This window comes from Eulemur rufifrons, chromosome 6 (genome assembly GCF_041146395.1).
Source record: "Eulemur rufifrons isolate Redbay chromosome 6, OSU_ERuf_1, whole genome shotgun sequence".
Taxonomy (NCBI): domain Eukaryota; kingdom Metazoa; phylum Chordata; class Mammalia; order Primates; family Lemuridae; genus Eulemur; species Eulemur rufifrons.
The window spans coordinates 36,754,973-36,899,151 of record NC_090988.1 but is presented as its reverse complement, the minus strand read 5'-3'; the positions used below and the strand labels follow the sequence as shown (position 1 = coordinate 36,899,151).

General features: G+C 38.7%; 3 protein-coding genes, 2 non-coding genes and 1 pseudogene across 6 annotated transcripts; 2 read left to right on the top strand and 4 right to left on the bottom strand.

Moving 5' to 3' along the window:
• Positions 1-10,164: 10,164 nt before the first annotated feature.
• Positions 10,165-19,915, bottom strand: GPR83 (G protein-coupled receptor 83). Of its 2 annotated transcripts, XM_069469057.1 has the most exons (4): positions 19,529-19,915; positions 15,180-15,305; positions 12,686-12,819; positions 10,165-10,792 (listed from the first exon to the last, which is right to left on the bottom strand). In XM_069469057.1, exons 1-4 carry the CDS (start codon positions 19,913-19,915, stop codon positions 10,165-10,167), a joined length of 1,275 nt encoding a protein of 424 aa, XP_069325158.1. The 2 variants fall into 2 exon arrangements, with proteins under 2 accessions (XP_069325158.1, XP_069325159.1); XM_069469058.1 differs by lacking the exon at positions 15,180-15,305.
• Positions 19,916-35,405: 15,490 nt separating this feature from the next.
• On the bottom strand, positions 35,406-97,625 carry MRE11 (MRE11 homolog, double strand break repair nuclease). Its single transcript, XM_069469055.1, has 20 exons — positions 97,599-97,625; positions 96,678-96,795; positions 94,966-95,098; positions 90,822-90,982; positions 90,153-90,240; positions 89,211-89,352; positions 87,145-87,259; positions 82,107-82,292; positions 81,004-81,175; positions 78,281-78,361; positions 73,984-74,110; positions 71,356-71,456; positions 69,997-70,170; positions 66,135-66,197; positions 58,564-58,783; positions 57,196-57,276; positions 49,916-49,974; positions 44,209-44,279; positions 38,067-38,142; positions 35,406-35,644 (listed from the first exon to the last, which is right to left on the bottom strand). Exons 2-20 carry the CDS (start codon positions 96,695-96,697, stop codon positions 35,588-35,590), a joined length of 2,127 nt encoding a protein of 708 aa, XP_069325156.1. The 5' UTR covers positions 96,698-96,795; positions 97,599-97,625; the 3' UTR covers positions 35,406-35,587.
• Positions 45,153-48,773, bottom strand: LOC138383608 (U2 small nuclear ribonucleoprotein auxiliary factor 35 kDa subunit-related protein 2 pseudogene; annotated as a pseudogene).
• Positions 54,400-54,525, bottom strand: LOC138385616 (small nucleolar RNA SNORA51). The gene has a single exon (XR_011233836.1). It is a non-coding gene; the product is annotated as a small nucleolar RNA SNORA51 (small nucleolar RNA).
• Positions 75,946-76,083, top strand: LOC138385621 (small nucleolar RNA SNORA48). Its single transcript, XR_011233841.1, has one exon. It is a non-coding gene; the product is annotated as a small nucleolar RNA SNORA48 (small nucleolar RNA).
• Positions 97,626-97,889: 264 nt separating the features above from the next.
• On the top strand, positions 97,890-104,286 carry ANKRD49 (ankyrin repeat domain 49). Its single transcript, XM_069469054.1, has 3 exons — positions 97,890-97,937; positions 101,215-101,569; positions 102,779-104,286. The coding sequence occupies exons 2-3, from the start codon at positions 101,312-101,314 to the stop codon at positions 103,238-103,240; spliced, it is 720 nt and encodes a 239-aa protein (XP_069325155.1). The 5' UTR covers positions 97,890-97,937; positions 101,215-101,311; the 3' UTR covers positions 103,241-104,286.
• Positions 104,287-144,179: the final 39,893 nt, after the last annotated feature.

Genomic DNA, 144,179 nt, shown 5'->3' with positions numbered 1-144,179 from the left:
GTTCTGTTCCATTGATCTATGTCTCTGTCCCCTTGTGCCAGTACCATGCTGTTTTAGTTACTATAGCCCTGTAGTATAGCTTGAAATCTGGTAAATTGATGCTTCCCAGTTTGTTCCTTTTGCTTAAGATTGCTTTTGCTATACAGGGTCTTCTTTGGTTCCATACAAAGCATAGAATTATTTTTTCTAGACCTACAAAAAATGATGTTGGTCTTTTCATAGACTTAAACCTAAGGCATGAAACTATAAGAATTCTAGAAGAAAATGTTGGAAAAACTCTTATAGACATTGGCCTAGGCAAAGAATTTATGAAGAAGACACCAAAGGCAATCACAGCAACAACAAAAATAAATAAATGGGACCTGAACAAATTAAAAAGCTTCTGTACAGCCAAAGAAACCATCACAAGAGCAAACAGACAACCTACAGAATGGGAGAAAATATTAGCATGCTACACATCCGATAAAGGTCTGACAACTAGAATCTATATGGAACTCAGGAAAATCAACAAGAAAAAATCAAACAACCCTATCAAAAAGTGGGCAAAGAACATGAACAGAAACTTTTCAAAAGAAGACAGACTAATGGCCAAGAAACATATAAAAAATGCTCAATATCTCTAATCATCAGGGAAATACAAATCAAAACCACAATGATATATCACTTATCTCCAGTGAGAATGTCCTTTATCAAAAAGGCCCAACACAATAAATGTTGGCGGGGATGCAGAGAGATAGGAACACTCATACACTGCTGGTGGGACTGCAAACTAGTACAACCTCTGTGGAAAGTAATATGGAGATACCTCAAAGAGCTACAAGTAGAACTACCATCTGATCCAGCAATCCCATTACTGGGCATCTACCCAAAGGAACAAAAGACATTCCATAAAAAAGACATCTGCACTAGAATGTTTATAGCAGCACAATTCACAATTGCAAAGATGTAGAAACAACCCAAGTGCCCATCAAAACATGAGTGGATTAATAAAATGTGGTATAGGTATTCCATGGAGTTCTACTCAGCCATAAAAAACAATGGTGATCTAGCACCTCTTGTATTATCCTGGATAGAGCTGGAGCCCATTTTACTAAGTGAAGTATCCCAAGAATGGAAAAACAAGCACTATATGTACTCACCATCTAATTGGTATTAACTGACTTAACTGACCAACAGTTAAGTGCACATACAGTAGTAACATTCATCCGGTGTCAGGCAGGTGGGAGGGGGGAGGAGGAGATGGGTATGTTCACAACTAATGGATGCAGTGTGCACCATCTGGGGGATGGACACTGCTTGAAACTCTGACTTGGGTGGGGCAAAGACAATATAGGTAATCTAAACATTTGCACCCCTGTAATATGCTGAAATAAAAAATTTAAGGCCGGGCGCGGTGGCTCACGCCTGTAATCCTAGCACTCTGGGAGGCCGAGGTGGGCGGATCGTTTGAGCTCAGGAGTTCGAGACCAGCCTGAGCAAGAGTGAGACCCCATCTCTACTAAAAATAGAAAGAAATGATATGGACAGCTAAAAATATAGAAAAAATTAGCCGGGCATGGTGGCACGTGCCTGTAGTCCCAGCTACTCAGGAGGCTGAGACAGGAGGATCGCTTGAGCTCAGGAGTTTGAGGTTGCTGTGAGCTAGGCTGACGCCACGGCACTCATTCTAGCCTGGGCAACAGAGTGAGACTCTGTCTCAAAAAAAAAAAAAAAATTTAAAAAAAAGAAGTAAAACCAAGGCCAGACCCTGGGGGCTCACGCCTTTAATCCTAGCACTTTGGGAGGCTGAGGTGGGAGGACTGCCTGAGGCCAGAAGTTTGAGACCAGCCTGAGCAAGAGTGAGACCCTATCTCTACAAAAAATAGGTAAAAAAATAGTGAAACCATCTGTATTTGCAGGTAACATGATATACATAGAAAATCCTAAGGAATCTACAAAAAAAGAAAAATCTTCTAAAATAAACTACTGAATTTATATGGTTGCAGAATAAGAGTTCAATATTTTTTTTTTTTTTAAATGTTTTTTGTATCTTGGAGCTACGAGAAGAAATGAGAAGTGCCAGAAGTGAGACCTAACAAATGCCTTTAGGGGCTGACAGAGGGAAGGAAATTTAATCACATAGAAATTGAAGTGAGAAAAAGTGATTCAGCAAAACTTTATATAATAAAGGAGGAAAGAGATTCCAGCTTCCCCCAGAAAGAAAATCATCTCTGGCTAATAAAATTGATTTGCATGTATAAGATCTAAACCAGCATTTCTGAGGGGTGGAGTTACATAGCTCTTCTTCCTTTGAAGTAACTAGTCTGGGTTAACTCCCTGCACTCTGCCAAGGATAGAAGCTTCTGATCCCTGGGATCTGAAAATGTTACAGACTTAAAAGAGGAAATGAAAGTCAGACTCTTCTGGTTTTATTTTCACTGAGGGTCCAATTCTTTGGCTATCAGATTGACATCAAAGTGAGTGTTAGATAGACCTCAAACTCTATCTTCTTTTCTTGAATTCCTCAGCCAAATGAAGGTATAAAAACAACTCAGGGTCTGGCACGGTGGCTCATGCCTGTAATCCTAGCACTCTGGGAGGCCGAGGCGACAGTATCGCTCGACCTCAGGAGTTCAAGACCAGCCTGAGCAAGAGCAAGACCCCATCTCTACTAAAAATAGAAAGAAATTATCTGGACAACTAAGAATATATAGAGAAAAAATTAGCCGGGCATGGTGGCACATGCTTGTAGTCCCAGGTACTTGGGAGGCTGAGGCAGTAGGATTGCTTGAGCCCAGGAGTTTGAGGTTGCTGTGAGCTTGGATGATGCCATGGCACTCTAGCCCGGGCAGCAGAGTGAGACTCTGTCTCAAAAAAAAAAAAAAAACACGACTCAAATTTGGAGAAGGAGAGAAATTTATTGGAAAAATTTTTTGTGGAGAGCTATTGCCTATTTATACCCTGGCCCCAACCTTCAGATGAGAAGTGTGAGTTTCAATCTTCTTCATCTCAAGCTTAATAATGGAACTCCCTTGAGGGTCTGATATGTGTCCCCTTGAGTCTAGGGACACTGTGGACAGGTGTCTGATTCTGGTCCAGGGGATCACAGAAGGCAGAATAAGGACTGACTCATTGGTTTGGTGTTAGCAAAGAGAAGGCTGCCAGGCCAGAATAGCCTGCATTGCTTTAGTGTGTCTAGGGAAAGAATGCCTGAGTGTTCTCTGTGGACAAGATATCAATCACATGAAGAGAGAGAGAGAGAGGAGCTGGAGCTACTAGGGGAGGAAATGGACTCTGGCATATGAAGCACAGTGGAATGGACCAGTAGTAAACCAGAGGCTGAGGGCAGAGTGTTCCAGGGAAGCAAATGCATCCCCCTTTGTTTTGAGGATTGGTTAAAGAGGTCCAGAGGGAGCCTCTGCAGAGCCATTGAAAGCACCCACAAAACAGAGTTGGCTTAACTATCTGCCCCGACCAGAGAGGATGAAGTCACTCCACCCAGTCAGAACTCTTATCTCTCCTCCCTCTCTTTGACTTATCCCTAATCAGGGATTCCAACAGGAGCTAAAGAGTGAGGGTTGTGATGAAGTATGTCAGAGCAGAAGCAGATCATACCCCTGATTGCCAGAGTAGGAAACTGCCACTACAAGTGTTAGTTGGCAGGGGCAGGGGGTGGGGAAACAGGGGAGATTTGGCTTTGGATGAAGATTAAAGTACTGATTCTTGTACCTGACATTTTAATTAATTTTTTTTTTTTTTTTTTGAGACAGAGTCTCGCTTTGTTGCCTGGGCTAGAGTGAGTGCCATGGCATCAGCCTAGCTCACAGCAACCTCAAACTCCTGAGCTTAAACGATCCTACTGCCTCAGCCTCCTGAGTAGCTGGGACTACAGGCATGCACCACCATGCCCGGCTAATTTTTTCTATATATATATATTTTAGTTGGCCCATTTTAATTAATTTCTGAAATTAAAATTTGAAATTGAATTTTTGATTTAAAAGTCTATTTATTTAAAAGTAAGCAAAAAAAATGGTCATAGAGCTTATAACAAAAATATTCAAACAGCAGACTCCTTATCACTAACAACAGATGTCAGAAACAATAGAATAATATCCTTAAAGTGTTAAGGGAAAATAATAGTTGGTCTGCTAGTCTCTGCACAGCTAAACTATTATTCCAGAGTGAGGAAATAAGTAATTTTTAGACTTTCAAAGACTGAGAGCTATTACTTCCTGTGAATCTCTGCTATAACAGATCAGACTTGTTCCTTTGATATTGATTCCAACTGTTTTTTTACACTACAGAGTAATGTAATGTAGCCAACTCAAAAAAAAAAAGAAGAAGAAGAAGAAGAACAAAGCTGGGCACTGTGGCTCACGCCTGTAATCCTAGCACTCTGGGAGGCCGAGGCAGGAGGATCGCTCAAGGTCAGGAGTTCGAGACCAGCCTAAGCAAGAGGGAGACCCCGTCTCTACGAAAAATAGACAGAAATGATCTGGACAGCTAAAAAAAAAAAAATATATATATATATATATATATATATAAAAATAAATTAGCCGGGCACGGTGGCGCATGCCTGTAGTCCCAGCTACTCGGGAGGCTGAGGCAGAAGGATTGCTTAAGCCCAGGAGTTTGAGGTTGCTATGAGCTTGATGCCACAGCACTTTAGCCCGGGCAACAGAGCGAGACTCTGTCTCAAAAAAAAAAAAAAGAAGAAGAAGAAGACAACATATTCCAGGCCCTTTTTCAGTTAGTGATCTGCCTGGGACCCAGGTTCTGGCCAGGGACACACTCACAGGGACTTGGAAGAGAGTCAGCTATGTGAAGTAGAGGCTGTGTGAAGGTCAGTGCACTCTTCTAGTGAGCACTGAGTCGGAGGCATTTGATGCATCTGTGGCTGCTGTAGCAGAGATTCTCCTATCGTAAGTGTTGATTGATGGCCAGTTGCGGCAATGGGTTTTCTTCTAGCATAGTCCCATAGGATAACTGGGTATTTCTTTTGGATTCTGTTCATAAAACATCCACACCTCGTTCCCTAGCATTCCTGAAAATCTTGCAATCTCTCCGATGCCCTGTAATAAAGTGCCTTTAGACATAAACTAGCTAGAATGACTTCTGTTTTCTACAACAAAAAACATTGATTAATAAAGAATTTGTTCCAGAAATGGTGGTAGGCTACAGATTTTCAAGGATCTGGGAATCTGGATTTAGCTGTCTTATTTCACTGGGTTTGAAGGCAGTGAGCATCGGCTTAGCAGTATGGCAGGAGGCACAGGTGTTCCAGGCCATGCAGTGGCCAAGCAGTCGCCATTTTAAGTTCCTGTCAGCCGTGTGGATTTGAGCAGGCCAAGTGATAAAGGGGTTGGCCTGTATCCTACTCATGGGGTGGGAGGTGCGTGGGGACCACAAATCTATTCTGTGGTTAGTTCCTGAGTTTCTAAGTGTAGCGTGGGAATAGTTGACAACTGGCAGGAGCTACACATGAGAACAGTTACAGTAGTGTCAAGTGGAAGCCCCTGAAGCTTCTCCTCCTAGTGAAAGCAGTAAACCCAAAGCAGTATCAATCACATCCTTGGAGGAATCACAGAGGCTGGTGCCAACATTAAATATTTGGAAGATGTAGAGTTGGTGATTTAATAAGCCCATTCCTCTCACCTGCTTGGCCTCTACCTACGACACCTGGGTCTCAGGCCGCATACATAGGACTGGGAATCAGAGAAGCATTCAGTTTCTCAACAGAAGTGCTGGAAAGTAGAAGACAAAGGAGCAATGTTGGTAGGCAGCATAGTGACCCCCTGGAGATGTTCCCATCGCAATCCCCACCTGTGAATATGTTCAGGCGAAGGAGAATTACTAACAGTTTGCAGAAGGATTTAAGGTTACTAATCAGTGACTTTTAGAGTAGCTTGGATTACCCAGGTGGGGCCAATATAATCACAAAGCTCCTGAAAAGTGGAGGGGGAGGAACGGAAGAGGAGAGTCAGAGGGAGACAGGAGTGTGCAAGAAGCCTGGAAGGATGCAGTGTGGCCGGCCTTGAGGCCGGAGAAAGGGGCCAAGGGCCATGGAATATGCGTGGCCTCTAGAAGCTGAAAAAGGAAAGGATGTGGATCCTACCCAGAGCTAACAAGGGAATGCAGCCCTGCTGAGCCCTAATTTTAGCTCCCAGACACCTGTGTCAGACTTCCGATCTACCTACAGAACTGTTAAGATAATAAATGTGTGTTGATTATGTCACTACGACTGTGGTGATTCATTATGGCAGCAATAGAAAACTAATACCAATGCCTTCAAAATTCTATGAAAAAGTGCTTTTCAACCTATTATTCTAAGTATTGCTAATTAAGTATGAGTTTAATTTAAGGACATATTCAGACATACCAGATCTCAAAAGAAGTGAGTTCCTATGAACCTCGTCTTGGGAAACTGCTAGAAGATGTGGTCTTCCAAAATAAGGGAGTAGACAAAGAGGAAGGCAGGAATCTAGGAAACTGGACTAGATCTAACACAGGTGAGAGTAGAGGAAAAGAGGAACTCTCGCCCAGAGCAGTTCAGACAGCTCAGGAGGTCTGTGGGGGTGGGGGGAGGCTTGGGGGGCCTGCCAGGATACCTCATTTGTGTGACCATGTCACAAAGCGGTCTTAACTATTTTTAAAAGTTGGGGAACAATCAGTGACATAGAAAACTAAGCAAAGAAATAAAGAGATACGTTTTAATTCCAGAAAAACAAGACTGTTTTGTAAAGGAAATGTAATTGTCATATCCTGATTGTCTTGGCAGTAGACTTTATTTGCATACTTTAATACAGGTATAGATGTAACTTGATTGGAAGGATGCAGGGAGGAAAAGTGAAGGCCTGGACCCTGGGGCCTCCATTTCCATTGTTTTACTGTTAGTTAGTTTGTTGATAGACCACAGGGGCACAGAATTGGATTAATCATAATCCTTGGTTTAACTCTTAATTTTAAAAAATTAAGATTCTGTTATACACCTCAGAACCTAATCCCAAGAGGATAGCATTTTCCCAATTTAGCTGCATGGTCTTCAGCATGTTACTTACATTGGCTGAGCCTCAGTTGCCTCATCTGCAATATGGAAATAATAACCACCACCTTGGAGGACGCTGTGATGTGAATGAGATAATGAGCTCAGAACATTCAGCCCAGTACCACACACAGACAGTGGCAGCAAATCTCAGTACGCCCCACCTCCCGTGCCTTTCATTTTACTTTCAAATTTTCCTTCAGGAAAATTGCCCCCATTTACAACCTTCCATGAAATTGCTTTAAAACTGATTTTCTGGGCTCTGGATGGCACCAGGGTACTTATATATGCAATGAAGGCTCCCACCCAGCTGTCCTGGTAGCAGAGTGGGACCCCAGGCCCAGTGGGGGCAGAAATCACGGACCACCCAGGGAATGTGGAGCCCATCACACGCTGCCAAGTGGGAGAATTGCTCTCGAGGCCCAAGTGGTAGCTCTGCCTCCTCCTGAATCGCCGAGGAACAGATGGAGTCGCGGGTTAAGACACGAAGCACAGATTCATGACCACAAAGAGGGAACTTGTCGGCAGACTCAGTGGAAGAAACATTAGATGAAGAGGCAGAGGGTCCTCACTGGCTACTTACCGTCAGTGCCTGGGCTTCCTCATCCCTAGGGCGTGCGGGTTGGCGGATGACCTTCATGCTCCCTTTGTGTAATCTGTGTCGGTCCCCATTTTAAAGGTTACCAGATTACCAGCTGCGACACAGTTACAAGTCCAAGAGGCACAATCCACACACTCAAAATAAATTTTATTGAGACTGGAGCAACTCACGATAAAGAGCTCTTTACGGCACATTGGGACAACTCAAGTTTCATAAATTTCACATTCACAAATACAAGTCACTTTTTACTCTGGGCATACAGGGAACGGGAAGGGAACAGACCTAATGGGCCATCGGTGGGTGCCCCCCAGAGAGGGTTTCTCTGGGACTTGACAGTACATATGGTCACCAACGAACGGTGGTTTCACTTAATGATTTTTTGACGTTACGATGGTGTGAAAGTGATAGGCATTTGGTAAAAACTGTACTTCCAGAACCCACACAACCATTCAGTTTTTCACTTTCAGTACAGTATTCAATAAATTACATGAGACAGTCAACACTTTGTTATAAAATAGGATTGTGGCAGAGGACTTTTGCCCCACTGTAGGCTAATGTTAAGTGTTCTAAGCACATCTAAGTAGGTTAGGCTAAGCTACAGTGTTTGGTAGGTTAGATGTATTAAATGCATTTCGACTTGACAATATTTTCAACTTGGAGAGGTTTACCAAGATGTAAGTCAAGGAGCATCTGTACTTCTAGACATCCTCAGAGAGGAGTGAAGCTTTCCCGTGAGTCCCAGAGCAGGGCAGGCTTCTGTATCCCTGCTGTCTGTTCTCACGCTGGTTCATAGAATTTCTTTGGCAGCATTAGCTACTTCTTGACATCACAGAGACAATAAATACAGGCACACAAGCCGTTTGGCCTGAAAAACCCACTTAGGAGTCTCCATGGGCTTAGAAGACTCTCTCAGTCCAATGAAAGTCACTTTTTTTTGCCCACTATTTAGTAGGTACATTTTTAAAATTTTGTATCTTGAAAAATTTCAAACATCTTCCTAAATGAACCTCCCTGGTTCATTATAGGGAAGCGGATGATGGAACCAAGTTCAGTTTCAATTACCAACCAAAAGATCTTAAGTGAATCTAGGACTCCTTCTCCCCCAAATCTCAGTTTCCTACTCAGCTGCACAGCCATGATTTGCAGGATCTATCTGGGGCTAGAAGGAAACCTAAGCCAGTGTGATACTAGCAATTATCTGGGTGACATAGTGAGTCACACAGGACCAGATGGAGGGTGATGAAAATAATCTGTCTCTGGAATGAGATTTCTCTACCAGCTGGGCCCCAAAGGAGCAAGATTCCTTAAGGATTCCATACGCAACACCTGAACCACTAGGATGATATTGGCAGTGAGTCTTCTTTCAAAAACTGGTGTGAAAGAAAACTCATTCAGACAACACAGAGAAATGGCCTGTCTAGACAGCTTGGGAGCATGAGGCGTCTAAGCACAATTATTTCCAGCACGGTGGAAAGCCTGCTCCCTCATCTTCTGTGAAAACAGAACAATGTTTCACCACCCCTTGTGTCTGTGTGATTGCAAGAGAGAAGGAACCATGCCTCCCGCCTGAGTTTGTTCCTCGGCAAATCACGGTGGCTGCCGTTTAAGGAGAAGGCACTTCCGCCAGGCCCTTCCCACCACTGGCTATGAGACAGGGCCAGTTCTCTCAGTGTGGCCACAGTTTTCACTTTGGTGACAGTCTCTCACCTCTTCTCCAACTCTGCTGGTGGACACTATTCCTGGGAGAAGGTCTCAGAAATACTCTACTGTGCCCCTGTTTCTGGTTGATCGTTACAATTCCAATGGAAAATGAAGACCAGAATGAAAAAAAGCTGTGCAGACACACAAAGGAAAACGTTGCAAATAAATCCACAGCATGTTAACAGACATTATCACAAATTGATGGGATAAGGGAGTCATTTTTAAATTTTTTTCTTTGTGCTTTTCTGAATTTTTCAAAGTGGCAAGAATAATTTCTCTTTGCTTTAAGGAATCCACATTTGTCCTTTCTTGCCTGGATAGGACCAGGCCACCGAAGACCTGTTATTCATCATGGTCCAATGACTTTAGAAAGCGAGGCATGAAACCTCCATGCCGGCTCTGGCTTGCTAATGTTTCACTGGCCAATGAACCTGCTTGGAGCAGAGCTCTGTGCACCTGGGTCAGCCGCACCCACAGTGTGACTCAGGCTTCCTTTAGGGACATCCAACAGCAGGAAGGGCTGTAAGGCAGCAGCTGCCTGACAGATGGAAGCAGTTGACTGGCTCCGTGTCCATCTGGGCCAAAGTTGTCCTTGGTTCTTTTGCTGGGGGATCCAGGGTGCCGTGCCTCACAGAACTTCTTAGATGGGAATTTATAAACGCATGTCTAGTTGGTAGTTGCCTTTTAGTTTTCACATGCATGGGGCTAGGAGGCTGGGCAGGGTTTCCTAGGAGCTAGAGTCCTACGACTTCCAGCGCTTTGAAGATCTGTGTGAGAGGACAGGCTCTTTCTCAGGCTCAGCTGGAGACAGACTCTTCCCGCTGCCTCTTCCCAGTCTCCTCTAACTCATTGCCACAATGGGTTCCACAGACGACAGGTCTGTCTTTCCAGCCTGGAGTTGGGAGGAGGTCAAGAGGTTATTGGCTAGTGGAGGAGCCCTCTGGCCATTGCTCTTCTCTGTCCAAGCCATCCTGAAGGAAGGGACTGGGGAGGGTGGCCTATCCTCCTGAGGCTTGGGTGGCCTTTGGCACATGCTCAGTAATGACTTCAGCTCGACCCTGAAGTTCTCGTTCAGCCAGCAGTAGATGAAGGGGTTGTAGCAGGTGCTGCTCATGGCAAACCAGTGGAAGGCGAAGTAGAGGGCATTGTTGGTGTGGATGACCTTGCTGGACAGGAGGAGGACGTAGCAGTTGAGGGGGAACCAGCAGAGGGCGAAGAGGACTACCACCAGCATCAGCATCTTGATGGTCTTCTTCTTTTTACGCCGCAGGGCAAGGTACTGCTCCGTGGTCACATCGCCGATGGTGTTGCACAGCCACAGCTTCTTGGCCACCCGGGCGTAGGCCACAGAAATGATGAGCAGCGGCAGGATGTAAAGCAGGATGAAGGTGGCCAAGTCCAAGTACTTCCAGAAGAGGTCAGCTGGCTCGGGGAAGTCGGGCAGGCAGAGCGAGCGCACTGTGTCCTCACTGGGGCAGGAGGAAGGGGGGGAGAGAGAAGAGAAGGTGACAGGGGATATTGGTGCACAAAGGCTTCATCCCCGGGAGCACTGGCCTCCCCCTCCTCTCGGCTCCTGGTACATCTGTCTAATGCAGCACTTTTGACGCTGTAGCCTCATTATCTGACTACATTTCTATTTCCCTCACTAGACTGGGAATTCTATAAAGGTAAGAAATGCACCTGAATCTCTCTTAATCTTGTATTAGTCCTAGCCCATAGTAGATACCCAATAAATATGTGTTGAATAAATGAATGAATCCTGGTACCCTAGTCCGAAACTGACTCATCTTTGAGGAAATCTTAGAATTCTCCATTGTACTACCTTACGTATTCCAAAGGGAGCTAAGGAATAAAGAAAAGAAATGATGGGTCTTGAGAATATGAGGGTAAAGGCTGAACTAATGCACCTTTGATCACTCATACAACACGTATTTATTTCACATGGAATTACCCTGGTCCTTTTCACCTTTCTTAGGGATATCCATGTGGCTTGTTGCTCCTGTTATATGTGCTGGTGGCCATCACAAATGGAAAACTGCCTTTGCTTTTGTTAGTCAATAAAAAGTCCTCCATGTGTAAAGGCAGATGAGGAGTCTGAATGTTGAAGGGTCTGGGTGTGTGATTCATTCCAACACCCTACCACTCGTGGAGGCAGCCTTCATGAATTAGTTGATATGGACCCCAGGGCTTGTATGTCTTGACCCTGCCTTTGTCACACGAGTGTGTGTGGAAGTGGTGTTTGGGGGGCTGGGGGGCTACTGTAACAGATGCAGGGCATGCACCACCTGGGTCCTCTCAGATCCCTTTTACCAGTCTAGAGCACCAGCCCACAGCTCCTGCCCACTCGGCAAGAAACGGTTGGCATCTGTGACCTTCTAGGTGCCTAGGACTACTCTAGGGCCACGGAAGACCTTCCCGCAGATTCCCCAATAACCATAAGTGGCCAGGAGTTTCTGGTCTTTCTGGGAAGGCCTGGAACCAATGACTGGAAGATGGAGGAATACAAAAGCCCAGCTCCCCTGCCTCCCTTCCTTGGTCTCCCCCACTTCCCTGTCCTGTATCCCCACTCCCTTACCCATCACTCCTGGGAGCACTGCCTTAATAGGCCCCTTGCGCTTGTACCTGCCTTTATCTCAGACCCTGCTTCTAAGGAATCTCGTCTAAACAACTATAAAATGACAAAAATCACTCTAAGATCATTCATTCATTCAGTAAATGTGTGCTGAGGGCTTGTCATGTGAAGACAGTAAGCGAAGTGCTGAGATCACCGAGGTAGCAAAATCAGACACAGGGTCAGCTCTTCCCAAACTAGTGGGAGATCACCTTTAATGCACTAGTTTTCAGTTGCTAAAAACGGAGTGTTTGAAAGAAAGACATTCTCGTTTGGTGAGAGCATATGACAAAGAAACCTCAGGGGAGGAGGGGGGGGGTAGGGAAGCCTGCCTCAGACGCAGGCATGCATACGCATCTTGTTTGTAGCTTATGTGAGAGAATTTAAACTCCTGTTCAGGCCTTGGCGAGTCCCATCTCGGGCTGTGGGAGCGCACGCCCCCTGGTGACAGGAGATGATAACTGCCGCCTAGTCCTGCAGACCAACTGGAAAGAATAAAGAGGACTCGAAAGTGGTGGAGAAGAGAAAAGCAGGGAAAGTGCAGAGCACACGCACGCACCGGGAGGCAACAGGGTGGGAGCGAGGCAAAAAGAACAGCTCAGGGAGGCAGGTGCTAGTTGCCCTGAGCGCCGTGAATTCGCTAGGGGCTCAGATTTCCCTCTGCTGAGCTCCGGGTCTCTGCCTGGCTTGGGAGAAGGCGCAGCGCACGTTCCTCTGGGTCTCCAGGCTGCTCTCTGCGAATTCATCTTACCTGTACTTGAAGGTGAATAACTTCTGGCAGATAGCATGTGGGAGTGAAAAGAACGTGGCCATGGTCCAGATGACAGCGATGTAGATGACACCCTTTGTGATCGAGATCCGGGGTTTTAACGGATGCATAATAACCTGGAAGACAGGCAAGGTGTTTCACTAGCTGGAGAAGGTTAGAGGCAAATGAGAAATCTGGACGATGCAGCTCACATGTCACATAAGGCAGGTCCCTTTTATAAAACCAAGCTCCCCTCACATTCACTACTGAGGTCCTGAGCTGCTCTGGGCCAGGATCCAGCCATGCCCCACCCTTGCAGCCCACCTCCAGGGGTGGAGAGAGGGGGTCATCAGGGCTCTCAGACTCCTGGCAGTTCGAATGTCTCCTGCTGGTCATACCCAGGCAGAACCAGGGTCCAGGGAGGGAACCAGGGAGGGGTCCAGGAGGTCTGCTCGCACGGAACCACAGCAAAGCCGGCACAGGAACAAGCCCATGGTCAGTTTCCACCTCCTCAGGATCTGAGCTCGTCCTCCCATGATTCTAGACCCCTGAGGTTATGAAGAGCTCCAAGAGGGCCCGAGCTGACAGACACGGAGAGGAAACTCTCATCACTAATCAGGAGAAGCTGCATAGACGCTTATTTGTTTGCCCCCAGCACTGTTTGTAAAAGCCGCTGCTAAAACCTCAGTGAGGCCCAGCTTTCACGGCCTGTAATAAAGCCATGTTATGGGCTTCGGGCTGAAACACTTCTTGAAATTGCTACTGTATGTCAATCAATTCTCCTAAAATATTTAAATAAAGATTTGGTTGTTTAAAACCATCCTCCTTTTAAGATGAGAAACATTATTTTTTTAAAAAGACATTTTGGGGTAGGTGAGTCCAGGGTCAGGGGGAGAGGGCAGAAAGCTGCCACTGCCTCAGGGTGCCACCCCGGGACATTCTGCCTGTGTCCTGAGGATTTTGTTTTCTCCCAGTGTTTTCAAGGTTCTATGGGAAGAAGTGACAAGGCCTCAGGAGCTGACCTGCACATCTCCATTCTGAACTTGGCCATGTCTGCCCCTCACACTCCTGTGTTCAGAGTGCTGAAGGGAGTGGCAGCCTGGGGCAGAGGCCCTAAACACCACTCACGGACTCTGTGGGCTTCGGGAGAGGACCCCATGTTTGAGTACATGTCACAGCAATGTGGCCAGCAAGACTTACGCCCCATCCCTTACACCCACCCTCAGCCCACGGGTCAACTCTCAGTTAGCTATGTCACCTCTCAGTTAGCTGTGTCACCCGGGGTAAGCAGAGGCCAGGTAAAGGTGATCCAAAGCCCCTCTCATTGAATTAGGGGAGAAGATTAAGAAAAGACAGGATATATTTGTATGCAAACTTTTCACACTTTGTACTAAGGCATCTGCAATACAAATAAAGAGTTGGTTCTTACAAAATTATGGCATTTCAGCAATAAAGAGATCTCAAAGTTTGGCTAGTCTAATCCCTCATCAGATGCATGAATCTCTTGTAAAACATCGCTATCAAGTTGTCTTCCAGACTTTGCTTACATACGGCTGAGGGCACGAAACTCATTACCTCCAGACAGGTTTGTCCGCATTGGACACCTCTATGAGAAAATTCTCCCTCATACTGAACTGTATCTTTGAATCTGCATGTTTGAAGCCTCCTATCCCTTGGTCCTTGTTGCCTCTCTTGGTGCTACTCTGTTACATCTTATTTCTCCTTGTCCTGGTGGCTCTTACAATACTGGCCTTATAGGTTCCTTTGAGTTTTCTCAGAGCAGGATGGTCTAGTGATCAGAGCTTGGGTTTGGAGCCAGACAGATCTCAGTCCTAATCCTAGCTTCATTCACAGGCACGTGATCTTGGGAAAGCCATGCCATGTATACACTTTTCTAAGCCCCCATCCCTTGATTCAGCAGAGGTCTAAGCACACGACACGGGTTCATTGAGTTAGCAGGTGCGAGGTGCCTGGCATAGAGCTGTCCTTTTCTATGTCCTGTTCAGTTCCCTTCACCATAACTGCCCAGGTGCTTCCGGTGCGGCCAGGGCAGCAAGCAGGGCCTTCCTGATCCGGGACCATGCCCTACCCCAATGCCTGGTCCTGCCACCTAGACATCCTAGCTTGTTTTCCTCCTCACCAGCCGGGGCCAGTGAACATCTATCTGCCACTCAGAAGCTTTGTCTCTGATCTGCAATTATTTGCCACTCTCTTTTCAGCTGTAATTTTCCAGGTTTATTTTTCTACCCCCACAAGCAAGCTTATTAATTTCTGAGACAGAAAATGAGTCTTCATTGCAACAACGAACTGGGAATAACTTTCTGTAACAATTGAGACAAATGGTTTAAATCCCTAAGCTATGTGCTCATATTCATCAATAAGAAGACAAACACACTTATTGAAAACTGGGCTAAAACACTGTCTGGAGAGCCCCTACAATGCCCTGGAAAGCAAAGCAGAGAGGGGAGGACAGAGCGTTGGGGGCAGATGTGCTCACCTGGTGGCGGTCCACCGCAATGGCCGTCAGCGTCAGTGCTGAGACGTGCAGGGAGCAGTACTGGGCAAAGCGGCTGACGTGGCACATGCCCTTCCCAAACACCCACGTGCTGTTCACAAAGCGGACCTGGAGAGGAGCCCACAGAGGTCAGGAGACAGGGCTTGACTGTGACACTCACCGACCAGAGGTCTCTGAGGAGCACACCCTTTGGGAGGCCTCTCCCAGCGCCTTCCTTCTTTCCATCTACAATGCTGAATTGTGGGGCAAACATGATTTTCTCCAGCAAAATTCATCCTCATTCATTCAATTCAAACAAACCTTGATCATGCTTCTGGGCCAGGCCCCGTTAGGTACCAGGAAAGCTTGGGAAGGATGTGTGCTGTGGGGCTGGACTTCCCACCTCTAATAGTTTCTTACTGTGCAGCCTTGGGCAAGATATGTGACCTCTCTGAATCTGTTTTCTCATTTACATAAAAAGGGGGGGGTGCTTCAAAATCTCTACCTTATAGACTTAGTTTAAGGATAAAATTTGTTTTAAGTGTATAAAGGGTGGAACACAGTGTCTGGAAGATTGTTAGAAAGCTATTATTAGAAAGAAATAATACCTATTTTTACATGTAATAATAAAATTCATTCTTGGCCGATACAAGTTCAGTCTAGTGGAGGAGACACATCTGAAAAGCGTGTGGGCTGTGCTAGCACATCTGAGCTAAACTGGCCTTGCAACTCATCATCTGGGAAGGAGAGCCAGGGGCCTGGAGAGGTGTGGCAGGGAGAGATGACAAGCTCCCAGAACAGCGCAGGGCCCTGGGAGCAGGTGTAGACCTCATCCCACTTCATCCAGGGCTATTTGCTTGTTCAATTAGTACTTGAGCAGCTCCTCTGAGCAATGTCCCATGACCGAGAGAGACTGAGCACCCATTCTGATTAAGGAGCATTCAGTCTGGGCAGAAGAGGACTCAGATAACTTGAATGCAAGACAGAAAGTGCCAGACGAAGGGTGAAGGGGCGACCAGGTAGGGATGGGAGTGGGCAGAGGCAGAGGGATGATTGAGATAGAAATAGGGCAAGTCAGCCCAATGGAAAGAGTATAGTGTAGTGATTGACAGCACAGTTGTTGCCACTGATAGCTGTCACCTTGGACAGCTCTGAGCCTCACTTTCCTCATCTGTAAAATGGGACTAACCTTTTCACATGTTTGTTATGAAAACCAAATAAGATAGACAACACATGTAAAGTAGGTACAACAGTGCCTAGTACATGGCAAGTACTTAACACTGTAAACTGCCATTATCACAACATATGGGACGTTGGAAGTGAGGAAGGATGTGCACGTGTGGAGATGAGAAAAAGATATGGACACTGGATCAGAAATCCCAGGACCTGGTTGGGGACTAAGGAGTGGATTGATTTGGCTCCAGTGTGTGGACGAGAGTCACGACGAGTCTAGCCAGGTCTTCAAACTGAGACAGCAGACCCCAGGGACTTTACTCTCTTTTGGCTAGGCAGGGAGACTTTTGAGTAGTCCTGTAACATTAAAGAGCTAGAAATCTTCAGCTACTCCTACTTCTCACCCCCCACCATTCAGTGAATTACCAAGTCTAACCAGTTCTGCCTCTGGATGGTTTTCAAATTCATTTCCTCTTCTTCAGTCCCTAAGACCACAGCCCTTGTGGGGTCCCCATCATCTCTCACCTGGGCTGTTACAGCCTCCTAACAGCCTTCCTTGCTCTCTGGGTTTGTTCCCTTGTAATTCAGCCTTCACACCGCTGACAGCATTTTTCTTAACCCAAATCAGATTATCACCCTCCTGCTTAGAAACATCACGGCTCACAGGACAGAGCCACATGCACTAAGAGTGTCCAGGGCCTCCTCAACCTGGCCCAGCATCCTTTCTGGCCCACTCCCCTTTTCTCTCCCCTGCCTGCTCCTCCACTGGGCATCTCATCCCTGCTGTGTTGCCCCAGCTACACTGAGCTACTCAAAGTTCCCTCAACACACCATGAACTTTGATGCCCCTTGCCTTTGTTCTCCCTGGTCCCTCTGTCTGCACTAACCATTCATCTCAACCTGGGAAATTCCTACTCAACCAGGTCCCATTGGAATGTCATATTCTTTGTACAGTCTCCTTTGACCCTCTCATGGGACTCTGGAGGTCAGAGTGAAAGGCTTCCTCTTCCAGGCTCCACCACATTGTGGGTATGTTTTTGTCATAGGAATTATAGGCAATTGCGTACTTTTCTCTCGATGATTAAAGCTGGGCTTCATGCTAACTGTAGTGTGTGAAGTGGATTGGAAGGGAAACAGGGAGGAAGGGAGTCTGTCACCAACCAGCCGAATGTAGAATACCTTGCCCAGTTGGGAGACACTCCCCCATCTTTTTCCCTCCCCCTACTTGACAACACCTTGTAAGCTCTAATAGGAGTTTGGATTGGGGCAATTCCATGGGTCAGGTTCAAGACCAAGTTGCTTTGCCTCATCCCGAAGGGGATGAAGGGGAGCTGGGTTCTCAGGACCTTGATATCCTCTCTCTCACAGAAGATCCTTTGGCTCCTAGCTGGCCTGAGGTCTGGGGCCTCCCCACCTCTTCCCGTGTCGGCTGCACATCCAGCCTTGCATCCTGGCTCTGGGAAGCAGCACTAAGACCATGCTCTGTGGCCTTCCGGTACCCAACTGGGTGGCCCAGCTCAACCCACCATTGCAGGTTCTCGGGTCAGAAACCAAGGGAGGAGCCAAGGGGAGCCAGAGAGGCTTCTGCCTGGTGCTTCAAGACAGCCAGGGAGGAGGGGGAATATGTGAAAGCCCCCTGGTTTTGGCTAGGGCCGAGGGGACCCTGAGTGACCATCAATAGGTTAGACAGAGGCTGGAAGGAGAGAAGGAAAAGTCCATGATTTGGAGCAGTAGGAGTTAAACATGCTGCAAGAGTCCCCTCCACTCCCAGTGGAAAGACCTCTGGGTTGGAGTTAGGGGATGTAATTCTCATCCTGGCTCTGCCAATTACTAGCCAGGTGGCCTTGGACGAGGGATCGAACCTCTCTGTGCCTTAGTTTCCTCATCTGCAAAATGTGAGTAGAGCTCTCATAAGCGTGGACAAGAGAGAGAAGGTGAGAATACTTTTTAAATGTAAGGCTTGGAAGGATGTTCACACCAGTTGTTGGACTTATGAGGGTTCATCCTCTTGTTTTTGCTTGTGCATTATTTCTGGTTTTGTGTGTATGTATGTGTGTGTGTGTGAGAGAGAGAGAGATACAGAGACGGAGAGAGAGAAACAGAAACTGCTTTGGTAATAACTCAAAAAATAGTAGTTATTCCATAAATTGAAAAATATAACACCCTACAGAAACATGCAGTATAACTGCCATTACGATTGCTCAGTCATCACCCTCACTTCCAAATCATGCATGAGAGCCACACTCTCGGGTCCCAGATGGAGAGAAATGACCATGAATGCCTAGTGGCCAGAGCTTGAGAAGGAAACCAGTTAACCACGCATTTGCAAATGCCCCCCGGCCTGCCCCGGATCTGGGGGCCAAGTCCACCTCATCCTCATTCATTCCCCAACACAGACCTCACCCACAGCCTCACTGTCAAACCACAGAAGGGAAATGCACTTTAAATAAGCCGTCAGGGAAATGCACTTAAGCTTCCATTAACAGCGATTGTTTGGTATTTCAGTTGTAGCACAAAGCAGCATCCGGTGGTTAGGAGGTGGGCATTTAATAGGTTGCACTTCAGAGGGTGGGGAGGTGACCTAATAATCTGTGCTGACATTTCAGGGACTTCGATTTACTGCTCAATTATCAAGCAAACCCATGCCTGCTGAAATTAAACAGGAAATGGGCATTTATTTACAGCCGGCTGCAGACTCTCAAATCATTGACCCAATGCCATCGGCTGCAGAAGCTCTGGCTTACAGGTGAGGAGAGAGAAAGCAGGGAGGGCGGATGACAGAAAAACAAAACCACAGAGGCACTGACAAGAAGAAAAAGAGATGAGAGGTGAGGAGATAGAGGCAGACAAATAGAGAAACACAAGGACAGAAAAAGAAATAGAGACAAAGAAGAAAGATAGAAAGACTTCAGAGAGAGACCGGAGACTGACAGAAAGATTAAGAAAAACAGGAGAGAGTTGGGAGATGAGAAACTGGAGATGAGAAAGCAAGAGAAAAAAGAGACAAAGGCGGGAGGAAGACAGAGGCAGAGGAGACAGAGAATGAGGAGGAGGAAGAGAAGTGCGGAGAGAGGAGAGAGAAGGGGGGACTCAGGGAGAGAGACGGAGAGTGACAGAGGGGATTGAGCGATGAGAGGGAGACTGAGGCAGGAGGGGCGGGGGGAGGCTGCCAACCTTACCAGGGTGAAGGGAGTGTTGAGCAGTGTGATCATTATGTCGGCGACCGCCAGGTTGACGATGAAGAGGCTGGTGGCCGAGTGCATTCGCTGGTTCTTGAAGATGACATGACAGACCAGGACGTTGCCGAAGAGCGAGAAGATGATGATGAAGGAGTAAGCCACGATGAGCAGGGCTTTCACCGTGGGGTTCTGGGACTCGGCCCCGTAGCGCCTCCTGCCCACAAAGTTCTGCCAGTCGGAGAAGCTGTAGTTGTTCCAGGAGAAGAAGTGCGAGGCGTTGGGCACGGCCAGGGCCGCCTCCAGCCTCTGCTCGTCCGCCCGGCCCTCGGGGCGCTCGGTGGCTCGGGCCAAGTGCAGGAGGCAGAGCAGCAAGAAGTGAGGGACCATTTTGCAGGAGCCGCCGCTCCGCCGGGAGCGCGCGGTGCGGACGTCCCCACCGCCGGCTGGTGCGGGCGGGCGGGCGCAGGGAGCGGAGCGCGCCCCGGCCGTCCCGGGTGGCACGGAGCCCCAGACCCGCCGAGCGCGGCGCGCAGCCACCAGCCCTCGATCGGCGCACTCGCTCCGCGTTTGTTTGAGCACTTTTATATCTCTGCTCCCACCAGGCTGCTAGCGAGCGCCTCTGCCCATTGGACAGCGCGGCGACGGTGACGCGCTCCAGCTCCCCCTGCAGTGCCTGGCGGCGCGGCTGCTGCCCCCACGCCCAGCCGGCTCCCGCTCCAGCCTGAACTCCTCCGGCGGGGCTTCCAGGGCTCCTCCAACGCGCGAACACGTTCGCTTTCTCTGCTTAGGCTCTTGTGAAGGAAGCAGGCAGGCAGGTGGAAGATGCCCACGGGGGCGAGTTGGGACTATGTGGGGTCATACTGCCAAGACTGGGTCTGCCTGGGTCTCCTTGTTCAGTGACACGGATAAATTCCATTTGTTTCCATCTGAGCTCTAGCCTTGGCACAGTTTCAATATCGAGGTGGATCACTGAGTCCCGGCTGTTCCGGGAACAAGGCAAACAGTGAAATAGAGACGTTAGGGGTTCACCAAGCCCCCGGGGTACCCAGATTTCCGACGTGCTGGCGGGCTTATTAAAGGCTTACTATTTCTTTAACAGCATTCAGGAACGCAATGTGGGGAGCTTTCTCTTCCAACGAAATTCTTCAGAGCAGTTCTGACAGGATCAAAAAACAAAGGAAATAGGAGCTTAGCTATATGGCCAAGGAAGTTTGTGAAGCTGTATCTTTAAGGGATATTATGACCCACGCTGTTTTTCCTTCCCCAACTACTTGCCCAGGAAACTTTGGTCGCCTGTTTTCACCCACACTGTGAAAACTCCCCCAGCCACCCCTCCTCTGCCACTCATCTGCCTGATCCTGCAGTTAGACCATGGGCCCTGGAATCAGGGTCTAATTCCAGCATTGTCACTTCCTAGCTGTGAAATCTTGGGAAAGCTATTTAACTTCTTTGGCCTTGGTTAAAAGCTTTTCTTTTCCTAAATATGGGGTTTTCAGAGACCCCTGTACAAATCTCCCACTGCATTGCTCTCTGGTGCAAGAGATGCAATAATTGGTTGACTACTTGCAAGCACCCCCTCACTCCCATTCTAATGGTAAACCCCATGTAGACTCTATCGCGTCATCCCGTAGGGCAAAGTAGTGTCCCTTGTGTTGGCACCCAAACCATGACTGAAGCCCAGGTATCTTCTGACACTTGGCCCAGGGCAGAGCCTGCACCTTTGTCTCACCCAAACCCTGGAGGCCACACCCCGCCTACCAAAGTCCTCTTTTTTACTGGGGCGTGAGGGGAAGCTCCTGTCACCTCCCAGTTGAAAACTTTTCCAGGAACGTTAGGCATCAGCTTCTGTGCCCTCTTGAACTCCAGGGACACAGGTCAAGCTCGCCTATTGATAAACAATTAGAAAGTGGTTTTATAAGTGTCACCATAGTAAAATACGAGGTGCACTTATCCAGATTGGAAAGACTCAGAAAAGTCTTCTTGACTAGGTGACATTTCAACTCAGTCCTAAAGGACCAGCAGGGACAGGTCATGGAGGAGGCGGCGGAGGGAAGAAGAGGGAGTACTCCGTAAGGATGGAGTCCTAGTACATTCACAGATATGGAGGTGAGTATGGCACCTTCAACAACTGCAGGAGTGTGGAGCAGCTTGGGTGTGTTACTCAAGGAGAGAAGTGGAGGGAGAGGCCAGAGAGGCAGGCAGGGCCCTGAACAACAGGGCCTCATAGGTCACGCCAAGGATTTGAATGATTTCCTGAGGGAAATGGGAATTCATGGAAGGGCTTTGGGTAGAGACTGACATGATCAGGTTTGCATTTTAGAAAGAACATGCTAGCATCTGAGTGGAGAACACAGGGCCTGTAGCTTGAGGCAGGAGGTTTGAAGGCTGCTCAAGTGACCCAGGAGTGGAGGTGAGACCTGAGTCAAGGTGCTGGCAGGAGGAGGAACAAGGTTGATGAAGACTGGAAGAAGGAATCAAGGATGATTGCTAAGTTTTCAGCTGCATTGAAATCAAACAAAAAGCACAAAATTCTCTGTTGACCTCAACCCCTCCAAGAGCTTTTTGCCTTCTTTCTCCATTATTTTATCAGCAAGTTCTCTTGTCTCCAGTTTTTCACTCCACATTCACTCTTCAAGCAACCATATCTGGGGAAAGGATGGCAAGATGTCCCTCAGTTCTGCTGATTGACTTGGCAGTGCCCACAGGATTAAGTGGCTGAAATGGGGGATTATGTAACTGATACCAGGAGAAGGGACAGGGTGCCAGGCAGATGAAATAATAGATATTTAGCTACAGGATATAAACGAAGAGCCTGCCTGTAAACTAACTCAGGAGCTTGGGCCGACTTGATTTGCCATCAAGACAGCTTGGCATCATCTCAGGGAGGCAAGGCTGGATATGATGGTACTTTAGAAAACAGAATCCCAGTCAATCAAATTGTTTCCAGTGTTGAGAAAGAGTGTATGGGCAGAAGGGGACTTGTGAGTTTCAGGCACAGAGAAATAAGCCATAGCTAGGCAGTATCCTTCCAAGCACTGTCTTCTTAGGCCATCTAACTAATGCCTTTGCTTTGGTCCTTGCTCATCATGCCCACTTTGTAGGTGTCAGGGCATCCATGCCAGGTGGCTGAAACCTTCTCTCTGAAACAGGAGGGGAGGTGTTTTAGTTTTTAGCTTTCCCCAGAAGCATATCCTGAGACAGAGATTCCAGTGCAAGGGTTTATTTGGGAAATGAAGGCAAACTCTGATAGGGAAAGTGGAGAAGTGAGACGAGAAAGGGAAGGCAGCCACTGAAGAGTGCTGTCAAGCCCCCCTACCACTGTGGCTACTGGGACTTCATGCTGCTGGAAAGACCATTGTGAAGCATACACATGAGCCAGCCAAACCAGTGGACGACGGAGCTGGGGTATCTATACACCGACTCCTGCCAATCATTGGTTGAAGGCTTCTTCTCAGGGCGTGTTAATTCTCCTGAGCTTCAGGCCTGCCAAGTAGGCAGCCAAACGGGGCTCCAGAGGCAAAAGAAGGCCCCGCTCAGGCAAATAAATGCCGGTGCCGGCAGTTGGGAGTTGAACTGCTGTGGTCTGAAGGAGTAGGGGTCCTGACAAAATCCAAGGCGAGGTATTAAGTCTAGAGTCACTTCCTCGTCCTCGTTCCCAGGCATTTGGCTCTCTACTTGGCCAGGCCTGGGCCTCCCGAGCCCACTGAGCCAACCGAGCACCACTGCCCAACTTACCTGGAACTTCTGGAACAACCCAGTCTTTAATGACTTGTTAGAACATCCCCTCACCTTACCCCACACTCAGGCTAAGTTATTAAAAGAAGTTCTTTCCTCTGAAGCTTCATTGGTCTTGTAAATTACCATTGCTCTTGCTAAGGAGTTATGGGAAGACACAAGTAGCTCTTACAGCATGAACCAGCTCTTTCTTTTGTACATTCTGAATAGAACCAAGGACACTGTGTGTAGTCAATATGTGCCAAATAGTAATTATATTTCGACATCTCTAATGATAGTCAAATGTATGAAACATACCAAAGAGCAAAGAGTTCAGTGTTTAACTCTCTCAAATGGACTTGAAACAAACAAAAAAACAATAGTAAACCATTTCAAAAGTACTTTAATAACAACAAGACAAAGAATTATAGAAAACAGTAGTCCCTCCTTATCCACAGGGGATACATTCCAAGGACCACCCCCCCCCCCCCCATGAATGCTTGAAATTGCGCATAGTACCAAACCCTATGTATGCTACGGGTGAATTTCTTTTCCCTTCTTTACGATTTCACAGATAGAAAATTCATTCTTACCTCAGATCTTAGCAACCTCAGCATATTTTTTTTTTTGCTTTCCATATTAAGTAGAGAACTTTCACATTTTCATTTAAAGGAAGCACTTTACGGCTTCTCATTGGCTCATCTGAATAGCCACCATCACCACTTTGAGCCCATTATTAAGTACAGTAAAGGTAGGTGACTTGAACAAAAGCACTGCAATACTGCGACAGTCGATCTGCTACTGAGTGACTAATGGGCGCTTAGTGTCTACAGCATGGATATGCTGGACAAAATGATGATTCGCATGCCAGGCCGGTGGAACAGGCTGGCGTGAGATTTCACGATGCTATTCGGTGCACACTTTAAAACTTATGAATTGTTTATTTCTGGAATTTTCCATTTACTATTTTTGAATTGCGGTTGACCGCAGATAAGAGAAACTGTGGGAAGGGAAACCACAGATAAGGGGAGACTACTGCAATAATATCACACAGAGGACTTGGAAAGAGGATGTGAGAACCCCACCACATCAATATTCCTGACACCGCAAACGATGCTCCTTTAACATCAATCTTGTTTCCGACAAAGGCCCTACTGAGTTAAACACTCACCACACTCACAAGTCCCTTCTGGTACTAATCACGGGGGCAGAAGGGAAGAAAGAATAATTGGCACAGTGTCAGGCACACGATAGTCGCTCAAAGTTTGTTTTAATTGCACGAGTTGGATGTTATCAAACTTGAATTACAAACGAACCAAGTAGGCCTGAAGTATCAAGTACGGCTGAAGATATGTTCAAATACAATAAAAACACAAAGTGTGTGAGCAGGCTAAGCTAGGAACTGCTCTCCAAGTTCCGGTACACTGGAGTCATAGAATAAAAAGGTATATTTAGGATAAGTAAAAAGAAGTATAACCAAACTCCAACTTACAGTTTGTGGCCCCAAATTAAATTGCTTGAATTTATTCTGCACTTTGACCTAGAAAGTTTTACGATGGTGGCTAGGGGCTTGAGCCAACTCATAACAACCCATTTAACCCATAATATGAATGGTAGCATTAGTTGTGCCATACGATTGCTAGGTAAAGTGCGAGGCTCCAGGGTACTGGCTCCATTATCTGCTCCTCTTGACTTAAATGTCCCTCTGGGTGATCTTAGCCACCTCCAGTAGTTTAACCAGCCATGGCTCACCAATGACTCCAAGATCTGTATCTCTACTTACTATCTCTGTTGAAAGCTCCAGACCTATATTATATATTCACTGTTGAACGAGTATTTTCATCTGGAATATCCCCACACACTTAAAATTCAACCAGCTCCAAATCAACTCATCATATCCCGCTCTTCCCTTTCTTAGACTTGCTCTTGTTCCTGTTAACTTGTCTACCACAGTTAGAATCTTGGGACCATCTCTCAGCTCACCAATTTCATGACACCAAGTATTTGAAGATACTGTTTCTCTGCCTAGAATCATCTCTGCCACCCTAGGGCCAGAAAAACGCCTAACAATTCTTCAAGATCCAGCTCAAATGTCCCCTCTCTGGAGACTTTGACCCCCTTCCCCTGACTGCCACAACTCCAGAACAAGTAGAGTCGGTGTCTCCAAGTCTACTCTTTCAAAAGTGCCCCTATGATATGTGGTTCATTCTTGGATGCTGTATCTCCCTTGTTGTAGTCTATTTGCTGCACGTCTTTCCCATGAAACTGTCAGCTCTTCCAGGCCAGAAATCACCTAATTCCTAAGGTGATCACCGACAGCCTAGAATAGTACCCAGCCAGGGAAAATGGGCAGTATTGTGGTAGACATGCCGACTTTGGAATCACACAACTTGGGGTGCAAATCTTCATTTCATTGAATAGCCCTTTATCTGTCTAGTAAGTTCCTGAGACATATCATTTAAAATTGCATAAACATCCATCTTCTAGACACAATGTAAAACCTACATTCTGTGAAAATAACCATTTTCTGGTTCTGTTGCTGGTTAACCACTTAAAACGAGAATTTCTTCATTAGATCTAGGAGGGGGCAAAAGGAAGAAGATTACAGTTCCTCTAATAGGTACAGCCATGAAATTGTTTCAAGGAGATCTTCTGTAATTCTATAGGTTGAGTCACAATTCTTAGTAACAGTTCTAATTCTATGCTCTTAATTGCTATTGGGCTTCCCCCCCCTACTTTTTTTATTTCTGCTGTGTGCTTTGTTTCAAACCAGATTCTCAAAATGTAAAAAAGGATAACTAATCCCGATATTTAAGCCATTTAATTAATACTGTATTTTATTTTATTTTTTTATTTATTTATTTTTTTTTGAGACAGAGTCTCACTCTGTTGCCCAGGCTAGAGTGAGTGCCGTGGCGTTAGCCTGGCTCACAGCAACCTCAAACTCCTGAGCTCAAGCAATCCTCCTGTCTCAGCCTCCCGAATAGCTGGGACTACAGGCATGCACCACCATGCCCGGCTAATTTTTTCTATATATATTTTTAGCTGTCCATATAATTTCTTTCTATTTTTAGTAGAGATGGGGTCTCGCTCTTGCTCAGGCTGGTCTCGAACTCCTGAGCTCAAACGATCCGCCCACCTCGGCCTCCCAGAGTGCTAGGATTACAGGCGTGAGCCACCACGCCCGGCCAATACTGTATTTTATAGAGGGAAAGTGATGATGAAAGTGGGGTTTTTTAAATAGCAACAATACCAAGTAAAAATTTTATCAACACTATTTCTAGAAAACATCACCACATCTGCAACTAATTTTTAAAGTATATAAGCAATAGCTATCATTGACCTTACACTCTTTGGAAAATGCTTTAGTAAGATTTTTTTTTAATTATCAATTTGAGGCTATTAATTTTGAGCGCCAGAAAATGTTGTCTTTTTTCATATTAATTTTACACTGACTTCTATTTCAAAGTTCATGCTATGATAAAGACAAATTCTAGCAATTACAGTTGCAATTTTAGCTTGCTGGCAATGGAACCAAGGGAGGTTTTATGTGCCAGGACTATGCTAATCACTTTATAAACATCATTGCATCTAATCACCACAAAACTCTATAAGGTACATATTTTTATCCACTGAATGAGGAAGCAGATATTCAGAAACTGATTTGCATAAATCACACAGCAATAAGGATTGAAGCCCAAGTCTGACTGACCAACAATCTTATCATTACTTCTGGATGAAGAAGATTGTTAAAACCAAGAATCAATGGAAGAAACCTTTTACAATGCATTTCACAAAATCAAATAAAATGACTAGGTGTTGGTTAGGGTGCATTGAAAGAGGTGCTATCATGTTGCTGGTGGGAGTATAAACGGATATATCCTTTCTGCAAAGAAATCTGGCAAAATTGTCATATTCTCAAAACATTTTTGTCTCCTTATCTGAAATCTCCCATTCTTTGGACTGTATCCTAGCCTAAGGAGGTAGTCAGAAATGTGGACAAAGATTAATGTATGTATAACTGACAGGATATTTGATTTTTAAAAAGTCCTTGCTGTATATAATACATACATAAAAATTAAATGATACAATGTCTGGCCTTTGCTTCAAAATAATCTGGACCAGGTTATTTTAAATAGATTGAAGCTGGGTGATGGATACATGTATCTTTATTATACCATATCTCCATATAAAAAGTCTAAAAATACTTACATAAAAAAGATTTCGCCATGTATTACTTTAGTGAAAAACATACTATGGTATTCCAAGAGGACAAAATATTATGAAGCCATTAAAATGGATATTTTTGAGAAAAATTTAGTAACATAGGAAATGCTCTCAGAATAATACAAGCAGGACATGAAATGGATAACAGTTCATTTTAACTATATAAAAAGAATTAAAAGAAGCAAACTAAAATGTTAATAAGATTGTGACTTTTTTCATGTTCTTTTATATTTTCAATTTTTTCACAAATACCATTTATACTCAGAAAAAAAAAAAAAAAGCCAGTAGTTGACAGAGGAGAACAGTCAATCTTTACCTATAACAGGTTCCTTATTATTGTCACTGTAAGAGATGGGCCACTGATCTGACCAGCCAACTGAGCCAATCTGACCCAGGTGGCAATTTTGGTTACATGTAAGGTCTCTGGCAGAGGAAATCGGACTGTTGGCTCTGCAATTTAGACTCTATAACTCTACTGCAGAACACAGCCATTTGTGTTTATGAGAGGTATTTCCATTGTTAAGGAGTGATGGTGAAATTAATAACTCTGCTCTATTTCTGTGAGCGCTCTGGAATTTTTTTAATGAAATCTATTCATGTCTTCTCATATTCGTGCATTAAGTATTTAGTAAGAGCCTACTCTTGTGTCAGGTATCATGCTAGGCTTGGTTTAAAAAAGGAAAAGATTAAAAGCAACTGGAGTTGTTGGAAAAGAAAAAAAGTGTGTGTGGTGGGGGGGGAGGAGTTGCTCTTGCCCTTAAGGAAACAGTCTAATGGGAAAGGCAATGTCAAGAGTTATGGCATCGTGTAATAAAAGGCTGTGTGTGGTAGAGGTGAGCCCAGGATGAACCCAGGCTGGGAGTCCACGGGCTTGCCAGAAGGCACTTGCTGTTAAGAATTTTTATTTAGCAATTAAACTTCTAGGTATAGTATATATGGTATGGTCCATTTTCCTCACACAATTTTAATTTTAATACTCTGCTCTTAATTTTATAATATCCTTATGTGATTTTGGGGAATAGTGTTATTAACTGGTGGGTCAAGATCTGACTCTTACTTTCAGATCCTACATGTTTACTTTATTGTGTACAGATTTTTCCTCTGAAAGGTACGATCACTAAATTTCAAACATCACAACCTTCCATGGTTCCACTGCCAGCAAGCTAAAATTTCAACTGTAATTGCTGGAATTTGTCTTTATCATAGCATGTGCATTTCATAGCACCTTATGAAATAGAAGTCAATGTAAAATTAATATGAAAAAAGATAACTTTTCTTTTCCTGGTGCTCAAAATTAATGGACTCAAACGGCAATTAAAAAAAATCTTATTAAAAGCATTTTTCAAGAGTGTAAGATCAATGATAGCTATTGCTTACATCCTGTGAAAATGAGTTGCAGATCCAGTGATGTTTTCTAGAAATATCCTTAACAAAATTTTTACTTGGTATTGTTAAAAAAAAAAAAAATAACACTTTAATCATCATTCCCCCTCTGAAAGATGCAATATTAATCAAATGGCTTAAATATCATAGTTAATTATCCTTTCATGGTCTGAGGATCTGATTTGAAACAAAGCACACAGCAAAAACAAAAGAAAAGTAGAAAAAAAATAGCCCAGTAGCAATTAGGAGCATAGAAATCAATTTCCAGCTGGACTGTAGAGTTAGATGGTGAAAGGCAAAACATGCAGCTCTGAAAGATAATAGGAAGAATCTTCACGGCCTTAGGGTTAGGGAATAGTTTTCTCATACAGGACACAAAACCATTAAACCTTAATCACTGATAAATTGGACTTCATCAAGTCCAATTATGAAATCATAAAAATCAGAAAAGTTCACCAACAGAACTTCTGTTCAATAGGGCACCATTTACATAACAAAAACTGTTAAGTCCAGATTTAAAAAAAAGATAAATTTTACTACATTAAAAACAAACTTGCATTGCAAAAAACACTTTAAGAAAGAAACAAACCAAATTGGAAAAAAATTGTAATATATTGTAGACAAAGGGCTAATATCCATATTAAAAAATTGTTTTTTATATGGAGAGGAGAAAAAAGGGACCAAACATCCTAGAAAAATAAAATACACGAATAAGCAATTAACCAAAAATGGATGTAAAAATGGCCCTTCAACATCTTACAAGTTCAACTTCATTCATAATAAAACTACACTGAGATACCATTTCTTATCCATCAGTTCAGCAAAGAATCAAAAGTTTGATTCTGATGGTGAGGCTATGGAGGAATAGGCAGTTTCATACATTGTTGGTGGGTATACAAAATGGCACAACCTCAATAGAAAAGAATTTGGCAATATTAACAAAACTACATGTGCACTTACTCTTTTATGCAACAATCACACTTCTAAGAATTTACTCTGAAGGTTAAGACTTCCAAAAATATGAAAATACTAACACACAAGGTTAGTATTGCAGTATTATTTGTAATTATAAACACTGAAACTACCAAGATGCACAAATGGTAGAATAAAGTAAGGAAGATCTCTATAAAATGACATGAAGTCATTTCCAGGACATAATCTTCAAACAAAACAGAGTATATATAGGAAAAAACCTTTTATGTAAGACAGAAGGGGAAATGAAAAAAAAAATACAAATCTGCTGATTTTGGCAAAAAGAAATTCAGAAAGGATAAACAAAAATGCAATTGGTTACTCAGAATGGGTAGGGCAGAAAGAGATGAAAGAGATAGAGAAGGAAATGATAGTTGAGAGCACATTTGAATGGTTTAGAATTTAGGAAGCATGTTAATCACACATTCAAAAAATAAAATTAAATTCTGGACTTGATCCTGGACTAGAGGGAAAAATCATGCTATGTAAGGAAACTATTGGGACAATTAACAAAATTGGAAAATGGACTGTAAATTGTACCGTGGTTATGGAAGAGAATGTCCTTGTTCCTGGGGAATGTATACTGAAGTATTAAAGAATAAAAGAACATGACATTGCAACCTATTCTCAAAAGACTGAAAAATAAATTATGTGTTCACGTTTGATATGAATATATATGTATGTATATAACATACATACATGTATATAAACTTGTTTTAATGACAAAATGTTAAAAATTGGTGAATCTGAATAAAGGATTAAAAGTTCTCCATTATTCTTGCAAATTTCTATAAAGCCAATACTATTTCAAAATTCAAGATTTTAAAAACATGATCTAACTTGAAGCACTACTTAAAAACTCAGAAATCAATATTGCACAGCCTGAGCAAGAGCGAGACCCCGTCTCTACTAAAAAATAGAAATTATTTGGACAGCTAAAAATATATATAGAAAAAATTAGTTGGGCATGGTGGCACATGCCTGTAGTCCCAGCTACTCGGGAGGCTGAGGCAGGATTGTTTGAGCCCAGGAGTTTGAGGTTGCTGTGAGCTGGGCTGATGCCACAGCACTCTAGCCCGGGCAACAGAGTGAGATTCTGTCTCAAAAAAAAAAAAAAAGAAATCAATATTGTAGTGATAAACCCCTGAGGGTTTTCATGTACACCTATGATGGATTCATTTACTTATTTCATTGTTTATAGTAAAACACTTTTTTTTTTTTTTTTTGAGACAGGGTCTTGTTCTGTTGCCCTGGCTGGAGTACAGTGGCATCATTATAGCTCACTGCAACCTCAAACTTCTGGGCTCAAGTGATCCTCCTGCTTCAGCTTCCTAAAGTGCTAGAATTACAGCCATGTGCCATTTTGCCCAGCCCCTATGGTAGATTTTAGTCAATGTAAAATGGATCCCTTCAGTTTCACATGCCTTCATTTCCAGACTACTGAAGGAGCAACAAAAACGCAGTTCTGCCTCTCATCCTGTTAAGCAATGCTATTCGCCTCTAATGCTCAGTTAGATATGCTCCCTAAGCAGTTCAAAGGCACTAATACGTAGACTGGAGTTATATTTTAAGCTCAGAGTGTAGAAAATACTGACTTTTACATAAAATATAACAAACATGAAACACTTGAAATTAAACAGGCAATGTGATCAAGTGTACTTACCCACTAGTTCTGAGTATTTGTGCATGAACCATCATAACCGCACAGTGGCTCTCAGAGGCAGAAAAGTGGCACAGGCCAATCAGCCTAATATCCATTGTACCTCTTTCATTAATCGGGGAATCACCAGCCAAGAGCCCTTTAAAAATTACTTCACTACTTTTAACGTGAAGGTACCACAGATTAAATATCCTTTTATTTGACCCAAACTGAGCAGTAACATTTAAAACACACATTGGAGAGCAGTGTAGTTATCCCTCAAAATAGGCAATGATTAATTAATAGGTGCAATTAAGAGGCTGACAAAGCAGATGTGGAAAAATCAGGATGTAAAGGTAAGTACCAAGGAGAACATATACCTTGATATGGGGACCAAAATATGTGGCTATATAACTGGGGGTTCTAATTCAAAAATTTTTCTTAGTAGTCATGGCAATAGTAATTGGAGAAACATTACTTAATTGTTGACAGGCTGTATCTGGGGACAGGATGACAGGTAAGCACATGTACTTTGATACATATTTCAATGCCTGAATTTTGAAGAGTAAATATGCATTGCTTTTACAATTTCAAAAAAGCTAAAACCGGATGCAGTGATCTGACATGGTAAAGATATACAAACGTACATGGCAACAGCAAGCTGTGTGAACTGGCTTTACAGAGATCAAACTAAAATTCTAGTGTTTTCAGACATAACTAATAAACATTAAGTTCAAAATTATTAAAAGGAAATGAGATAAGCAAATGATAAAATGTGGACATTTTTCATTCAAGAATATGGAAGCTCACTGGACTCAAAACACCGAATCTTTATTATATAAAACTTTTATAATAATATTAATGGCAGTCAGCTTAAAAAAAACACAAAATACTATGAATTAAATGTACAACAGATACACAAAGGACATCAGATTACTTTGGGGGAAAGTTGCTTTTAAATATTGTACATTTCCAAGGAAAATTTGACATTGGGAAACTTTTCCACTCAATTTTTCTAGTAAGAATTTTTCTCTTTATTAAGATATAAAACATTTTTTTCTTGTTCAACTTTTTTACGTAAAAGCTTATAGGGTAATTTCCATAGTAACAGGCTGAACCCGTAAATACATATGTAAAGCAATTTATATGATTAGAAGGCTAATTATGGTATTACTGCATAGGTTTAGTATTAATATTACTGCATAGGTTCTAAATCTATTGCAAATGCACTGACTCCTTAGTTTTTGACTTGTAGTTACATCATCCTAACTGCATCTAATGGTAGAAGCACCACCTTGTGGCAAAATTAAGAGCTTTTAAATTACAGAAGTCAAGGCTGGTTAACCAGAGGGAACAATTCTCTGGGTTTCTGAGGCACAGCAATATTTTATTTCTTGACTTGTATAGTGATGCCACAAGTGCTCACTTTATAACTTGTTATTAAACTATATGACATTTCTGTATTTACTGTATTTCACAATTTTAAATGTTTAGGAATAAAAGTTCTGTATGTACCTGAATTAAAGGCCACATGTCTCAATGCTTGATTTTTCCAAGCACTAGTTATATTTCCTAGAATTTCCTAGAAATACAATGCATTCTTAACCTTGTAAATGCACTATTGCATTTTTAGGATCGGAAACAAAACACAAGAAAGAGATTTATTCTTTGGTAAACAACAGGATTCCCTACAGATGTTTTCCTTAGAATGTTTTCATCCCTGCTCTCTCACAACCTCCACGAGCAAATGCAGGTGCTCTGCAATCACCTAAAGACCTCTACATACCTATACCAACAGGTCTGAAAATTTTCAAAAGGAAAAAAAACAACAGATTTTGCTGCATCAATATCGAATATCAAGGATATATGACACATTTAAGTATGTAATAATATTTAATCAAAAAAGTTTTCCTTTCATGTTTATCATTTCCAGGACTTGATACACACTATTCACAAAATGACTTGAATTAACTGGAAAGATTTTCACCCTCTGTGACTGCTGTGGAATCCCCTTCCTTGGCCCCCCTAACTGCATCACATTTAGTACCTCTTTTCATAACTAGAGCCATTTTTTAAAGGGAGAAAGCCTTATTCCTTTTTCCCAGGAAGCTGTTACGATACTTCAGTGACCATCTCCTCACTCTTACCCTCACCCAGGCCCATCTAACAGATAAATGAGAAGAGCTTGTAGGTGATGCAGCCCATAGCTTGGTCTGAGCCCGTGTGCCCTGTGCAGAAGCAACACTGCACCATCCAGACCTGCCTCCCCTCGTAGCTTCCATCCCATCATGCACAGCAACGCTCACTTCTGATTTAACCTCTGCTTTGTTCAAATACTGGGAGTATGAGATTTAATGTGCAATAAAAATGTGGGCATGTCCGCCTAAGAATACTTCACAGGACAATGCCTTTCACTGAGTTAATGCTACCTGCTAAAATAACCCTTATGCTAAAATTAGGTACAGAAAATATTTTTTAAGAAAGTCATTAGAATGTTATATAGCTACTTTTGACTTAGGCCATTTCAAAGCCACTACCCAAGTGTCTGTCTCCTATAATTTGACACATTCCAGGTATGACTATTCTAATGGTCATGAGTACCATTTAGTCAAGTGTTTGCTTCTACCCATGAAGAAATGTCAGGCTGCTGCACTGCCAAGACCTATAACTTCCTTAAGAAGTCTTTAAATATATCTGCCTCATAAGATTAAAAGAAAGAATACTCTCAGGGGTCTTTTTACAGAGTGTTAAAGAGGACAGTGGGATTATTTAACTTAAATCTGAAGAGGCCAAATTCTTACTTCCCCCTTAAAACAAGAAAATACAAACTTAACATGATCTACTAAGATTTCTGGAATTGTCCATTTAGAAATATTTCACAGAAACCAAAGTTAAGATAAAATACTATTGGCCGGGCACGGTGACTCACGCCTGTAATGCCAGCACTCTGGGAGGCCAAGGCTGGAGGATTGCTCGAGGTCAGGAGTTCGGGACCAGCCTGAGTAAGAGCAAGACCCCGTCTCTGCTAAAAAAACAGAAAGAAATTATCTGGACAACTAAAAATATATAGAAAAAACTAGCTGGGCATGGTGGCGCATGCCTGTAGCCCCAGCTACTTGGGAGGCTGAGGCAGAAGGATTGCTTAAGCCCAGGGGTTTGAGGTTGCTTTTGTGAGCTACGCTGATGCCACAGCACTCTAGCCTGGGCAACAGAGTGAGTCTGTCTCCAAAAAAAAAAAAAGATAAAATATTAATGAAAAATCTTGGCATTGATATTCCACATTAGTTATATTTCAGTATTTTAATATAACCACAAGGTTCAACTGACCATTCTATCTAAAAAAGATCTTTAATATTTTCAAGAAGATATAGTTTAATATTTTTTAACCCTTTTTCTCCTAGAAATAGGTGCATGCTTGAGAAAGAGAGAACCATTAACGGTAGAGAATAATAGAGAAAACTACTACAACTCAGTGTGAATATAATCTTTTGAAATCTTTGCTACAACTGGAATAAAAAACTCAATAATTCTAACAGAACGTTCTTTTTAATAAAAACATATCTATTCAAACTAAAAGGTACTTCTATCATTCAAAGTCTTATAATAAAGCACAGAAAAAAACACATACTTAATAACAAATAGTGAGCTTAGGCACAGTTTTACATAGATTGTTTTACTTTCAAGAAGTCAAGAGCCTCTAGGAAATCATTAAGATTAACAAGAAGTTAAATTTTTTAAGCTCTTTCCCTCAACTTTGGCTAAATGTAACCACATTAAAATACTGACATAGTCTACAATCATGAAGCAGAAATATATAATGGTAAATTTATTTTAATCCTTACTTGAAAATGATATTTAAATAAAGCTGTTACTATAAACAGATTTAAAAATAAAGAGAACCAGTGCTATTATATATGTTCTTGAGCTGGGAAATCTCTCCAGTAATGGAGTAATGTTCATGAAATGATATTCAAAAATATGAATTCTTAAACATTTTTCTGTTAAGTCTTTTTCAACTTCTTCAGTTAACAGCAATACTTCAAACACTTTCAACTATAAACTCTTAGCTTGCAATGTTTTGCTTCCTCTTGTATCTTGAAAATTTCTAAGTGCCATTAAATATATTATCTTCTGTTTCTTCTTAAAGAACTAATGTTCATAAAAGGATCATCGTCGTCATCCTGAAATGATATATAAATTTTATATTAGTGATTGTTCCACGCAGCACTGAAATAAGATAGAAGTTCTTATGGGCAAAACAGTATCAGTAAGAGTCACTTTCTCCTTTCACATGGGGTAGACTCCATTTTTCCATTTCCTTTATAAATGCAAAATATATAAGTCCAATTAAATTCTTAGCAAGCATTAAAAATAAAAATTTATCCTGCTATGTATGTGTATGTTTATATGTCTACAATACATACCATATATATTTCCTTCAATTATTAACCTTAATGAGGCAAATGAGGTGTGGGTATGCCAGAAAAAAATATTCCTCAAGTCATTTATATGTGGTTTTTGAATAGGGTTTTTTTTTTTCATTTACATTATAGGTAGGTATATCTGCTATTCTGGAAATTCACAGCCAAAAAATCATGAAGCCACATGGAGAAGATCTACCTCAGAAATAGCTGTAATTCTTATTTCCCATTACTCATTTAATGCTAGAAATAGCCTCTCAGACTGATGCAAAAAAACAGCCTAGCAAAGCAATCTTTCAAACAGTTTTTTTGGAAAAAGAAGTAGAGGGAGTATGTCAAGAGTTACCATGCTGCTGGCTACAGATTATACACATGGTAAGAATAAACAGAAATATCAAATATTAACTAAGAATTTAGTGAAAGAGAATGAAAACTAACAAACCTCAGATAAGCATAAGGTACATATTTTGATGAGGATAACATAAAATTGATTTTTATGTATTCTACAACTAAATATTCAGAAGATAAAGCAAATTTGTTTAAAATTTTTTGATTTATGTTTTCTTTTTTTTTTTTTTTTTGAGACAGAGTCTCACTCTGTTGCCTGGGCTAGAGTGAGTGCCGTGGCGTCAGCCTAGCTCACAGCAACCTCAAACTCCTGGGCTCAAGCGATCCTCTTGCCTCAGCCTCCCGAGTAGCTGGGACTACAGGCATGCGCCACCATGCCCGGCTAATTTTTTCTATATATATTTTTAGCTGTCCATATAATTTCTTTCTATTTTTAGTAGAGATGGGGTCTCGCTCTTGCTCAGGCTGGTCTCGAACTCCTGAGCTCAAACGATCCGCCCACCTCGGCCTCCCAGAGTGCTAGGATTACAGGCGTGAGCCACCGCGCCCGGCCGATTTATGTTTCTTTTAAGACATTAATAAAAGAAACTATCATTTGATGTTAGGCATCGTTCATGATATTAACACATTCAAACGTTAGCTAAGTTAACTATCTCTTAAGAAATACAAATTTACTTTATTGATTCATCTTCTGCTATTATAAAAGGCAGAACTTTAATAAACCAGAGATAAGTCCAAGATGAAGTCTAATAGAGAATTTGCTAATAATTCTTCTTTGCAGTCCACATAAACTAGCATACAAATTTTTAACTGTAACATATAAATTGTATGTATATCTATATGCTTTGGAATAAACAAAGGAGTCAGTAACTGCTCACTTCTCTCCTAGAAGCAACGTGTTAGTATTAATAGCAGATTGAGCTCTTGCTGCCATTTTTTTTCACAGCCTGAGTTGTGGTGAGCCCTCTCAAGCTGTTTAAAACCACAGGTGAGATTTAAGGAAGACAACAGCAGCAGTCAAAGCTCAAAATGAAAGGGGTAAGTCATGTGTTGCAACATGGATAAACCTTGAGGACACTGTGCTATGTCAAATAAGCCTGTCACTAAAAGTTATATCTTGTATGATCCCACGTCCATGAGGTGATAGGCCTAAGAGAAACAGCTGCAAGCAATTCAGTAAAAACTAGCAAAGGCCCTTCAAATGACAGCCACAGAGGAAAGGGAAAGGCCAGCACCCTTCAGTCATGCAGCTTTAATTAAACTTAATTGAAACAACAAATGAAAAAGGCAAGAGGCAAGTTCTGATTAGACCTCTTCCTATTCCTCCTCATTGAAGCTAGAGATCAGATAATCATCTTGGAGTTTCTTCCACACATCCTGCCAGAAGGCATTTCAGTCAATGCCCAAATACCTCCATGACATGAAAATCACCACCATGTACCATCTCATATACGACATATGTAAAGCATACAGTGAGTATTTAATAAATATTCCATTACAGTACTATCAAAAGCTCCTGGGATATCACCATCATCATTCCTCCAAATATGAATGGCAGAAGCTAAAAAAATATTCTGATCATACTGTTAACTGGGCAAATTAGAGTTGAGTAAATACCGTATTTTCAAAACCTGCAGGCTTTTTACATCTGAGATAATTACCTTGACAGGCACTCAACAGATGTTACTTGTTGACTCTTAACCTTAACTATAGTTCAAAGTAAGGTCATCAATGAACTATTTTTTAAAATAATTTTTAGCAACCAACTAGTAGTCCCTATTTAAATTTTACAAAGTTAAAAATTAACTGAAATTTAACAATATTACTTTATTACCTCATCTGATTCAAAATCAACCCCTTTGGCTGTTTGGCTCTGGGACATGCGTTTGCTGGAGGATGCTCCTGACCACCTGAGGCAAAACAAACAAACAAACAAACAAACAAAGACAATGAACTACAGGATCTATCAAATGTGCCTTTCTAGCTAAATTTTTCAATCAAGTTGCAGCCATGAATAAAAATAACACACAATTCCCTTCAATCTACATTAGAGGCAGTCAAAATTTAATGGGGAGAAAAGGAGCTTGAGGCCAAGGTTTGAATTAAAGTTTTGCCATTTACTTACTATGTGGCTTTGGGAAAGTTATTTAGCTTCTCTTTGCCTCAATTTCCTCATCTGTAAAATGAGGACAATAGTCTTTTAAAGATTAAAGGTGTTAATATGCTTAAACACTTAGAACAGTGCCTGACACATATTAAGCACTACAAAAATGCTTATAGTTCTTATTAAAATGTATCTACTACCAACTCTTCTAAAAATCGTGAGAACACTGAAATACTTTCCATTCAAATCTCAGTTAACAAGAAAATCATGATTCCTACTCTTATAAGGCTTGAATGTAGTAAATTCCTAACTCTTTATGATTATAATAAGAATTTTAAGTCATCTTGGATCAGGAGCCAGTAAACTTTGGCCAGCAGGCCAGATTTAGCCTGCCACCAGTGAGGTAAGCATGGTTTTCACATTTTGAAGTGGTTACATTTTAAATGGTTATTCAAGTACCTACCTACATACTATCCTCAATTTTGCCTCTTGGCCTACAAAGTCTAAAGAAAAGTTTAGTTTATTATATCTCAAACAAGAAGCAGTACAATTAATCAAAGTATATGCCTAAACTATCAATACAGTTTTGCCTTCTTAATGGTAGCTTGTTCAAGCCAGTAGTGAAGAAGCCTAGAGAGCGAGTGGCAATGAAATCATGAAAGGCATTTTCCATAGCTTGTTGAGAATTGAATACTTTTTCTTGCAAGAAGTGGTCCAAAGCCTGGAAGAAGTGGTAGTCAGTTGGCACAAGGTCTGGTGAATACAGTGGATGAATGACAGAGTTTCCAATCCAGCTTCTGTAGTTTGAGCAGCATTGTTTGTGCAACATGTGGTCTTGCAAGAGGATTGACCAATCTCAGCTGCTTTATAGCAAGCATCCTTATCATTTCGTCCAACTGGTTGCAGGAGACGTCTGCTGTAATCGACTCACCAGGTTTCATGAAGCTGTAGTGGATAATACCAGCGCTGGACCACCAGACACCATTAGCTTTTCTTTCATGAATATTCGGTTTTGGACTGTGTTTTGGCACTTCATCTTTATCCAATCATTGTGCCAAAGGCTTGTGATTGTCAAAAAGAATCCATTTTTCATCACATGTAACAATACGGTGTAGAAATGGTTTGCCTTTATATCATAACAGCAAAGAAAGGCAAGCTTCAAGATGATTTCTCTTCTGATGTTTGTTTAATTCATGTGGTACTCATCTATCCAGCTTCTTTACCTTGCCTGTTTGTTTCCAATGGTCCAATATTGTTGGAATAGTATTGTCAAACTTTGCTGCGGATTCACATGTAGGTTGAGTTGGATTCACTTCCACTACCACTTTCAGCTCATCATTATCCACCTTGGTCTCAAGTCACCCATGTGGCTCATTTTCAAGATTAAGATCATCAGAATGAACTTCTCAAACCATCCAAAGTCCTGTGCATTCATTAGCCACATCCTTCCCAAACACTTCATTGCTATTTCAAGCTGTCTACACTGCATTGGTTCCACAACAGAACTCACATTCAAAAGTAACATGAATTTTTTACTTATCCATGGTTTCATAAAAATTGCTGTTAAAAAAAAATTTGAAAGACAATCACAAGCCAAAGCATGTGTTTAAAAGAATGAGGAAGTGCATTCACAATAAAAAAAAAAAGAAGTGTGAAAGTGAAATGTCATTGCTATCAACTTAAAACTTAGTACTTAAGGAAATCAGACATTCCACACTTAATAACCTAGTATTTACTATCTAGCCCTTTAAGAAAATGTCTGCAGAACCCTGTGTTAAATAAAAACAGTTTTTGTGAGTTCTTATAATTCACAATTTTATTAACATGTTTTAGGATGTTATTACAGCAAAAAAAGTATGTCCAAAAGTCTTGTCTAGATAAATAAGATGAGTTGAAGGGATTTTGTGTCAGAAGTAAACAGCAAAATTCACAGGTCCTCACACACAAAAGCAAAGGACAGGAGGATTTCTCAGGCAAACCTGAAGAGCAACTAAGGTTCAGAGGCAGAGGATGAGCAAATTTATCAAGGTCCACACCTAAGTGGCAGAGCTTTAATACTTTAAATCTGTGGTCCCCAACCCCCAGGCTGTGAACTGGTACCAGTCTGTGGCCTGTTAGGGACCAGACCACAGAGCTCCACCAGCCTCCCTCTGCTACCCCCCATGGAAAAATCGTCTTCCACAAAATTTAGGAACTGGGGGGCAGCATAGCAGGAGGTGAGCTAGCAAGTGAAGGTTTGTCTGTATTTACAGCCCCTCCCCATTGCTTGAATCACCACCTGAGCTCCGTCTCACCACCCCTCGCCCCCCGAACACCTATCTGTGGAAAAAATTGTCTTCCAAGAAACCGATCCCTGGTACCAAAAAGGCTGGGGACTGCTGCTTTAAACTATAAATGAAATACCATAAATACCCTGAAATTACGAAAAATTTCTGCAAAAATAGTCTAAATTGTCATTCAGTTGCTGTCATTAGAAACCCAAGTCTGCAAGGCTGATTTCTGAATTGTTTCTAAAATGTCCATTTCCAAATAGCCTCTCAAAATTTAAATGATTGATATTGCTTGCACAATAGTTTGAGAGCTTAACTACTGTGTCAAAAAGCAACAACAGAGATGAGTTTGGGAGAATGCCTGGTTTGTGTGACTAACTGGGTGACCTTGGGTAAGTTACTTAGCCCAGTGTGCCTCACTTTGTTCATCTGTAAAATAGGGATGATAGAGTTATGATTATTTCGATCTCCTGGGGTTTTCGTGAGCACCATACAAGCTAATTCATATGTAAAGTACTCAGAACAGTGCCTGGCACGTGCGAAGTGCTAAACTACTGTCAGTTATTATTACTACCTCATGTCTAAATAAGAAGTCAATAGACATTCATATTGCTGAAAAGTAAACAACCCAAAATAATAACAAAATATTTTTCTTTAATATCCTTAAACATATATCAAACATACATTTTTCATTAGTTCCTTGATCCACTCCTGAAAAAAAAAAAACCCAGAAAGCTAGACCAGATTTGTTTGTGCTTTAATTTACAAAGGCAAGAACAACCAAAAAGGACCTGGAAAGGGGCTTTCACTTCCTTCCACAACCTAAAGTATCCTGATATTCTTCCAATAAATCTCCTTTTCCCTAAGCAAATTTGAGTTAGGTTTCTAGCAGCTGGAACCAAAGGAGTCTTGTTTAATACACATAAATGAGCCTGAAAAATTCAAGTAAATCTTCATGAGCTAAAAGAACTCCTTCAGCTATCTACCACAATATATATAAACCTACTTGCATCTGTGCCCATCTTGGTATTTTTACTCCTCCTATAAAGGCCAGTATGGGCTTATGCAACTCTATATTCTACGGCATTTTTCTCATGTCTTTCTTGTTGCTGTTTCTACTTTACCCAAGCTTTAAAGGTTGTAACTCCAGGATAGGAACACAAGCCTCTGCTCTCTCTGCCTTCTCTTTCAAGGTCATCCCACCCACCCCAGTGGCTTTATGTACTATCTGTATGCTGTCCAGCAGTAAATCTAGGTATCATTCCTAACCCCTCAGGTGAGCTCCAGACTCATATATCCCATCACCTATAACCTCCCTTCATGTATGTTTCGCAGGTATCTCAAACTTTTCACATCTAAAGCAGAACTTCTGATTATATGCCTATCATCCCCTATAAACATCTGTTCCTTTCCTCTTTTATGCCTTTCTCAATGTATAGCACAATCTAAATGCTCAAGCAAAAAACCTGAAAATCAATCTTGATTCCTTATTCTCCCTTACTCCAAATAATTCAATCCATCCCCAAGTTTTGTTATGTCTATTTTCAAAATATACCCCCATCTCCATCTATTCTCTCCATTTCCCCTGCCACCAGCCTGTGCAGGCCTCCATCATCTCTTAGCTGGATTCTGCTACAGTACCCTCCTTTCAGGTCCGCCTGTTTGCACTCCCACGTCCTTCTGCAACCACAGGAATCCTTTATAAATGTAAGGGAGACATCACCACTTCTCTCAAAATCCTTCCCTGACTTCCCAATGCATTTGTAATACATAAAAAGTTCAAAATCCTCACCATGCTCACCTGTTCCTGCAGCACGATTTACTCCTGCCTCTTGTTTCTATTCTTATGTCAAACCACCTCCTTCTCCACTGTTGAAGAGACTTTGCATGTGCTCTTCCCTCTGCTTTTTGCAAAGCCAAGACTCTCTTCTTAAAATTTCAGCTTAAATATAGCCTCCTCAGAGGCTTTCCCTGACCCCTTCAAAGTGGATGTCTGTGTTCTGAGCCATCACTTGTTCTTGCTGCACCTGGATCATGTCCTTCAATGCATTCTAACACATCTGCTAGGACTATACTTTCCAGGATCGTGTCTATCGTTCGTTTCTAACACAACTGGTGAGCACCAGCTCAAACACGACCTACTTTCTTTGTAAAACCCTCAATGATCTATCACAGAAAGAAGTTGGCACTTCCTTTAGATTTCATTACCCCTGAATAAAATTTATCTTGGTGGATTAGTAGTGCCCTGTAATTAGCATACCACTAAAGTGTAAATTCCTTAAAGGGGTATTTCTTTCATCTTTCTATCCCCAGCACCTAGCACATGTTTAAGGATCTAATAAGTGAATGTGGAACTATATTTACCAACTTTTCCAATACTGACCCTTAAGTCACATAAAGCATATATTCTCAAAGGGGTCAACATCATAGCCAGGGCATAAAAATTGGTACAGGGGGAGGGGTAAAAAATCATAGGTACTACAATGGTTTTTGGCCCTCTCAAGCTCAACCTTACCCAACATAATTTCATTCTTTAGTATTTAATTTCTCTGTTTAGGGAGAAATTGAATTAATCTAAATTATTTTTTCGCCTTAGGTAATAAAGAAATGGTTAAGATCACAGGAAAAAAGCCTGAGGAACACCGATGTAAATCTCCCTCAATCTCCCTCTCCTTTCATTGCTCCTGTTCATGTCATAATCTCAGCTGGGATCATCACTACCAAGCCAAATAATTCCCATCTTTGAAACTTCAAGTAAATTTTACTCCCTCGGTGAAGCTTTTTCTTCTTCCATAGCCCACACTAACCCACGCTTCCTGCTCCTTTTTCCACCTGCCTATAAGCACTCATATTTATGGGTCCGTATCATAAAACTTCACACATAATTATGTACTGACTCAATCATTCTTTAAAGAATTAAAAAATGTGTTTATTTTGCTTTTCCACTAAATTTAAGTTGCCCAAAGGCAGAAACCGTATTAAACATTTATGTCCCCCATCAGACATAATATAATACCCAAACAGAAAATAAGTATAAAACAGGCTTTTTCTTAAGTAGAAATTCTCATTAATTGAGCTTTAGTTAAGTAGTATTCACCCAAAATGTTAACATATAAAAGAAAATGGTAACAGTGAATCAAGTCAAGCTTAACAGCAATAGGCAAAAAGCAGGAGGAAGAGCATATAAATACTCTGAAGGCAGAATGAGTCTACATGATTCTTTTTAGTGTTTAGCACAGCACCATGTGTAATTAAGTATATAAAAATAAGATAATGACAAAAAGCTGAAATCACATATTAGCATAATACAAATTATTTTCTATTAATTGAAGAGAATAATGTTCCATTAGGAAAATCACTGGCTAATAAACATAAAAGGAAATGAAATATAGGTTATTTAAATTTTCAATGAAAATACTTGTAATAATGCTGCATCAACTCTACAAACTAGCCCTTGGTCTGTTTTCACTCCTCTACATACTTTACTGCTGAAAATAAGTCTGTTAAATTTCAGTGGCATAGAAAAATGTATAACTGTAGAATTCTGGATAATTTTAATTTTTTTCAGATGTTTCTTTCTGCAGGAAGTCCATGCCACCTACCTTTGATCTGTCTTTGAAGTGGTAGGAAAAATGTCATCTTCTTCCACATCGGATTCATCCACCTCAATCACCTAAGATGGGGGGTGGGGCACAAAGCAACAAATAGTTTTTGTGGGAATGGAACACCCAAATAAAAATGGTTTAAATGACTGAATCTCAAAGTGTTTTTTTTTTTTTTTAACATACAAAAAAAAAAGCCAAAAAAAGGAAGCAGAAACAAAGTCAGCAGTAACTACTACGTTTAAACTGAAGCTTAGCCTGAGCTCCATCCAGAGTCTCCCTTCACTCATAAATGCTATTCTCTATTACATGTCTTAGTGTACTTCTCTCCTGGCCATCGCCGGAGCGTGGTACCCAAAGGAACACACATATTGGTGAATGACTCCCACAGGCTTGTGTGCAGACTGTGCCTGTGATTTTCTTCTTAAGTTCTGATGAGTCATCAGACTATCAGTGTTCCACCTCCAACTTTAAATGAGGTATCAGAATGTGTGAGACATACTGAATATCTTTCTGTTACATTTATCCCTGTTAAATATTGTTTATTAGTGTCAAGACTCAATAAAGATATTTCTGATTCTTCATCCTATCATTCAAAACACTAACTATTCCTCCCCATTGTGTGTTACTTGATACTTGATAAGCACATTTCCTAAGTTTTCATCTAACTAAAGTGCAGATGAGGATGAAGCCAAGGACAAAACACTGAACAAACAGCACCTGGGGCCAAGGATGCTACTAAATATCTCACAATGCACAGGACAGTCCTTCACAACAAAGAATTACCTGGTCCAAAATATCAACAGTGCCACTATTGAGAAACCCTGATAGAGACGAAATTGTATTGGCTGGGGCGTTAAGACACATGGGTTTTGAAAGTGAGGTAACAGGAGAGTCAAGCTGATACTACACTCTTTTTGGAATCCAAAGGAAGAGCAGAAAGCCTATGTTAAATCTAGAACAGAACACAGAGATCTTTAGACTCCAACCTTTTAGTCTGTCTTGAGTCTAGCATCAGACGTTAAGGCACAAACCAGTACTATGAGAGTGTAAGTAACAAAAGGAATTCAGGTATATGAGGTTTATATATAAAACCTCTTATATGCACTGAACTCACCCTCAATATTAGCATTCCATGCATGTGCCCTTTTGGTTCAACACTGTTATCCTTAAAAATATTACTGCATATTTAACAATTACGGATTTCTAATAATGTGAATCATTATTTTTAAAAAGAGAGAAAAACAAAACAAAACAAAATCAAATCCTAGAAATCTTGAGTAAAGATAACTGATAAAGCCTCCCTCAGCCTCCACTATGTCATGCAGCAGCAGTAGCAGTGTAGTGGGGTGGGGAGGGAGGACCGCAGAGGCCATCCTGAATGCCATTCTGCTCGAGAATTCCAGAATTTTGAATACTGGCTTAGATATGGAAATTTGGTCTATTTGTGTATGGCTTTGTGAACAAGGAATTAACCCAGAAGCTTTATCATCGGTTATTAAGGAGCTTCACAAGGCTACTGAAGCACTAAAGGCTGCTGAAAATATGACAAGCCGACTTTCTGGAGAAATTCTGATGAGATATGTCAAGCTCTGCAAGAGGATTTGAAGATTGGTTTGTAGTCAAGAATGTACAATGAAATTACTGCATGCATCAGTGTAGGAAAATTTTCCTTTTTAAGAGAATTATAAAACCATAGCTTTGTAAATCAGTGTGGAAAGTGACTTACAGAGAGAACTATCAGATGTGTTTATATCACATCTTACTTTTTTTTACCAGCTTTGGAATTATGTTCATATTTATGTACTCCTTATTTATAGCTCTGATAACTTTAATTTTCTAAGCAGTCTATCAGATGTGCACATCTGCTGTGGTTGGTTGAAGTATGGTGGAACCCATCAGTAGTGATGTGTAGTAGTTATGACTTGTTGGCATTTCCATTATATACTTAAATTCTGAATTGTTGATGCATTAAATCTGTGCATTTATGTTGTATTAGGATGGAAGTTGATAGGATTTTGGCTAGCATTTGTGAATTTTGATTTAGATTCATTATGTATATCAGAATCTTTTTTTTTTAAATAAGAGCATGGAAAACATTTCTAGTAATCTGCTCTTTAACAAAGAATATTTACCTTTGTAAACACTTTGTTGGGCAGTTAATAATATGAACCAGAGCATTTTTGTATTGATTGAAAAACTTTTAGAAATTTAGATTTTAAAGGAAATGACAGTGCTTAGCTTAGCATTATTTATAGTTTGAACAATTTAAATCTAATGAAAATGTTAGTTGAGAATTTTTTTTAAGTTTTATACCCTACAAATGAAGAACTAAAAAAAAATGTATAAAATGAAACATAGCCAACATGCAAAACTCCCGTTTACTTTTATTACATAAAAGTAATTTGGGTGCTCACCTAATAAATCTTGAGTGGTTATTCAATAAATCACTAGACAGGTAGTACATTTCAACAGATATTTAATATTTTCTGAAGAAATAAGGATTTCCAATCATTAAACAAAAACTAAAGTTCTGTATCAGGAATTATAAATATGGCTTTTTGAAATCATTTTGTGTGTCATTATTTTTACCCTTAAAGCCTTAACTCATCAAAGTGATGATTCAAAGATAAATTTTAGAAAATTTAAGATAATGCTGATTCTGTTCTATAACAGAATCTCAATGAAGTTTTTTTGGCAAGACTATGGATTTAATATGATTTTATTGTTTCTTAAATTTTAGATTTTGTTAGATACCATTTAAACGATGGTATATGCATTCACTCGTTAGTCAGACAAGTTGAAGTGGGTTTTTTGTTTTTGTTTTTTTTTTAAAGAACAAAACAGGCCGGGCGCGGTGGCTCACGCCTGTAATCCTAGCACTCTGGGAGGCCGAGGCGGGTGGATTATTTGAGCTCAGGAGTTCGAAACCAGCCTGAGCAAGAGCGAGACCCCACCTCTACTAAAAATAGAAAGAAATTATATGGACAACTAAAATATATATATACAAAAAATTAGCCGGGCATGGTGGCGCATGCCTGTAGTCCCAGCTACTCGGGAGGCTGAGGCAGGAGGATCGCTTAAGCCCAGGAGTTTGAGGTTGCTGTGAGCTAGGCTGACGCCACAGCACTCTAGCTCGGGCAACAGAGGGAGACTGTGTCTCAAAAAAAAAAAAAAAGAAAGAAAGAAAGAACGAACGAATGAAAGAACAAAACAGGTTTACTTGCATTTGGGTCTCTACTGTCTGACCTCCTCCTGCCACGACTCCTGGACCTAGATGCGCTGCGGCTCCCGCGGCTCCCGCGGCTCCGTACCCTTTTTCTTCCTCTACTTCGTGAACTGCGCCTCTCACGACTCTTTGACATGTGTTTGTGAGATTTCTTCCCCCTGTGACTGCTCCTTTTCCTCTCAGATTCCCCGTTTCTCTTGTAGGAGTGGTCTGGACTGGGGCTTCTCCTCCTCCTCTGCCTGCCGTAGTGTTCGTCATGGTGGCCCATCCTCTCTCTCCTCTCCAAGTTCTTACCAAACGAGGAGCTAGTCTGACCTGGAGACAGGTACTTGTCTCTATTAGCTTCCCAAAATTCATTATTGGGATTTCTGAACACATGAAGAAAATTGCAGTGTTTTCCTCTTGGACACTGTTGTATCTCAAATAAACCACAAATTGCCATTTTCCACCGGGTCACTGGGCTGAATTCGCACTTAAGCTGCCGTCCTGCATACCAACGCCCATTAAACAGAGAAAGGGCTGCTTGGCATTCTTCTTCCGACTGGTACTGAACATACACGTTACCCCTCAGGTGAGGCTCCAAGTTGCAGCTGACCTTGAACTGAATCACTTTCCCCACATTCTTAAACTCGGGGAGCACATCATCATAGAAATCCAGGAACTGCTGGTAGGTTTCCTCTTCGCTGTACTCCAGGCTTGCGTCAGGGTCATAGTCGTCTCTCCTGCACTGCTGCTCCATTCCAAATGTTGTAAACATGCTTTTAATAAGAAGCGTGGGACTCGATGCTGGGAAATTGTGTTTACGTGAACACCTATTTCCAAATCTGCAAGCTCCTGTTTTACTGTAGAACGGACAATTAGCTCGATCCTTCTCCATTATTCTTAAATCCATGGGCGGTCCTGGGTTTTGCCATGTAGCACCATTTTCCAACTCTCTTTCTTTCTTCTCCTGTAGTTTCTGCTCCTCCTCTTCTCTCTTTTTTCTGTGCTGTTCTTCCCATTCTTCCTTTAACTTTCTCTCTTGCTCTTCCTGCCGTTTCTGAGCTGCCTCTTCCTTTTCCTTCTTTATTCTGAATTCTTCTTGTGCCCTCTGCTCCCTCAGCAACCACTCCTCATGCAACTTTTGCCTCTCTCTCTCCAACAATTTCTCTTCTTCCGGTTGTTGTTCTTCAGTGAAAGCGTCCTCCTCCTCCTCCTCCTCCTTCTGTGACAGTACTGAGTCTCTCAATCCAGCGAGTTCCTGACGACGTTTCTTTCGTTTTTCCTTCTTCAGGGCGGCCCGGTACTTTTTGTGGCTCGGTTTCTCACAAAACGCCACCCCCTCGGGCGCCGCCATCTCAGCACGCTGCTCTACCCTCCCCCACTCCCCTCCCTTCCCCTCTCCTCCCCTCCCTTCCCCTCTCCTCCCCTCCCTTCCCCTCTCCTCCCCGCCCCCCAGGATCCCTGAAGTGGTTTTAATAAGACTGAGTGATAGGCCGGGCGCGGTGGCTCACGCCTGTAATCCTAGCACTCTGGGAGGCCGAGGCGGGTGGATCGCTCGAGGTCAGGAGTTCGAGACCAGCCTGAGCAAGAGCTCCGTCTTCTAGTAAAAAGAGAAAAAAATGATTTGGACAGCTAAAAATATATATAGAAAAAAATTAGCCAGGCATGGTGGCACATGCCTGTAGTCCCAGCTACTCGGGAGGCTGAGGCAGGAGGATCGCTTGAGCCCAGGAGTCTGAGGTTGCTGTGAGCTAGGCTGACGCCATGGCACTCTAGCCCAGGCAACAGAGCGAGACTCCGTCTCAAAAAAAGACTGATAGTGAAATAAAACCTTCTCTGCTATTTTTAAAAATCTAGGCTTTTGAACATTTTGACTTTTTAAATGCATGTCATTTTTACCAAGTGCACTGCAAGGTCTATTATTGGCAGAACAGGTTGAGAGATAATAAGAACTTATGATATTTGATAGCATCATATTTGATATTTTTTGATATATTTGATAATAAACACTGCAAATACAGCATGTTATTTGTAAAATCATAAAGACAACACTTCTGTTAACCTCCAAAATTTGTATATACTTCTAGGCCATAAGAATTGATAGTTTTACTTATGATTTTGTAGATTAAGTTATTTATGTATGAAACAAAGCATGAAAATACATTGAGAAGGGAATATGTTTACAGAGGACTTCTTTAATGTGTCATATTTCTTAAATGTAAACATATTTTTAATGCATACTTAAGTAATGTTTAAGAAACCAAACAAAATAATGATACAATTGTAGTGTTGCCCTTGTTGTCAGTGACAATAATGAAACCATTTTGGTGATATTGGCATGTTTAAAAAAAAAAAAAGATAACCAGTAAAGTTCTCTCCAGCTTTAATATTCCATAATTTTCTTCTTTAATTTACTTTGTAAAACAAAGAGTTGACAATACATAACGTAGGAAACATAAATTACTAAAACATAACTATAAAACATTTTTTCCTTACCTCTGAATAATTCTTAGTAGCAACATTTCGGGAGGGCTGCTGTCTTGTAGATTTAAAAACTAGAATGAAAGAAATGAAACATGAGTTGTGTTATTTTTAAAATAACTTGGGAAGACTTGCACATTTCTTTAGCTGAAGGTTTTCTAAGTCCCATCTGCAAAACCCATGATGACAAATTATAAAACCATTTATGTTTTTTAAAATCTAAAGGGAGGGGAAATTGGATGTTCAAATAACTCAATGCTTAGCTGTCAGTCTCATGTCTTCCCAGCTTATTCAAATATAGTAATAAGCAGTGCTCATAAATATACCCACACTAAAAATATTTTATAGAAAAATGCCTCAAGGATAAACTCTGATCGCCTAACCAACTGAACTACAAATACACTGAAAGCAAGCCTCCTAATCCCTTTCTTATTTGTAGTCAGGATACCCTTCCTGTGGCTGTATCAGGAGCCATGTGGTCCCAGAAGAGCTTTCTCATTCTCCTCTACCTTGGCAGCCATACTGACTACCTAAGAGATACACCAGAGGAGAATTCTACAAAACAGCGTATCTTTTACTCCATGATAAAAATTCCCTTGAATCCATACTGTTTTTGCTTCGTAAACTTAGATACTTAAAATTTAACTAATCCTTTATCTTTCTCCTTCTTTTCCCTTGAGATCCAAACCTATAATAAATTTCAAACACCTAAGTGAGGTTTATTTTCTCCTTAGCCTTACCAGTTTGCTAGTATCAAAAAAAATCTCCTCCAAGTTGACCCACAAACTAAATAACAGGACAAGAAAGAAAAGAAAGAAAGAAAGAGGATTTTAAAAAGCCGAACACTCAAAAGAATTCCACAAAGTCTAAAATTCTCCAAGTCAGAAAATGTTAGGAATTTTTCTACCTAGTCTAAGTTTATTTGCTCATGTTTCCTATTCCAGGTTCTATCCCCAATCTTGTGATACCTGAGCAGAGAGATGAGGGGCAGAAGCAGAGTTCTTATCTGCGCTACTCAATTACTGCTCTCACACCCCACTCTACCCAAAAGGCGAGACAGGGCAACTGTATAAAAGCCAGTGATCATAACACTTTCAAAGAATATTTCTGCTCAATATCTATTCACTGACTCCTCAAACTCTGGAGAATCTTGAAAATTAGAAACCTTTCTTTTTATCCCCAGTAGATAGCAAAAGGTGAATAAATATCTCTGAAACAAATAAACTTTATCAGAAAAATAAGCACCATGTTTTGTTAGGAAGGCAATACAGTGTGATGATTAAGAGCCCTGGTTTTGGAGTTGACTCATTTTGACTTAGTAGCTTGACTATGGCCAAGTTCCTTGGCTTCTTTAAATCTCAATTTCCCCACCTGTAAAATAGTGTTAATATTAATACCAAAATACTTCATGCAGATAACTGTTGACAGGAAAAGAGGTAGTTAATATAAATAACTTTGGCAAGTACCTAGCAGGTAGAAAGCATTCAAATATATGTGGCTGTTAGTAGTAGTAAATGTAGTAGCAGCAGTGGTACTCACAGTGGTAAATTAAATGTGAAGGTAGTGGCTTTTATTCGCTTAGTTGCTAATCCTTTACTGACTAACTTCGGTGGAAAAATCTGGGCTGTCAATTCTTATATAAGTGTAATTTCTACCTTTCCCAGTAAAATTTCAGTACAACGATAAACCTCCATACTCCATGGAGCTTGTTATAATAGAATTTGACTTTATTTATTTCTTCACTTCTCCATTTATAATAGGGATCTAGAATTTATAGTCTAATTTTTTGCTTCTGTCCCAAAGTGATGGCAAATATAGTTAGTATCCCATGGTTATTTTGCCAGAGGCTTATAAAACATCACATTTAACCTGATAAAAATGTTTCACGAATTCACATTAAAAAACCAGTTCATTTTTTTTTAAAAAAAGCCCAATATTGGAAGTCATCAGTTAAATTAGCAAAACTGTTAGATCAAATCAGTTAGATAAAAGACACATTTAGACCATCTTCATAAACTTATTGCAAAACACTGCCACTGATACTATTAGCAGCAAGCATCTACTGAATTTTTTCTAGGTGCTATGTACTGCATATACTTAAGCTCATTTAATATAACTACTCTGTGAAGTCAGCACGACATCACCAATTTTATGCCTAAGGAATAACAACAGTCTACACTTACTGGGGGCTTAACATGCACAGAGACTGTGCAGGTCCTTCATATTGCATTTCTCATTAATCCTCATAATAAACCAATGAGATAGATACAATCAATCCTTACTCAATCTTACAGATGAGAACACTGAAACTTAAAGATGTAAAACTTCACGAATCTGCTGGAAGACAAACAGGCAGTAAATCAAAGGAAACAGGATTCAAACCAAGATTTTTCTGACTTTGGAACTATGCTCTTAACCTTTATGCTATACCATCTCTAAGTAATTTTTATTGAGTCCATTCTCAGATGTTAAAATTTAATGAGCACCTACTATGTGTCAAGCACTGTGGATACAATGATGAATAATGACGCAGATCCTGTTCTCATGGCCCCTACAGTGCGAGGGTGCCGAGCCAGTGAGTGAAGAGCTGTCTGAGCGACAAAACCAGGCCTGACTCCAGAGCCCAGGTTCTTAACCACAATGCTACGCTGCCTGGAACATAATTCAGAAATCTGAAGTTTTATATTAATTTGGCTTACATGGCCTCTTCACAGATGAATATTATTATTTTTTAAAAAATTGGGCCAATTTCTAAAACTTTTAAAGCACCATAAATGGTCTCTAGTCTCTCTACACAAATAGAAACTTTAGTCCATGCTATTAATGGGTAACAGCAGCATTCACTGAGGAGTGTCTTTGAAAGTCTCATTGACATAGTGGTTCCAAAAGGAGCTGATGTTGAAAAGTAAAAAAAATGCTCATGAAAACCCCTATGAGACATAGAGTCCTAGATGCAAAGGAGGCAGCCACACATGTGTTTTAAATAAAGAAAATAAACATAAAACCTCTGTATCTGTCCACCATAGGCTGTTATCCAAACACTTCTGCTGACTACCCAAAATGCTACCTCAAATATTTAGAAAACAAAAAAACCCAAACAACTTCTTAATGCCATTGAATAGATGATCACATAGTGAGGAATTACTAGGCCAAAACTGAAGAAAAGCTAGACTCACAGAGGCAAGCAGAGTCCTTTCCCTAAGTTCACCTTCAGTCTGCGAAAATGTTAACATTAGTTTTGAGAGTCCTGGAGGGGAAGGGTGAGATACTATAAACCAAGACTTGCCCCAGGTGGGAATCCTGATGCATTTCCCCCTTTCCCTAGGATGGGACCCCAATGGTTAAAGAGAGAAGCAGAGGTAAACAGGATTTCATAAGCACATACCACCTGACTGGTCCAAATAACCCTCAAATTATAAATTTAGTTCAAAGTGGTCTAAGACTTGTGGTGCCCTACAAGCTTGGAGAAGCAAAGATGAATCTTCTCTGGAGGAAGATAGTTTCATCTGAGGTGTCAGATTATTGTTACTGATAATTTTCTAGGGATGACAGATAACGCACGGAAGGAAGGAAGTCGCCATAAATAAGAACCAACAGAAATAGAAATCAGAGATAACGGAAAGGCCAAAGACATTCAGACACTAGGTTATTAGACACAAAATACAAGACAAATATCCTTATTATGCACACACACAAAAAATTAAAGACAGACCTAAAAATATCTGCAGGGAATTTGTAAAAACTATTAAAAGTGACAGGGCATATTTAAAAAGAACCAAATAGAATTTCTACACCATCCCCCAACAAATAATAAAAATTAAAAGACAGTTGAAAGAATAGATGAGTGGATTGGATGACTGATCAGAGGAATTACTAAGACTGTAGCCCAGGAAGAGAAAATAACAGAAAATACAAGAGAGGTTATGAGCCATGGGAGGACAGAGTAAAAAAGACTTGTATTTATTTAACTGAAGACCCAGAAGGAAGGAGAAAAAGAATACCATCATATCTGAAAGGATAATAGCTACGGATTTTTTAGAAATGATAAAGATACCAATTCACAGATTCATGAAGCCCAATAAATCCTAAGGAGGATAACAAAGAATACCATATTTTGATTCATCACAGTGAAACTAAAGAACACCAAAGACTTGCTAGCAAGCTGAGGGAAAAACAGATTACTTAGGGAAAAAAAGCAATAAGCTTAACTAGTATCTGATTTCTTAACAACAATGGAAACCCAAAGACTCACTTTAAGTGACTAATTCTACCCATGTGTCAAGGAAAGCTTCATATGAAACAATCAAGCCAGGACAAAAAAAGGCAATTTGGGCTCAGGTAAAGGTGGGTAATCGACATCATCCATGACTTTGTCGGTTGCATGCTATCCAACTGCTCGTGGTTTAACATGGAAGTATTCATACTTTATTCACTCTCTTTTCCTATGTTCCTCTGTTTTCTCATTTTTTATAACAAACATTCATTCATTTACTTTAACTCCATGTCCCCCCATTCACAATACAGACCAGGCACAGGGCCGGGGTACATGTGGGGGAGGTTTACTCTGCCTCCTCCTTCTACACAGTCAGTGCAAGAGCGTGGCCTGTGGTAAGCACCAGGAGACCAATAACGACAACATTTCATAAATGCCTACTGTGTACCAGGCATTTTGCTCATTTACTCTTCAAAATAACCCAGTACAGTAGAGATTATTCCCAATTCACATGTAAACAAACTAAGAGAGTGAGTGACTTGTCTCAAGTCACAAGGCTGCCATGTGTTGAACTCGGAGTTCAACTCAGCCTGGATCCTTTTCAATTTACCAGGCTGCCTTCTCTATCTTCTCTGCTTTTGTATGAGACTTACCAAGAATGGAGTAGCATTTTTCTGGATGCCATTTCCTAAATGGCAATAAAGACATGTTTCTGAAGTCAAAAGTGAAGAATCTTAGCTGGCTTTCCTGAAGCACTGAATAATATTTGAGTAAAAATACACCAATAGAATTTCTGATGAGGTTCCTTAAGAGTCATTTAATCAATCTGATGTTTGTATCCTTTCTCCAATGTCAGCTGTCATCCAAAAAATGTTGAAAACTTTAAGGGAGTGACAACTCAATTCCTTCCAAGGTAGCTTACTCCATCTTTATATTAATTAGATAGGTTATTCTGTATAATGCAAAGGCTCCTCCTACTGAGAACTCGTAGCTAGGTTTCTAATCTTATCTTGCTCTGGAAAAGAGCACAGTGGTCAACTGCAGGTTCTGGAGTCCAAAGAACATGAGATCATTTCAAGCTCTGGTACTGACTAGTTATGAGACCTTGGGTAAGTTACTTGTGTTTTCAAAGTCTGAGTTTCCTTTGCTGTAAAACAGGGATAATATAATAAGTATCTATCTACCCCACAGACTTGTTAAAAGGCATGCAATTTCATAAATATTAGCTATTATTGTTACTATTAGTAGTTTTATCAACCCAGGACAAAATTGCTTAGCTCAGTTCCCTCATCTATAAAATGAGGAAGCAGAAAGCTGTTCTTAAGTCTTTTAGGTCCATTCTATCAGATGATAAACTTAAGTGAGCATGCTTCTAGTTTTTCCCATCCATCCTCAATGAGCTGTGAGTTCTTAATCTGGAGAACATGCAAGGGCTTCACAGGAATCCCTGAACCCTTTGAAATTGGGTGCAACTGCACATGTGAGTACTTATTTAGGGAGAGAAGACATACCTTTCAGATTCTTAGAGAATCCATAAGCCAAAATAGATTTAAAACCACCACTATCTTTGGGACTAAATAATCAAATCTATTTCACTTTTCACATGATAGAACATAATCTATGTAAAGATCTGAATCTTTCTCAGGGTAGATATCCCAAGTTCCTTCAACCATTTTTTATATTACTTGGTTTCTCTTCTGAATGATCATATATAGTTGATGTCCTTCTTGAAATATAGTTCCAAAGTTACGTACAGTATTCTTTGCATAGTACGTCCAATTCAGTACCCAGGAGAACTTCCTTGCTGTGGAGGCTCGCTACTTCTATGACTACTGCTTAAGACATCAATAGATTTGGACAGTTAGGTTGACCTGCGCAACTCTTACTGACTGACCTAAGCCTTTTTCACCTGGGTTCTGTTAAACTCATACACCTCTCACAACTCTATTTGTGCAACTGTCCTTTTGGATATAAATGCAGTTTATACTTTTTACCCTTGATAAATTTCATCTTGGGAGAATTATTAATGGTTCAACTCCCCAGTGTGTCAAAAATGAATCCTAGCTGAAAAAGTGAGAAAACAATTAACCTCAAATAATAGATAATATAAATAAAATACATAAGAATATATTCTAGGCCGGGCGCGGTGGCTCACGCCTGTAATCCTAGCACTCTGGGAGGCCGAGGCGGGTGGATCGCTCAAGGTCAGGAGTTCGAGACCAGCCTGAGCAATGAGCGAGACCTCGTCTCTACTAAAAATAGAAAGAAATTATCTGGCCAACTAAAATATATATATACAAAAAATTAGCCGGGCATGGTGGCGCATGCCTGTAGTCCCAGCTACTCGGGAGGCTGAGGCAGTAGGATTGCTTAAGCCCAGGCGTTTGAGGTTGCTGTGAGCTAGGCTGACGCCACGGCACTCACTCTAGCCTGGGCAACAAAGCGACACTCTGTCTCAAAAAAAAAAAAAAAAAAAAAAAGAATATATTCTAAATGCCAGGTAGAAAAAAACATCACTACCTATCTTAACATATACTTTTTGTAATAAATATGACTAACAACTTAGGCTGATCTCATAAACTGTAATATTAAAAATAGATCCCCTTAAGTTGAAGCCGATTTTTAGACCATAGAACATACACAAACTAATTCCAAGATCTTAGCCATCATTTTTCTCAAGGGAAGCTCACCTGACTTGTCTCTATGGACAGAAGAGACTGACAGAAGCAGCACAGGGAAAGCAAGACAAACAGCACATTGAGAGGCAGTTCCCCTCTCTTTCAACCACTGTCAGTCTAGTGACTAACTGCCTCACTTTTCTATGCTGTTGTGATCTCTCTGTCAAAGAGTGATAATAAAACTTGTCTAAAAGTAAGGAATTACAAACATAATTTTTGAAGCTTACCCATTTTAATAGCTCTGATGCATGGCAAAGATATTTTAAGGAATAATTTATCTGGTGATCCTAATTGCCCTTTTAAGTCTCCCAATGATGGTGACACAAATAAATGAGGGTTCCTAAAGGGGATTACCTTGGTCCTCCTATGTTGGAATTGATAAATAACTTGCAGTCTATACTTACCATCTAAAATAGACATATTTCTAGATGTTGACACAGTAGCCTTTGAACTCCTGCTACGGGTAGTGGTCTCCAGACCAGTGCCTGATGTTAGAATAATGAGAAGTCAATATATAATCCTATCAGTAGCTAAGGTTTTTTTTTTTTTTTTTAAAACACAATACCAAAATGAAAGCTAAATAAAGTTGTATAAAATAGTTTATTTATAAAAACCCAAAGACACATACGAGAAGAAACATTCAGAGTCTGACCAATTTTCAGAGACTATTCTTTTAGACTATATTTGGTTCACATTTGTCCAACTAAAATTTAAGAAAAAATTTTGTAAATGTAAGGATGATGAAAATCATCATTAGAAGATGGGGATTTCTCGCCCTGGAAATTTTAAACTAAATTTCTATTTTACCAGCATAAAATTCCTATGGATAAATATTTAATGGAAACAATTTTAAAACATCCCTGGAGATGGATTTATATAATGTGTCAAGAAGTCACTGGATCACCATTTTCTGTTTGTTTGAACTATTCAATGACAATAGTGTTACATTAAATACAATGATGAAAAATAATGTTAATGATTACTTTTAGAAATCAAATTGTCTGGGGGTAGTTTTTTCTTTTAAACAAATTTTATGACACCCACTTTATAAGCATATGAGTATATGTATCTTATGACAGCAACAAAAATAACAATTTTGATGGATCTGGAATTTTCCTCCTCTTGCCAATGGCCATCAGCTAGCCATTTTCCTTAACAACTCATATTTGCCTATTACCTTTACATGTGAACATGACATTCAATATACCCAGAAGGTTCTGTAAGAACAGAACAGTGAAGCTTTTAAAAAATGTGTTAAGAACAATTAAAACTCTACGGGGCATGTGGCCATTCATTTAAGTAAAAGGTACATGTCAGAACTGCATTAAAGACTGTCTTTGTGCATTATAAAAATAAATTAAAAAAAAATTGTGTTTTGGGCCAGGCATGGTAGCTCATGCCTATAATCCTAGCACTTTGGTTGGCCAACGCAGAAGGATCACTTGAGGTCAGGAGTTCCAGGCCAGGCTGAGTGAGACCCTGTCTCCACAAAAAAATAGAAAAATTAGGCTGTGGTGGCGCATGCCTATAGTCTCAGCTACTCGGGAGGCTGAGGCAGAAGGATCACTTGAGCCCAGAGTTTAAGGTTGCAATGAGTTATGATTGATGCTACTGCACCCTAGCTGGGGCGACAAACTGAGACTGTCTCAAAAAAAAAAAAAAAAATTGTGTTTCAGAATTTAAAACTTATAACTCAATTCTGAAAAGATAAAATTCTGTATTTCCCACTCAACTGCCAAGTCTGAATGTGCAAAAGACTACTCAGTGCTAACCTCTTCCTCTTTGAGACTCTCCTCTCGATGCTGAATTCTGCCCTCTTCCTCCTCTTCGACCTCTTCCTCGGCCTCTTGCTTTGTTCACTGGTGCTGAGATGCTATCATCAGAGTCATTGGCCATCTGCTCTGCTAAATCTATACTCATAAGGTCATCAGCACTGAAGGCAGAGGCAGAGTCCTCTGACTGAGATCTGAGAGCTCTGGCCCTATTCATGGCCTGAGAGGGGGAACAAGGAGAAAGCACACATATGGAGACAATGCAGCATCCTGAAAGTCGTAATGTAATTGTTCAGATAAACATTTAACATTGTCAAACTGTCTGTATTATTTTTCACTAATCATGCTATAAAAATATAAAGAAATTCCCCACCAATCATATTTAACGTTTTTTAATGCTGATTATCTGTCAGATCAATTTATAATACTATAATACCTATAAAATGAGACCTTTTGAAAAGGTTTACCAAGAAAAATAAAATTTCACAGATTCAAAACTTTCAGAACTAGAAGAAATATTGGCAATCATCCCTAATTTCGCACATCATTTATAAGAGATTGTCATCATTTGAGCTACTTTTTAGAATGGCTCTTAATAAATAACAAGAAAAAAAATAAAAAATAGCTGTTATCTCTGAGTGATAAAATGGGTATTTTTGTTTTTTTATTCCCAAATATTACAAGTTTTCTATAATATATTAGTACTTTTCCTAAATTACTTTTGTAATCAGAAAAATATAAATAATAATCTTATAAATATATAAGAATTAAGTAGAATATATCAACTGACAGCCCAAGAAAGGATAAAAACCAATATGTCATACATTTTTTATAAGAAACCATCTAGAAAGACAAGTTTGAGAATTAGCCAAATATTCTAACTCTAAAATGAACACAGATTTTTGGATTAAAATTAGAATAAAAGCAATTCTGCCCTGATTTTCCCTTCAACCAATCAAAATGTAACAAGAACAAAAACAAAACATTCTCAAAAAAAATAGAAAATAGCTCCAATCACAAACACACAAGCTATGAAGAATTAATGAGTATAATGACTATTTGACCTGGCTAAGGGAGAAAGCTGAGTTTCAGGCATTGTAGAGCTCTCCAAAATTGAAGTATATATCCCAAGAGGCCATGACAACAGTCTCTCTTGCTTGCAATGGCAAGCTCTGGGTCTGAGAATAGATGACCACAGAATTTTTAAGCTCTGTGATACCATAAAGTAAGGAGAAACAGTGATAAATGAGCAGATGTCAAGAAGGCAGGCAGGATAGAAGTAGGAATGAAGTGAGGTTGTAGGTAAGAGGTAACATAACCTCATGATGATGATCTTAGCTGAGGTGAAATAACAGCTAAATCACTGCACTAAGAGCTCAATGGCCTTACAACGCAAAGAAAAAAGACGTTAAGGAATTCAACAAAAAATAAAAAGAAACAATGGTAGAAAGATTTTGGTTCAACTTTCCTGTCCCAAATGAAGTACAATCAATCCTAATTATTCATAAATTCCATGTTTACAAATTCACCTACTTGCCAATATTTATCTGTGATCACAAAAATCAATACTTGTGGCACTTCTGTGGTCATCTGCAGACATGTGCAGAGTGGTGAAAATTTTGAGTTGCCTGACACACACAAACAATGAGTCATTCTGGCTTCTGGTTTTAGCTTTTGTACTTTAGACAAGTGTTCTTTCTATGGTATAGTCGTGTGTCATCTAACAACGGAGATACATTCTGGGAAATGTGTCGTTAGGCGATTTCATCTTTGTACAAACAAGATAGCACGTACTTAAGCAAACTTAGATGGTATAGCCTACTACATACCAAGGCTATATGGTATAGCCTATTGCTCCTAGGCTACGAACCTGTACAACATGTCACTGTACTGAATACTGCAGGCAACTGCAACACAATGGTATTTGTATATCTAAACATAGAAAAGATACAGTAAAAATAATATTATAATCTTATAGGACCACTGCACATGACTATATATTTATTGCCATTTTTTGCATTTTTGTGCTTTTGCTTGGTAATTTGGTGTTTAAAATGGTCTTCCAGCATAGTGCTAGAATGCTGTTTAGTCAAGACTATGATGTGTCTTACAGAGAAAATATATGTTAGATAAGCTTCATTCAGGTATGAATTATAGTGCTGTTTGCTGTTAGTTCAATGTTAATGAATGAACAACATATCTTAAATGGTGTCTTTAAATAGAAACACATAAAAAAGATTATGTATTGATTGGCTGACAAAAATGTTGTCACCAGTGGCTCACAGGAACCTAACCCTGTACTTCCCCAATGAGCAATGGTTCAGTATTTGCTAATTCAGTGCTAGAAGTAACTTTATAGAACATAACTACCACAAATAACAAGAAGCAGCTGTGCATTTTTTTAAAGTAGACTTTAAAAGGTAACCTAAATTACATAATTGATAACATAGATCTAATTGGTACATAGTGAATTCTGTACTCTGAAATTAAATAATATACTTCTTTTTAAGATCCTATGAAACTTAATAGATGTATAATAGGGTACAAAGGAAAATCTCAATAAATGCTAGGTAGTAGAAACAGAATTATCACACTGTCTAATCATCATGCAATAAAATAAGATACTAATAATAATAAAGCAAAAACTCTGCAAACTATAAAACAAGACTAAAATTATAGAATGTCTAGAAAATAACAAAAATATTGCATATCATATGAGAGAGCTAAAGCAGTGCTTATAAAAAAGCATATAGCTTGTTAAATAAGGATGAATGTAAATAAGATAATTCTGTATTCAAAAAGTCAGGAAAAATAAAATAATGCCTATCCAAGGAAAAGTTTTAGAAAGAATAAAGATAAAACCATATATTAATAAATTTCAAACAAAAACACATTAGAATTAATAAATGCAAGAACTGGCCCTTTGGGACAAAACAATATTGATAAAAATCACTAGACAGCTTAATAGAAAGGAAGAAAATACAAATATACATAATTAGAAATAAGAATGGGGGTGAGATCCAAAGAAAATTAAGACTTACAACAGAATACTCAATTCTATATAATTTGGAAAATGAATAACCTAAACTGAAACAAGAAAAAAAAAAAAAAAACCCAGATGCTCTCAACAGACCAATTATCAAAGAAAATTTTGAGAAAACTGTTAAAAGAAATATGTTCCCAAAAAGGACCACCACCAGGAAGTTTCATTGGTAAATCCTACCAAATTTTCAAAGAACAGATAATCCTATTGCTATTTCAATAGTGCCAGAGCATAAAGAAAAAAGCCATTAATATTGTTACAAATCCATAATGACATGATACTAACAAATGACTGCATGCCCAAAAAGAAAATTACAGTATCTTATTTACGAATATGAAAGCAAACAAAGAGAATACAGGAGCATATGGAAAGATCAGAATATCCATTACCAAGGGTTTAGAAAGTGATACAAGGATGGGTCGATAATAGGATATACATTAATATAATTCACTATATTAATAGAAGGAAGAAAAAACCCAAATACTTATCTCCACAAAAAGGCATGTAATTCACCAACCATTCCTGATTTAAACAAGCCTCAGGAATAAGTGGATACTTTCTTTACATGGCAAAAACTCTATATATGCTATACTATTATATATATGTACAGAGAGAGAACACACTAGTGTGTTCAAAGGAGCACTCTTACAAACCAAGTAAAGAAAGAAAGCCCTACCCAAAAAAGAAAATTTGGGCAAAGAGAATGACCATATGTTTGATATAATTATATACATAATTTATAAACATAAAAATTACTCAGACTCACTAGTAAAAAATGATGTATGAGTTAAAAACAACAGTAGGAAATAATTCTTATCCCTTAAATTTGTAAAGATCAAAAGATATAGTAATACATCATGAAGGCAAGGATGTGGGGAAATAAGCAACCCCAAATACCACTGGTTGGAATGTAAACTATACATCTTTGGAGCAATTTGGCAGTATCTAGCAAAATTTAAAATGCATATGCTCTATTATTTTTTTTTTTTTTTTTTTTTTTTGAGACAGAGTGTCGCTTTGTTGCCCAGGCTAGAGTGAGTGCCGTGGCGTCAGCCTAACTCACAGCAACCTCAAACGCCTGGGCTTAAGCAATCCTACTGCCTCAGCCTCCCGAGTAGCTGGGACTACAGGCATGCGCCACCATGCCCGGCTAATTTTTTTTTCTATATATATTTTAGTTGGCCAGATAATTTCTTTCTGTTTTTTTTAGTAGAGACGAGGTCTCGCTCATTGCTCAGGCTGGTCTCGAACTCCTGACCTTGAGCGATCCACCCGCCTCGGCCTCCCAGAGTGCTAGGATTACAGGCGTGAGCCACCGCGCCCGGCCGCATATGCTCTATTATGACTTTTTCTTGAAATGAATTATCAACCATCATCTCTAAATTTTGTATTTTTCCCTTTGTCTAAATACTGTATCTTCATTTTTATTATCTCAAACACTACATTCAAATATTTTAACTCTACTTTTTTCCACACGAAAGACTTTGGAGTTCATTGCTATCTTTGACGTACATTACTTCTAAGACTTCATTCACCTCATGAGTGCAGATCTAGAGCCAATCACAAAGATGTTTCCATACACTTTTTGGGAGATCTGAAATCATACTATTTTATTTTTTATTTATTTATTTATTTTTTAAAGCTTAAAAGAGGACGTTTTAATGGTACCTCTAGGGGGCAGAAGTTGCAATCTAAAATGTCTTTCTTACATATGTCCTTTGAGAATATAAAAGGACTAACAAGAAACTGATTTGGGCAGAGTGCTGCCTGTAATCCTAGCACTTTGGGAGGCCGAGGTGGGAGGATCACTTGAGGCCAGTTTTTAAGACCAGCCTGGGCAACATAGTAAGACCCTGTCTCTACAAACAATTTTTAAGTGACCTGTGCCTGTAGTCCTAGCTACTCAGGAGGCTGAGGTGGGAAGATGGCTTAACCCCAGAAGTTCAAGGCCACAGTGAGCTACCATCACACCACTGCACTCCAGCCTGGGTGACAAAGCGAGGCACTGTCTCCAAAAAATTAAAAAAATAAAGAAATTAATATGAAATCATACTATTTTAGTATTATGCTTTTTTTTTTTTTACTGTGGTGAAATATACATAAATTTATTCTTTTAACCATTTTTAAATGTAGTACAGCGGCATTAAGAACATTCACATTGTTATGCAACCATCACCCTCCATCCATCTCTAGAATTTTTTTATCATCCCGAACTGAAACACCATATCAACAGTAACTTCCCGTTCTTCCCTCCCCCAGTCCCTGGTAACCACTACTCTACTTTGTCTCTATAAATTTGACTACTCCAGGTATCTCATATAAGTAGGATTATACAACATTTGTCCTTTTGCATCTGGCTTTTTTCACTGAACGTAACATTTTCAAGTTTCATTCACATTGTGGCATATATCAGAATTTCATTCCTTTTTAAGACCGAATAACATTCCATTGCATGTATATAGCACATTTTGTTTATCCATTCATGTGCTGATAGACATTTGGAGGCCGGGCGCGGTGGCTCACGCCTGTAATCCTAGCACTCTGGGAGGCCGAGGCGGGTGGATCGCTCGAGGTCAGGAGTTCGAGACCAGCCTGAGCAAGAGTGAGACCCCGTCTCTACTAAAAATAGAAAGAAATTATATGGACAACTAAAATATATATATACAAAAAATTAGCCGGGCATGGTGGCGCATGCCTGTAGTCCCAGCTACTCGGGAGGCTGAGGCAGTAGGATTGCTTAAGCCCAGGAGTTTGAGGTTGCTGTGAGCTAGACTGACGCCACGGCACTCACTCTAGCCCGGGCAACAAAGCGAGACTCTGTCTCAAAAAAAAAAAAAAAAAAAAAAAAAAATATATATCCTGGATATTAATTTGTTATTGGATATACAATTTATAAATATTATCTCCCATTCTGTGTAACCTTTTCACTCTGCTGACTGTGCATGGTATTATAATACATTTTGAAAGAGGATATCGACCCTGCCTCAAATTCAGATAGAATATAAGAACTCAGAGGCCAGGTAAACTAAGGACTATGGGTCAGACTAAGAATAGTTTTTATATTTTTAAAGGGCTATTAAAAAAAACTGAGAATATATGACAGAGACTATATATGCCTGCAAAGCCTAATATTTACAGTTTGGTCCTTTATTTAAATGTGAACTTAAAAGAAGAGACTTGAGAGTTTTGCCACGTGAACCAGAGACTTTAAAGCATAATGTTCTTTCTCTAAATGGAAGGGCTAATAATTTTGTCTGTTTGTTTCAATAATTTAAGCATGGTACTGAGATTCATATTCTGAGCTAAATGATTCTGCAAAGCTGTGAATTATATTATATTTGGCAAAGTGTCAAACTCCATTACCTAAGCTCTAAATAGTATACAGAGAATGAAAAAAATTATAACATCCTATGGCTTGCTGAAAAATTACCTAGGAAACCTCAATTACCTGCAAAAGTCTTAAAACATAGCTGGGACTCTAAACTCGTAATTCTTTCCTTATATAAAATGTTTACTCTTTCTCTTTTAAAAGATTAATGAAAAACTCAGATTAGTGGCTTCAAACACAAAGGACATGAAACATAAATATTTCTGTAAAGTGTTACTAATAAATTGAAAGGGTTAATCAAGTTGAAGCCAGATGATCTAAGAACCAAGAATCATTTCTTCCTAGACCTTGAGTTTGGTGTCAGTCTTCTCATTTATAAAATGGGAACCAAGATAGTGTAAGGTGCCTAGCAAAAAGGATTCAATAAATATTTTCGTCATGAATGTCTCTTACCTACTAAACTGAAAAAAATCTTATGGACATAGACCATACCTTTTTCATACTTGTATTCCTAATATAACAGACACTATGCAAAATGTCTGCTGAATGAAAGCAATCAAATCAAAACCAACAGTAAATAACTTACAAAATAACTTTTAAATACTAGATAGCAATCATAAAACACTTAGGTCAATTAGAAAATAAGAAAATACATTTAAATCATGAATTCATCAAGTACCAGACAAAGGCCCAACATTCAAGTAAATGATTTCTAATTTATAGTTCCTAACCTACAAAGAGACTGAGAAGACAGTGATGATGGTCCTCAAACCAATTTTAATAGCTTAGAACAGATGATAGAAACTATTTATCCATGGTAACATTGTTAACCAAAATACTAAGTTTCTTTTTGGCCCAAAACAGTATCAGCTCTGTAGGGTAAGATTTTATCTTGTATCTGTAAGATGCTTTGTTAACAATTAGATATTATTTTGATTAATAAGGGCTCTTGTTGCATATGCCCCCCCCCACACATACAATTAAATAAGTTTTAGACAAGAGCAAAAGGAAAATAAAAAAAAAAAAACCAATGTCAACAGGCAGAATATTTGCAGGCTGAACTGAAATCAATCAAAGGCAGCTATCCTCAGCCAACCCCTGCTCACTCCTGCCCACCATACCAACGGACCTACTATTCTAAATAAACCTACTAGTTATTCTAGTTTAACAAAGCATAGGAATTTACGGCAAAAAAGTTACCTCTCGAACTTCGTCATCTTCTTCATTAGTGTTTTTTTGTCTGCTTTCTCTGAAACGACGTACCTAGATCATAAGAGTTATCACAAACATGTTTATTCCAGTTATATAAAAATAAGGTAATGGGCTACAGTTGATTAAGAAATACTTTACATTATAACATAAAACTTGGAATTTTAACTACAATTTGTCTCACAGAAGACTGACTAAAGAAATCATTATTTTTCCAGTTACTTATACATTAAAATTTCAGAAATGTACTCTAAAGAAATATATTACCCCTAAGCAAAATTGCATTACCTGCTGCCAAAATGTTACATGTCACTGGAAAACAGTCTGTCAGACTGTAGAGAAAAAAAAATCCTAATATCCTATGGGTGTTATTAGTACAACAGATAAAAACAAAAATCTCTCCTTGATGAGGCTTGAATATTTATGACATCACTCAAATCTCTCTAACACATCTGGCTGCAAGACATCCAGGGGCTCTCTAAAATGTTATCTTAGGTGGGTGGGACCCTGAAAGATCCACTTTTATCAACAGTCAACTAGTGAATGAATGTTTGCTGACTGTGGTCCTGGTACTGAGAAGGATACTATAGCTTTCTTTTGTAATAGTTTCTGCTCATAAGTTATGTAGTTAGAGAAAAAGCCCCACTTATTTAATAATCTATTTAGCACATATTTACTGAGCACCTACTATGTTCCAGGCACTATTGTAGGAACTGAGAATACAGCAATTAACAGAATAGTAAAAAATTCTGCCCTCATGGAGTTTACAATCTAGTGTATATATTGGAGAGGGGTAGCAAATAAGAAGTTATATTTCAGAAGGCATCAAGGATCAAGTTAATTTACAGCTAGACTCAGAAAGTTTATCCCTGGGGAACCTCTGGGACGGTTTTTCACTGATGGTTTTCAACCTGCACAACCTTGCTATGTGATCCGAGAGCATAATCCTTGGGAATACTGCAAAATCTTGGTGTTCAATCCAGTGATAATCCAGGTGTACAAATAAGGACATTGGGAGCTTATGCCTGGGTGTCTCTCAGATCCTTAATGCCTGCCTGTACTCTTTTTCTCACTGCACTATATCCATTGCCTATAAATAAAAATCTTAAGTGAGTATGCTCAGAAGAGTTTTGCAAGTCCATTCAAATATCTGAACCTGTGAAATCTTTGCAAAAAGGTAAGTACTCAGAGAAAAATAAAATAAATCAGGAAGATGGAGGAGAGGTTACATCTCAATAAGATGATCACAAAAGGATCTTTGAAAAGGTAATATACGAGGAAAGATTTTGAGAGGTAGGGAATAAATCATGGAGAAAACTGGGAGAAATCATTCCAATCAAAGGAAAGAACACATGCAAAGGCACTGGGACAAAAGTATGCTTGGTATGTTGGAGGTTGCTGTAGCTGTAGCAGATATGAAGGTAGAGACACAAGTCCAGCCTGAAGAAAGCCTTGTGAGACTTTTTTTGTAGGCAGGAGTAACTAGGTCCCAAATATGTGAGGATTCAGTCCACTGAATTGAAGATAGAATCAGGTGTGGAAGAATAATCCAGGTGAGAAATGACGATGCCCTGCACCAATGGTAGTGAGGAAGGTGGTCAGAAGCAGTCGGATAGCATATACATTCTAATGGTAGAAATAAAAGAAATTCTAGACAGCATACAGGTGACAGAAAGAAAGAAGCCAAGGATAACTTCAAGGTTTTTGCCTGAGCAACTGGAAGAAGGGTGCTTCCACTAGAACACTACAGGAGAGCAGGTTTGAGAGCAGGGGATGAGGAATAGCAATTCAGAGTGGAACTGCTAAAACTCTGAAATGTCTTTTAAGCACCCAAATGGAAATGTCTAGTAGGCTGTTGGCTATGGAAGTCCTGAGTTATAGGAGGGATTAGGGCTAGACCTTTAAAAGTTACCACCAAACAGATGGCATTTAAACCCAGGAAGCTGGATGAAATCATAAAGGGTATGTGTCGATGAAAAGGTATCCAAGGACTGAGGAGTTCTGGGCACTCCAATTTAAGAAGTTGGAGAGATGAGAGGAATCAAGAATAGAGACTAAGAATATGCAAGCAGTGATGTAGGGAGAAAACCAGAAGGGCATATAGTCCTGAAAGTCAATGAAAAAAAATGTTTCCAGAAGAGGTCAAGTAAGATTTAAGATAGCAAAAACAGCACATTTAGCAATGGAAGTCACAGGTGACCTTGACAAGATCAGCTTCACTGGAATGATGGGGCCAAAAGCCTGAATGGATGGGTCAAAGAGAAAAAGGAGGGAGAAGAATTAGGGGAGAAAATACAGAAACTCTTTGAAGCAATTCTGCCATCAAAGAGGAATAAAGAAACAGAGTAGTAGCTAAAGGGAAATGGGATCGAGAGTTTTGCTTGTTTTTTAAGCTCAAAGACATAATAACATGTTTGTTATGATTCAGTAGAGGAGGGAAATACAGGAATAATACTTTTTAAAAAGATGGCATCGTATGCAATAGTGCTCTAGGTGGTAGGCAGCATACTAAAAGTGCTAAGTCACTCACAGAGGAAACATGAGAGTCAGAGTAAAACACCAAGCAAGCACTATGTGTCAGGCAGTATTCTGAGGACTTTACATGGCTTCATTCTGTTAATCCTCATAACAACCTTGAAGGAGGTTCCATTGTTATCCCCACTGTTTAGAGGAAACCAAGGCACAGAGAGGTTAGATAACTCACTGATGGCAATAAGGATTCTGATTTTGAACACACGTGGTGTACATACACACATATAAATAAAAACAAATGGATTATATTGTGCATAGTTTTGCATCTTTGGAATTCTTTTCCCACTTAACATTATGTTGGAAATATTTTTCCATGTTCGTCTTTAAAAATGTAATTTTTAAGGGCTATGCAGAATTCTATATTGTAGGTATGCCAACATTTATTGTACCAAAACATTTGCAATTATTCCCTGCTATAGATAACACAAAGGTAAATAATTCCATACATAAATCTCTCACTATTTTTTTAGGAAAATTTCTGGGGCTGAGTTAAAGGGTAAATCTTCTTAAATCTCCTGATATACATTGCCAAACTGCTTTTCAGTAAAGCTGTTCAAACATAATACTATAACAATAGTGTACCAGACATTATTTTTCTCAAATCACTGTTCAAACATAATATTAATACTATACTCAACAGTGTATTAGATACTACTTTTATCAAATCACTGCCAATTTGACAAATAAAAAATATGAGTTTCTTAGATTACCGTAGGCTAAACAAACTTTTTATATGCTTATTAGCCATTTATATTTCTTTCATAAACCACCTATTCATGTCCTTTGTTCATTATTCTATTAAAATGTTTATTTTTTTAAAGATTTATAAGAGTTCTGCCCACATAAAAATATTTTCCCATGTCAACACTTTTTAATTTTCTGACAATTTGATGTGCAAACATTTAAAATTTCTATGTAGTCAAATCTAAACAGCTTTTCCTGTGTTCTTCCACTGCTTTTATGCTTAGAGAGAATAAATTTTATAGATAAAATTCAAAATCTCAATCAAAGCTTACTAAAAAACTGAAATGAGCAGGAATTTTCATCCTACAAGGTTCATCTGAAAGTCCTTCCAGGATCTTCTAGAGAAGCTACGATCTATGGGGAACACAACTAACATTTATTCAGTACAATTATATGTAAGACTCTATTCTAGGCACTTTTAGACATTTTCTAATTTAATCCTCATTTTATTATCTCAATTTTATAGATAAGGAAACTAATCAGAGAGGTTAAACAGTAATTTATGAGAAAAAAACTCAGAGCTACTCTTAAAGAGAGACTGTCTAAATAGGGCTAGACACCCAAATTAATTACTCACTTCTTCATCAATTTTATCTTCTAGGGCATCAATATGACGTTTTTTAAGAAATTGCTGTGTTTTTTCCAACTGGTATTTCACTAATTCTTCGATGGCATCTTTCTCCTCCTTGTCCACAAATTCTTGTACTGCTTCACCCATCCCTCTTTCTGTTAGCAGTGAGAGCTGGACATTCTGCAAGACAGATACAAATCACTGGATACAGAAATGGTATCTATTCCTTACAAAATAGTTATATATGAGCAAGAAAAATTACAGAATAATGTTACCAGGGAAAAATACAAAAAAGCTACCTAGTTATTGAAGGAAAAAAACCCCAAAACAGTGAACAGTAGTTAAGCCTACTGGTAAATATTAAGGGCCAGAAAAAGCAAAGTCAAAACAAGGAAAGGGAGGGGAGTACAGGACAGGTGACAATGCAAAGGGCCTGAGTAGCTAGGACAGACAATCCCAAAATGGCAGTTGATGACCACGAGAGATTAGGTTAACCAATGTGTAAGGCAGAATAATGGCGCCCTAAAGATGTCTACATTTTAATCTCTGGGACCTGTGACCACGTGGCAAAAGAGAATTCAGGCGCTAATCAGCTGTCTGTAAAATAGAGATTAGCAGCCACTACCACCCAGGTGAAGCTGGTGTAATCACAGGGTCCTGAAAAGTAGAAGAGAGAGACAGATGGGAGTCTGAGGGAGAAATACCTGTGAGAAAATGGTCAGAGAGACAAAACATTGCTAGGTTTGAAGATAAAAGAAGGGAACCAAGAGCCAAGAAATGCAGGCACCTCTACAAGCTGGAAAAGGGGAGGAAATGGATTTCCCCTTAGAGACTCCAAAAAGGAACACAGCAATGCCAACTCCTTGATTTCAGTACAGTGAGACCTGTATAAGATTTCTGACCTACAGAACTTTAAGGTAACACTTTTGTGCTCTTTTAAACCACTAAGTTTGCAGAAATTTGTTTCAGCAACAATAGGAAACTAATACAACCAGAAGATCTTAGAGTGGCAAATACACATGATAGTAAGTTTGAGTGTTTTCACCATCATGTGGCTGTCTTTGTAACGTAATTCTGAAATTACAACCAAATGTGAGAAAATTAGATACTGGATTAAGGCTTTTGCAGTAGAGATAAAAAGATAGAGAATAACAACATCAACAACAGCCATGTTAATGATATTAATAACATTAAACACTAATTTTTCTTGATGTGCAGCAACTACAAATAAATGTAATTGTTAGTCTACTTACTTCACAGAAACATTTTGAGGATTCATTTTGTTTAAACTATCAAACATATCCTAAATTAAAATCTGCTATTATAAGACAGCCATTGTTCAAAATGTGAACTGTAAGAAATTACCTTCTCTGCAGTTTGAAAGTACTGTTTTACAAGGTCTTCTACCCTTAGAGTTGTTCCTTCTGAAGGTTTTGTGATAAGCTTCCCAAAGTTGATCTCTTCTTCTAGAAAAAAGAAATCCATCAAAAAAATAAGCTTTTATGATGATGATAAAGTGGCCAAACTCATCATAGGTTGTTGTCAGTGGAGAAAGTAACACTAAACTTTATCAATTGCCAGCTTGCTCAACATGGTAAAATTTGAGGCAAAACAAGCCATTTCTGCTACTAGCCACAGTCTTTTCCCCGTAGTCAGTATTCCTTTTCCATATCTCCAAGTGATGTGTCCCTTGCAGCTGTGCTCACCAGGTAGACCACAAACCTCTGGAGGTCCCTAAGACCCTTTCAAAGGGTACACATGGTCAGAACTACTTTCATAATAATACTAAGATGTTATTTGCCTTTTCACTGTCTGGACATTTGCACTGATGATACAAAAGCAATCGTGGGTAAAACTGCTAGTACCTTGAGATGAGTCAAGGTAGTGGCATAAAATTCCACCAGCAGTCACCATGACATTCTCACAATTCAAAACACAATAAGCCAGTTTCACTTAAGAATGTCCCTGATCTAACAGCTAAAATTATTAATTTAATTAAATCTCGGCCCTTGAGCACATCTTTTTAACATTCTGTAAGACAAATGGGAAGAATGCTGAAAGCATTTTTGCTGCATTCTAAGCAAGATAATTGTCTCAAAAACTGTGGGTACACACTGGAAAAAGTGCTAGGCAGGAAGTCAAGAAACATCAGGTATGGTATTGGCTCTACCAATAACCTTTACCACGTAAATGGATGTTAAATGTCTAGCAGGTGTGGGACCTGGTGTTAAAAACACAACAAGGAAGCCGGGCACAAAGGTGTCCACCTATAGTCCCAGCTACTCAGGAGGCAGAGACAGGAGGATCACTTGAGCCCAGGAGTTCAACACCAGCCTGGGCAACATAATGAGACCCAGTCTCTAAAAAGAAAAAAGAAAAAAAAGAAAACCCAAAATACAAACATGAAAAAGATAGGATCCTTGCCCTTAACAATAAATTATTACAATCCAAGGCAGTAAGTGATACAGAGACTATGACACATAGAGAAGAAAGCAATTATTCTTCTCAAAGAAGGCTGAAAATCATGTGCAGGTATCAAAGGCAGCTATCATTTGAATCAAAAGTTCCAGAACAAATAAGATTCACTGAGGAAAAAAGGGGGAAAAACATTTCAGGCAGAGAAAAAGTGCATACAAAGGCCTGGAAACGAAAGAGGCACAAGTTCAATGCTTCTCTTGGCAGGTGGTAGGGACAAATGAACAAAAATCTTTTTTGCATTTCAAGGCAGGAGGGTTAATATTATTACTTCATAAATATTACTACATTTTAATATGCCAGACACTATGTTAAGACCATTTACACAGTGTATTATCATCTAATCCTCACAATAACCTTGTGAGGCCAAGCACAGTTATTATCTTGTTTTTTATAGATGAGAAAAAGCAGAAGTTTGGTAATTTGCACAAAATCATGCATATAGTTAAGTAGCAGAGCTGGCCAAAACAGATAGTTCTTTCAATAAAACATATAAAAGTGCCATTGTTTCCATTGAGCAATTTATGTTTAAACAAACAAAAAAATCACTAGAACAAAACTCAGTATGAATAAAACTCAAGTAAGATAAAGTATTAATTGTATATTCTGTTTTCTTACAAATGCTACACCCATAACATTTAAAGGAATTGATAAAGACATGCAATTAAAGTAAACCATTATCAAGAAACAACTAATCAAAATTCATAACATAAAAATACAATTCTCTGACATGGGATTTTCCCCCCAAAACAGTATTATGTGAGCTCTACTAAAATATACAAATGATTGTTTTTAGGTTCAATTCACAGCATACCCAATTTCTGATCACAATTTGACAATGAAAATAGAAGCCCATTAAATGTAGGTTAATAAAAACTTAGGTAGCTTACTTATAAACAAGGGCCGTCCATGTCTATGAAAATTCTCTGACTCAACAGCACTAAGGAGAAGAGTCTATATTTTACATGATCAATATGTCCTATGAAAAAGCACTATTTCAGTCAGATGACTTTATTTTATAAATGCAAAAAAAGGACAATTAGTTTTTATGAAATTTAACTGAAAATTAATTACCTGGATCATCAGAAATATCAAACTATGGTACACCTTATTTCAAAAGTCTGAAGTCTTCCTAGATCACTACACACTTTAAAGTCAAAATATATAATAATGTAAAAATTGAGAGTATATTCTCTGAAAATTAATAATATGTAATAATATTTATTTTCAGCAATAAATCTCTAAAGTCTGTGTGTATTATTACTCAGCAGGACTGCTTAAAAAAATAATGTTTGTAGAGAAAACCTTCCATTTCTTTCTTGGTATCAATAGGTTTAAAAATGATTGCTATCTAATTTTTAGATAAGCGGTTTAATTATTCCAAATATCAGTTTATTTGTCTAAGATATTATAAACATATTCAAACATCTTTCATCATTACTTTATATTTCTTTTACTAAAGATTGATTATACAACCCTGTAAGAGCATTTTTTAACTTGTAAAAATAACTAGCTTACCTGTTTTTTCCTTTTGTTCTCTATGCCTGAAAAAATGGATAATGTCTTTTGGATTAGCTACCCGATCCACAAATTTCTGGCTAAAGCGAAGAACACTGAAAGGTTCAAAACCTCCACTATAGTCCACCTGGAAATACAGAATAACCCCATGAAGGCTCGGTTTAACAATTTCCCAATTTTCAAGAAACATATTCATCCTTCAGTATTTATAGGGTTTATGCTCAATACTTTTAAATTTATAAATTAATTTTCTACATTTTAAAGATCATGATGGTGTACCATTTATCCTATTGAGGAAGATTTATAAGCATAAGCAAAACACTTTGTTCAATGGAATCAAGATATAACAATAATTTCCAGTGTTGGAATGATTACATCTCCCTGTGACAACACTAATAGTCTAAGTATATACCAGGCATACCATCTGAAAAGAAGGTGAAACTTCTAAACAAATTTCTGAACTGTCACATCAAAACAACAAAAACCACCAAAATAAAACACCAGCCCTAGATGTATTAGTTAATTGCTCTATCATTTTAGGGATGTGCCTTCACACTAGACAAAGATGAACGCTGGGGAAATCCAGATAGCAAAGCATCAAATCTGCGAGCTTAGAGAATGATTACCTTCAAAACATGCTATCCTACTGGAACTAACAATTTCTTTCAAGGCAGGTTCTTTCTAAATAAGTCTATAATGGTAAATAGACCTTACAAAGAGAAATACCACCTTTCCTTCTAAGAGATATGCTCATTTTCCTATACCAGGTGTTCTCAAAGTATGCTCTGGGAAGCAGCAGGCCCCCCATCACCAGCTTATCCAGAATGCTCCCAGCCCAACTACCACCCACGCACACTCTTCAGTACATGCAGTGCTTTCTGCCACATTTTCTGTTAATTTACCTGATATTTGTTTATTATGCCTCTCCTCACACCTCCACTTCCTGTAAGCTCAACAAATTTAAAGCCTCATCTGTTTTGGCATTACTGTGTCCCCCAGCATCCATAACAAAAGGTACTCAATAAAATTTGTTCAATGAAATAATGACTTAATGAGGGTCCTTTAGTCAACACAATGTAGTTTTGTAATATTATTAATACTTTCATGACAATAGCTGCTCTTCTATTTCATGAATGAATTAATAATTTACTATGTTTACAGAAAGAAATGCCAGCTTTCTATTTAGGTCTGGTTAGTTCTAATGGTGTCAAACATACATAGATGAGAAAAATGGGATCTTTTGCTCTGATGAAGACTATGTGGCTCCCTTAAAGTAGCTGTCTTTGTATCACCCACCGTCCCAGACCATCTCTACAGCTGCCATGTTATAAAGAGAAACTGCTAAATGCTAAAGCTGTTGGGTCTCCCCAAAACTCCTCAGACATTTTAACAACTACACTCTAGCCTAGCTTTTTATTTGTAATTTTCTGCTCCTAAGAGTTATAAAACTCGGCCGGGCGCGGTGGCTCACGCCTGTAATCCTAGCACTCTGGGAGGCCGAGGTGGGCGGATCGTTTGAGCTCAGGAGTTCGAGACCAGCCTGAGCAAGAGCGAGACCCCATCTCTACTAAAATAGAAAGAAATTATATGGACAGCTAAAAATATATACAGAAAAAATTAGCCGGGCATGGTGGCGCATGCCTGTAGTCCCAGCTACTCGGGAGGCTGAGACAGGAGGATCGCTTGAGTTCAGGAGTTTGAGGTTGCTGTGAGCTAGGCTGACGCCACGGCACTCACTCTAGCCTGGGCAACAGAGTGAGACTCTGTCTCAAAAAAAAAAAAAAAAAAAAGAGTTATAAAACTCATTCATTAAACAAACTTTGTTGGGTGTCCTCAATGTTCTAGGCACTCTGCTAAGGGCCAGGGACACAACCATAAATAAAACCAATCTTGACTGTCCAGAAAGACACAAGCTAACTGGGAAGGCAAACACACAGATAACTGTAAGCAGAACATGACAGGTGCTCGCCCGAGCTGAGTAGAGTGGCATCAGGTTGGTGGTGCACATCTCCTATCAGCAAGGGACAAAGCAACCCCTTGTTTGTCCCAGCTTGGCTTTTTGGTCTATGCCCACATCTGATCCATGCCTTGGAAACGTTGGTTTAAAAAAAACAATTAAAAAAATAAAAAGAATGTGATTGGTGCTGTAAGAGATATCTACAGAGTAGAATGAGGACATAGAGGAAGTGGCATCAACTTTGAGGGGAGGTCAAGAAAGGCTTCCTTGAAGAGGGAGGCTTGCAGGCCTAGATGGGTGCTAAAGGAGGTGTAGAGAAAGGAAGAGGGAAGTGTGTTCCATGCAGCAGGATCAACATGAGCAAAGGTTCCAGTGAAATAAACTCCACTGGGTCCAGGAAACAACTTGTGGTTCAATAAGAGTGGAGCTTAGGATGTGCTTGTAGGAAGAGGAGGAAGAAATCAAAGAGTTTGGTTTAGACCAAATCATACAGACCCGAATACTATGCCAAAAAGTTTAGACTTTTTCCTGTTAGTGCTACGGGATCATTAAGATGTTTTCAGCTTGTAAGACATACAAGATTGTGTTTTACAAAGATGATTTTGGCATTAGTGTAGAGAAAAAGCTAGTGGTGGGGTGACAAGGAAACTAGAGGCAGAGTCCTGGTAGGATGCTGCAGCAATAGGCCAGTAATAAGCGCTCGACTACAGCAACGACAGTGGGATACAGAAAAGGGACCACACCACTTACCATGCACAATTTAATTCATTTGGATCTCATAAATCTACGATGTACAAACCCAGGGACAAGCAATCCAGTTGCTCAAGGTCATACACCTAGTGGTAGGGCCAGAAGCAAATCCAAGCAGTCTGGCTCTAGACTGGACTCTTTATCCCCTTTACCACCAGAATCCCAGGACTTCTCGAATTTTAATATGCATACCAATTTCCTGGGATTTTGTTAAAATGCAGTTGAGTCCGAAGTGCCTGAGATTCTGCATTTTTAATGATTTCTGAGGTGATGTCAATGCTACTGGTATAAGGACCACACTTCTTGAGTACCTGGCTTTAGGGGCCCCCCAAATGCACAGATCACAAGAAAGTCTGGCCAGGTGTGGTGGCTCACGCCTGTAATCCTAGTGCTCTGGGAGGCCAAGGCGGGAGGATTGCTTGAGCTCAGGAGTTCGAGGCCAGCCTGAGGAAAGGCAAGACCCCATCTCTACTAAAAATAGAAAAATTAGCCAGGTGCCATGGCACATGCCTGTAGTCCCAGCTACTCAGGAGGCTGAGGCAGGAGGATCGCCTGAGCCGAGGAGTTTGAGGTTGCTGTGAGCTAGGGTGATGACACCACAGCACTCTAACCTAGGCAGTGAGACTCTGTCTCAAAAAAACAAAAAAAGAAAAAAAAAAAACAAAAACCAGAAACAAAAACAAGAAGGTCTAAGTAAAAATCTGGGAGTCATCACTCTGTAGGTGGTTGTTAAAGCCATATGCCTAGACTGAAAAAAGGGCTAAGAGTTAGGAAGGGATACAGATAACTCAGAGAATGCCAAAGAGTGATTCAGCAAGATGGAAAAAAAAATCTGTTGCATTCGACAATTGAGAGTAACCTTTTCTACTTGATATGGTAAGGTCACAGCCTTGATTTTAATGAAATGGGGAAGAGAATGTTAGATGAGGAGTATAGGTTATATATTTTTAGGGGTTTGGAAGAGAATAAGGAAGACAGGGTAGGAGCTCGGAGAAGGGAAAGGCACAGTGGCTAAGAAGAGCTCTGCGGTTATATCTTTGTTTATATCATTATGAAAAAGATAAGCAGGTTTATCAAGGTACAGAAAATAATTCAAACAATTATAAAAACAAATAAACTGCATGTGTTATGGAGGAAAAAAGGAAAAGAGGACGGAGAAGAAGGTAAGTGAAATCGGGAGGTTTGTGGAGAAGGTTTGGGGAGGGTAATGATAATGAGGTGGGGCCCCAGTGAGGTAACACGTGAACAGACTGAGGGAGTAAGAGTGCATCTGACACGCCTGAGAAACCCCAGTAAGGTCAAGGTGCCGGGAACGGAGTGAGAGAAGGAGAGCAGTTAAAGGTGAAGTCAGAGATCACAGCTACTCTATTAAACAGAACAACAAATTATTCAGAAAATGAGAAAAAGAAGAAAATATCAAACCTATCAATTGAACTGTCAAATCCTTACAGCTTTATTGTTTTTGTCTCCAGTGGTGACTGCTCTTTATTACAATAAGTGCTCTTCTTACTACTTTTCAAAAAATCCATATAAACTGTACACTACTATACTTTGAAAATTAATAGTTTAACTTATATAAATAGGACTTACTCGCAGTCGTATAAGAGGCTTCTCTGGCTGTCGTGAATTCCCCAGACGTTCTCGTTCTGCATTTTCAAGCATTACTGTAATCTTAAAATAAAAATAAAGATTAAAATCAAAGTATTAAATTAGATTTAAATATAAGCTGAATAGCAGCTTATATTCCTACCATAGGAATCTCTCCGAACTACAGAATCATCTTTATTTCCTCGGTCATTTATAACACCTTTTTAAAATATACTTTCTTGTAATGTTCCCACTAATACCATTCCTTAAAGTTTTTCTTTATGGAAGTTCTAAAGATAATTTTTCAATCTCTAAAGTAATTCTTTTAAAAGAAAATTTAAAACATTACTCCTGCTCCAATTTTCTACTCATGTTTCAATAATGCTTCTCTCATCTCACCAACTTAAAACCAAATAAATCTAGCTTTCTCCATCATATCATCCATAGGAGGACTGACCAGAATATTTAGAAACCTACCTATAAACAAAGAATCTTGGGTTATTTATCTTGGAAGAGTTCAAGTTAAAAGAAAATAAGACCAATGTTTTCAAATAAGTTATCTTATACTATAAGAGGATAAGATTATAAAATTTTAGACTTGAAGAGATCTGAGAACAAAAACACTGGTTCTTATGAAGAAAACCAAGTTACAAGGAGGCAATACTAGAAGCCTTTTCACAAGTGGTTGTGTGCACAGTGATGAGGTATCTTCAGATCACCAATTTCACAGCTGAACAACTCTAACTGTCAGAAAGTTCCTGAGCTGGAATTAAAATCTTCCTCCTTATAACTTGGTTCTTGCCTTAGGAACAACACAGAACAAGTGTTTTGTCCTCAGATCTCTTCCAAGTCTAAGATTTTTAGATCTTAGATTGTCCTTTAAACTTAACAAAACAGTCTAACAGAACTTTCTGTGATGATGTTTTGTATCTGCAGTATTCAGTAGAGTTGCCTTGAGCCACCTGTGAATTCAGAGCACTTGAAATATGACTAGTACAAGTGAGGAGCTGAATTTTTTATTTAATTTTAATTAATCACATGTAATTAGCCACACATTCTAGTGATTATCATATTGGACAGCACAGATCTCTAATAGGATCTTGTAGGTCAATTCTTTGAATGCAACAAGAATTGACAGAGCACCTTTTTGCCAGGTACTAGGTCAAACACGTAGGTGTTCAAAATGGACCTTTACTGCTTTTGTGTCACTGGCATCTACTGTCTTCTCTGGATTCATGCCACCACTCAAAGTCCAAAGGATTTAGGGAGTTGATCCAGCGGATCTCAACCAGAGGTGATTTTGCCCCTCCAGGGGACATTTGGGAAAGTCTGGAAACAGTTTTAGTTGTCGTGACTGGGAAGAAAGGGTACTACTGGCATCTAGTAGGTACAGGCCAGGAAGGATGCTGCTAAACATCCTACAACGCACAGAACAGCCTCCCACAACAAAGAATTATCTAGTCCAAAATGTCAATTGAGCCAAGGCTGAGAAACCTTGGGCTGAATCCAGGGAAGGGCATACGACTCACACCTAGATGCAATCAATGCAAAATCAATCAATCATATAGCATCTTTCTGGCTTCAGAGATTGAGCTTAGGGATGCATACATGACCTCAGCCCAGTGAAACTTAATGCTAGGGGTTTGTCTGGAAACACTAAGAAAAATAATTCAGCTGTAAAGATAACACAAGTCTGTGGACCACCATGTGAAAATGTCTTCCTTACAGAGAAGCTTAACACAGAAATCATCAGAGTAAGGGGCTGGACATAACAGAAAGAGAGAAACCAGCAATCCTAATTTGAGTTTCTGGAGTCAGTCATCTTGTAACCAGCATATTCTTAAACTTTTTAGTTATGTGAGCTACACGTTGCTTGTAAAGCTGTGTGACTATGATGACTTACTTTACCTAAGGTTCAGTTCCTTGTACATAAAATGCAGATGGTAGAACCTACCTACTAACAGCATTGTTGACTGGATTCAATGCTGTCAACAGTGCACAGCACATATAATCAGTCAGTAAATATTGATCATAATTATCATTCTTACTACTTTACATGAATTTTATGAGAATAAAATATAAAGTAGAAAAACTGGCACAGAGTAAGAACTGAGTGTGAGTTATTAGTGTTATTAAGCTGTCCACCTACATATTACTAAATGCATTCACTTGATTTCAGTAGTGCCTCTGGAATTTCTACAGAGGTTTAGGGGTGGCAAACTGCATGGAAAGGGAGGTATGGGAATTTTGCTGAAGCTACAGGGTGAAGAGCAAACACATCTTAAGATTTTATTTGAAGCACCTTTCAGGGCAAAAGGGACATTTAATAGAGATTATTAGAGAGGCTAATTCCCCATGCACTACAGTATTCTCTTACCCCAATCAAAGCCACTGCCTGCTTTCATAAATAAAATCAACAAATTATCACATCAGGATTAAAAAGGAGAAAAGATTATGTGTATGTTTTTGAAAAGAAGGAATGGACCTGGGAGAAGGATTTAATTAAAGTTTTTTCTATACCCAGCATTCCTCCATCTCAATGACTTAAAAAAAAAAAGATCTTTGACACAACTAAACTCATTTACTGAACAGTGAGTGGTTCCTTCCAGGTTTCATGAGAATGCAACCACTATAAAGGCCTCCCTCTCCTCTATTAAATTATTTGCTAGAAGGTAAATAATTCCTCAACTAAAGTCGGTCTCAACAACTTTATCTAAAAGAATTACCTTCTCCGAACAGAAGCTTTGTATGGCTTGGGTTACTTTAGGATTATCTGGGTTAAAAATGTCCAGATGATCAGCCAGAACAACATCTTCCATAAAAAACTGCCGCACTGTCTGAAGAGGAATTTTCTGCATATTCATCTTCCTCCCTTTAATACGCAGCAAACCAACATGTCTAAAATGGAGAGAAATGAAAATCTAGTCACCATGTAAATTTCCTCAGGAAAATGTGCACACAAAAGCTATCATATTTCCCATTTATTTTCTAAAAATATTTTTTGATAAAATCATATCCTTAAAAATAAATGTTTTTGGCAATTTAATCTTAATGTTATCATCAAAGGAGAAAATGGTAAACATTCTCCTTCCCTAGAATAAAATCCACTCATCCATTATTCTGCCTGCTTGAACAAATACAGTCTCATATGGAAAGACAGACATAACAATAAGTATAGCAAAATGCTATCAAGACCATGAAAGCAGTATAGACTACATTATATATAGATGTATTATGTATATATGTACATACATACATAAAATGATTTAGCAGAATCATGGGAAAAAAAACAACATATATCTTATTACCATATTCTTTAAACCTATTATCATCATAGCAATCAGAGCTTGAGTAGATTCAAAGGGTAAAACCCATCATAAAAATTAAGTTCAATCACTGTTAAGTACTCTTTTTTTATCACATCATTCCCCCAAAGAATTAAAAGAAATGAAATATGCTATAACACTGCATTTGTAACCAGAAAAAAATCTCAATTAAATTCCCTTAAATCTCAATTTAAGAGAGTTTATCTATGGACTTTGTGAAATTAATAGTCATCACCTATAGCATCTAACTTAAATGTAATAAATAAAAATTTTAGTCTTCAATATGCCTAATGAGTAGCAAAATCATTAACACCAATTGCATGCCCTGTTATTGAAAATGGCTTAAAATTTGGGAAAATAATAAGACTGTATAGAATGATCAATCTTCATAAATAAATCTGTCATAGAAATAATACTGCCAGCACCCTGAACTTATGGGATGATTAGATTATTAAAGCAAGGATTTCTTAAAAATTGATTTGAAATATATAAAAATTACTCACTTCTTTACAGCTTCTCCTGGGGAAAGAGAAGTAACCACTGAACTTCCAGGTTGTGATATATAAAATAGTTGTTGTTCATTTTTGGTTGGAGCTATTTTACACTCATGCTCATGGCCCCAAATAACAAGATCAATGAAGTCATCCAAAAATTGTTCTGGAATAAAGTTAGTGCTTCCATGTTTACTCCTATACCAAGATTTTGAAAAATAAACAATGTAAATTCACAGCCATATAGAAAAATTTCACATTAATTAAGTCTATAAAGGTCTTTTTATCTGTTCACTAAAGATTTAACATCATTCTATGTGCCAGAAACTGTGCAAGGCATTAGAAATGCAAAGATAACTAATATCTAATTCTTGACCTCACCAGGTTTACAAACTTGCAGAACACAGAGAAGTAGAAACCCTAAAAAAGAAACAGTCAATTCTACATTTAGAGGAAGATCATGAAAGGCTTTACGCAGGAAGGACTCCCCCTTTGGTCATGTCAGAAAAGTATAAGCTCTATCAATAGCAGAAACCTATAAATCAGTATGATTATATACCAAAAAAAAAAGAACATGGGAAATGAAAGTGAGTTAAGTATAAATGTCCAATAACTTTTTAATGTCATCTTTTTTTTTTACTGATTATAAAAATAATGGGAGCAAAAATGTCAATCTTACATATAAGAGTTTTCAATATCAAATATTGTACAAATAAGTGATTTGCAAACTCTGGTTTGATAACTAGTCTAGTTACTTAAAGGTATTTGAAACCTCAGGTGAAGACAGGAAGGAAAAGTTTTCCCTATCATTAACTTATATTGTTGGAGATTTAAGTTAAACTGTTCAAATACTTCAACCTAGCATTTGCATAATCCAAACCAATGGTCTTTCATTCTCCCAACAAATATTTACTGTCTACTTTATGCTAGTCACACTAGGCTTCTTCAACATGTTGAAGACACAGCAGTGAACAAAGTCCTTGCTCTAGTGCAGGAAATAAGCAATACACATTGAGCATCCCTAATCCAAAAATCGAAAATCTGAAATGCTCCAAAATCTAAAACTTCTTGAGTGCCAACATGACACAAGTGTAAAATTCCACGCATGAGTACTTTTCTTTTTTTTTTTCTTTTCTTTTTTTTTTTTTTTTTGAGACAGCATCTTGCTCTGTTGCCGTGGCGTCAGCCTAGTTCAGAACAACCTCAAACTCCTGGGCTCAAGCAGTCCTCCTGCCTCAGCCTCCCAAGTAGCTGGGACTACAGGCATGCACCACCATGCCTGGCTAATTTCTTTCTATTTTTCAGTAGAGACGGGGTCTCGCTCTTGCTAAGGCTGATCTTGAACTCCTGACCTCAAGCAATCCTCCCTCCTCGACCTCCCAGAGTGCTAGGATTACAGGCGTGAGCTACCACGCCTGCCCCACACATAAGTACTTAATATAAACTTTGTTTCATGTACAAAATTATTTAAAATCTTGTTAAAATTACCTTCAGGTTATATGTATAAGATATACATGAAACATAAAATGAATTTTATTTTTAGACTTTGGTCCTATACCCAAAATATCTCATTATATATACGTAAATATCCCAAAATCCAAAAAAATCCTAAATCTGAAACATTTCTGGTCCCAAGCATTTCAGATAAGGGATATTCAACCTACTATACAATACATACATGCACTCGCATGTGCTTGCGCGTGTGTGTAACGTGACAGGCAGTGATAGGTGCCATAAAGAAAAACAAAGTGAAAAGTTACATGAAGGGGCGTATCTTCCATATACATAGGGTAGTCAGGAAAGGCCTCTCTGACAACTAACAACTGAGCAGAGAACTGAGATGAAGGATAGTATGCAGGGGAAGAAAGTCCTGGGCAAGGGAAGAGCGGATGGCAAAGGTGCTGAAGCAAGAAAGTGTTCAGTAAGTTCAAGGAACAGCAAAATGGGTGTGGCTAAGCAGAAGGAATGCAGGGAAGACAGACAATGAAATTAGATAAGCAGCAGGCTGTGTATATAGGAATTTTTTTTAATGTAAAAAAACATACATCTAGGGTATGAGATTATCAAAATTACTGAGAAAAAGCAGGATAACTCTCAAATACAACATGATGCCATTGTGCCTTCATGGAGTGCTGGCTCTTTCACAGAGATGACACTGGTAGGCTGGCTCTAATTTGTGACCCAGAAGCTGATCAAAACATCCTTCTTGAAAGATTTTGCACAAAATCCTCTTCTGATTCTTCCTTCTTTTGCACAGAGGTAAAAAACCCATCAAGGTAGAGAAACAAATGGGAAATAAAATAAAGTGCAGAAGACTCAAAAATTCTCACCCAATCTGAAAAACCTTCTGTTTTTTATAACGCGTATGAAAGCAATAACAAAAGAAGTTATCTACGAATGCACAGGGTGACAAATAAATCTAACAGTGTTACAGAAGAATCACATAACCACAATGCAGGGAGTGGGAAGAAAAAGAGCTAACTAAGTAACTTTGGAAAATGGTGTTTTGACTAGATATACTAAGGCTGAAGACTAAAATAACTTACATAAACATTGTACCCAAGTTGGCAAATTTGTTTCTGACATGGGTATGGGTTAGCAATTTTGAAATTACTTTATATGTAAACCATTATTGAAAAAATAAGTAAATATATTGTAGATAACAGAATCTAGGTTTCTGCTAGATAAAGAAGTCATAATAAGGAAGGAAGAAGACATAAATGGACCCTGTAGGGCTGGATTCGAATCAGCATGAACTCATAGTTATTTAACACATACATAGACAAATATAAAAATATAGATGTGTGTATATATGTATAGGATCCTATATCAATACATATATATTTCTTTAACTCTGTTTGCTGAGCAGGCTGAGAGAGCCCCATAGCAATGAGGACACCCAGTACCCATATGTAGGTTTCTAAACACCACACTCCAATAAAAGGAATGAGATCTCCTTGGAGAAATGGTTGATTCCAGGGATAGGGCAGAAAAATACAAGAGCCTGGAGCATCCTGTGGTGCCGTAAAGCTAAGGATATGCTAAAAATAAAAAGACAGAAAAAAGAAGAGAAAAAGAAGAAAAGAAAATAAAAAAGAGGAAAGGAAGGAGCATGCTGAAAGGATGCAGCAGCCAATATAAAAGAGCCTGCAATGGTCAAAGCTGAAACAATCTGATGAATAAAATAAAGATACATAGATCCGTAATAACATAAACAAATAACTGAATAAGTAAATAAATGAGGAAGAAGGGACAAATCTTCTTTACTGAAGAATTCCAATTAATAAATTGAAAGAATGAGGGAAATAAAAAGTCACTATTACAACACCACAGTATTAATTGCTGGAAACAAGATTACCAATGGATCCTGGGTGAAAGTTTAAAGTGAAACAGGATATTTGCATAGTCTCAAAGTATTTTTCTCAAAACACTTATTAATATGAAGTAGAAAATGGGAACTTTACAGTGAAGAACACTGATATATACCCCCTTAATCAAATGATCAGGGCTAACATCACCAGCTATGAAACAAATCAACATCGTATGTTGACTGCCCCTTCCCCTTACCAATGCTGCCATTCTACCTTTCATCCTGGCTTAAATTCTTGGAATTTCTTGTGATTTTCCCTTCCAACTTATCCCTACTTTAGCATAGTAAAAAGTGTGATAGAACTGGGAAGCCTAAGCAAGAGAAAGAAAAACTCCCAGTGGCGAAAAGTTATGTAGAGACCACACATGTCAAAACTCTGGCCTGATTCTTCTTTGAAACTCACACTGTTCATTCATGAACTCAACACATAGGGCAATACAAGTCGGCCTCCTAAACCTTCCTTTGGCCCAACACTTAGCATAAGTTTGCATTCAATCAATGCACAGATAGTCTGCATCCAATAAATGTGTTCAAAAAATACAGCTGGCCCCCTATAGCCACCATTTCTTGGATTCAATGAATCATGAATCAAAGATATTTAAAAAAAAACCCAAAATACCAATACAACAATAAAAAAATAACACAAACTTTAAAAACAATACAGTATGACAAATATGTGCATAGCATTTACATTGTACTAGCTAGCATAAGTAATCTAGATTTAAAGTATACAGGAGGATGTGTATAGGTTATATGCAAATACTACTCCATTTTACATAAGGGATTTGAGCATCTGAGGATTTTGAAATCCACAGAGCATCCTGGAACCAATCCCCCCTTGGATACAGAGGGATGACTATAATACATTATATAATCAGGCCTCAGATCTCTCAGATTCATTCTCTACAACTTCCAGGTTTGTCCCTCCCGTATCACTGCCATCACTGTCCCAATCTCACATTTTTTACTGCAGTGATTACATAATAACTCTTGCTTCTTTAAGTCTCTCTTCCTTTCAATCAATCCTGTACCTTAACAACAGATTAGTCTTCTTAAAACTACTAACAAAAGAAAGCTAATCTAGTTATATATTTACATATTCTGGAAAAACACCTGCACATATGCACTGGGAGATGTGTATAAGAATGTTTATAACAGCAAAGTGTATAAAAGCAAAAATGTGGGAATGAGATGTTCATTAACTTCACATAAGTAAAAATGAATTACATTTCTAAGCAGCAAAATGGATGAATCTCAGTAACGTAATGTTGAGCATTAACTGTTAAATATACAGTATGATATAATTATGGATATATATGTGATTAAATAAAGAAAAGTAATGGAATGATTAATCCAAAATTAAGAATAATGAGGCAGATAGGATCAAGGAAGGGGATGGGATAATACTTACAAGATTCTACATTTTTGCTGAATTTAGGAATATTAATTCTATGGGTATTATTGTGGCTTATCCATATGCTACAAACATTCTTTTATAGGTATTAACATACACTAAGAAAATTTTCAAAATGAACTCACACAAAGCTAAGTTTTGCCTGATCCTGCATTAACAACCTTGAAAGATTAAGGGCATTTAACTGATTTAAATTGATGAATTTAGAAACAGAGATTTGGGAAATCTCAGTACTTGGCTCAAAAATTTTCAGAGAATACTTTTACCTGTTCTGATGAATCACAAATAAGTTAAACCAAGAGTTCTCATCTTCTTTTGGTCTCAACATTGTTACTTTTTTATTGACAAACATTCGATAGAGCCTTTCATCTGGAATAGAGCCTGAAATGGACATTACATTATTTTTAAATTGTTTTCTTACTTTGGTTTAAAAAAATGAATATATTTTACTTCTAAATTATGTGTTGTCTGAAAGTATTTCATTTTACTGTTTGGAGATATATTTGAATCCCAGAATCATTCATTAATGAATATGTTCCAGGTTCTTGAAAGCAGTTAATTGCATTCAAAAAATGTTTTCCATTTCAGGAGTATATACCTTTAAAATCAGCAAAATGTGGAATAAAGATGTGAATTGCCTATGCTTAAATTCTTATTAAAACTTCTAGTAATACTGTTTTTCACTATCCTTTTATAATAAATTGTAAGTATACATACTTTTGATGTGACATATACATAACATGCACAGAAATAGATATTGAAAGGGATGAGATTAAGAAACTATTTAAAAACACAGTATTCTTATTTATATTGTAAAAACAAAAAAATAAATAAATAGAAATATTGTGCCTTTTAATAATTCAATGACTTTCAAATAATTCTTTCCATACTCCATAGGCTCATCTTGGTCTAAGGAAGGAGACCAACAAAAACAAGTCAACAAAATAATTACAAATTGTAAATATTATAAAAGGGGGAAAAGCCAAGGTACTAAGATGGAGAATAACAACACAGGGCAGGGGTGGACGGGACAAAGTTGCCACTTTGTACACTGATTAGAAAAGGTCTTAGAGGAAAAGCCAATAATGTCGAAGTATAGGAACTAGAAGTGGCCCAGCTCCAAAAGAGGATTCCTTGTGTGTGGCCAATGGAATAGATGGCTGAGGTAGAACGCAGAACATATAACTGAGACCAAAAAAATCAAGGCATTCAAAGCCCAGAACATTAGGAAGTTAATCTACTTAGGCGTTGAAGCACTGAGAACACTGACAAAATTAAAGGTAGGTAGGTAGGTAGGTAAAAAGTCTGAGGGAAAGGGGAAGGCAGTTTAGCCAGACAGCATAAGCTTCAAGGGAGCAGGCTGTTTGTAGGCAGGAAGGGAAGTGGTGGTGGGTAACAAGGAGAACAGTGATCCCCTCCTCTGCCCAAAAACCAGGGGTGAGAAAACTGCATGAGACACAGGAACCTCAGGGCCCAGCTGGGTTTCACCGAAGGTCAGAAAGTGGAGACAACATTCAGAGAAGAGAAAGACAACACTGAGGACTATGCCAAATACAGAAAGACGTCTAGAGTTTACAGGGAAGGGTGGGGGTGAGGGTAGGGGTGGAAGGTGGAGACAGAGTTCATTTAAGGAAAGAAGAACAGGATGAGATAAGAATTCACAGAAAATGGATGACTGAAGAGATGTGTTTCTGGTGCTGACTGAGACATAATGGATCTGTCTTTAGTCTGAATGTAGGAGAAACCTTTTTCTGGAGACTTGATCCCTAACATTGCAGTGATTAAAACAACTGTTACAAGCTTTCTTTTAAAGAAGTATATTTCACTTCCTGCTCTATCAATTGCAAAATCAGACATAATACCCAGATCTCACTTTCCATATCTCTAAAATATAAATACCCATAATGCTTTTCTACTTGCCAGAGATTATGAAAGCTGGACAAAGGCTATAAACTAGAGGTTACTGTATTGGAAAGTGAAGCTTTGACCTTTCAAAGACTTTCAAGATATCAAAATGCAGTTTTTCTAATTATTCTATAATTCTAACATTCAGGATTCTGTATCTGAGTCTAAAAGAAAAAAAAAAAGAACAACAAATAGATAGGAAAGGAAAAATATTTTTCACCCAAACTGCTATTAAAAACAAGTTTTAACAGCTCTTGGTCCTTATTATATACGGAAATATTTTTACCAAAACTTTTCATTTTTTACACTCACCAATAAGGAATAATCAGATTTGCCCCACTTTTTCTGAAGTTATCTACAAAATTTTATTTTCTAATTGTTTAAACAATCACTTATTGACATAAATAATAAAGTAAAACCACCTTACCTAAACCATATAGTGCAATTTTTGTGCTTCCTTTTTGAAGCAAAACTGGACTAATGTCTATCTTCTCCACAGACATTGAACGTCCAAAGTGATTTACAAATCCAGCACAACTTAAAATATCCAGGGCACAGAGTGCATCTGCCTATGCAAAACAATTTCAAAGAATATTAATGTGTACATAAAAATAAGTGATCTGTATGGATATCACCAGTTAAAAGCATACTTCATGTTCTAGTTACAAAAACTAGATGAGGATAATGTCTTCTCAAAACAAAATTACCAAAGTAAAAGTATTTGCTACCTTTTCTCTATTTAAAATCAGCAACTGGAATCACATGCTAAATATAAAGTTAACATCCCATCAAAGCCTATCATGATGTTTTGGCCACTAAAAAATAAACATCAGCCATGAAATAAATGCTTTGTAATATTAAGCAGACCTCTTAAAACCCAGGGAAAGAAGACTATAAATAATTAGTGATTCATAATATTAATAACCAGATAAAACAAAAAGATACTTTGAGTTTAGGATCTCTAATTTTACTGCCACATCAAATAGACAATAAAATAATCTAATTTAAAGATGTTAGCGAAACAATCATTTCCTATAAGTGAGATTTTATAAGACAGATAAAAAAGCAATAGTAAACCTTAATAAAGCACTTTACAAATATTAGGTATTTATTCCTACTCCTGGCTACTTATTGTTAACCTTAGCACTCATGAAGTAAAAACATAGCTCATACACCAATTCTTATTCCAGATTTAAAAAAAAAAAAATCTAAAAAGCAGTATAAAAGCTTATACGAATGATTAAAAAGTCAGTTTGACTTTTTGATTTAATTTGACAATAAATTTCTGGGAAAAGGGGGAGGAATACTTTTCACAGACTAAACTAAATATTTCTAAAATTTGAACAAACTATAAGAAAACAATAATTACCCCCGTGGGATCATCATGATTGCCATGAATACTAAACACTGGAATTGAAATGTTGAGATTGCCATCTTGGTAGTTCACCCATGGAAACCTTAAAAAAATAAAAATTAAAGTTTCTATAAGGGACAAAAACTGTTTTCCCTAAGATTCTCCTCCATAATATTAATGCAATCATAGGCAAACTGCATGCTCTAAATTGGCAAACAACCACTAGTTCAGAGCTTTAAAAAAGAAAAAAAAAAAAAAACATAGTCAACAATACATTTCAACTAAAGTTTGAAAATATCTTGACATACTACATTTTAAAGAAAACCCAACAACAATAAATGGTGCTTGTGAATTGTATGAAAGAGTGGTACATGTGATTAATGAAAACCTTTGTGTAAGGTTTTTATTTGTAGTGCAGGGAGAGGAGAAAACCCGTGTACTTTAGAATCCAAAAGACCTAGATTAAAACACCCAGCTCTATCACTTACTACTCTACTTGCGCAACTTAAAGTCTCCTGCCAGCTCCTGCTCCCAGCTCCTCTTCTCAGAGCCAAAGAATGTTAGCAATTTCTAGCACATCTTTCAAAAAGATCTTATACCTATATAAGTTTATGTGTTTGTGTGTCTTATATGGAAAGTATTATACACAAGTAATCATTCACTCGAGCACATAAATATACTTACTTACTAAAACCGAAGTTGACTGACTGATCACTGATAATTTCAAACTGGACAGGACGATCACCCATACAGTATTTTCTTAATAGCTCAAGGCAGGTATGTAATGTTTTCCTTGAAGGCTTATTTTCATGAAAAAGATCACCACCTAACAAAATAAAATCCACCTAATCAACAGAAAATGGTGTTAAAATTAGTAGGTTTTACAGGTAAAATTTTTGTAAACTATAAATGAAAGAGGTAGAAAAAAAATCTCATAAAAGACACTACTAAGTAAGATGATTTAAAATTTTACATTTTATTTATCCAAAGGGCCTTCCAATCTGGCGATTAATCGCACTCCAATTTATGTTACCAAGCCATCTTCAAAAATGCCATCTTCAAATTAGTACCTGACTCAGGCCACCCAAGGTGATCATATTTCTTTTTTTGTTATTCAAATCAAACATAAATTTAGCACTTTAATAGAAAGTATAGGAAAGAGATACCAAATTCAATTCCAATTACTTACTCAATTCATTCAATAATTATTCATAGAGTTCCTACAGGTACTGGTAGGTAAAGAAATAACAATCTACAAAATACATGATGTCCCTGTCTCATTATGTACTGACGAGGTGCAAGTCCCTGTACTGGGCCCTGAGGATACAATGATGAATAAAATATGATCCCTATCCTAAATACGTTCACACTCTAAAGGAAGAGACAAACTGTTATGCACCTAAATGTAAGTCAGTCTCTGACATAAACTGGAACGGGTATATAAACAGCCAGCAACAAAAATGACATTACAGTGAATTCCAACTCAGGGGAGCACAATTCATCTAAGGATAGAGTCCAGGAGGGATGTGCTAACATGGGGCATATGAGTTGTACTATGAAAGATAAAAGAGATTTTGAGGAACGGTGAAGGAGGGAAATTACAGGAGAAAAAAGTCTAACACATGCTTTCAAGAAGTACACAATCTACCTAAAGAAACTTAAGTTCTTAATTATACAAAGGAACACTGAAATACAGATCACTGTGGCTATAGTATTAATAGCTAGGGGAACTTTAATAAAAACGTGGAATTTAAGATAGGACTTCAAGAACAAACATGATTTAAGAAAGAAAATGATCATAATCAAAGGCATGGAATCAATAAAACAAACAAAAAATATATTGGGGGAATGAGGAGTTGTTGCTTAATAGGTTATCACTTTTAAAAGACGAAAAGAGTTCCGGAGATTGGTTGCACAGCAATATGAATGTACGTAACACTACCGAACTGCACATTTAAAAATGGTTAAGATGGTAAATTTTATGTTATATATATTTTGCCACTATTAAACCATTTAAAAAAATATTATTAAAAACTGGCTTTTAGCAATTTCAGGGAACATTGAGAAGAACTCAACTCGCTTCTGCGGTATTCCTGCCAAAAGTGCAAAACTTGAATCTAATCATGAGGAAATACCTGATATATACAGTTTGAGGAACATTCTACAAAATAACTGGCCTGTGTACTCTTCAAAACATCAGGGTCATGAAAGACAAAGGCAGATTCAGGAAATGTGCCAGATTAAAGGAGATGAAAGAGACATGACAACTAAATGCAACATGTAATACTGGATTAGAACCTGGACATTACCAACTTGCCCCCAAATTGCTATATCAGACAATACTGGAACAACTGGCAACATCTTAAGATTCTATAATAATATTGAATCAATACGAATTTCCTAGTTTTGATATGTGTACTGTGGTTATACATGCAAATTACTTCCAAATGGTTTAGGAAAAAACAATTGTGTGTGTGTAAAGAAAGAGAAGATAAAGCAAATGTGATAAAATGTCAGAAAATCTGGGTGAAGGGTAAGGAATTCTTTGTGCTACTCTTTCAACTTTTCTCTAAGACTGATATTATTTCAAATTAAAAGTTTTCAAAAAGAGTCCAAGGAACTAGGCAACAGAAATAAGGCTGGTTAGAGGGCACTGGGCCAATATAACAGAGGACTTAAAAGTCAGGAAGAATTTAGAATTCAATAATAAGAAACACAAAATGCGAATAAAGGGAAAGAATGAAAGTAGTATGCATAAGTCCTAGCATGCGACTGTTAGGGGTGGAGCAGTTAAGATTAAGGGATGCAGGAGAGGGAAACAGAGAAAACAGAAGGGGAGGAAAGGACAAAGTAGAGGAAAGCTTACACTCACAGAAAAAAAATGTTTTAGGGCCTAAGAATTAAAAAATAAAAAGTACATGCAGGATTCTCTGGCAGGAAACAGACCCCCTTTGGCCGTAAGTTTCTTGCCCTCAGGGAAGAAGAATCCATCTTAAAAGGAGACAATACTAGCCATTCCCTCCATTCAATTAAAAAATGTAAAAGAGTACCTACTGCTCTCTAGATCCTTTCTAGGTACTAGGATATAACACGATTTTTCACTCTGGTGGTGATTTTTTACTTCTAGCGAAGAAGACAGATAATAAACAAATAAACAATTCAATGAATTATTTCAGATGTTGCCATGAGAAAAAAAATAAAGCAGAGTAACGTGAAAAAGAGTACCTGGAGGTATCAAGGAAGACCTCTCCAAAAAGGTAAAACTTGAACTGAGAAGTCAACCCTGCTAAGATCAAGGTGCTCCAAGCAGAGAGAATCAAACTTGCAAAGTCCCCAAAGTAGAACAAGCCAGCGTGGATGCAGACTGTAACCCAGATCAAGTTGAACCTTGTAGCCTGCATTTTATTCTAGAGTCAATGGAAGGCCATTGGAAAATTTTAAGCAGCACAGTGACAAGATCTGATTTATTATTTTAAAAGTTCACTTTGGCTGATACACTAAATAGATGTAGGGGAAAAGAATGGAAGTCGAAAGACCAATGGGGAGCTACTGCAGTCCAAGCAAAATATGATAAAAGTTTTGGACTAAGGTTATTGGCAAGATGGAGAGTAGTAGAGAGGTTCCGTATATATTTAAGAAGAAGAAGTAAAGGCCTTGCAGATAAACTGCAGAAAAGTCAAGCTTGGAAATGTTAATTTGCAAGTCACCAGCATTTATGTTTATTCTCCAACTCTCCCCTGGGCTCTAGACTGACATTTCAACTGCCTGCTAGAACTGCCCTGAATGTCCTATTTGGAATCTCTAACTCTAAATTTATCTAAATAGGAATTCATCACCTTCCCACATAAAGTACCTCTTCCTTATTTATTTCTATTATTGGTACCGCCACTCACTCAGACTCAACACACTTCAGAGTCAACGTCACCCCCTTTTCCCTCATCCCCACCTCCTACAACCAAGGTACACAAATCCTATCTTTGTAATATCTCCTGCATTCACTTCCTTTCCCACCCCTAATGCCAGCACTTTTAAAAAACGTCAAACTGATGTCTAATTCATGTCATAATACCCTGCTGCCAAAAGACTTTTTATCAAATTGGGTACAAACTCCTCAATCTGGCATTTGAAGCCCTCCTTAATGCATCTTGAACCCTTATTTCTAATCTTTCAGTATGCTTGCTAACACATGGCCTGCTGGTAAGCCAAACCGATCTGCCAGTCCTCCAACATACCTCATGTTGTCTCACTTCTGTGCTCTCACTCCTGCTTCAAATGGATGTACACTCTCTATGCTCATCACCTGTCATAAGTCTACCCCTCCTCAAAAGCCCACGTTAAATGCCACCTCCTTAAGTTCACCTTGCTATCCTCATTTAAATGTGGTCTCTTCCACCTCTACACTCTCAGGATATGCTGTTTATAATTTTTTTATGGCTCTTACCACACACCTTGCATCTGAGGATTGTGGATATTTGTCTTATCCACAAACATACTGGTTTGCATGTATGTTCTCTGAAAGCAGAAACTTAGGACAGTCATCTTTATATTTCAAATAGAAACTGCCACAGGATCCTGCACTCTCTAAACACTCCATAGACATTTATAAATTTTAACAGACATTTGTAATTTTAATATTTACAAAAGTAGCTCCTGATTGAATTAAGGACACAAAGCATACGAAGTCTGCTTCAGGCTTTCAGTACATTGATATTCAAGTAGGCAATGTGTGCACCTGAGCTTATAACACAAATCTCTGACTTCAGAAAGAAAAAGAACCTGTTGACTAAGGATATACAGTAGAAATTGCACAAATATAAACCAAACTCACTTCATTTTCCTGGGCAAGTCTTAAAATTTCATCGAGTGTTACAAATGTATCATTTCCTCTGACTGCATCTTTCTCCATAAAGCCAAGATGAATATCCGTTGCAATTAAGATTTTAAATGTATTTTCATCATCACTGTATTAAAGAAGAAACATTTCAATATAATTCCCTGAAAGGATATTCAAACAAATTGAGACCTAAACTTATAAAATAAATAATAGCAGTTACAAGTAAAGTCATTTTGCTAGTCTTAGACTTTGTCTGAAAATTTGAAATATTCAACAATTAACATCACATTGTTTTCCTAACCACTAATTCAATATAAAACAAATGTATGTGAATTTTATAAAGTTCTCTAACTGCTTTAAAAATTTATAACCTTGTTATGTCCAGTTTTATACCCTCACATGTAACGTGGGCCCAAAAGTTTGCTTGTTTTCCCCTTTTGTTTCACAGCAAAAACATAAGAGGTTTTGACCTGTATATCTAAAATTGCTATTTACCTAATTTTGTACTTTTCCAGGAAAATCAGAATTAATTTAAAAAGCCTTCTTCTAAGTTTGTAAGTAGATTTTATACCAATATGCTAGTAACTTACATTCAGGTCCCTGAAGATACTTCCTTGACATTACTGTGTATAGAAAGTTAGTTTTTCATTAATGAATTTGCCAGGTAACAAAACAGAATTGTTTCAATCTAAATTAAATGTGCTAGTATTCAAAGGTATTTTCATGTGAAGCAACAATGTAATAGTTATTGATATTCTTTTAAACTTAGTATAACTTTTAATTCTTTAAAATATTTGTATATCTGAGCTCATCTCAACTCCCACAAGTAAAGAGGCAGGCATTATTATCCCTGAAAAATGAGAAGTCTAAACACAGAGAAATTAACTGATTTATCACACAACTAGTGGCAGAAACAAGGCTAAAACCCACAATGAAAATTCTGGCTATTTTCTCTAAACCACAATAAACTTTTAAAAATATATTGTATATATCTGCAAAATTCAAATTTTAATACACAAAAGATATTTCCAGAAAAGATCTCGCTTCAAAAACTTCAAAAATGATATGCACACAGTTCTAATTGCTATATACAAGCAGGTAGGTCAGAGTATTTTTGAGATCACCTGACTACATGCTTCCACAGCAATTTATAATGTGCTTTCACATGAATTCTCTCACTTAAACCTCAAAATTAATTTGAGAAAGGCATTATTATTCCAATTATACAAATGGAGAAACTGAGATAAGGCTCAGAGAAGTTTTTTCCACATAACATTCACAATTCGTTTATTTCGATTTTACTCAAATTCATTTACAGTTTATTCAATACTAGAGCAACGTATTCTAAAAATCTGCTTAAAGAGAACTACACTAAGATTTCATCATGAAAATTCAAGTTATAGCTTTGATAATTAAAGATAAAGCCTAAGAACAAAACTTACATTACTATAGCACTATACCAAATTACTGCAAGACTCCAGTCTATAGCTGAATAGTATCTTTTACTCAATAACACATGGTATGGATTTTTAAACATTGCAAATATCTTTTTTGATGACTCACATTCCTTTTCATAGGCAAGTTCTTTATTTACTGCTAATTTTTTAAACTGCTAATTTATTTTAAAAGTTTTCTTTTATGGTGATCATAGTTGCTGGGCTTTAGAAACCCAAAGTAACAAAGGATTCTAGAAGTCACATACTTACAGTGCATCTGCAGGACTCATTTTTACAGGCAGTCCAGATCCTCTGGGACCAGGTTCCTCTCCAAGAACCCCTGGGTCCTGTGTTCAAATATGTCAGAATGTACACTCGATTCCAAATTCTAAAAACAAAATTACACCATAAAACACAAATTTTTAAAAAGGGTGCATGTATTTAACCAACATAATAGAAAAACCGCACACAGTACAGATGTCTTACATAAGTAGTTGGCAATTTCGGAAGTCTTATTTTCATCTACACTATACTTTCATTGTTTTAATGTGCTAAGAATAGAAAATAACCCACCTCCGGTGCCATTCTAGTTCCACCATTATGATTAAACTTATCTTCTTTTTTCTCTTTCCACACTCTTATGGAAAATTAATGTATGTTAAATAAATGGGCAAAAAGTGTCACATATAGTTCTGGTTTAGCACACAAACAACTCCATATGTGCAGAAATGTTTAAGTTGCATGCATGGTTTACTCTGGAGCATGGAGGCAATTCTGTATTTCCCGCTCAGACACAAGATTTTTTCAAAGGACTAGGGTTGTTTTTGAAGAGAAGGTAGTATAAATAAACAAAAAGCTAGTGTTTAAAGCGAGTGTAAATAAACAAACACGTGGTCTGCGGAAAAACATCTTTAGGCTCGAGCAGGACAACTGAAAATAGCCAAGAGACTTGGAGAGGAAGGGCTGCCACCGCGTAACAACCGCTTCCACGTCCTGAGTTCCAGATTCTGTCGGGCTAAGCAGCCTCCCCAGGCCCTCAACACGGGACTCTGAAGTCAGAACGAGGAGCCCTCTAGAAACCCTCCCCAGCTGACTCGGCCCACTCTTCCTAGAGAGGCCAATTCACTCTGGCCTCGAGCCCGGGAACCTGCAACAATAGGAGACGGACATGATTCCTAAATTACCCCACACCTGGACTCTTCAAAGCCCCACCGTCGGGACCCAAGGCTGTCTTCTATCCGGCAAGAAAAGGCGGAATTCTTGAGAAGAAAACCAAACAGACCTGCCGAAACTTGCCTCTAAGAGCCCGCTGGGCCATAAAGCTGAATTAGGCGGGATCTGTTTCTCTCGCGATACTTGCTGGATGACGTACACGCTTCGAGCCTAGTTTGGCTTTCATTGGCTGCCGAATGCAATGAGGGGCAGGGAAAGTGGCAGCGAGGCCCCGCCTCCGCACAGGAGCCAATCCTAAGCAGCCGACAGGACGAACCCGGAAGCGAGATCCGCGGCGGCGATTTTCTCTGCTTTAAGGTGGGTAGCTCCAGCCAAGTCCCGGACCTTGCTTCCTGGTAAACTCGCGCCATCTGAGATCTCTTGGGCTCGTACGGGTGGGGGATCTGTCGCCCAGCCGAGCCCTGCAGCTCAGACCGCGTCTTGGGTCTCAGGGGTAGGCCGAAAGCTGCTTCTCCGCTCTTGGCTGTGGGAAGGCCGCAGGCGGAACTCCTGGGCCTGTGAGTGACCAGCGGGTGCCAGAGGGCCAGAACTGGCAGCCCTCTCCCTTACTCTCACTCTCGAGACCCTCTGGTTCACGGGCCTTTATTCTCTGCTTCCCCTTATTGTCGCCCCTGTGTCCTCGAGCACATCTGGATTGCTTTGTGCTGAGAACGGTAAAATGTAGGGCAGTGAAAAATAATGTGGAACTTTTGAATTAGATTATCTGGCCTTTCAGTTCCATTGAAGAGCCTTTGATCTAGGGCAAATTGTTTTAATAGATGTGAACCTCAGGACCTTCACTTGTAAAAGGGGGTTTGTAGCTCCGCCTGTCACTGAGTTGTTTTTGAGGAGTTGACATATAGTTAGGATCTCTTTCAAAATGGAATGTGCCCTTTAAGTTAGGAAACATACCCTATCATTTCCTGTGGAATATCAGGAATATCATTACGTAAGAACCTTGATCAATGTTTTTTTAAATTCTGAATCAGGTAGTTACACCTGGGTTTGACTTTTTGAATTAAATATACCAAGAAAATTTTATATATAATTTATTGTATCTGGATCTATAAATTCAGAATTTATATAAAGAAAGGGGAGTTTTTACAAAAAGGAGAAAGTCATGTTGGGGGAGGGGAGTAAGATCTGGCCTATAATGTTACTATATTTGATATAATTACACATGAAATTTACATTATTTATTGGCATCCATTAAGTGTTTAGTGAACTGATGCATGATCACTTTTGTGTTGCAAGGTTCAGGAACTAGTTTGAGAATAAAGGAAAAAGTGGTAACTCTAAGAGGACTAATAAAACACAAAGCAATTCTGATGAAGTCTCCCAGTAGACTGAAAAGCTAAATGGGTTTCAGAAATCCTTTAGCACAACCCTTACATTTTATAATGAAGTAACAGGCCCAGTGAAGTTACTGGTCGTGATTGATAGATTTAAACTTGGGTTTAGTCCTTCTGCCCTTTGTAATAAAATGTCATACGACATTATGATTGTATGCTAATAAACTTATAAAATTAGGTAGAAAGAATCAGTATCTTAGGGATATGCTTAATTCTGGAACTTCTCAGAATCCATTCCAGGCAAAATCAAGTGAGGGGACTTTAATTTAATGCTACAAATATTTCTTAATGCTTGCTATATACAAGCAGGACATAAATGTAAGTTAAAGGTGGTCCCTATCCCTAAGTTTATAATTTTTTAAGGGGCTAAAATAAGAACAAAGTTAACAGTGAAATAAGACAAAATGTAGCACCAAAAACAGGTAGAAAGCAGAGATCTAATTGGAAGGATCAAGAAAGAATGAAAGAGATAACATCTGAGTAGAGCCTTGAAAGACTGGTAAGATTTCAACAAATAGTTGGGAGAGTGACAAGTGGTATTTTTAAATTATCTATTAGTTATTGTCATTTTCTTTAATTGATGAAGGCTTATATGCTGTGTAACTCTTTAAGCTAATACTGGTTTATAAATTAATATGGAAGGCTAGTGGAATAAATATCACTTCCTCCAGGAAGCCTTCTTTGATTCCTTAGGATTAGATGAATTTTGACCCTCCTGTATACTCATGGTATCAGGACATGATCCCATCCTAGATGGGATCCCTTACTGTGTTGTCTTTGCCAGTCACTTCCACTAGACAGCGAGCTTCTCGAGGTCAACACGTGGATCTGGTTCATTATTGAATCCTAGTACCCAGAGACTGGCACATACCAGACATTTTATTCATATTTGTTGAATAAAGGAGTGAATTGACAGCCAAATTCAGTTCAAAACAAGGAGCCAACTAAGAAATAGTTGTCTATCAATGAACAGGACTACTTTTTAAAGCAGTGAATTTTCCTAGGCCTGAAATTATAAGAGTAGAAATAGATCATTATTACAGATGTTTTCATAAAGATATCTGCATTGATGAGAGATCGGGACAGATGTCCTCTCTTTTGGGGCCTAGTCTCTTTTTTTTTTTTTTGAGACAGAGACTCACTCTGTTGCCTGGGCTAGAGTGCCATGGTGTCAGCCTAGCTCACAGCAACCTCAAACTCCTGGACTCAAGCAATCCCTCTGCCTCGGTCTCCCGAGTAGCTGGGACTACAGGCATGTGCCATCATGCCCGGCTAATTTTTTTCTATATATTTTTAGTTATCCAGCTAATTTCTTTCTATTTTTCTTTCCTTTTTTTTTTTTTTTTGAGACAGAGTCTCACTTTGTTGCCCAGGCTAGAGTGAGTGCCGTGGCGTCAGCCTAGCTCACAGCAACCTCAAACTCCTGAGCTCAAGGGATCCTCCTGTCTCAGCCTCCCGAGTAGCTGGGACTACAGGCATGCACCACCATGCCCGGCTGATTTTTTCTATATATATTTTTAGCTGTCCATATAATTTCTTTCTATTTTTAGTAGAGATGGGGTCTCGCTCTTGCTCAGGCTGGTCTCGAACTCCTGAGCTCAAATGATCCGCCCACCTCGGCCTCCCAGAGTGCTAGGATTACAGGCGTGAGCCACCGCGCCCGGCCTATTTTTCTTTTTAGTAGAGACAGGGTCTTGCTCTTGCTCAGGCTTGTCTCGAACTCCTGACCTCGAGTGATCCATCTGCCTCGGCCTCCCAGAGTGCTAGGATTACAGGCGTGAGCCACGCGCCGGGCCAAGTTTATCTTTAAGAATCCCTGATTCTTTGAAGTGTTTTTTTAGGAGCTAGAAGTTTTTGTTTTATGCTGAATAATATCTGTGTGTCTAGTTTATAAAAATCTTAAATGTACTTGCCTTTATTATATTAAACTTTAAAAATTTCAAGCATTTGTCATTCTTAGGGTAATATCTAAATCAATAGATTTGAAACAATAGTTATAAATAATAAAACAGTTATGATAATATGGTTGACTTAGAAGAAAACAAAAAGAGGAGTTAGACCATTAAAGGTTAATAGATTACTGAAATCTGTCAGCTCCAGTATATATGCAATGGGTATCATGAGAAAACACCAAAGAGTTTAGATGGGGGTTTGTTTGTGTATGTTTGCAAGACTGTTATCTATGCTGTTGATGAAGCCTCAGTTACTGTTTTGCTAATAATTTTTTGTGTTTATGATTTCAGATCTTGATGAACAAAATAAGATAGACATAATTCATCTCTAGAAAGATTATTCATACCCTGGAATTTGAAATGCTTTTTATTTAGAATAAGAGTAAGAATGGAAAAAGAAAAAGTAAATGATGATGGAAAACGAGACTCAGAGAATTGTTTGGAGTTTTCTGAACAGTTTAACCAACTTGAATTGTTGGAGACACATGGACACCTTATTCCCACTGGTACTCAAAGTCTCTGGGTAGGCAATTCTGATGAAGATGAGGAACAAGATGAAAATAATGAAGAATGGTATCAATTGCAAGAAAAAAAAATGGAAAAAGATCCAGGCAAATTGCTTCTTTGGGCTGCTGAAAAAAATCGGGTAAAAAAAAAAAAACAAAAACCAGAGGGAACCATAACAGTAGGAAAAGCACTGGGTCGGAGCCATCAGACCTGTCCCTGAATCTCTACTTGGTTTGTAACTTTGGGCAAACCCTACTGCGGTTGAACCTCTATTTTCTCATATATAAGAATGGCCATGATAATACCTATCTTTTTTATACAGGATTGTGAGGATCAAATGAGGAAATATTACATGAAAGTACATATTAAGCTACAAAGTGTCATATTAGGTACTGTTTGGAGGTTTAAGAGTAATTAACTCTACAAAGATTGCAAGCAGTCATCTCTATTTTGAAATCATTTGTATTAAGTCCTTGGGATCATCCTAGAGATATGTATTATTTAGGAAAGAGAAGATGGGAATTAACACTTACTGAATGCCAACTATACTAGGTGCCTTACTACATTTAATCCTCACACATCCCACAAGAAAGGTAATATTCTTCTCTTTTACAGAGTAAGAAATTGAGATTGAGGAATATTAATTTGCTTAGGATCATCCAAGTAGAATTAACATCAAAGCCTGTTCTTTATGCTCAGCCAATTCCACCTCGTTTTACTCAGTTTCCCCATGTCTGTGTTAGTAAACTAATAACTAAAAGGGTCTTGCATTTTAGATCGCTTTTTAACCCAAGAGCATGCTGCAGCCCACAGAGATCCATAGAACAAACTGAAAATCATGACGCGAGGGCAAGTTTCTAAGGTTGTATTTAGAAGGATTGAACTCTTGAATCCCTAGATTTCCTTGTCACTACTTTATTCTTCTGCTAAAAGTTTTATTTTTAAAGGTTTTATACACTATGCATATTGGTGTGATAATCCTACTATAAGAAAAATCAGTTACTTTTTTTTCACAGATGAAATTATAAAATACCAAATACAGTTACAACCTATATTCATCTAGGACTATAGCTTTTGTACAATAAACCTGAATTGGACCAAGAGTAAATGTATGGTTTAATATTCAGAGAATCTCATTCTTAGAAGCCACAGAGTACGGTTAACACTAATTTGTTCATTTGTACATCAGTTGTCCTCTCTTTCCAAAAAAGAAATCTTGAATTATTTTCATTTTAAAATCATTTGCTAACAAGTTTTTATTTAACTTAGTTAAATCTAACACCACAAGACAGTTTTCTTTTTTGTTTTGTTTTGAGTTTTTGAAAAATTTCTTTTTTTTTCTTCTCAGCTTACTACAGTGCGGAGATTACTTTCTGAAAAGGCTACTGATGTGAACACTAGGGATGAAGATGAGTATACCCCTCTTCATCGAGCAGCCTACAGTGGACACTTAGATATTGTCCGTGAGCTGATTGCACAAGGAGCAGATGTTCACGCAGTGACTGTGGATGGCTGGACCCCCCTGCACAGTGCTTGTAAGTGGAATAACGCCAGAGTGGCTTCTTTCTTACTTCAGCATGACGCAGACATCAATGCCCAAACAAAAGGCCTCTTGACCCCCTTGCATCTTGCCGCTGGGAACAGAGACAGCAAAGATACCCTAGAACTCCTCCTGATGAACCGTTACATCAAACCAGGTCTGAAAAACAACTTGGAAGAAACTGCATTTGATATTGCCAGGAAGACCAGTATCTATCACTACCTCTTTGAAATTGTGGAAGGCTGTACAAATTCTTCACCTCCGTCTTAATGGTTTTAGTAATTTTCTTAAGTTTCTAAGTATCAGTGCCTCTTGTGTGAGATGTAAAATATTCCCATAATGCAAAGTTGACATCAAATGTCTTACTTTGGAAACTCAGTGGCACTAATTATAATGCTCTTCCAAGTGATTCGCCTGACCTTGATGTCAAAATGTATTTGAAAGTTGTTGAGATATATCTTTAATGATTTCTGTGAAGTTTGTGATTTTTATCAGAAATAATTTTAACCTGCCTATTTAGAAACATGAAAAGGGTTGTACAGAAACTAATGATATTTTTGGTGCTGATCCAAGAGAAATGTATTTTTAAATATCCCACATCCCAGATGTTTGTTGAATATTTAATATATTGATGTATATTTTTATAAGGTGAGATAACTCAGAATTTAACTTTAAGGTCTTAAATATTCTGGTGTGGTTCAGCTGTGTTCTCTATATTACCATAGCCAGTCGTTTTCATTTTAAACCAGAAGAACTAACATATTAGTGACTTGAATCTCAATAAGTTAAAGAAGAAAACATCAAAAAACCTAGATCTTTGTCCTTTATAACATAGACCATTTTCAGGAAGCATTTAGCTAGGTGTTTAATCCATGAATGTTGTATACTGCCTCCCCTACCACAACTCACACGACCCTGTGGACAGTCCTACCTCACCCTATTCAGCCTACGTGATGCTCATTCTAATGGTGAATCAGTATGATCTTTTAGATATGCACACAACTGTACCTTGGTCCAAGAGATCATAATGTATCTGCTATCCAACTGGCTTTACCTGCCTAAACCTGCTGGTTTGGGTATTGCTCATATAGACTCAAGTTGACAGGAAATAGTGATTTTCCAAGATCTTCATTTTATACAAACTATACAAAGGCAAAGTGACAAGGGCAAAGGAATTCTAAGACTGAAGGGATGATTATTATAATGGGGCTAAAATCACAAAGTGGCTCAGGCTTTAAAAAAAAAAAATTGTGGATAGTGACAAAAAGCATAAATATAAATATTCAAGAAAAATAAAGTGTAAGTTTTGAACAACAAAAACATGAATTATCTTTTTTTACCTGTTTACCTCTATCTTGGATCCAGAACATAATTATTCATCCAGCATGCATATATTTATTTAATATCTACTCTCTCAATCTCTCCAGCAGCAATTTCCCATTGACCATCTAGCGCCCTGTGACTAATCCCAAAGAGTTTTCTCTCAACTTCTCAACACCAGAGCTAACACCCTAAGGGAAGGGAACTAAAACAATTGCCCTTTTCTTCAGTTATATATTTTAAATGTCCACCAAGGCTTATCTCTTTTAAGCTGGCCCATGTGACTCAATCACCCTAGACTAAGTAATAATGTTATTTAATCAAATATATGTAGTTAGAACAAATTAGATCATCTCAAAAAAGTTAAAGATAAGATATGAACTGAATCTTTGCAACAAATGGGATCCCAAGAGTTCAGAGAGCTTCATTTATTTTGTAGTGTATGGCTAGGGAGATACCTTGGTTTCACAGTATTAGTATCTCTAACGGGTTGTGGTAGAAAGTGAGAGGTTGCTTTCTGTGTAATCTGGCCTAAGTTAGTGATACTAACAGGTGCAACTGACTGACAGTGGTAGACTAGGACCCCATCTGTCCAAGTAGCCAGCTGAGCAAGGCTGCCTAGTCTTAAAGTCACAGAGCCCATGGCTTCTTTCTCACTTGAGATTGGGTTGTATCCATGATTCTAGGTAAACTTTCCATCTAAGTGTGGGCCTAAACTTGTTTTCAGGCCTTAACTCACCAGCGCTAGACAGCAAACTCTAGAGAGAAGAGAAATCAATCCCATCCCTGAGGGCAGAATTTGTATTGTTTGCTTCCTTTATTCTTTCCTTAGTATTTATTAGACTGTTCCGTCCACACAAAGCATTCACTAATTGTGCTTTTGACGGTATCACTTACCTGTACTTTCCAGTTTAAGCAGGCTAAGTAGCCAAGTTTACAAACAATCTTCTCGAATCTTAGAAATTTATATAAAGACTTTTTAAAAAATAAAATCTCGGCCAGACACAGTGGCTCACACCTGTAATCCCAGTACTTTGGGAGGCTGAGGCAGAAGGATTGCTTGAGGCCAGAAGTTCACCACCAGCCTGGGCAACATAATGAGACCCTGTCTCTACAAAAAAAAGAAGAAAAAATAGCCAGGCATGGTGGTGTGCACCTGTAGTCCCAGCTACTAGGGAGGCTGAGGCAGGAGGATCACTTGAGCCCAAGAATTTGAAGTTACAGTAAGCTGTGACTGCACCACTACACACCAACCTAGGCGACAGAGTAAGATGCTATCACTAAAAAAATAAAAACTAAGTTTTTCCTAACTAAGGGCTTAATTTTGATTAACTTAAATACTTGAGGAAAAGGTGACTTTTGTCATTGTTCAAGGAACACATAATTCTTAGGCCCACGGTAAAACTAGTTGGCTTTGCTTTTATGAATCTTAAATATACTTTTCCAGGGAGCCTTCTGGCCCACAACTTTCCACAGTGATGGGATTTAGAGTCTTTATTCTACAATATGAAGACATGCATTTATTTCTATTCTTTAACATCTGTTGTGGTATCCATCACTATTCTAAAAGATCATGATCAAAAGAAGCCCAGAGACTACTCTGAGACACGTCCCATACCAAAGTGAAATCCCTAGATCAACTCTCAATTCCTGATCAACACATATACCATCTTCACCCTACCTGCAATGGCTCTACGAATCTATGCAGCTGCCTACAAATAAGATCATCAAATCATTGATTATGCCTTTTCCATGCTGGTTTATCATAGGCTGCTCCAGTCCCTCTGTAGAATTACTATCAATAGATGACCATTCAACTTGTTCAATATGAAATGCTTTCTCTAAAGGGAATTTAGGATCTATGTTTATTAAATTCAGAAGACAGTAAACTAATAAAGATTGAGTATAGCTGATTGATGTTTACAATTCCTGAAATTTTCTCTTTGAAACACCAAAATTTCACTTCTGGGGACCTCAGTGGAGACAATCTAAACTGGAGCTATTACATAGAATCATAATGTGAGTTACATATGTAATTTCAAGTTTTTTCTAATAGCCATATTAAAAAAAAGGATGAAATTAATATATATTAGTCTAAACATCCAAAATAGATTTCAACATGAGATATATGTTACAAAATTATTGAGATATTATACATTCTATTTTTGTAGTAAGTCTTCAAAATATAGTGAGTATTTTATAGCACATCTTGGTTCAGACTAACTACATCTTAAGTTCTCAATAGCCACATTTGACTAGTGGCTATTCCATCAAACAGTGTAGGTCTAGATGCCTGATCATTCCCTGGAGACACAGAAGGATGGTTATGAGGATCATTAAACTTTAAGTCAGACAAATCTGGGTTCAAATCTTGAGTGCCAGTTAAGTGTGACTTTGGGCAAATAGCTTTGGTTTTCTCATATGTAAAATGGGCATAATATCTATCTTGTAGTGTTGTAAGGAATAAATGACATGGGTAAAGAACCTATTACATGAAGGTAATCAAAAAACGGTATTGAGTGGTTCCGTTCCCCAGCATTTCAAGCAGAAATGCCCTTCCTGCTTTAGGTATTTGGGTCCTTAAAGATCCCATATGTGTCTTTTCCTTTATATGCCTATAGTATCTCATGACCTTCCAGTAAAATATGCAATATAGAGCTTCTTTCAAGAATCTGAGCAACTTCACTCCTAGAAAAAATGCCTACCCCATTTCCAAAGGTTCCTGCCATAAATCAAAGGTCTTGCTCCAACAGAAGAAAAATCAAGGAATAAATAAATAAAGCAAAAAAATTGCAGCAAATATTACTAATTACAAAGACTAGAAGGAAATGAGATTAAGAGAGAAAATGTATTTCCAGAGTGGATCCAGGGCCTTGAAACTAAGAATAGCTTATTGCTCATGCTCTGTGCATCCTCTCAACGCCAGGTTTTTGTTAATGCTGAGAAAAAGGAATAAAAACACAAAAATATTCATTTTTGGTTCATCAGGTTAATTCAAAACTCAGGTACATCTAATAGTCCTCACTATGAATTTAATGACATGGCCACGTCCTCCAGTGGATCTCACGGTAGCAGAATTTGTAGGCCAGAAAATCAGCTTAATGAAAGAAATAGCTTGTAAAATCTAAACACAAACTGCTCCACAATTTGTTTTTTTCGTTCCCTTTCTATTGCAATATGTTCAGCATTTCATCTCTACTAGATGTACAGTACTTGACAATTAGGAAAACATCATTAGAGAAGTAAATAATGTGAGTTCAGAAAGGTCACTGTCTCCCGTGCAGTCATTAGAGTTCTGTTTTCAGATACAGCTGCCTTAAACAGAGGCAAATTTTAGCAATCAAAAAAGAGAGAAAGAGAGAGAGGCCAGAAAGTGAGACTGCCATCATTAAAAAAACAAACAAACAAACAAAACAGGTGTCTATTAGGTTTTTCCAAACTCCAATTTAATAACTCATGAAGAAAATGTATACTGATTGCAGAGATCAACTCTAGGAGTAAGACAACTCTCCTGTGAGAATCATATGAAGATCTGATACAACAATCAGATGCTTCAGTGTATGTACCAGAAAAAAAGCACTAGAATTCAGATTATAATAGCTTTCATGTGCTTTTGTATATTTCCTATCTGAAGATATGCAAACCTTATAAGGAGAATCAAATACAAGTAAAAGGTATTGGCTCCTTTCATCCTATCTTTTGATTTAAGTCTGTACCTTTGGACAATGGTGGTTTTGCAGTCCATCTAAAAAGGTAACTATATGTCAGGGTTTCTTAACCTCCACACTATTGACATTTGGAGCCAAATAATAGTTGTGTGGGGGCATCCTGTGCATTGCGGGACGTTAGCAGGATTCCTAGCCTCCACTTACTACCAGTGGCACCTCCCACCCTCCTACCCCCAGTTATGCCAACCGAAAATATCTCCAGACATTGTCAAATGTCCCCTGCTGTGTGTCTTCAAAAATCTAAGGCAGAGTTTTCATAAACCTGGCCAGCCACATGGTTGTTTTTATTAGCATACAAGTAAGTTTTATGTAAAGCAAGTTTCCTTTAGATTTTGTTAGGTATTCCAAATATTTATTAGTGTACATCCAAAAATTAGATAATCATTGATTCTACTTTTGATTTTTAGTATTTTGTTAATGAAATCACTTACACACATTTTAAAATATTGGGCTAAAATATACACTTAGGAAAAGAGAACTCTCCAATACTAGGTGTTGTTTTTAAGAAAAATTCACTCCCTACTCCCAGTTTTGGCCTCTAGGAAATTTACCCTTTAGGTCAGATGAGCTTATTTTTAGAGAAATTCAATTTCTAAGAATGTGAAATGATAGTTACATTCTGATTTTTAATAGGTTGCACCATTACAAATGTAATTATTTTATTGCACTGCTGGATAAAATGGCAATTAAATTAACACACTCTTTGCTTCTAGATAAAAAAAAGGATAAGAGAAACTAACAAACTCTGTCAGAGCAGTTCTAAGTATAAACAATTGGAGAAATAGAACAGAAGACAATGTCTTAATGTTATAACTAAAATTCTTTTGTTATTTAAATGTAAAACTCATATGATATAATTTATTTTGGCAATTACTTTTACTTTCAAAGTTAATTCTAAGATGAAATACATCAAAATCATAATGTACCAAAAAAATGTTTATCAACCTCCCCCATCATCTTTTCTGTAATGGACGAATGAAATAGTCTCATCTGACCTTCTTTTGAAAGTTCTTATATATACAAATGTGGTGCACCAACCCGCTGTGATAATATTGATAGCTAACAACTGAGTGCTTGCTGTGGGCCAGCTGTGCTGTAGGTGTTTCATGAGCATCATCTGTAAGCCTCATATTAACCCTCTGAGGTAGATACCATTGTACCAATGAGGACACTGGGCTTCCAGAAGTTGAGTAAATCACCTATTGTCATGCAGTGAGTGCATGATGGAGGTAAGTTTCAAACTTGTCTTTGTGATTGCAGCACCTTTGCTCTTCACCACACACTAGTATCTGATATCTATTTGTAAAGTTGATTAAAGAATAATCATTTGGTGCACACTTAGTGTATTTTCTTTGAACTAAGTTCCCAGAAAACTCAAAGGTCACAGCTTTTCACATGTGGTGTTTTTTTGAATGTGAATTTTCTATATGCCACACATTAGTCTATCAAACAATCATAATAAAAGTTCCATTTTCTTTAATATTATGTTTATGTAGTTTATTTATGGTAGGATTTGAGGACATAAAAATTACCATTAGGAGCAAATTGCATTTGCTTTTAAAAGTGCAGTCTACATTTTTTAATTTGATTATTCATATCTACGTTTTAAATATGCATGCCATATATCTATATAAAAACTATATATTATACATAGGCCATAACAAAATTTGTTAATTTGATGTCTCCTTCCATGCAAAATTTCATACTTTTTCTCTTATATGTAAATGTCTTTATTTTTTTATTGGGTGAAGAACATTTAACATGAGATCTGCCCTCTTAAAATTTTAAGTATACAATAAAATACTTTTTAATCTATTGACACAATGCTGTATAGCAGATCTCTAGAACTTACTCCATCATTAAGCAATGCATGACAGAATTGAAATTAAAAGATAAGCCAACCATCCTGTGTTGTTTTCATCCTGTATTTGTTGTTCAATTTTAGTTTTTTTGGAATACAAAAATAAAAAGAAAATGGAAACCACAGTTCCTAGGTAAAACAATACATTTTATACTTATTTTTATCAATAATTTATTCCAAAAAGAATTCCTGGTGGTAGATAATTGAAGGTACACATATAATAATTGGAAATAAAAAATCAAAAGCCATTTAGAAGGAAAAAGAAAGAAAGAAACCACCTAGATTAATATAGTAACTACAATTGACAATTAAATTATCTCCAATATTTTTTGGTATTGAAGAAAAAAGGAAAACAATAATTGCATAATTCTTTATTTCATTAAATAAGTCACATTTTTATGGTAAAAAGATATTTTCAGACTAATTTTCTCTAAATGTTTAATTTTTGTGTAATTTTGAAGAGGTACAGCATACACAAAGTAAAATTCAGAAATCCTGATGAATTCTTCAAAGTGAACACATCCATGTGACTACCACCCAGATCAAGATACATAACTAGCACCCAAAAGCCTATTTTGTGCTTCCTCTCAGTGTTCCCTCAAAGATAACTACTATTCTAACTTCCATTACCATCTTTTAGTTTTCCTATATAAATGGAATCATTCATTATGTATATTTTTAGGTTTCACTTCTTTCATTCAAAATTATGTCTGTGAGATTCACCCATATTTCTGTATGTAGCAGGGATTTGTTTTCATTGCTGTATTCTATGAACATACAATAATTTATATGTACATTTTATTGATTTTTGATGGGCCTTTAGATTGTTTCCTGTTTGGGGCTTTTATGAATAGTGCTGCTATAAGCATTCTAGTATGTGGTTTTGGTGTACATATTATACATTTCAGTAAATACTTAATATTGGGATGGCTGGGCTATAGGGTATAATTATAATGAGCTTTTGTAAAAACTGTCAAAACAGTTCTCCAAAGTGATTGTACGAATCTACACTCTTAGCAGCAGGGAATGAGAGTTCCAATTGCTCCATATCTTCCCAACCTTTGTTACTTGCCAGGCTTGTTGCGTTTTGTTCCTTTTATTTGTTTGCTTGTTTAACAACCATTCTAGTGAATATGTGATATTTCATTATAGTTTTAATTTGCAATATCCTGATAACTAATGATGGGAGTAATTTTTACGTACTGATTGGCTATTTGGATCTCCTCTTGTGAGGTGCTTGTTCATCTTTCTCCATTTTCTCATTGGGCTGTGTGTCCTTTTCTTAGTGATTTGTAGGAGTTCTTTATCACGGATACTAGCCATTTTTTTTTTTGATATACATATTGCAAAAATGTTCTTCCAGGCTGTGGCTTGCCTTTTCACACTCTTAATGGTGATTTAAATGAAGAGAATATCTTAATTTTAATGACCTCTAATTTATCTATTGTTTTTATTTAAAGTTAGTGCTTTTGGTTTCCTGTTTAAGAAATATTTGCCTATCCCAAGATCATGAAGATTTTTTTTTCATTGTTATTATCTAGAACACTTACTGTTTTACCTTTAGTGCTATAATCCCTTTTGAGTTGACACTTGTGTTTGATGTGTGCCAGGAGTCAAGGTTCATTTTTTTCCCATATGAATATTCAATTTACCCAAAGCCATTTACTAAAAAGACTGCCCTCTCACAAACACACACACACTACACTGCAGTGACACCTTTGTCGTATATCTGGTGATCATATATGGTTGAGTCTGTTTCTACACTTTCAATTTTGTTCCACTGATCTCTCTTTGCCTCAATATCACAGTTTTAATACTGTAAATTTATAGTAAGTCTTGATTGTGGTAGTATAAATATTTCAACTTTGTTCTTATTCTTCAAAGTTGTTTTTGCCATTCTTAGTCCATTGTGTTTACTTTTCAATTTTAGAATCTTCTTGTCAATTTCTATTTTAAAACAATCCTGTTGAGATTCAGATTGTGATTATATTAAATTTATAGGTAGGTTTGAGAATAAACATCATTATAATATTCAGCATTACAATTCTTGAATATACTGTAACATATTTCTGCATTTATTTAGGTATTAATTAATTTTTTGATAATGTTTTAGAGTATTCTAGTGGCATTTCTTTTCTTTCTCTTTTTAAAAATTTATTCTTATGTATTTAGTGGCTTTTGATGCTATTCTAAATGGGGTTTTTTATATTCCATTTTCTACTTTTTTTGTTGATGTATATAAAAGAAAAATTTATTTTTTCTATTGACTATGTGTCCAGTGACCTTGATAAATTAATTCCAATAGCCTATCTGTAGATTCATTTGAATTTTCTATGTATACAACCATGTTGACAGCTAATAATAACAATTTAATGTCTTCATTTTTTTTTTAATGCAGTAAATAATATAGCTTGATTTTCAAATATCAAACAACCTTACATTCCTACAACAATCACAACGATCATGATGTGTTATTTTTTAACATGATGGGTTACATTTGCTAACATTTTAATATTTGAATTAAACTTCATGACAGACTGACCTATAATTTTCCTTTTTAATAATGTTCTTTTAGATTTTGGTATAAAAATGAGTGGGGGAATGTTAACACTTTTTTCTAATTCCTGGAAGAGGTTGGATAGGATTGGTGTTATTTCATGCTTACATGTTTGGGAGAATTCACCAACGAAGCATTATATGTTCTTTATGGGATAGGTTTTAATTTTGAACTTAATATCTTTAATAGTCATATTTTTATAACTACTTCTATTAGGTTATATTTCTTCTTGTGCCTATTTTGGAAAGTTATGTTTTTTTAAGTAATTTCTCCATTTCATCTAAATTGTCAAATTTACTAGCATCAAATTTTTCAAAATATCTTAATATCTTTCTAGTATCTGTACAATCTTTAGGTATAGCTTTACTATTTGTGATATTGGTAAAACTAGTTTTAAAGAAATTTATTCTGTGAGAACTGACACAAATTACATTCAACATCTTTAAAAATAGTTCACTTAAAATTCAGAAATATTTCTTGTTTGACTTTTTTTCTATTGGCTCTTGACAAAGGTTAAGAACATAATGTTAAAATAGCATCATGAGTCAATCAAATGAAATTTAAGTATTTTTGCTTTCAAATTATATAAACCCCATGATAGATAAGGATATACTGAGTATAAGTCATTTAGAGTAATGCATTGGAAATTATTTCAGGCATTTGGACTTTTGATAGGTGGAAGCGTTCAGCAAAAGCCAAGGCATGTTGGCAGCTAGGTGGAAATGGTGATAAATTCATTTCAAATATGTTGAGTAAAAGTCATACACACACACACACACACACACACACGCACACACACACACACACAAACCAGCAACTCTCTTCAAATCAGATCTTGGGCAGAATGTGAGCTCAGCTATATTAAGGTTAAGGAGTTTAGTATGTTTGTTCATTGCTGCATCCCAGCACACTGTAGTCATTCAATAACCCTGTATTAAATGCATGAGGCATGCCTGATCTGCCTCCAGAAATCCCTTGGGTACTGGGGAGCAGTTTGAAAACTATTGAACTGGATGATCTCTAGCCTTCTCACTGCTCCAATGTTTTATGACTACGTGATGTTCAGCCAGCAGTTAGAAGTGAAGGACTAGAGTCAGGGTAAAGATTGAATCTGTAGATATTTAAAAGACACAGCCTCAAGGTGATAATTAAAGTTTTGGAGTTGAATGAAATAGTGCAAAAGGAGAGAAAAGACCAAAGATCCAGGAGAGCACTTGAAAGAATGCCTACATGGATGAATTAGAAATTCTAGAAAGAATGGTGACAGGAATGGGACATAACCTCTAGAGAGAGGTGGTTGGGAAGCCAGGAAAATGCACCATTTTGGAGACCAAGAGATTTTCCAGAAAAATGCATATAAAACATTGTCAAATCTATTAGAGAGGTCAAGAGACATGGGAAAGCACAACTTGATTTGGAGATTCAGAGGTATTAGGTGACCTGCAAGTGACCAAATTCAATCAAGTAATGACAGTAGAAACCAGACTATAAGAAATTAAACAGTTAAGTTGTGCGTGAGCAACTAAAGCCCCAATGTGAATTGTCTTGTCAATAAAATAGGCCACGAAGGAAAAGAAATAGAATATATAAATTCGAGATATTTAGCATGGCAAAGGGAAGAATTTTGTATGCTTTTAAAAATAAATGAAACAATTAGTAGAGGGATAAGGAATGAAATAAATCAACATACAGAAGATAGATAATAGAAATCTGGAGGAGTTTCAAGTGCAAGAGGAAAAAGCACAAAGAAGTGGAACTGTCATCACTCTGCTCTTCAATTTCCTCATAAGCAAATGAGAGAATCTGTAAGAGTCCTTCTAATTTTAAGAGTTTATAATTCAATGGGACAGATTCTATGAAAAACAACAATCTTTGGGTACAAGAGTGAAATGAGAGCAGCAAAGTGAACTTCTTAAGCACTTTGTAAAAATCATGAAATAAATAAATGTAGGAAAAAAATGTACCTATTGTACCTTTTTATTGACTTTTCACTTGTACTTTAAGAAAATGTGAATAAGCACAGAGACTGGACAAAAGCCTGTGGTTGTACAGGATGCTAAGACCTATGAGCCAGATCTGATTCATGTCCCCTCTGAATCTAGTTCCTTATTTGTAAAGTTGAGTTAATAATAATATTAATTATCTTGTATTGAATCCCTACCATGCTAAGTACTATGCTATGTATTAACAGCTTTATTGGGATATAATTTACATACCATAAAATTCATTCTTTTAAAGAATACACTCACTTATACTATGTGTTTTAAACATGGTGTCATTTAATACTTACATCAGTTCCATGAAGCAGTTATTATGATCTCAAAGTGGCAAATGGGGAAACTGAGCCTCTATAAGATAAAAAATTTGTTCTTAACCAATTAGTTCAATATCTTATCCATGATTCAGAAATGGAGAATTTTCTTCTACCTTTTCCTGCCTCCCTTTCCAAGATTCCAATGAAGATCCTAGAGGATAGAGTATATCTTCATTCATTCATTCAATTCATTTCACCTAGACCCAATCTATGTACTTAGAACTGAGCTAGGGCCGATGGATGCAAGAAGAGGGCAGACCAGTGGGAAAAACAGCATTGTAATAGTCCCTATTGGTAATATTTCCCATCTTCATCCTAACCCTCTCTTCTATAACTGTAATCTTTCTAACTCACTTAACTGACCATTATCATTCTTTCTCCCCAAATCCTTTAATGTGTCACAGACTTCCACTTCCACCCAAGATGGAGAAACAGGATGGATATACCCTCTCACCTGAAATAGTCAATAAGAAATGTATAAAATATGGGAAACAACAGTTTTCAAGACACTAGATAGCCAATCAAAAATTTCCAGGCATGCAGAAAAACAGAAAAATACCAACTATAATGAGAAAAATTAATCAACTGAAACTGATCCAGAACTGACACACATGTCAGAATTAGAAGAGAAGGACATTAAAACAGTTACTATAACTATATTCTATATGTTCAAAAAGGTAAGTAGACATATGAAAAATATACTGGATTGGATTAATGGCAGATTAAGATTGCAAAAGAAAACATTAGTGACCTCAAACACATAACAATAGAAAGTATACAAAATTAAACAAAGAAAGATAAAGAGTAAACAATGAAAAGAGCATCAGTGAGCTACGGGGCAACTTCAAGCAGCCTAACATACAGGTAACTGGAGTCTCTGAAAGGGGAGGGGGAGACAGGCAAAAATATTTGAAGATGTAATGGCTGAAAAATTTCCTAATTTGTTGAAAACTATAAACCCATAGACCCAAGAAACTCAACAAACTCCAAGCACAAGAAATGAAGAAAACAATACCAAGACACATCATAATCAAATTGCTCAAAACCTATGAAAAAGAGAAATTTTTAAATGCAGCTAGAGAAAGGACATGTTTTAAACAAAGAAAAAAAGACAAGGCTGACAACAGAATTCTCAACAAAAGCTATGCAAATGAGAAGACAGTAGAGCAGCAATTTTAAATTACAGAAAGAAAAAAATCATCAACCTAAAACTCCATACCCAGCAAAATTATCTTTCAAAAGCAAAGGGAAAAATAAAGACTTTCTCATCATACAAAACCTGAAAAAAATTTCACTAGCAATCACTATAACGAGTGTTAAAAGAAGTTCTTCACGCAGAAGAAAAATGACACCAGATAGAAATACGAATCTATACAAAGAGATAGTGCCAGAAATACTATAAGGGAAAACATCTTAAAAACAAATTTTATTACTCAACTCTCTTTAAAAGATAACTGAGAGGAGAGAATTTCTGGGAAAATGGTAGGGTAGGATGCAACAGGAATCTCTCTCCCTGACTAGACAACAATTGCAGTCATGAAATCTGTCTGATGTAATTATTTTGAAACTCTGGGTCTACTGAAGGTTTGCAACTCCCAGGGGAAGGCTTAGATTTAAACTGAATTTAATTTCAGTAAAGTTTAGCTCTTAGCACAGTAGCAGCTACCATCTGCTACCCCTAGTCCTGTTGCAGACAGCTGTGCCTCTATTCCTAAAGCAGCTTGCATATAGCTTACAGGAGCCAGGTTGGGCAAAAAGGACCCTCTTCTCCATATCTCTGGAATCTGTTCTCTGACTGCTGATTGCTATTTCTGATCACAGAAATCCAGACAAAGAGGAAGGGAGCCATTGTTGTTTTACCTGCCCATGATGTTGCAAGCCCCTCCCCTTTTGGCTGAAGTGACTTCTGGGGGATTTAAAAGGCTGGCACTGGTTGGATGTGTGGTGATTCATGTCTGTAATCCCACACTTCGGGAGGCTGAGGTGGGAGGATTGCTTGAGGCCAGGAGTTCGACACCAGCATGGGCCACATAGTGAGACCTCATCTCTACAAAATGTTAAAAAAAAATTAGCCAGGTGTGGTGGCATGCACCTGTAGTCCCAGCTGCTTGTGAGGCTGAGGCAGGAGGATCAGTTCAGCCCAAGAGTTCGAGGCTGTGGCGAGCTGTGATTGTGCCACTGTACTCCACATTCAAGTCTGAGCAAGACTCTGTCTCTAAAAAAAAGAAAAGGAAGGAAAAAAGGTTGGCACCCTTTCCCCATCTCCTTCATTGCTCTCTTTTTCCCCTTTTGGAAATCATACATTACAAAGACATTTAAAAACAACTGCACATATGGGAAAAACTAGAAAAATTAGAAAAAAGAATATTTAGAGAGCTCTGAAAAATTAAAAACATGATAGAAGTAAAAAACAGAATGTTTAGAAAATCATGTAGAGGAAATCTCTCAGAAAATAGTGTGAAAATACAGAGATATAAAAAAAGGAAAAATAGGTTGGAAAAGTAGAGGACAAGACAGGAGATCCAACATACAAATAACAGGAGTTCCAGAAAGAACAGAGAAAATAAAGAAATTGCAATACAATAATTCAAGAAAAATTCTCTCAAATGAGGGATATGAGTTTCTAGACTGAAATGATTTACTGAGTGCCCAGCAAAATGTATGAAAAATTGACTGTTATCAAGGTGTATCATCATGAAATTTCAGAACAATGAGGACACAGAGAAGATCCTCCACATCCCTAGAAAGAAAAAAACAGGTCCTATAAAAGAGATCAAGAATAGAATGACAGCAGAATTTTCCATGGCAACACTGGATGCCAGAATATCATGGTGCGATGACTTAAAAAATCTGAGGAAAATCATTTTCAATCCAGCTCTTTACCTAGACAAACCTCCATTTTAGGAGAGATAAAATGAAGACATTTTATTTTACAAAGATATTTTCAGGTCTGTGAAGACTTGGACATTTTACCTCCCACACACCATTTCTCAAAAAGCTCCTGAACATATCATATCCTCCACCAAATAAGTGAGTAAACAAAAAAAGAGAAAAAGATGAGATCAGCAAAATAAAGGCTCCAATGCAGAGAGAGGCAGGGTGGTAAAGGGTCATCTTTGGACTATAGCTATGCAACCACAGGCTTAGAGAGTAGCCAGTACAGCCTGGGGCACATCAGAAGTCTCTGTGAGAGGGGCTTTTTCCAAAAGATGAAATTGATAGAATTCCTCATGTGTTTGCACATATTAAAGAGATTTACACCAGGAGGAAGAGTTTGGAAATTCATGAATGATAAGGATATTAACAACCAAGCAAATTAAAAGATAAGACAATTATTAATGTCAGGCAACTAAAAGGTTGTACAGAAAGGGAAAATGACCACAGGATATTAGCTACATAGCTCAGCTGTGACTCAACTGTACATAGTCACAGTAATGTAAACATTAAATATTGCTCTGTCAGGTTTTAGTCTGAAATGTCAGTTCTTGGCACGCTCATGCCCAAAGAATGACCAGACACGCCAAAGTTAGGCAAGCAAGAAAATAAGGTTTATTGAGGAGAGAAAGATAGGATTATAGGGCAAGAGCAAGATACAGGTTTAGAGAGCATAATACAAACACCACAGATGACGACTGGACCCCCTGTTGCAGCAAAGGAAGATCCAAAGGAAGGGCAAAGGGAGAGGTTGGTTATGCTCAGCATAACTCTGCATCTTATTTTATGGTGCCCAGATAGGGACCTCCCTCCTGGTCCTCACCACAGAATCACTTTGATTGGACAGTTGGGAGTCACATGACCTGAGTCTTAACTACACATGTAGGTTGTTCTAGGTCAATTTCCGGACTCTACGGTACCTATGCCGCTTGGTCCATGGGCTAGAGAGTCCTCTGCATCCTTTTGCAGCTGACACACTAAGTTCTGATTGGCAGATTCATAGGGTATTCCCTCCTCCCCAGGTACCGAGAATTAGGGTTGGGCAGGACCAAGATGGGGCAACAGCACCCACTTTCCTCCCTCGGAGACCCGGAAACCCTTGCTGTCTACCTAACAGTTCTAGCCAAAATTTCAAGTTATCTGTAATGGTAGCGTGAGGGAGCAGTAAGTATATGTGATGTAGGGAGCATGCAAGAGGGATTAATCTCATCTTCCTTAGTAGGAAATCAACATGACACCTAAATTTGGGGCGGGGGGGGGACATAAAAAGTAGTAATGTAAGTGAAATGGTTGTAAGCACTAAATTATCAGCTAAAAGAACAGTGGTTTGCCTCTGGGGTACAGTGGAGGCAGATGGGGTCTCTCGTATTTGGTTACAACTTTGCAGAACTATTTAACTCTATAAAATAATACACATTTAACTTTCATAAAATTAACACCACAACATAATTCACTTTTTTATTTATTTATTTTTTTTGTTGAGACAGAGTCTCACTTTGTTGCCCAGGCTAGAGTGAGTGCCGTGGCGTCAGCTTAGCTCACAGCAACCTCAGACTCCTCGGCTTAAGCGATCCTACTGCCTCAGCCTCCCGAGTAGCTGGGACTACAGGCATGCGCCACTATGCCCGGCTAATTTTTTCTATATAGATTTTTAGTTGTCCATATAATGTGTTTCTATTTTTAGTAGAGACGGGGTCTCGCTCAGGCTGGTCTCGAACTCCTGACCTTGAGCAATCCACCCGCCTCGGCCTCCCAGAGTGCTAGGATTACAGGCGTGAGCCACCGCGCCCGGCCTCATAATTCACTTTTTTAAATGACTGCAAAAACAAAAAAGCAACCTCATTCTCCAAATAAAACTCTGGATTTTCCTACTTACTCTTCAAATCAAACTTTTCTGAATCTGATTTCCTCATCTGTTGAATGAGTTATTCTATGGATTGAAATAAATTGTGACTACAAAGTGCTTGGAAACTACAACCATTACTTAACAACAATAATAATTTACAATTCAAAAGTTGGGAATCCTCAATATTTATTCAATCACATTGTGTGTGCGTGGCAGGAAGCGGGACTTTACAGCCATAACGCGTGAAACCAGCGACCGCGCCTGGAACTTACCTTCTGTTGCGGGGTGGAGATGATTCTTTGGGCCGTGGGGCCAGATTTAGTTCTTAGCTCACATTCCAACAGTGCCACTTCCTAGCTGTGTGGCCTCAGGCAATTCCCTTAGCTCCTCTGAATCTCAGTTTCTCTATCTGGGAACACTAAAGCCTCTTTAGCGGAGCTGGTGTGAGAAACAAAGGAGAAATTAACGGGAAGTCCAATTGCAGCTGCTTAACTTCTTGGGCGCGCAGGACACCTGGGGCCACGGAGCGGCCCGCAGAGGGCGGCGCGGGCTGGGAGGCTCCGCAGTCACTACGGTAACCCGAGACGCCTCGCGGTCCCCGGCTGCCCGCGGCGGAGCGCAGCAGGCCGCTGCCCCGAGCCCCGCAGAAGACCCCGCGGCATGAGGGGGCAAGAGGCGGTGGTGGTGACCGCGACGGTGATGCCCGAGGCGGGCCGCGACGGGGAGCAGTGCCGGCAGCCGGCGAGGCTGGGGAGCGGGGCGCGCGGGGAGCCCGGCCGCAGCGGCCCCCAGGAGCCGGGCAAACAGTGTGAGTTCAGCCCCCACGGCGGACTCTGCGGGAGCGGGTAGGCGTGGAGAGGGAGTGACAGGGGGGCTGTGGCAAACCGGAGGGGGGCAGGCTGGGAGTGTGAGAGTTGGCGGGGGGGAGGGAGGAGCGGGGGTGGGGGGGAGAAGTTGGAGCTGCTATTTTGGCAGAGGCGGAGGTGATGGCACTGTGGCGGAAAGCACGCGGTCCATTTCCTCAAGCACTCCTTCATGACAGGTTACCTGCGCCCAGGGTCCAAGCATCACCTCCAACTTAACAGGTAGTGGCATTAGACTGGAAGGGATTAAAACAGGCGCGTGCGCGCAGACACAGACACACACACACACACACCCACCTTTATACTGGAAGAGATTAAACACACACACACACACACACACACACATTTGTATTGCAAGGGCTGTCCGGAAAGCATCCAGCCATATAATCGTTCTCATTATATTACCAATGGCTGGGCCGGGCGTGGTGGCTCATGCCTGTAATCCTAGCACTCTGGGAGGCCGAGGCGGGTAGATCGTTTGAGCTCAGGAGTTCGAGACCAGCCTGAGCAAGAGCGAGACCCCCGTCTCTACTAAAAATAGAAAGAAATTATATGGACAGCTAAAAATATATATAGAAAAATTAGCAGGGCATGGTGGCGAATGCCTGTAGTCCCAGCTACTCGGGAGGCTGAGGCAGAAGAATTGCTTAAACCCAGGAGTTTGAGGTTGCTGTGAGCTAGGCTGATGCCACAGCACTCTAGCCTGAGCAACAGAGCAAGACTCTGTCTCAAAAAAAAAAAAAAAAATTATCAATGGCTGAATGCTTTCCAGACAGCCCTTATATATAGATATAAATGTCTGCATGTATATTCGCATATATGTGTATAGACACACGTGGAAACATGTCGATCATTTTGTCAATTTCTTCATTTTTCACATCAGAAAATTGAAGTCTAGACTAAAGGAAAGGAAGTGACTTGCTACAGTCACTCAGTCAGTGCTGGAGAAATACTTAAAGCATGTCAGATCGTCTCTTGGACTCTCAGTCCATAAATTATTACCTGATCCCTTTAGAATCTCACAATTATTGGCCACATTTTAACACACTGTTTTTTCCTCCCTGCCTTGCCAATCATACCAACAATATTCAAATAAGTAAAGACAGTTCTGGTCCACAGTCACAACTGACATGGTTGTAACTTGCTCATCCGTATTGTTTTATGTATTTACAGATATTTCACAGCCTCTTGTGCCCCACAGGTCTTCAGTAGGTGCTAAGGAATGATGGTGAAAATAATAGGCCAAAGAGGAATGGAGCAGTTTCCAGCCCTCCTGCAGCACCTCCTTGATTGCCTCTCTGGAGAGCAGCCTGGGGTTCCCTTGGCTTTCTCTGAGCTGGCTGATGGGCCCCAGGAGGGAGGGTCGGGCTGAAGTGCCTCAGTTCTTGTGCTTCAGTGGACCACACACTCTCCTCCCCAGGGACCTCATCAAGGAGTCAGTCTCTTGGCCGGGCGCGGTGGCTCACGCCTGTAATCCTAGCACTCTGGGAGGCCGAGGCGGGTGGATCGCTCAAGGTCAGGAGTTCGAGACCAGCCTGAGCAAGAGCGAGACCCCACCTCTACTAAAAATAGAAAGAAATTATCTGGCCAACTAAAATATATATAGAAAAAATTAGCCGGGCATGGTGGCACATGCCTGTAGTCCCAGCTACCCGGGAGGCTGAGGCAGTAGGATCGCTTAAGCCCAGGAGTTTGAGGTTGCTGTGAGCTAGGCTGACGCCACGGCACTCACTCTAGCCTGGGCAACAAAGCGAGACTCTGTCTCAAAAAAAAAAAAAAAAAAAAAAAGGAGTCAGTCTCAGAACCACTGCTTCCCTGGTGAAAGGGGCCTCTTCCCTCAGCATCAGCCCCGTATGACTAGGATACCTCGTTCCTTTTGTTATTATTATCAACAGCATGCAGAGGCCTTACTTAGAGCAAGTAAACTCAGTATGTTTAGGTAATGGAGATTAAACCTTACTCCTGCTTAAAATTCTACTAGGGAACTTTCCCATTAAAAGATGCTAGTATCTAAAGGTTCTTTAGCCCTGTTGCTCTGGGAGTAAAAGGTAAAATTAATCACTCACTCATCAATTTGACATATATCTAGTGCTTTCTACATGCTAGGCATTGGACAAGTTGCAGAGAAAGGAGCAATGAATTAAGGCAGATGTCCAAACTTTCATGAGCTCACAAAGTCTAGTGGGGGTGTGCAAAGAGTTTCTGCCTCAGCCCCCCTGAGAACCTCCTTCTAGGGCCCCAGCCTAAGTAGAGACAGGCTGTTCACACCCACACAAAGTATTCATTCAATTTTCAAATGTCTCTGATTATTGGAAAGGTCTTCAGTCTCTCTACAGCTTCTACTCTGTAATCACAGGCCTGCTCTTTAAAAAAACACAGATAAAATGTGGTCCTTTCCCATATAAAAATCCTTGAATTATATACAGACAGCTATTTGAGCACCAACCAAATCTTTCATAGATTTAATATCTGAAATCATTTGTAGTGCTCTCCCCGTGCTGGCTGGCTTCTCCCAACATTCTCCAGTTATTTAAATCACTGAACCCTGTACTCTAGGTATGATCTGATTAGCATAGTGTGGTGGAACTATAACTATGGATTATAGTAAATTGCAAACTACTTTTAGTAACCCTCGAGGCTTGGGAGAGTCAGGTTAAGTATGGCTTTTCATTCTTATGACTTTAGTTTTATGACATCAGGAAGCTTTCTCAGCTACGAAATAGAAATAATTATACTTTCCCATAGGTCACTGTGAAACAATAACAATAAAGAGAAATAATAATATGTGTAAGATATCTAGGGCATGGTAGCATTCTGTAAATTGTAGCAATTGTTATTAGCTCTCAACAAAAGAAAACCTGAAATAATATTATTCCAAAAGAAAGTCTGGAATAATATTGTTCTTAGCAGTCTTTCTTAGTGATCACTGCTCATCGTCAAACCATCTGTTGACCAATCCACTCAAAATGTTGGTGAAGATCAACATCAAGCTGCTATGTTATAGTTTGTAGAATTTCCTCTCTTCCTTCTTTGTCACTCACCCTCCTTCCCTCCCTTCCTTTCTTCCTTTCTATATTTGCCCATCGTAACTCCCTACTACTCTCCCAATTTTCATAGTCCTCCAAATCACTTTTAGTGGTTTCCTCTGTTGATTTTCTTAGCAGCAAGGCTGAAATTTGTTGGAAGGCCTGAACTTAGAGTAGGTGGTCTTTTCCTCTCTGCTGTGCTGTTATAGGCTTTGCCTTTTTAACCAAGTTTGTTAAGCTCTCTTCTGCTTGAAGATCATGATTTGATAGAAAAAGATTACATCAAAGTTAGGTTTGAGTAATGTTGATCTCATCTTTTATCCATGACTCCCAACTTTTGGGAAACAAGAATGAGACCCTAAAGTATATAATTCTTGTCTGAGGGTGTGTTTGAGTCTTCGTGACCAGGAATGACCCAGGATCACTGCCAGAAGCAGCAGGTCTCTTGTCCCTTGGGCCAGTCTGCATCCCTGTCAAATTGACTCACTTGTGTTCTTTATGGTTAGTCTGGAAAAGATGAGACACCTGCCATATCTTGGTCAGTCTAAAATAAAATCTTAAGTAACCTGAAGTATTTGGTTTACATTTTTCATGGTTCCTTGAATTGAACTTTTGGTACTAAGACAGGAACTACTGACTCTCTGACATTCACAAGTTTGCACTGGCAGATGTGCACATAGAATAGTCTTTACTTAGAGCTCGAATTTAACAGTGCTTAATTTTACCTGAACACACATTTGTTGAGCATCTATTATTATGCCAAGCTCTGTTCTAGGACTCTAATGAACTGAAAACACAATATCCCTGCCCTTATGGTGTTTCTGGTCTGGTAATGAAGACATTAAACTAATAGCTACACAAATAATTGTCTATAAATGAAAGAAAGCTGTATTCAACTTGCAGTAAATGAAATGAAAGAAAAAAGGAGGGTACTTTGGGAAAACGGCATTTTGTGCATTTTGTGGAGTCAGGCCAAGTTTCCCTAAAGAACTGACATTTAAGCCAATACATAAAATTTGAGTAGAAGTTACACAGGCAAAAACTTAGGAGGAAGGCAGTCCAGGCAGCGAAAATAGCATGTACAAAGATGGGAATGGACAGAAGGGCCATGTGGCTGGAGCTCAGCGAGCAACAGGGAGAGGCTGGCTGGAGAGATGGGGGAGACAGGCAGGGCCAGACAACACAGAGCTCTTTTGTTTCTCCAGAGTGCTGACCTCTGGGGTGAGCAGAAGAAATGTAACTAAGCTGTTTAGAACAAATCATCCAGTCCTTGACTGTAGCAGTAATGTCCTAAAGGGCCAGAATTAGAGGCCAGTGGTTCACTACTAGAATTCAGATTTAATCTTCCAAAATGATGATTTTAAAATGCTGAGGAAAAATAACAGAAAAAAAATGCTGAGGTTGTTTTCTGTTCTGTATCTGAATTGCAAGCTCCATGCACACATCTGTCTTATTCATTGCTCTACCCTCGGCCCCTAGTCAAATGCCTGGTACAGAGAAAGTCTTCAGTAAGAACTTATCAGATAAGTGAGTGAAAGTTGTTTTCAAGCAAATGACAAAACTCCATATATTTCTTCATAATATACAAAAGAGGTACCTGAAATTTACCCCATAAGTTCGGGAATTACATGAAAGTGTGAAGTCCCAAAAGAACCAAAAGTTCTAATGGAAGTTCTAATGGTAGGCTCTAATCTGCAAGACAGAGCCTGCAGGGAAAATTGTCTGATATTTGTATGGAATAATACGTCTTTTTTTTTTAAAGAGTTATTCAAGTAGGTATAATGACTAGAACGTTGGGCAGGATTTGTGATAAGTAACCAATTTTGTTAATGCCTTTATAGGGAAGAAATTTTTATATTGTGAGCCACATAAGAGAATTAAAGAAGTACTGGAAGAAGAACTTTATATTAAGAGAGATGAATGCCACATTAAAAATCCACCTGCAGGTAATTTCAGTGACAAATGAAGTATATTTGCGAAATGAATATGAAATTGCCTATTTGATGACAGGGTAATTATTTTATTTATTACAAAATTATAACTTTTGTACAATTTGTAATTATAAAGGAAAAATGAGTTCATGGGCAATTCTTGAGCTGTTCTATAATTATTTTGCCTATGTCTGATAAACCTTTATATTTAGAAAAAATGGGCTATGAGCTAGTTATTACTATGTACTTTGCTGTCCCACTTTTTTTTGGTGATTTCTATTTAAATACAAGTAGAATTTTTTCCAAGTGCCTGGCAAACACAACATCTTCAATTTTTATCAATATATGTATGACCAATAACAGTGATTCCCAAACTTTAGATTGTATCAGAACTACCTGGAAGCTTGTTAAAAGCAGATTGCTAGGCCCCCATCCCCAGTGTATCTGGCTCAGTAGGGCTGAGGTGGAGCCCAAGAATTTGCATTTCTACCAAGTTCCCAAGTGATATTGATGATGCTGGTCCGGGGACCCCACTTTGCAAATCACTGACCCAGCAGAATCTAATTCATTTAAGTAGGTCAAGTCATCCAAGGATTTTATCCCACAAACAATAGTGTATGAATTATATGGTCCAGGCATTGATAACTCTCATTGATGGTTCATGTGAAAATTGCTCCTCAATGATTACTAGGTGCATATTTCATGCTCTTTAAATCATCAGATTTTTATTACAATGATTTTGGGTATCAGCAGTTGCTAGAAGAAATAAAAGAACCATAAGACAGGACTCCTGTGCTCAGATAACTTGATGTTTTCTGTGGAGGATGGTTGGACAAACTGCAGGTGGGGCCCCAATTCACTAAGGATCCCTAAGAGAGATGCTGCAGGCCCAGAGGTGCATCATTTCAGACTCCATAACTATATGCCCACTTTGTATTTCTAAACCAGCCACAGAAACACCTTTTGGGCCTTCTCATATCACCTATTCTGACAAAAGGAGAGACTAGTAAAATGGCCAAATTTGCTCATCTAATATTTTCAAAGAAAGTTTTTTTTTTTTTTTTTTGAGACAGAGTCTCACTCTGTTGCCCAGGCTAGAGTGAGTGCCGTGGCGTCAGCCTAGCTCACAGCAACCTCAAACTCCTGAGCTCAAGCGATCCTCCTGTCTCAACCTCCCGAGTAGCTGGGACTACAGGCATGTGCCACCATGCCCGGCTAATTTTTTCTATATATATTTTTAGCTGTCCATATAATTTCTTTCTATTTTTAGTAGAGGTGGGGTCTCGCTCTTGCTCAGGCTGGTCTCGAACTCCTGAGCTCAAACGATCCGCCCACCTCGGCCTCCCAGAGTGCTAGGATTACAGGCGTGAGCCACCGCGCCCGGCCCAAAGAAAGTTTTAAAGTCAATTTTGAACTCTATGAATGGATGCAGAATGACCTACTAAATTTCTGCTGTGAAACCTAGCTTCAATTTACTATTTCCCTGGTGGTTAAAAATTTTTTTCCAAGTCTATACTATTATATTTTAAGTTTATCTTCATTGTTTTCAAAGACTACGTAGAAGCTAGTTTATGCATTTGTTGTATATTTTGTTATTCTTATTGGATAAATTTTTGAGAACTATCATTTGGTTTATAAACATTTATTTCTCTAAGCAATCTTTTCAAATATCCTTCATATAAATGGAGACTGTCTGGGCTGCATTTTTATAACGTCCACCAGAGGTCGCACAGAGGTACTATTTTAGCCTAGAAAAATCTTTCAAAGTTGAGAATAGATTCTGTAAGTTCAGCTTTTAAAGGGCTCTATTTTTGGAAAAGAAACCTGCATTTTTAATAATGGCTAGAAGCCCCATACCCTTGGCCAGAACAGGGAACTAGCACCAGGAGAACGTGCCACACTCTTCCAGCCTCGCCTCAGAGCCCTGAGGCCAGCCACTGGACCTCTAGCTCAGGGTTTGTGCTCACACACTCCTTTAAATATCTGATGAAAGCTATGGCTTCTCTTCCTGGAAGACACAACTCGTCACATACACCCAGAATTCTGCATACAACTTTTAGGGACTTGCGTGGCTATTCCTAGATGTTGAGGGTAAGTACACTTGACCCGTCGTCATCTCTACCTCTGTACTTACCCTTGCTCCTTCCTCTATTCTAATTTGGCTTTTCTTCCAATGGGTCCATGAAAACTGTTCTTTTCCAAATTGAAAATAGCCTCCTCTTGAGGGTCAAATCGCTTAATGACTCCTCCATCATACTCAACCTCTGTGTAGCGTCTGACATAATTGTTTACTCCTTTCCTTCTGAAAACACTTTCTCAACTTGGCCTCTCGGTCACAGTGCTCCAGTCTCCTGGTTTTGCTCCCACGTCTTTGGCTCCTCTTTCTCCATCTCCTTTGCTGGCTCTCCCTCTTCCTGTCCTGTGTAATTTGGAGAACTCGGTCACAGGCCCTTTTCCGTATCTACACTCACCCCTTAGGTGATCACATCTAGCCCTATCGTGCCAATGATTCCAAAGTTTATACCTCTAGCCTCTACATTTCCTCTCGAATCCCCAAAGGCTACTTGATTCTCCACTTGGATGCCGAATACGCCTCTCAAACTTAACATGTGAAGAACATAACTCTTACTGTGTACCCCAGGCTTTTAAAAACCCTCTTTTCAACAAGTCTTCCCCATATCAAGAGACGGTACCACCATTCACTCAATTGATTAGTCCAGACACCTAGAAGTCAAGTCCTCAAACTCCATATCCACACCATCTGCTAATCCTGTTGAATCCACATACAAAATGTACCCTAAGTCTCCCCAGCTGCACCCTTGCCAAGCCCCCATCATCTCATGCAAGCCCAACAATAGGGTCCCATAACAGCCTCTGCTGTTGCCCCCCACAGCCCATTCCCCACACACAAACCAGAGAGATATTTCACAAATATAAATCATTACATGTCACCCCCATGCTTAAAGCTCTCCAGTGACTTCTTGTTATTCTGAGACTACATTTCATTCTCCTTCTATGGCCTGCTCACCTCTCTGATATCATCCCTATACTTGCCCACTCCTCGGTAACTACACAAGCTTTCTTGATATTCTGGAACATGCTAAACCCATTTCCACCCCAGACCTTTACACTTCACCCAGACCTTCAAATGTCTTCCTCTTCATTCATGTTTCAGTTTATATGTCACCTTCTGAGAGAGGTCCTTCCTCTCTACCAGGTTAAAATAGTAACTGCCCCCCGAAGTCACCCTCTAATCCCTTAGACTACTTTCTTCTTTCTGCTTTTTTCCCATCACTACCTTAAATTCTATACAGACTATCCCTGACTTACAATAGTTTGATTTAAAATTTTCAACTTTAGGATGGTGCAAAAGCAATATGCATCAATAGAAGCCACATTTCAAATTTTGAATTTTGATCTTTTCCTGGGCTAGTGATATGCCCTGTAATATTCTCTTGCAATGCTGGCAGCAGCAGCTGCTGCTTCCTGGTCAGCTATGCCAATGTAAGTGTTCTGAGCACATTTAAGGTAGGACGGGCCAAAGTATGAAGTTGGTAGATTAGGTATATTAAATGCATTTTCCACTTACAATATTTTCAACTTATGATGGGTTTGTCAGGATGTAACCCCATCGTAAGTCGAGGAGCATCTGCATTTATTTATATACATCCTTATTGACTCTCTCTCCCACGAGAACACAAGCTACCTGAGGACAGGGACTTTATTTTCCTTACCACAAATCCTCAAAAAGCTATATGGTATAGGTACTAGGATCCTCATTTTAGGATGAGAAAACTGAGATTTTGAAAGGCATTTAACTTGTTCAAGGTTATATATTACTTAAGTGGCAGAACCAGATTCCAAATTCAGGTCTGACCCCAAATACCATTGACTTTCTACTCACTGCAGTGTCTCTGGTAACACATTATGGCAAAATCCAGTGGGTACTGTTCTGCCTTTAGCTGGCTTGAGATTTCTGCAACATTTGACGTGGAGGATGGCTCTCTCCTTAACCCTTATTCCTTCCTCAAATCCCATGATGCTAAACTGTCTTGGTTCTCTTCCTAGAATGCTGTTTACTCACTGCACTCTCCAAATATTGATGTTTACCAGGGTGTTAGCCACAGTCTTCTAATCTTGTTCCACTAGCTCCCCCTGGATGTCTCACACTTTCCACTGCTGCCTCACTAGGATGCCACAGATGAAATCTATGTCTCCAGGCTGAATTTCTTCTCTTAGATGTCCCATAAGTACTCAGGATCAACATGTCCAAAACAAAACTCATACCCCTCCTCCACTTGTTCCTTCCCCTACATCACCCATCCCAATGAATGACATGGTCTAAGGTCCAAGTCCAAAACCAGAGAGCCTGTGGGGGGTACCTTAGTTTGGCTCAAGATCCCAAACTGTTGACCTATATGCCAGGTTCGCCTTGCAGACATACTTACTTGCTCTGCAGTGTATTCTTTAAATATTATATACCTGAATCAGTGGTCAATATTCAAAAATCAGAAACTTTTATATAAACCACTAGATTTCTAGATTGCCTTGGGTGGAGAGGGAGGGAGAAGGGTAAAGGATGATGTGACAATACCAAGTCAGCCTTCACAGCTGGCAACAGTGTCTGGGGCTGGGTTCCGGTGCCCCCCGCTGACCTGCCCACTCCACTGTTCGCCATCGGGCACCAGGTTCCCCACTCAAGCGGCAGATACCAGGAGTTACTTATGTTCACATGTCCACCGCAGGTTTTCCCTTCCCATGGTAGAAATAGGAAAAAAGTCCTTCTCTGGTGTCCATGCCTCCATCAAAGGGGGCGAGGGGGAGGGAAAAGACTGGGAGGACCAATTATTTCTTACCCATGGCCTGCTTTACTTATTAATATCACCTGCCTGGCCTCTCCCTCCATATATTTGAATTTGTGACTTTAGATAAACACTATATACTGTTTTATCAATATGCCCAAGTCTGTCTACATTCTAGGGACCTCAAGGTATGTGCATGAACTCAAGCATATTTGCGTAGCTATATATGCATTGGTTGGGTTTGTTTGAATTTTTAAACAATCAGCTCCACATACCTTCACAACAATCTAAATGACCCATGAAGGTGAGATTTGTTTGGTAAGAGTCCAGACTGGTTTTCCCCTCAACCACAGATAAAACACTACAATCAATACTGAGCAAAGTATGGGTGAATTTACTGAAGAGTTTATACCATCTATTAAGAGAGAGATTTGTCCTTAAGGTAAGAAACTTAAATTATAGCATGTTTTATTTATGACTGAGATAATAATGACAATTATGGAACTACCCAGAAGCTGTGGAGTTATTTCTGTGCTTTTCTTCTTTCTCCTTTTGTTGAATGAAATCGGTAAAAGATCAAAAGGTCCAGAAATTAGGTTTTATGGATGTTTAATAGAGTGAACACTATATTTCTTTTGAGATATTGTTGTTTGTGTAGCCATAGAAGACTCAGGAGAAAGGGACTGGGGCTTTCAGATGAATGGGCTATCCTGCTCGTTCTGGTGGTCATGTTGTGACAACAGTTAATAAGAGCTGTGAAGACATTGAAATGGCCAAGGTGTCTCAAGTCACTGTGCACTCCATAATAGGCAATGCCATCAGGGACAACAGAAAAAATGGGCTAACAGGCCTCTAAACCCTTCCTGCTCTGGGCTTTTGATTCCCTGTAGGCTCCTGATGCAGAGATATGTGGGCTTGGTCAGAAGCCCTGGATGCTCGGGTGAGGGGTAGGAACATCTCTGTATATAATGATGTCGATGACAATAATAATAGTAATAATGCCTATCATTTATAGAGTGTCTTCTACTCATGAAAATTTTTTACAAATTCTCTTTTAATTCTTGCAATGACACTGTGAGGTATATGCTCTTTTTATTCACATTTTGCAGAGCTGGAAGCTAAGGCTTGGGGTTGGGGTAGAGTGACTTGCCCAGCACCACACAGCTCGCAAGTGGAATCCCTGACACTTGGATGGAGGCTTGTCAGAAGCTGATGTCCTTGCTCTCAGCTATTGGGTGCTTATGTCTTTCTTTAAAACATAAGTTTATGGGCCAGGCGTGGTGGCTCACGCCTGTAATCCTAGCACTTTGGGAGGCCGAGGTGGGAGGATCGCTCGAGCTCAAGAGTTCGAGACCAGCCTGAGCAATAGTGAGTCCCTGTCTCTACTAAAAATAGAAAAAATTAGCCGGGCATGGTGGTGCATGCCTGTAGTCCCAGCTACTCGGGAGGCTGAGGCACGAGGATCACTTGAGCCCAGCAAATAGTATTCTCTTCAGTTAAAAAACAGTGTTGCCAGTCTTCCCAGATTCATCTTCAGTTCTGCCTCCGGGTTCAAACGGGAGGTAAAACAGCTTTCAGAGACTTTACACAATCCTATCACATAAGGAGGGCCTGGATCTACTGGAAAAAGTTCCCATCATCCTGAAAAAAAAGAAGTGCAATTTTCTGATCATATCTTCTAATCAGATGAAAATAGAATTTAGGGCAATTTATGGAACTTTCTGGATAAGGAAGAATTTAGCTAATGTCCATCATTCATATATTCTCAGTGATTCCCTAAAGATTTTCTTCTCCTTACAACTTCTTAAAAAGAAAAACGTAGGCTTGTGGGACATTCACTATGGAACTAGTGCATTTATTGTATTGTTTATTTAACTACTATTTCTACATTTCTAAGAACTTCTATAGAGGACTTTGCAGAAATAAATTACTGTATTAATTTAATGATTTCATATTGCAAGGGCTTTGTATTTTTCTGGCTAAAATACAGAGGTTATAGTAGTCATGAAAAATTTGATTAATGAAGCTTACTAGTATTCCTTTTACACAACCCTTCCTTCTCCAGTGAATTTCAAAAGTATACTGCCAAATCCATTACTTTATGTCTATAGGTGCCTTAATAATGGAAACCTAATTTTTAGTCTGGGTTATTTACTATGTTTAGCACAAATTTAGAAAGTGCAAGAGGTTGCTAAGCAAGTGTGTATATGTTTGTTCTTCATTGTTTCATTCAACAAAAATGTTTTGTGCACCTACAAAACGTGAGGAATTTACTAGACACCAAAGCCATGTCAAGATAATTATAGAGCGTAGGAGTTAAAAACAAATTAAAATTACTTAAATTTTTCTTCCTTTAGCCAAATCTCTGTGTTTGCATAAGGGAAGCATAGATAATATGGCTCTAAACTGGCTTTTTGAGCTCTAATGTTTATTTGCAGTCCAGGGACAGCTGAAATATTTTTAAAGGGTGTGCTTACCTTCCTTGTGAGACCAGGACAGGTCCTACTGGTTAAAATTTTTGGCATAAAGGCATGGTTTAGTAATTTTTAAATTCGGACTTTAAAAAATACACCTGAAAAGATTTTTGAATAGAAGGGGATGAGGGCATGAGAAGGAAAGAGAGAAGAAGAATCTCTAGAAGATGCTGAGCCTTGAGAAAAGATTTGATTCTTTTAGTTCTCTGCTTGTGCCTGCTGCCCTTTTCCTTACCAGGTGAGGGATGCCAACACTGAAGTCTTTCTGTTAATAGCTCTGCGCCTCCTTTGTCTTCCTTCTTCCTCCTAGAATGCACATGCCTAGAGGTGAGGGAGTTGCTTCCCTTAAAACAAAGAAGCTGCCTAAAAGGACGACCTTGTCTCTTTCCAGATGTCTTTTTCTCCAGTTGAATACATTACCTTCTATAACTTCTTCACCCAAACACCATGCAAATGAAAGTAGGGCTATTTGTTCCAGCAACCTCTATCCCTGAATATAGTAAATACTTACACATAATTATATTTTGCTTTGAGTTTTTATGCATTTCTGAGCCTCTGCATTTATATTTTAGGTATTTTCCCTATTAAGGTAAAAACTTCTAGCTATTCCTGTGATTCCATCCAAAAGAGCACAGTTAAATTTGACGAGTACAATTCTTCTGTCTAATTTGATATGGTTTGTCTGCATAGTTCTGCTTCCTAATTTTGAATTGCTTTCTATTTACTGGATCTTCCCACAGTATGGAACAAATCTAAATTTATTGTCTTGGTCTCCTACAGGGTTAATAAATGTTTATGGGCTCCTAAATTTGAGAGTCTAGTACTCAGAGGCTGGGAAGCAGTCCTTTTCTATCTCTGGACAGGACAGAAGAGAAAACTGGATTGAATAGCAGGGAAGATGTAGGTGAGATAGAAGGAACAGCTTGAACTTTATAAAGTCTTGACAGAAGGAGATTGTGGAGTCTTCCTTGAAGGTCTTTGAAGAAGGAAGAAACTAATCTTGACGGATAGCTTCAGCCACTCCACTCAGGTGTGGGAAGGCTGAGGCAAGCATTGACATGCAGCTTGTCGAGGCAGTTCAACCACTATACCTCTAGAAATGGTATCTGAGTCCATGCTTGGACAGTAAAACCAGTGTCCCGGTAAAAATAATACCTACCATTCATTGAGTACAAAGCACTTTATATCCATCTCATCTAAATGCTACAATAATCCATTGAGGTAGATATTAATATCCCCATTTCAAAGATGGGGAAACTGAGACATAGTGGGTTAGATAGCCTGCCCAAAGTCATGCAGCTAGCGGGTGGTGGAACTGAAACTGAAGATCAGAGATCTCCTCTGAACCCAAACACTGTGTGAGTCATCACTTGGGACAGAATCCTTTGGAGAAGGATTAAATGTCAGTGAGGATGGCAATGGGCAGCCTTGGATCTGTGGAGAATATTATGTCATAAAATTTGCAGCCTCAGAAATTAAAAAAAAAAACAAAACTTATGGCAACTAACCTGAATTCACCCCCTTACTTGACTTGGGTTACAGTTTTCTACACAATAGATATTCACCAAATGTTTGTTGACCGATGCTCAAAACCTAAACAAGTGATTTTAGGATATGGAGGATAGCCCAGTGCAAATAACTGACAAATCTTAATGAACGGTATCAGGATTCAAGACCTATAATTTGCTATGTATCATGGGCAGACATCGTATTTCCAGATATCCAGGTGTTTTAAATGTAAGATGCAGTGAGTTTGTTGTTGCTTCTTTCAAAGGGAGATTAAACAGCATCTAGTTTGTGGCTTTTAGGAGAATCTTGGATTTATTGGATAAATTAATGTGGTAACTTTTGGTTCTATTATCTTTGGAAATATTTCTGTTTACTGTAGGAATTAAATCAGAATCAGATAAGACTGACTGAATAAATTCTATGTATTAACTATTATTTATTCCTGATCCTTCTGTATTTTATTACATATGTTTCTAAACTGACTTTTTTTCTATTTGTTTAGGGGCAAGTTAAATTATCTGGGAGCACTGTAGACATTTAATTGCATAGAGAATAACTGAATGAAAAAAATGGAAAAAAAGGTTAAACAAATGATAAAGACCTTGGGTTGTTTGACAATCAAGCCAAATAAACCTCCACCCAAATAACTGAAAAAATAGACACTAAGTAAATATTTTAAAAACACTTTGTGCTAAAAAGAGAATATGCTAATAATCATAGTCTTGCTTTTGAAAATATTGACAGTGGCCCTGGAAGGGATCTGGAGCATTAAAAGGAATCTCCCTGTGGGAGGCATGAAGCCAGGACTGCCAAGCAGAAACAGTTTATTGCCGCAAGCCAAGTACTACTCCAGGCATGGAGGGCTGAGAAGTAAGACCCTGATACCCTTGACTTCCACTGAATCCCCTGGGGGTACTTGCAGTTTACAAACCAGTGGTATAGCTTTGTTTGAAAACATCAATCAAAATTAAACCTTCCTTTGACTTTTAGTTTAACCATATTATGTCATTATGGAACTCAAATAGTAACAGTTTAGCTAATCATTTTACCCTGGTGGATACAATAGAAGTTTGTATTCTGAGTTATGCTCAAGACTTTTTCTTTACTTTGTTTTGTTTTGTTTTGTTTTGAGACAAGGTCTCACTCTGTTGCCTGGCTGGAGTGCAGTGGCATCATCATAGCTCACTGCAACCTCAGACGGGGTCTCGCTGTTGCCCAGGCTGGTCTCGAACTCCTGGCTTCAAGCGATCCTCCTGCCTTGGCCTCCCAAAGTGCTAGGATTACAGATGTGAGCCACTGTGCCCAACCTCTTTACTTTTTTTAAAATTTTAAAATATTAAAGGGTATAAATGTTTCTGTTACATGGATACCTTGCACAATACTTAGGTTGAGGACTCCAGTGTGCCCATGAACAGAACAGTGTTCATTGTACCTGATAGGCGAGTCCTACCCCTCTAGTATCCCCCTTTATTGATTTCCAATGACATTTACATCTCTTTGTGCCTGAGTGTGCCCATCGTTTAGCTCACAATTGTTAGAGAGTACATGTGGTGTCTTTTTCATTCCTTTCATTTTATTCACTTAGAATAGTGGTCTCCAATTCCATCCAAGTTGCTGTAAAATACATTACTTCATTCCTTTCTATGGCTGAGTAGTACTCCATGGTATGCATGATACACATACACACCACATTTTCTTAATCTACTCATGAATTGATGGGCACTTAAGTTGATTCCACATCTTTGAAATGGTGAATTGTGCTTCAATACACATTCAAGCACAGGTGTCTTTTTGATAAAATTATTTCTTTTCCTTTGGGTAGATACCCAGTAGTGGGACTGCTGGGTCGAATGGTAAGTCTACATCTGTTTCCTTGAGGATTCTCCATATGGTTTTCCATAGAGGTTGCACTAATTTGCAGTTCCACCAACAGTGTATAAGTGTTCCTTTCCCTCTGCATCCACAGCAGCATCTATTGTTTTTTGACTTTTTAATTAATGGCCATTCTGACAGGGGTAAGGTGGTATCTCATTGTGATTTTAAGTTTTTGCATTTCCCTGTTGATTAGTGATATTGAACATTTTTCGTGTGTTTGTTGGCCATTTATCTATCTTCTTTTTAAAAACTTCTATTCATGTCTTTTGCCCACTTTTTAATGGAGTTTGTTTTTTTCCTGCTGATTCCTTTAAGTTCTTTGCAGAAGCTAGATGTTATTCCTTTATAGAACATACAGTTTGTGAATATTTTCCCCCATTCCATAGGTTGTCTATTTACTCTGTTGATTATTTCCTTTGCTATACAGAAGTTTTGAATTTAATTAAGTCCCATTTATTTATTTTTGTTGTTACTGCATTTGCCTTTGGGGTCTTAGTCATAAATTCTTTGCCTAGGCTGACGTCTAGAAAGAGTTTTTCTTACATTTTCTTCTAGAATTCTTATGATGATTTACATTTAAGTCTTTTATCCATCTTGAATTAATTTTTGTATATGGTGAGAGAAGGGTTCTGCTTCATTCTTCTGCATATGGCTATCCAGTTCTCCCAGCACCATTCATTGAATAGGGCTTTATTTCCCCAGTGTATGAAGCAGTCAGCCTCTGTGGGGAGGAGTCCTGCACTGTCCTTTCTTCTAGATGGATGATCTCTGTTTACCAGTGGGAATGAGGACAGGGAGATGCGGGAATTAAGGAAGAACAAGGCAACTACTTCGCTTGGCTGCTTTATTTTCATCCTGTTCTAGGAAAGAGGCCACCGGGCTGGGCCCAGTATACTGTTGTTCCTCAGTAGACATAAACTTTGGAACAAAATATTACTCATTCCTCACTGTCACAGCGAGTGTCTGCCAGGAACTTTTGTAGCAGGATGTGGGGAAGGTGGAGGTCTTGCCATGGAAGCATGGTGTCTGGATAATCTAGGTGCATGCAGCTAGCTATGTGAGTCCTGAAAAGTGACCTGAAATTGGGAGATAACCCTGGATGAGAAAGGAGAAGTGGGTAAAAACCAAGCTTGGGTACTCTTAGCCAAGATATAAATCATAATAGCAATGCTATATAGTACTACTTATTCTAGATTCTTAATATATACAATAATATCTAATATTCTATTTAATTATTATAACAATCACACAAAACAAGTATAATTCATTTTACAGATAAAAAAACTGAGGCACAGAGAGGTTGAATAATTTACCCAGGGTCATTCAGCTAGTAAGTGGAAGTGCTGAGATTTGAACACTGGCAGCCTGTCTCCAGAGGCGCTACTAGGCACTACTGTGTCCCTGAGCCAAACAGACCCAGGAGCTACGGTGTCTATTGAACCTGGAGTGAGATGAGAGCTCAGGAAAAGTGGCACACAGGAGGAAGGTCCCCAGGCAGCCAGGGATGCAGCCTCTGGGATATGGATTCAGTGGGGGAAAATACAGCCACTAAGAAACTGAGACAGGAGGTTTTAAAAAAAACCCAAAACTTGTTAGCAAAGGGGATTCATGTAGCAAACAGGAATCAGTTATGGAGACATGGGTTTAATGATAATAAAGTAGTAGTAGCCACCATTTACCAAGTGCCAGGCATGGCAGTAAGTGTTCTATAAGTTATGTAATCCACACAATCACATGAGTTGAGTATTACAGTCTCCATGTTCCAGGTAAGAAAACTAAGGCATAGAGACATCACACACATTACCTAAGATCCTAGATCTAGAAGGTAATGGAGCCAGAACTCCAAACCTGTGTCCATCTGGCTTCTAAGACTATGCCCCTAGTTCCAAGACTACGTTGCAAGTCTTACTTCCAAGACCACTGGGCTGTTAGGGCAGAGAACCTAGTCACCAGGCAACAAGTGACAGTTTTAGGGTTGTGGTTAAATAGGCACAAATGCCAGGGCTTTGGGAATGCAGGGTTTTAGGAACATGGGAGGCAACCACACTCATAATCCACAAAGACATCGGTGTCCTGGAGTAAGACTGATTCAACCCACGGCTGGGCCACTTGCCTATTTGGGGCTGCTTATCTCACCTTTCCACTAACTTTGTTAGGTTCCATTTATAGTGGATAAATCCATCATTTCAAGAAAATCACACAGTAATTTATTTTAATGATTAATGGTTTTCTAAATGCATATTACATACATAATATAAAATTGATTGAAGAACAAATTGCCTTTATTTGAAGACATACAAGTCCAATAAATTACCCAATTCATCAATTGAAGGTATATGATAAAAATATATGGTGGATTTTGATCACAATTGTATTAATTTCATCTATGCAATTTACAAGAGATTTGTTCATGGCTCCTGCTCATTGTTACTCACCCACACTACCTTCCTAGCAGCCCCTAACCCTTTCTCCCGAGCCCATGCCAAGCTCTTACAGTGATCATGTTGCAATATGTAACTATTGCAATATTATTGACATATATCTCAGCTTCATCTATGTAAGTTGCCAGCTACATTTTTGCCATATGATATGAACTGCTATTATCTGCTATACAATCACAACTGATCAATCTGTATAAGTCAGACTGACAACCAAGAATTAGACATTTCTCATCAATGGAAAAAGGAAGATGCTAGGCACAGAAATATCATAGATGAACAACATCCACAGATAATTTTCAAAAATTATCAGTAGTAATTCACACATCATCCAAAGCTCCATGAAGGTAGGGACATCTCCTTCACTCCACTGTATATCTGGCCCTTAGCACAGTGCCTGACACAGCAGGTACTCAATTGCTATTTGTCACAGAAAGACCAATGGATGAATGAACCAGCAAGTACATGCTGAACGCCTGCTTTATGTTCAGAATCTTCCTGCTGCTAACCCACATATGTTCCCTCCTCCACAAAAGTATACGGTGTTCGCTACTTGAGACAGCTAAATTAAACAGAATGCAAGCAATAGACAGGAAAAGCAAGGCAATCTCTACTGTCTTTGGTATGTGAACCATGAAACGTTACATATATTTTAAATACATCTTGGAACTAACACTTTGAAAGAGAGGCTTTCTGTGGATTACAATGAGATTTCCAGGAACTTCTTCTATAAAGTATGCTTCAGTTAGATGATTCAGTCAAACCTCACTGTCATTTTTTTCCCTACTCACTTGTGCCTTTTTCCTCTTTCTCATGAACAACATGACCATAGTAGTTGTGACCCTTCCAACATCTAATATACATCATTTATAGTTTAAATTTAGAATCATGATCATACAATTGTAGTTGTAAAGCATATTTTGGTTAGAGAGTGAGAAGCGTCTACTGCTTTCATCATACTAGCAAGTTTTATTATTCATTTACTTTTATTATTTCCTTCTTATTCTGTGCCATATAACAAACAAAAAAGCTGTCTAGCCCAGTGCTAAGCTTGAATGTGCCTACAAATCACATGGGTATTTTATTAATACTAAAATTCAGATTCTGACACAGCAGGCCTGGGGTGGGGTCTGAGATTCTGCACTTCTATCCAGCTCCCAGGCGATACTGATACCGCTTGTCCAGAAACCATGCTCCAGTAGTGAGGGTCTGGGAAACAGCTTCGGTCTTTCTGGTTACTGGGATCACTTGGGCGTGGCTCTTATATTCTGCTCTACCAAATGAAGTATTGTTGGGAACATTAAGTCAAATACTTACTTATTTGTTCTCATATTTATTTTTACTCTAGGATAAGATGAATACAATTTTCCATTGAGGGAAAAAAACCTCTTTCTCCTGATGTCTGAAGAACAGAGAAGAAACTCCAGCTTGTTTCAGGATTTAAGATATGTAAAAAATATATATTAGTTTGTAACCCCTATTATTGGCATTAATACCTATCCATAAATTAATCCAAAGTAATGAAAGATGGTAAGGTGTACTGAGGACCTGAAGATGAAGAAAGAAAATTTTATATTTGTTTTTAGTTGTCACAGTTCATTCTATTCAATATGTGGAACAATAATGAAACAAAGGCACATTTACTGAGTCTTCACTTTAAGGTAAACATTATAAACGTTAACCCTTCACTACAGTATAATGTGGTCACCCATTCACTCATTTCTTTAACAGAAAAACAAATAAATCCAGGTATGGATGGATAATGGTTAGTAAATGAATGACATAGATGAAAAGTCTTTGACTCGGAGACAACCATTTTTATGCTGGCCTTGATAGAGCTCTTGTCTTTAGAATTTGTTCACTAAATAGTAAGGAGCCAGGAAATTTATGGTGGGATCCAAAAAAAAAGGTGGGGGGATATTTTAATAATACTGCAGGGCTAAAAAGAAGTTTAAAAGAAGGGGGGAAAAACTTTTCCTTTCCTCCAATTGTCAAAATATTTAATAACATATATACTGTATGGAACAATTGGAAAATAAAGAAATATCAAGAAAGAAACTCATCTGTAATTCAATTTCCAGAAACAACTATTGATAATACATAATTTCCCATTCATTAAAATATCATTTTAAATAATCACATAAGTTCTTTATATATCTGCCTAAATTTATTCATTTATTACTCTATTTTTTTATATTTGGGTTTTTCTGATTTTTCATTTTTTACATAACCGTTGTGATTCCCCCCACTGCCGCTCCTTACAAAGTTCTTTTTCCCAGTGTTCTAGTTAGACACCTTTCATTCTCCCTCTTCTTCAGACTAAGCTCATCTTAAAACATCCTCCCATTCACTATTCTCAAGTTCATTACTGTTTTTACTGTAACAAATCAAGTCTAGTCAACAGATTTGTTGACTGGTATGTCTCTTCCCTACTTAAAAATATTTACACTGTGAAACAGTCAATAATCTCTTGAGTCAAGACCCAAACCTTTCCAGATTTAATACAAAAATTTCCATTTAGTTAATACATGCTAGATGAGATCCTCCATGCAAGCCAATTCCAGCCACCACCTTGTTTATGGAACTCTTTCGTCACTGGCTACTTCAAAAACAGTGTCATAGGCCAATGGCTAAACTTGAAGGATTACATCTTAAATTAGTCAAGAAATACATCACCAAAAACTGCCAAGAGTTAGGGTAAAGCATTTACTATTCCTACAAATCTGAAATCTTCAGTTTCTAACAATTCTTACCACCAATCTTTTTTGCAAGTGTTAGGATGTCACACAAAAAGTGCAATGGGGTGGGGAGCATTGACTTTGATTCATCCATTAGAAACGATATCCTGTTCTTATTTGAGTTCCCAGTGTGACTTTAAAAACATGCTCAGGGACTTCCTTTCTAACTTCCTCTACTCCCGCCAAGAAACAAGGTCCCCCCTGTTTACTTTCAGCCTTGCCGCCGCCGGGGCTGGGTGCTCTGAATTGGTCTCTTCCTTTCTGACCATCCTCTAATATTAACTATGGCTAAATCTCACGGCACTGTTTCCTTCCTAAAGTTTCTGTCCTCATTCCACTCTGGGGACCTGGTTTCTTTTGTAGTTCAATTCTGTACTTCATTCCCCCATTGCACATTTTCCCAACTGGATTCATGTACAGGGATTTTCATGCCAGCATTATTTATAATAGTGAATAACTGAAAACCACCTAAATGTCCAATGTAGGAGATATTTTAAAAGTTACTGTGTAACATGATGAAACAGTTTTGTTTTGCTTTTTAATTCAAGAAGCATTTTTTTAAAAAACAGAATTATAAGGACACATCTTTAAAATGATAAACATATATAGCAATCAAACGAACAGCCATTTTCATACTTAATGATGAAATACATTGGAAGCACTCCTACTGAGGTCTGGAATAAAAGGAAAATGCTAGTTTTCCCAAATATGTTTGTACCTTGCTCACTTTCACTCTTCATTTTATAGACCACCTGGCTCCAGGGTCCTTGAGTTTCCTCAGTTCTTGCCAGAGATAGTTACTGCAGGTACAGCATAACTTGGTGTCAGAAGTTCTTCACCCCACCTTCCTAATTTGGCCAAATAGTCATGGCAAAAGCACCTATGAGCCACACAGGTTAGAAGATTAGAAGTAGAACATAAAAAAACAAAATTATTGGGAAAACTATTTCCTTATAGCTGCATCAGATGGACAATTTTTTTTAAATACAACTTTTTAGTCTTATTTTTAAAGAGCTCTATCTCCTGATTTATCTTATTAACACATGCTTTTTATAATAACTAAAATATTTATAGAGATAGAAATTATACAATGAAAGGTTTTTGGCTTTGTTTTAATAAAAATACTATGATACTACATGTATTTTATGGCCCATGCTTTTTCATCTAGCCATACATTATGATAATTTTCCTATATGTTTGTCTAAATCATGATTTTATAGGTTATGTAATATGTCATGATATGGCTGTACCACAATTTATTTAACCGTGTCCTTACTGATGGGCATTCATTTAGCATCCGATTCTCCTAAACTTGGCATTTTAAGGATTATTTCCACCTCTTCTGATACAACAAATAGGAAACCCCCTAGATTTTCCTCATAGTCTAGATGATTCTCTCCCTCATCTGGATAGAAATCTGCAAGTTTACACTCTGGAAGAAATAAACCAGAAGCACTTTGGACGAAAATAAGGTGATCAAGTTTGTAGTCAACACTGTCCATTTTAAGAACTCCACCTCTCTTCGTTTCCAGAATGTTTGGGCCAGTTTTATACTGCTGTCAAAACACACGTGCACACACATGCACAGAGAGAACAGGGGACTGGAGGTTAACATGGATGAACTTGGAGGACATTATGCTCAGTGAAATAAGCCAGTCACAGAAGGACAAATACTGCGTGATACCACTTACATTAGGAATCTAAGGTAGTCAAACACATAGAAGCAGAGAGTAGAATGGTGGTGGCCAGAGGCTGGGGGGAGGGAGACTGGGGGAGTTGCTAGTCAGTGAGTATAAAATTTCAGTTATGCAAGGTAAATAAGTTCTAGAGATCTGCTGAACATTGTGTCTATAGTTAACAATACTTTATTGTATTCTTACAAATCTGTTATGAGGATAGAGCTCATGTTAACTGTTCTTACCACAATAAAATTGAAAAAAAGGTAAAGGACTAAAATGCTGATTAAAACTGTGCGTGCATGAGCAGGGCTTATGGACTGGTGGTTTTCCGTATACAAGCTATATTTTGCAACCAAAAGAATCCTTATTAATACAGCTGCTTTCAGTTTTACCTGGCGTAATTACAGTTCTTGGAGCGCGTGTTTGTGAGCTAAATAGCCGCCTTCTAATTTATAATTCCACATCTCATCTCTATAACTAAAGGAGAAAGAGTGAAAACTAAACTACTATGTGAAGAGACTCAAGTCTGCTCCCCTGCTCCAGTGGAAAACTGCCTCTCTTTAAGTTGAAAAAAATTTTTTGGCAATCAGACAAACTTTGCCTAACAAACGGTAAATGGAGATAACGTGGCAGAGGTACGTGTCTAAACGAATTTTCTATTCTGACAATGACACTTGATCAATACAGAAGTGACAAAGAACAAAGTGTCAGGGCAATCAAGGAAATGTTGCTTCAAAAAACAAATGGGCAGGGTTTCTGAAGGCCAAACACATTCACAGCTCCTGACATCAACCTTTGGACTCTTAGTTCTAAGACTGCTCTGAAGCTATAATTCAAATGGGTGGGTTAAATGTGACAGCTAGCACGTCCCACAAGGGCAAAGATTTTTGTCTGTTCAATCACACCCATGTTCCTGGCACATAAGTGTCATTGAATAAATGTTACTGAATGGAGTGACAGCTTTTGAAGGTTTGTAAATCCAAACAGGATCTGACCCTAATAGAGCTCTGCAAATATCAACAGAGAGCAATTTTCAGTTCTGTATTGCTTGGGAACACTTGAGAAATAGCACTACAAGCCAGATAATGACAAAGGAGTCATGCCATGTTATATAAATGTAAAGAAAACCTAAGTATTTCATCTTTTAAAGCAATGCAGCAAATCCTGGGGTCATCGTATCAAAATCTATTGAAAATCCTCAGCGATATTTCTTTTTTTTTTTTTTTTTTTGAGACAGAGTCTCACTCTGTTGCCCGGGCTAGAGTGAGTGCCGTGGCGTCAGTCTAGCTCACAGCAACCTCAAACTCCTGGGCT

What these genes read in the sequence shown, in the direction of transcription:
- GPR83 (XM_069469057.1), bottom strand. Translation starts at nt 19,915, where the DNA reads ATGGTCCCTCACTTCTTGCTGCTCTGCCTCCTGCACTTGGCCCGAGCC. An exon ending in TTGCGGTGGACCGCCACCAG is followed by an intron (nt 12,820 to 15,179) that starts GTGAGCACATCT and finishes CCTGTCTTCCAG; the next exon opens with GTTATTATGCATCCGTTAAA. An exon ending in TTATTCACCTTCAAGTACAG is followed by an intron (nt 10,793 to 12,685) that starts GTAAGATGAATT and finishes CTCCTGCCCCAG; the next exon opens with TGAGGACACAGTGCGCTCGC.
- MRE11 (XM_069469055.1), bottom strand. Translation starts at nt 96,697, where the DNA reads ATGAGTCCTGCAGATGCACT. An exon ending in TTTGTGATTCATCAGAACAG is followed by an intron (nt 82,293 to 87,144) that starts GTAAAAGTATTC and finishes ATCTTGGTATAG; the next exon opens with GAGTAAACATGGAAGCACTA. An exon ending in AAGATAAAATTGATGAAGAA is followed by an intron (nt 66,198 to 69,996) that starts GTGAGTAATTAA and finishes CTTATGATCTAG; the next exon opens with GTACGTCGTTTCAGAGAAAG.
- ANKRD49 (XM_069469054.1), top strand. Translation starts at nt 101,312, where the DNA reads ATGGAAAAAGAAAAAGTAAATGATGATGGAAAACGAGACTCAGAGAAT. An exon ending in GGGCTGCTGAAAAAAATCGG is followed by an intron (nt 101,570 to 102,778) that starts GTAAAAAAAAAA and finishes TTTTCTTCTCAG; the next exon opens with CTTACTACAGTGCGGAGATT.